A 144,179-nucleotide genomic window follows, 5' to 3' on the forward strand; every position below is an offset into this window, starting at 1 on the left:
CTGACCAAAACAACTGTTGTCTCTACTTTCATGGATCTTGTGATGAAACAGGAGATAGTCGTGAAACACACAATCACACAGACAGATGACCACTGAAGCCGGTGTCCTTGATGCAGTTCCAGGGGTAGGTAAGGAGGTAGACACAACTGAATACCGATATCTAGTCAGAGATACGGTTCAAGAAATAAAACTTACCCTAGGTATTTAGGCAAAAAAAAAAAAAAAAAAAAAAAAAGGTAGATGGAAAATTGTAGGGAGAATTGAAGGAGCAGAAAAAGGGGACCGCCAGTGCAAGTAATCACAGTAAGTTCTAGAACACGTCTGAGTGATTGTTCTCTGGGAATTAGGAAAACTGCTGCTCAGTCCTGCAACTATCCCATCTCAGCTGCTCTTTGCACTCAGGTCTCAGTGAACTTGCTAACTGAAACAGCAGCATAAGCATGGCCTCTGCCTCAGTTTGCCTTTCAAAAAGGTACATCTGATGGTGTTACCTAATTTCCATCTACACCACTAGCAACAGGGGGGTTGGAAATGCCTTTTTAGGCCTGCAGCTTCTTTAATACAGGACAACACCCAGAAGGATGTGAGAACGGATGCTGAGTGCCAATTGACTGTATCCTATACGCTCTTTGGCAACTCAAGGCCTGCAACTTCTACTTTAAAAAAGGGCGGGGGGGGGGAACTTCAATATGCACCTGCCTAATATATATGCACCAGCATTCTTTATACAAATAGAAATATTTGTATTTCTCCCCAAATGTATTTGTCACTGCGGCCATAGCTGGGCTGTCATCATCCGTCAGCTCCAGTCTTAATCCTAACCTGATAGTCTGTAACTGGAGGACCAAATTGCAAGCATCATAGTGTATATAAAATTGTAGAGGGAAAAGAAAGAGGTAAAAAGGAAAGTCAGTACATACATAACAGGGCAAGGAAGAAAAGAGGAAGGATTATGAATTCCTTACTCTGCGACTGGTCACAAGATCACAGATGTTGTTGATGACAGCTTTTATCCTAATCCCATTACCTTTACTTTTGAGTACCTCTCCCAGTACTGAAATTGGTCAGGTGTGTTTGTTTGTTTGGTTGTTTGTTTTGCCAGGTAAGGGAATTGAATCCTCATTCTTGAGTGGTCTTTATTGTTGATGGTTCTGCCTCTACTGGGTTGGTATGGTCTTCCACTTATTTTTATTTATTTTTTCAATATATGAAATTTATTGTCAAATTGGTTTCCATACAACACCCAGTGCTCATCCCAACAGGTGCCCTCCTCAATACCCATCACCCACCCTCCCTCCCTCCCACCCCCCATCAACCGTCAGTTTGTTCTCAGTTTTTAAGGGTCTTTTATGCTTTGGCTCTCTCCCACGCTAACCTCTTTTTTTTTTTTTTCCTTCCCCTCTCCCATGGGTTTCTGTTAAGTTTCTCTTCCATTTAAATTTTGACCAAAAAGGTGATCCTATAGAATTTCCTAGGCTCCAATATACATCTCCTTATCTGTGTAGAAACAACTCTATTTTTCCTTGATAATCAGGATCAGTTGTGCCAGCCAATGCAGTTAACTTCTCCAACTATTGGTTAAGTGGCATGGGAAGACCAAATTATCCAATGTTAATCTTAGAATTCACAGGAATCACTGGTGTGTGTCTTCTTGGAAGAGAAGCAGTCTTCCTTTGAGTGCAAAGATCTTGAAACTATTGCAGCTCAAGGTCATGTGAATAGAAAGGTAAATATTCTGAGTCATCTCTAGATGAAATAGAAATGTCTCCTCTCTCAGTTCCATAGCTTGGTTTCCAGACATATACTTTGCATGATTTATATATGTTCTATTGTTAAAAAGCATTCAATTCTGCTGTCTATTACTGACACACACAAAAAAACTCATAAGATGTGTTATAAAGTTAGTAACCTATGAGCTATGTTAGCCATGTTAAATATCGATAAACAAGTATGTCTTCTGTGTGCTGAACATAGATATAAAGATATGGGAAGACCAAAATCCACCTAATATTCATGATATGCTAAATATACATGAGGTACCTGAGGCACAAAATACTCCTGACACACTAAAAGTACATAAAGCGTATGAGGTACTCAGATTTATGGGGTTGAGGATTAGCCACACATTTGTGAAACTCATCCTGAACCAATGTGTCCTGTCTCTCATAAATGCAAATAAAATACATAGCTGTTAGTGCAACAATTGGCAGTCTACAGCTTTTGCCAGTTAGGCATGGCCCTGTGTTTCTTGGGTAGGGTAAGTTAGCCCCAGAGTACTTCTATCTATTAGAGACCCTTCCTTAGACCTTAAGCTCACTTGCACCTTATTTTAAGAATAGTGTTAACTGACTTCAGCTCTTTCCCCTTACTTTCTGTCATGTTCTTTTTTAAGTTTATTTATTTATTTTTAGAGAGAGTGAGAGAAAGCATGAGTAGCAGATGGGTAGAGAGAGAGAAGAAAGAGAATTCTGAGCAGGCTCCACACTGAGTGTGAAGCCAGATGTGGGGCTTGATCCCACGACGCTGGGAACATGACCTGAGCCAAAATCAAGAGTCAGAGGCTCAACTGACGGAGCCACCCATGCACCCCTGTCATGTGTTTTAAATTGAGTTAGTCGTGTAAGATTTGGGCATCTTAGTTTAGTCTGTGAGCCTCTTTGTATTCAATGACCTCTGGGATAGCTTAAGGTAATTCCCACATGACATTTAACAATAAAAATGTACCATGTATTGGTCACTAATTCAGATCACATTTCTTATTCTGAAACACTGTGCCCTCATCCCCCCATGGTGTCTTCTCCCAAGTGATGCTATAACTGAGTCTTCAATAGTACATTATACTGTTTTAAAAAGCCAGTTGCTTCAGGCAGCTTGTGACATATGATAACACAAGTGAATCCTATTGACTTGAGTCCATTTTTTCAACCTTTGTATCATAAATGAATGCATTTCCCCAAAACAGTATTGTGTGGGTCACTCTGATAATGTCCCATTAAATAAGTCAACAGATACAGAGGCATGGCCACAAAAAAGGCAAATCCATATCCAGAATTGTCTATTCCAATTTGGATAAATGTTTGCCCTTTCCATAATGGAAGGGGTCCAGTGACATTACCTGTCATCCGATAGATTGCTGGTCCCCCTAGTGAATGGTGATGTGTGAGAGTGTCAGCATTTGTCTCTGCGATTGGCAGTTTGGATATTGATACTGATATGGATACTGATATTGAACTGAACCAAATAAGCCATGTTGTTGAATCTATGTTTTAACCTATATTCTTGCTGTTGTTAATTTTTAATTCATGAATCTACTGAGCAAGCGAGGGGAAGTGGCTATTGAAAGTAACTTATTGACATTCTTATAATGAGTCATTGTATTCACACAATTATTGAGAGGTTCTTCAGCTGGGAATGGCTTCAGAAGAGAATTATGGGACGTTAGTATCCACATGGACTCTACCAGTTCTAAAAGTTCCTTCCACATACCTCTTTCCTAGATCTCCTTATTACCAGTCTTCCAAATTGTATTCATATGTCTGGCAACCTTCATTTCCAAGCAGAGTGAACAAGCACATGCACTACTCAGTGATCTGCCCACCTGGAAGATTTGTCATCTCTATAGCTTTTCTGGGGAATAAGCATGGGTTAAAGAAGTGGCAATGCACAAACACATAATCCATTGGTAGGGTAAACAATTGTTCAAACAACAATTTTGAGCACTGAGCCAATCTTATATATACCATTTCTATTTCATGTAGGTTTTTTGTTGCCCAAGCTCAACTTTATGGTGAGTTCATTTTAAGAATGATAGCTATGGTTGCATGGCCACTTGGAGGTCCAATGGTCAAGTGTTTGGCCTCTCTTAGCATCTATTAGCAAAGTAGACTCTTTTTCACAAAAGGATATTAATAATATCAGGAAAAAAAACCTGATTTTGTTTCAATACCCAAAAGGTCTACATTATTCATCTCCTATCAGATTTGCAAGATTTTCCAAACGACAAGGCCATTTGCTTCAACCACTTTAGACACCACTGAATTTGCTGCATCATTATGACCAAGTGGCATAGGGAACAGCTTGCAGTTTAGCCTGGATGAGCTAGAGAGTCTCCTCTTCTTCTGGAACAAACAAAATTCACAGCCTTAGCAATTACTTGGTAAAGATATTGTAATAGCACATCCAAAATTAGTATTTTTTTTGCTTTCAAACATCCAGAAGCCCACCGAGAAGTGGGCCTGTTTCTTTGGAAGGGGTATTCAGACATGTCTCCCTGAATTTTCAGAAATATGAAAAAGATAGTAGATCCTGAATTTTCATGAGGTGTTTTCTCCTACCTTGCAGCATGTATGTAAATTACAAAGTTGGCTAGGATATCATATATTCATAGCTCTCCAATTTCAGTCACTTGATGTCATTAAATGGCAGACCTGTGTGACATCTTCTAGTATGGTGAAACAGTCAAGGCCCCTGGAAGGGATGCATGAGATCACCATGAGAAATGTTACTTAAGGTGAAAGCAAACCAGTTTGGTGTCTTTGCTTATTGAGATAAAACAAAGAGGTATTTTATGACCATTTCTAGGTTAATAGCTGAAATCAAGATGTCACAGCTCAGCTGATTTTTTCCAATAAAGACCGCATTGTCTGCAACCGTGGCGACTGAAGTCACCACTTGATTAAACTTAGATCTGCCATTCTCCAAAATAGAGCCAACCTCTTCTGGGTGAAAGAAGCAAGTGAAATGGGGATAACATAGAAATCACTATCCCTACAACTTGACTCTGGGTAACTCTTGGTACGTGGCTATGACACTCCATTGTCATAATTAAAGCCAGGCTCTCATTTGTCATACCTGGGTCATTTCTTCAGTTGTACAATGTAATATGAGTTAAGTTGGCTGGACATCTATTTTACTCATGAAGTTACAATAAATATCCACTCCTAGAAAATGGGTAAGCCATATTTGTACTCCTTTACTCTTGATGCCTATTATAATCACGTCCACCCTATACCTGGTAATAAGTTCTGTCATGTGACCTCTCTCACTCCAGGATTCCATCATTCCCACTTAAACATAGAACCCATTTCAAGGGCAGTATCATTTCTGTCCAAGATAGGACAGCTTCATCAATGTATTGCTAAATGCCTCACTGAAATAAATACCCTTTGGACTCTCATAGGAGACATAATTAGAAGTAAAGTGAATCAGATGATAAATCACTCCTCTGTTCATATGCCCCCAAGTTGCAGATTTTACCACATACCAAAGATTCCTTGCATCTCACCTTCATTTTGTGTGAGCCATTATTGAGTCCAGGTTTTAGGCAACCAATCCAGTAGACAGTTAGAATCACTCTGAGCTGCTTGGGAAAGCACATTAGATGCAGATTCTAGTGGGTGCACACATATTGGTTAATTTCAACCAATATGTTTATGATCTTTCTCATCTGGTGAAACTTCCTTCAAATCTATTGCCACACATATTCCCCAGGTTTCAACTGATAAAAATTAAAAAAAAAACCAAAACACCACGACATTTTCCCCATGTTTTAGCCTTTTCCTCCTGGTTCACCCTTTGGCCTCTTCTAACACCCTGGGAACTGATTCTAACTCTAGGTCTGAGAGCAGTAAAGTGGCAAGGACAAGCAATGAGGAAAAATGGCATTCCTTATACATGAGTTACCTCAGGCAAGTTGGTTCCCCAAGTCAGGAAAAACTGACCTTTTACAACAGGGATAATGGGCTTCTACTGGCAAGGAGGTTTCATTGGATTTGGACAATCAGTATAGTAACATTAATCTATATCCACCTAATATTTCCATCTGAATTTTCCAGGTTCTCCGTCTTTCCCAATCAATGCCGTAACTTTTACAGAGGAGACCTGGTGAGGCTGTGATTCAGCCCACATTATAATTCAGCAATAAACAAGATCTGACACTGTGCACCTTTTCTTTCTTTTTCTTTTTTTCTTTCTTTCTTTTTTTTCTTTTTTTTTTCTTTTTCTTTTTTTTGCCAACAGCAGCCCTGCAGCTACAAGATACAAAAGACTGTGGGGAGTAGTCATGGATGCTTTCTGGGCCTCTGACTTGCCTTGAGCAAAGTATCTAAAACGCTGAGCTGTTTTCTTTCTCTACACATTTCAGTCCAGTCATAAGGAGCTAGCCTACCCCACAATTATTATATTTATATTCCTATCATAAAATTCTATTGAAGAAATCACATTGCTCACCAAAACTTTGGCTTTAATAGGTATTTCATTCTAAGTGACCTCAGGTAATAATTTCAGTAGCTGATTTTTTTTTCCACTGCAAGCCAAGAATTGCTAATGTTCCATTACACAGTGATAGAATTGTCTCTTCTTTCACAACCAGGTTAGGTAACCAATACCAAATTTATATCTTTGAGTAAATAGAATTGCAACCAGTTTGCGTTCCAAATACTTCATCCAACAAGAATAAAATGCAAGAGATAGAAATGATTCCAGTATTTTAAACAGGAGAGGATTTAATACAAGTATTAGGTGTGCACAATATATTAAATGTGCATAATTTTTGGACAGCTTAACGGTTATTTTCTTTAATATCTTCAGCTCAAGCTTTCATTGTAACAAACCATGATCTACCAACATTCGGAAAAAACACTATTTTTAAACTATTTCCATGTCGCCATGCAAAAATTCTTCCTTCTATTTCCTATTTAAAAGGTGACTTAAAAAAAATCTATTGTTTATAGAGGCTGACACTAGCGCCAGAAGAAGAGCAAGAAATGGCTAAGGGAGGAGAAGTCTGGGGCCACCCCTTAAACTATTGTATGCAATAACATTTTACTGTAGCCTTTATCTAGAAATCAGGGCTCTCTTCCTATTGGCTCTTGACCTCAGGCATTGGGACACTGATTATAGCTACCTTGTGTGACTGCCTCTATACCTAAACCCACATATTAATAGGCAGATAGCCTCCACTCCACGATTATCTTGGAAATTTTGCACGTGTGCATGTAATTTGCAAAGCCCAACTGACATCTAGAACCCTGCATGCAGGGGTGTCCTATACATGTGCTAGATTTCTTCCAGGAAAAAAAAAGTATATAAAAGATATTAGGAATGACAAATACCAATCAGCCATACCTAAGGGCTTTGTCAAAAAGGTTAACTCTTACACCATGCACCTCAGCATTATATACTACATTCCCTGCTTTTTAACTGTGGGGGGTACTATGCTTTGCAAAGCCCTGTCATTAGTTTCACTTTTGCTTTATTTAGTTTGAGCAGAAATGTTTTATTATCAGGATAGCAAGGCACTACAAATAAGTCATAGACCAAGTGTACTACAGGTGGGATTATAATATTGCTACCCACATTATGGAGAACTGGATATAGGATGTGCCTTATATGCATTTAAACTCATTTAGAACTTATACCAAATCTATGGGGAAATGATGGCTACAGTTTAAACAACTTGCCCAAGGTCACGTGGTGAGTAAAAAGCCAGGTCAGGATTTCCACACAGGTGCTCAGCTATGCTATGGAGAACCCTAAGGTAGGATCTATATTTTAGGAATGTCCCCACTAATTCTCTGAAGCCATATGTGGGAGAGAACAGGAGGTGGTTTCTCAAGATATGTTCACCAGGTTCCTTGAGAACTTTGCTGTCTTTTAATCAAGGGGCTTGAAGTTCTTTGCAGAGATGCCAGACTCCAACAGAAAAGACAAAGAGAGATCAGTAAGAATCTAGCACATGTATATAGACTCAGTAATATTCACAAGGCACATTTATTAAAAAGTAGGAAATTTATGGCAGCAAATTGTTGTGTAATGGCAGAGGTTTTAATGAGAGAACTAAGTCTCCTTATTATTATTATTAATGAATTCTGTCTCTTCTAATTTGCTTCTTAAAGAAGGCCCCAATGGCTTTTCCAAAGATTAAAGAAAATACCAAAACAATTCTCAAGATGTCTGATATGTGGTATATATACTTTGGTGACTCAATTTTACTTGCCAAGGAAAGCTGGGTCATGATCTGCATTAAAATCTGTAATTGCATGATTCTAAATGTAGTCAGCAGGATGGTTGGGTCATTAATCCACTGACTACCTTGCTGTTCTGATAAAATATACAGTTTGGGGAATAAAGTGCTCAGACTGGTCATTTCCAGATCTCTTTGGATTAATCTTCAGAATGGCCTACCACAGGTTCATCGCAGCATCAGCACTAGTTAGGTAATTAGGTAATAATAATAACTGCAAGAAAACTCACTAGTAAAGTAGCGAAATGCAGTGAGGGGAAACACCTGATTTGAAATCCTAAGCCCTGTGTTTCAAAGCGTCAGAGCTGACTCCATCACTTACGGATGGAGTAATTCTCTCAGGGGGCTTCAGTTATGGCATCTCTGAAATGGGAGATGCATATAAGGATAGCAAAAAAGTTTCTAAGTATAAATTCTATTAAGCACTCTAATCCTAGCCAAAATCATAAGAGAAAATTCAGCAGCCCTCTGATAGGGTTGAGACAAATCATTCATTGCTACCACTCCTTGGGCATATTAAAAAAGTCAGTAGCAGAAAGTAAAATCAGAAGTCTTAGGATTTCTGCTGGAGTCCCAGAATTCTACTTGCATCTATAGAAAGTAAATTTGGAGCCTAGAATACCTGATAGCCTTTAGTGCTTATCCTCTGCTTGCCCATGTGGGCAACTGCTTTCAAGAAAAGCTGCTCATTCTCAGGGCACCTGGGTGGCTCAGTTGGTTAAACTTCCGACTCTTGAGTTTGGTTCAGATCATAATTTCAAAGTTTGTGGGATCAAGCCCTGCACTGGGCTCTGAGCTGACAGCGTGAAGCCAGCTTGGGATTTCCTCTCTCTACCTCTCAACTTCTCTCTCTTCTCTCAAAACAGATAAACATTAAACAAAAAAACAAAAAACCCTGCTTATTCTAAACCATAAACTACTCCAAAAAGAATTCAACTCTTTTATTCCCATCAAGATTTTGTCCACATAAGGAGAAGATGTGCTCATAAACAACTTGCCATCCAGATAGCTGCATTTGTCAAGTGGCATTATGTCTGAAAGAAGGAAACTGGGCCAAAGTGAGTGAGAGTCACCCATGTTCCCAGCATTCAGCCAATGCCTGAGAAAATTCCTGGGATTTTGCAGGTATGGTTGAAATAATTGGATCATGAGAAAACATTTGTTACAGAGTAGAGACCGCCTGCTCTGGAAATTCTTTTCAGTTTGCTTTAGTTTTTGTCTATCCACAGAAAACACTTGTTCTCATGAAACCAGTAACCAAAGGGTCAATGGGACTGATCTCAGCTGCATACTAATAAATGCAGCTGCAAATTTTTACCCCATCTTTTTCCTTTGCCTTTACATTTCTCTGCCTCTCTTCCTTCTGGGAGGTGGGTTTCAGGCTTGCCCTCCTGTCTCTTTCTCCGGCCGCCTCTCCAATAGACCCTTTCCTGCCATACGTGGGATTTCTCAGTGATTACCTCTGCCGTGCATCAAGCAGACAGAGTTGGATTTAGTTAGACTAACACACCAAGCATTTCGATTGCCTTTTCCATATATCTTTTTCTTTTCATATAGAGTTGATAAACTTTGGTTTCATGTGGCTTCAAGGAATTGAATGTTAACTGTTCTTTTGGGGTTTTTTTGGTACCTTGTGTGTTTTTCTTAAATTTTTATGTTTAAGGTATATTAGAGTTATTTTCTTAGAAATTTGACAATCATCAGAGACGGAGAAAGGTTCAATATTGATTAACTCACTAGGTTTGCCATAAACATGCAATCAAAGTTGGACCTCGTGAGTACACGTTGATGTACGTCATTCAAATTCACAGAACTAAATGGTCAGAGGTTATAACGTGAAGTTAATTTTATTTCACATTGTTCAATAAATAGGGGACACCTTTGGGCTCAGTCATACCCCTTCATGTGATTATAGTCCTACGTCTAGTGACATTTAGCCCTGAGCAGAAGTGTGAAGCAGGCCGTGGTGGGTTGGTTTCTCAGGGAATCAGACTTGCACACAGACTAGAGCACAAGAGGCTTATTAGAGAAGGCTCTTTCAACTGACATGAGTGAAAGGGATGCGTGAGGAGGAAGGACAGCGTAGAGGGAGAGGTGAACTGGTGATGAAATCTCAGGTGAACCTGCAGCCCATTTGTGAACCCAGGTGACTACCAGTCATCAGGGAAGGTTGGCGGCCACGGAAAGAAGGAAGAAGCTCAGCGAATATGCTCTCTTCAGCCTCAAGCTTTCTACTAACAGCAGCAGTGCACTTCATGGAATGCCAAACACACAGGTGACCTTTGCCTTCCTTAATGCTGCCCCCAAATTTGGGATCCCATTCAGGGGCTGTCCATCCTAGTGGCCTGTGCTCCAAACTCTGCCATTTCTCCTTTTTCCAACCATACTCCGTTGTCTTTTGTCCCACCCTCTACTGGTAATTGCTATATTTGGGTAAGACACATATGCCCAGCCCCCATCATAATGGCTAGTATACATTCTACATCTTGAAAACCTAGGTAACCTGTACCCATTTGGCGAGGATGCCTGGAATCAGAGGAATGAAGAAACTGGTAGGAATTCCAAACAAAGTGAAGGATGACAGAGCAAAGAGTAAGAGCCACAGGGAATTTAAGCTTTAAAAAATTTTAATCAAGTTTATTGATTTATTTTGAGAGAGAGAGTATGCACACTTGCACGTGCGTGAGATGGGCAGGGGCAGAGAGAGAGAGGGAGAGAGAGAATCCCAAGCAGGCTCCACGCAGTTGGCACAGAGCCCGACACGGGGGTTGATCCCACAAACCTTGAGGTCATGACCTGAGCCAAAATCAAGAGTCTGACTGAGCCACCCAGGTGCCCCTAAGGTTTTTGTTTGTTTGTTTTGTTTTCCTTTTTGGCACAGTTACATAGGTACGTATGGTTAACTCTGTTGTTGCTAATGTGGGGAGACTACATCATGAAAAATTTGCAAAAGTGCATGCCCATCTGCTCTCCCACAGACACCCACAGAAGCTCAAAAGGCAATGACCACGTTTTAAAACTTAATTTAAATCAAGCAATACATGAGCATGCCTGGTTGAAATGTGGATGGGTGGATCCACACTCAAAGCTATGGCACTCCTGGTCGCATGAGATAGTACCTCTCTCTATCTCAGGATCTCATGAAAGAACAGACCATGGGGTGTCTGTATTCATTACAGGAGCACAAGACAGCATTTTGTTCTATGAGGGGTGATAGAAAAGGAAAGAGACAGGAAATGACAGAAAGAAGTTGGATGGAATTAACATAGCTGAGCGATCACTAGGTACAAGGTACTGTGCTGGTAACTTTAAATGAATTCTCACGCCAACACAATGATAGGGGTTTTTTTTATTATAGCACTTTAGATATAAGATACCAAATATTAAAGTGGTTAATTATTTGGCTAGGGACACAGCTGGTAAGTCAATGAGCCAATATTTGAACTCTAAAACCATTGCAATTTCCACCATCATATATGCTGTGGATTCTCAAATAACTTTTAATAAGAGCAGTTCAAATTTCTAGTACTTGAATGGTTAATATTTTTTCCCCTAAATGTTTATTTATTTTTGAGAGAGAGACAGAGTGCAAGCAGGAGAGGGGCAGACACGCACATACACACACATACACACACACAGAATCTGAAGTAGGCTTCAGGCTCCAAGCCATCAGCACAGAGCCTGATGCGGGGCTCGAACCCACGAACCGCGAGATCATGACCTGAGCCGAAGTTGGACGCTCAACCAACTGAGCCACCCAGGCGCCCCTGGATGGTTAATATTTTAAACTACTTGTTAATTCTTTTGATAACTTCTTGGTGTCGATGTTTCTTTTTTATTACATTTTCTAAACTAAGCCTGATTATCTTGTACCCATGCCACAAATGATTTGTATATGTAAGTGTGCTGATTCATGTACCTACAAAACACATTGTGTGTTTTTCCCTAAAAATGCATTTCACACCCCAATTTATTTGCCCATACTTTAATCACTGCTCTGTAAAACTTTGTGTGTGTGTGTGTGTGTGTGTGTGTGTGTTTCATTTTGTTTTTGATGGGGGCTTTTTGTCCATTAACATGGTAATTTTATGTAAACATTTTCTATCTTTCTTCCCTATGCTGGTTTGTTTGTTGTTTACTTTTCCAGTTGCACTGGCTTGCACTGGCTTTCAGGTTACGCTACAATAGACTCACTTTGTAGTAATTCTTTCATTAACGCAACCTTTGTTAAAATAAATTATTTCAAAAGCATATCTCTGAAGTTTTGAATTTCCTTCACTGTGCAAAATTGATTAACAATTACGTACTTTTCCCTCAGATGACTTCATCTTTGATTTACTTGTAAGTTCTTAAACTGCCAGGCAGAATTTTAATGTTTGGAAAAAAATACTATTAAGTAATTTTGTCATATTTGCTTTGATAAATTCCTTTAAAATGCGGTTTTGGTCCTTTACAGAGGTAGCATAAGGCTTAACTAACTTTCGAAAATAATTATTGTATTAACTTGGTTACATTTTACTAAATTCTTTTCATAGAAGTAACGAACTTTTAAAAATTCCATAACAAGGACATAATGAATAAGTGAGCTTGTAAAAGAAGTGAACAGATAATGATACCTCGATCTGAGTCCCAAGGATCACTTTCTAAGTACATAGCTACAAGCTATTTATTTAAAATATCCATCATTAGATGGTATAAATTATTGGAAAGGCTGCATTATATAAACATCCTTAATAAAGCAATGTTTCATTATTAAATTCAGATGTATGATGTGATCAATTAAAGCTATTGCTTACTGGCTGGGATTCTTAGGCAACCACTTTAAGGTAAATATTTTCAAACTAACATCCTTTGCTATCTGGTAAGCCATGGCTTTATAAATGTATTGAAGGCCCTGGAAAGAAGTATTTTCTAATTGTTCTAAAAACTCTTTCTTTATTTTTAAGACCACAATTGTATATTTTTTCAGGGTTCAAAGATAAGAAGTGGCACAGTCAGTGTTAAAATCTGTTCTATTTCATCAAAAATAAAGTACATTTATCATTCAGCATTTTCCTGGGTATTATCATAATTTCTTTTCTGTTGAATATTTAAAGTTTAATAGCTATTACATAAAAGGCTTACAAAGATAGAAGATGCACTCAGTATTTTAAGAAACAATCTTGTTTTATACAAGTTTTATTGTAGGGAAATCTATCTTTAATAATTTTTTATCGAAATAAAGTATTTTATAAATATGTCTACTTAGTAACATAGTTTGAATTTCTCTCTTTTGAGGGAAAGATAATTGAGTTAATAAGAATGAGCTTTGTTTCCACTTGCTTCTCTTCCTATTCATTTGTCATTTTTCAGCCATGATGAGCTTGAATGAATCTGTTACTGCACCGAACACTTGACATAAATTATCTCATTGACTCTTCACAAGTACTGTTACCCTATTTCACATATGAGGAAAATAAGGTTTAGGAACATTAATAACACACAGGTATCAAGTGGGAGCTCTTTGTGATTCCAAGGCTCTTTTCATACTTGTGCATGATGCTTTCCAAACATATTGAGTTTACTGTTGCTGTAACTAATGGGGGACATGCTAGTCTTTGTAATAAAGTCAATGAAATGGAATTTTTGCATGCTCCCTGTTTTCTCTCCCATACATATCTTCCGGAAACTCATGAAAACACATGGCATAAATCAGCCCAATTCACTATAGCTAAGCTTCATGGAAAATTGACAAGAGTGAAACAGAATTGAGAGTCCAAAAGAACTTAAGGAATCAACCAAAGTCTTATGCTCTCTACTAGAAGAAAGAGGCCAGAGAGATGAATGGTCTGACCCATGATCCAAAGGAGATCCAAGGTGTGTAATCCAACTTTGTGGATATTAATTCCCCATATTTTCAGAAAGCGCCTGACATTGAACACTTTCGTGTGTGCCAGGCACCTTGCTGTATTGTTGCTGCTGAGGTAATTATTGTAATAACCTCAAGGACCAATGAGGAAATAGAAGCATAAATACACTCAAGGCCCATGGAATGGAGCAAGGAAAACTCTGGACAGATTTGAACTCAGAATCAGAGAGGTTCATCATGTTCAGTAAGCCCCATACAATAGGCTGTATAGAAACTGCTGCTTTCTGTCAGAGGTGATTGGCCTCCATTACAAAGCAAATGGTTCCCTCTTATTCAAGATCCACTAGTGGAGCACACTGTATTCCAACTAGTAAGAGTCAATATGTAAAAAGTTAACAACAGAAAAAGCCGGGAGGCAAGCTATCAAAACAGACACCAGCCCAAAGAGAAGAGAAATTGGCTATAGACCAGGGGAATGCCAATATTGACTTCTCCCTGCCGAATAGCTGCCCCGAAACCAATTAAACTCTGCAGCCAAGGACTAGAAGAGAAAGCATTTTTCCCTTAGCATCTGAATGGCTAACCTTCTGCCTTTATTAAACAAGAAAAGGCAGGATAAAAGGAAAATAACGCTAATATAGAGTCCAAATGAGTGACCTGTTTTGAGCCTGTTTTCACTACCATCAATTACCATGCACCCAAGGAAAAAAGAACATGACCTATTCAAAGAGGACATATGCCTCTTAGTTACAACGAGATTACAAAATGAAGAATGGCATTGATTGCAAAAAGTAACTGGGTGACAGATGGTAGACTGTCACATCTACACTGCAGAACCATTAACATGCTCTTCCGTTTGGTTGTTACCAGCCCCGCTATCTGCCAGCCAAGTGCCGGTAGAGATCCTATGGTTGGTTATAGTAAAACGAAATAAAACCATGTCATTTAACATTATAGATTTTTGAGCAGAAAGTTATTATCTTGCTTTTTTTTAGTTTTAATTTCCCAATGTCTTCTGAACACTCATTCTCAGAGCACATTTGATACTTCTGTGCTAATTTTTAGCAATAATCACATGTATGTGTATTCTGAAGATCAGAGAGGAAATATGTTAGCTACACTACAGAGAAGTCTATTCTTTTTCCGTTCAACAGTGATGCTCAATGGTCCCACCCATCATGAGACAGAGGACCTGGTATTGTTCTGTGCTACCTTATGGTGCCTCACTTTCCCTAACTTTTCCAGTAAAAAAAAAAAAAAAAAGTAGAAAAAATGGAAAACTCCCTGTTGGACTGTATTGATAATGGTTGTACACAATTATGTGAAATTTGGGGTGCTAATTACCTTTGAATACATGACTCTTGTATAATGCTGATCTTAATACTCATGAACTTGGGTGTCTTCATATAAAGTGGGCAATGTGCCACTCTGTGCTTGTGAAAGAGGTCTGTCTGAAAATATATCGTGTCCAATGCCATTTATTCAATGCTTGCCGAGTCTGGCAAACTCTTAACTGCTCTACATACCTGCACTTCTGGCAACCCCCATATGTGTTAGACTTCACTGTCTCCATTTCAGGTAAAGGAAACTGATGACCATAAAGTATAAGTTATTAACAAAGCCAATTGGCAGAGACAGGTTTCCAAAATAAGTCAGCCTGTTTCAAGTTTGAGGTTTTAATAACTACCACCTCCACTGCATCCTTCTTTATGGGAATATCATTTCTAGAAGAGAACTATTTATTTGTAGAGCAAATAATCAAGATAATACAATGTGGACCTCTAAATGATACATGCCATATTTTAGGTATAAGATATGACACAGTGAATATCGACTGTCCCTTTTGATATTGTTGATGGAAGCAAAAAACTAATCTACTTTTTTACACGTGACAAGTTCATCATGCCTAGCAAAGTGTCAAAATGTTTTACTTGGACTTTATGTCTATCCATACTTTGTGTACTTCTCATGATGATGACATCTGGTAAGACAATTCTTTAAGATATGTCTTTATATGCCTTTTTGCAAGTTGGCTCAGAGTTTTGGGGTTTTCTGTAAAATATAAAAAGGATGTTCTTCAAATCATTTGAATAGTTCTCTCAGCCTTCCTTGTAGGTATAAACATATCCTGATTTCATAATAAAGTTTTCAAATCAGATAAATGTGTGATCAACAAATAATCACGAAAACAAAATTTCTCTAAAAATAGTCATGGGTAAACAAAAGATTTTTTTAGGAAATGTATGTTTTGTTTCTTGTAAAATTCATATTGTAGCTTCTGAGCAAGTCTAATTCTGCATATCCAGAATTCCACCGATCATTCGGAGGCTTTTAAGAAAGTCATCCAGCCGTAGGAGGTTGACAGGGTAGCTGTTATTTGAGCTGCTGCTGTTTGGGGACACCTGACATCACTTCATTGTCCCATGTGCTCTGTTCACATTTTACCCAAAAGCATGTAGGAGACACCTGCCCAGGGCTGGACACTGTACTTACTCATCACTGGATGAGATACAAAAATTGGCAGAGTCTGTCCGCTGTCTCCGGGGGGTTAAAATATAGGCATGAAACATACCCATGAAAACCCACAAAATATAGATGCCATAAAGAAAAGTATTTTGAAGTTATATTAACTGCACAGAGGAGTCAGAAAGTTGACAGATGTGATTTGAGAAGCTTCCCAAAGGTGGGGGCCACTTGAGTCATATCTTGAAGAAGGAACAGTTCACCAAGCAAAGGAGAAAGTGAATGTCATAGGATAAAAAATGTCGAGCAAAACTACAGCAGTATAGAGGAGTTGACATTTCTTAGAGATAGACTGTTGGTTGATTTCAAGTATCTATCTAGTCCAGAGAACATAATGAATGAGGAGGACATACTAGTAAGGAATGCCAGGGAGTAATGTATATATGACACATTATGTCATACAAAGAGCTTGAATTCTCTCTTAAAATCATGGTAATGCCTTGTCACAATCGGGCATTATTTATAGACTAGTATACCTTGTCCCACGGTGTGTAGGAAAGATGCAGGTGGACTAGAGAATACAGGAAGGGTCTTAACCATGTTAGAGTTAGGAAACGGAGAGGAGAAAAAACATTTGAGAAAGCATGTAAGTGTTGTAAGAACTGCTGTATGATTCCTTAAATGTAAGAGTGCGAGCACTCAAAGGAGGCAAAGAGACAGGAAAAACGTGGCCCATGTGTTGAGCACCATAACTTTCAGGAAAGATTTCTGATGATGCCAAGTTGGCTGTCCCGGAAAGCAATCTTATTCAGCACCAAAACTTACCAGGCTTCATCAAATAGTTGCTAAATGAAAACAAAACTAAACTAACACAGGCCCATCCTACCCAAACCAGGGAGTTTAGCAGAATCTGAACCAGCATAATTTGATATTTGCTTAGGAATAGATTAACCCAATATGGACGTTGATCATGTCACAGAAATGACAAGAATCTCCTTAAGGATGTAATGAATTTTTCATTTAGTTTAGACTTCACACCAAGAAAATGGGCAAACGGGTTCATCAGTTGGTGTGTGTGTGTGTGTGTGTGTGTGCTAAAAAGACCTCTGTTTTTAGAGTGTACCATTACAAATGCTTTATCCTTAACTTTCCATATAACTAATAAAAACAAAGCTCCTACAAAATCCTCTAAAGCGCACATTTTCTATTTGTGCTATGAAAAATAATTGTAAATCCAGGAGCCAGTTTGCTAAGGCCCTAATAGATTCTGACATATGAGCATCTTCAGCAGGATCTAAAAAATACTTCGAGCAACCTCTCAAGTAAGAAACAAACTCATTACTAAAAATAACCTCACTCAAGTCCTTTTAATAGTTTTCAGCTCACCCCGTGGGTGTAGGCATATCTTGATTCCATCTGAAGCTTTCAAGTCAGATAAATGTGCAGCCACCCAATAATAACAAACACAGAATTTCTCTAAAAAAACAGGAATGGGATTTGAAAGACAAATATTTTTAGGTTTTTAGAATGTTTCCTTGATTTGCCACAAACAATAATTAATATATGTGTCCTCAGAGTGACGTTGTGATATCTCGATCATCACAAATTTTAACTGTTGACAAAGAAGTTGTCCTGAAGGCTAGTCCATCTCAAAGCTAGTCAATTTAAGAGGCGAGAAAGTACTTAAGAGTCTAAGAATCACATTTGGGGTTAACGCCCGACTCTGCCATTCACAGGTTTTATGATCAGGGACGAATCGCTATACTTCTTGGGAAGTTTTACATGCTGAAAAGCTAAGATGAAACACCTTACATAGTTGAAGACAAAATGTGACCACATGTATCAAAGCATTCTAAATGTGGCATTACATTGGTGCTCAAGAATTGTCAGGTGCCATTCTTTATTGTTTTAGATTAATTTATATTCTGGTGCCCAGCGGAAATTTAAAGTTGCATGTCTAATTACCAAACACAATTCCTAAATGTTCAATTACTTAGTATATGTTTGAAAATTTGATTCAAATTCAATTCTAATTTCATCAACGCACCATCACTTTGCGTCATCTATTAAACACCAAGATCGTCTAATATATACAACAAATGCATCATCAAATGTATCAAGAAGTACGTCTATTTCCTTCGTCACCTTAGATACTCTGTTGAGGTTGAGAGAATGTAAAATTATTACATGGTCTCTGAGACTCCGGAATGTGTTCGAAAACAAGCTTCTTGCACAATCTGTGAGCTCCTTAGTGGTAGAGTCATATTTTTCTCTGAATCCCCAAAAGAACCTAACATAGAATTCTGTAGAAGGTACATGAAAAATAAATACTTTGGGTGAACAGACAGATTTCTTTAGGAACACAGGGAAGTAGAAGATGTGCTTGACTTGCCTAAGACTGTACTTTATTCTTCTACAAAACTTCTGAAGTCAGCCAAATGCTGACTTGTAATAAACTTTTTTTTTTTTAACGAATTTTATTCCTTGACTAAGGGTCTGGTCTTCACAGAATAAGGTCTGCAATTCTTGGTAAAAGTAACTGAGAGTTGCATGGACATTACTTGGCACAAAATCTCCCAAGTGTAATATAAATCACCAGTGACCACTGTCTTGCATACTTAATTTTCCAACATAGATTCTACAAATAATTAATACTAGTTAACTGAAGTGTCGTGATTTTGTTTCCTGATTTAATCTCTGTCAAATACATTATTAAAGAGTTAGAGGAAAGGGGTCTGGCAAAATCTTGAGAATAATCCGAGTTGAACTGGAGCACGTGAATAGATACATTTTCATGAGTGCTCATTAGAAGTATGGGCGCATGAGCTATAAACAAATCTGAAGTAGAAATGTACCATGGGAATTCTTAAGAAAAATTGACATTTTAAAACCAATGGTGTATGTTATGAAATGGGGGGGGGGGGGCTCTTCTGATTGGATTACTACATTCGTATTTATCTCTATCCTAAGCAATACAGATTTCACAAATACAAAACAATATTCGTGATGTATGGTGTATACTGAAAAGATATGCAGACAAACACACAAGTTAGTCGGGAAGTAGCAAAGAACATGAAGATTTCATATAAACCCCTCACACACACAAAAAAGGTTAAATGGCTTTAAAAACAGAAGTTGTCTTCAAGGTAGGAGAAAAGGAAAAATCCTATCACCTCCTTTATTCCTGCCACCCTCATGCATCATCAGGAAGCCTTCCACATTAACAATTTCTCTTTCACATTAACAATGCAAGTGTTGGCTATAACCCAATGAACTTACTCAGATAAACAAAATGTGGTTTTCTTTTAAAATAAGCCTTTACTGAATATATCAACAAGGTACTGTATAGTGTAGAGTGAAGTTTGTAGTTAACAAGGTGTGCGGCATGGTAGGTCTCAGAGGACGTGCAATGCAGAATCTTCCGGCCCCTTGCAGTCCCTTGTTATGAGAACACACTAAACATAAACCAGAAGGAAATCAACATGTGGTTCAAACAATAACAAACCATTGGGATTAACTTTTGGTGAATATATACTGGTCTTAGAGGGACAGACAGTGGTGACGCCTTCACCTTGCCTCAAAAAGTTATAAATCTTATATCCCATGGACATCTTCATAAATGCCTCAGTGTGCGTGTTTGTGTGTGTGTGTGCACGTACGTGTGTGTTGCATACTAGTTTAAAAATGTCTGTTATGATGGCCTTGCTTTGTGCTCTTCTGGTGGATGATGTGCCTCTAGAAAAAGAAAAATGAAAACTATAGCAAAAGAATCTGATTGGTTTGTTGTAACAACAGTATCATACATGGACAAAACTTTCTCCCCACATTCTGTGACAAGCATCCCCCAGTGGTCAATTGTCTTATGGCCCTGATGTAGAAATCAGAGAAGGGTGTAAGCCATAGCTTTCTTCATTAGTATTTTGACTTTTTAAAAAAGAGCATCAGGTCAGTTTTGACAAGAGTAAGAATTAGGAGAGTTGTTTGTTTTGTATTTGTATTGCCCTTTGCGGCACAAAGAAATTGCTTTGCACTCCCATGAAGCTGGAAAGGTAAATCATGCGCAAAACTGTTCTTGTTCTAACGTAAAACTCAATGTCTCCTTGTTGTAGGGTAGAGAAAAATGCTGTAAACAAAGAAATTGATGAAAACTAACCAGTTCACTGTCAAAAGGTGATCTGCCTCAGCCGTTCCCTGTAACTTTTGCTTGCATTGGGTGTTCTGCTCACCGCATGCAGAGCTGGTTCTCCACGTGGGGAAGTTAAGTTATGATCTTGGGAAGTGACTAAGACCATCATGATCGGCACTGGTAGGAAACGGAGCCTTAAAATTAGCGACTTCATTAATATTTTTTGCCAGACTGGTCACAATACAGCAACACAGTTTGTTTTTTTAAACCTTGGGGAACATATCTTATATATTTCCAACAGACATCCAGGTAATTAGAAATCGCATTATTTCTCAGGGGATAGAATGTTTTCCACTTCTCATACAAGGAAACCGGGCAGGGATACACACTTTTTGTCTCTGCCTGTGGCCATCCGTTGTGATGAACTGCTAATGTATTTGACAGTTTTGAGGGGAGCACAGAGCCTCTCCCTGTTCAAACACATCTCCCCACAACAAGCAGGTATTAATGACAACCCTGGAAATGAATAACGATCAATAACATCTGTGTGATCACGGCTACACCCTTTACTCTTAGAATTTCCTCTGCACAGTGACAGTTGCCTAGCTCTGAAAGTGGCCGTGTGTTATCTGAAATCAGCCTGTTTGGTCAAACAGCATCAAATTCTATAAGCCAGGGTGTATGTCTTGTTGGTTCATGGTCCTGGCCTGCATCTTCAACTGTGACTCTTGGCTAATCTCAAAGTACATAACAATGGCAGCAAGAGAGGCTCCATTAGAGGGTAGATGTTTCAGCAAAACACACTTCCCGCGACTGAAGATGCCAATCAAAGCCTAAGCCAACACTGACGGTTGGTTATTCAGCAGTTTTCCTAAGACACGTAAGACATTACAAATTCCGTGATGGGCTTCCTATCCTGGCGTGAGAGCCCCAGGTATGCTATGACAAACGAGACACTGATCTTATTTTTAGCAGCCTCCGTCATACTGTGCGCAAGATCAAAGCAAAGACTGCAACTAGGTTCTATCTCTTCAGGAACATCTTTTAGCAGAGGCCCCTTCACATGACTAGGACTTCATTGTACCACTCAAGCCCCAAATAATTCTGTGAATCCCACAAGACATCATAGAAACCTTTCCAACATCAGTCTTGGCTCGAAACTAAAATGTTTCAGCAGCCAAATATGATGCTGGGGGTTAAATACACAATATAAATAAATGAGCATGATTATTTTGTGGATAAAAGAGAAAAAAAAAACCCTCAAAAGTCAAAGTACCATAATGTGAACACATAGTTTTATCTACACAGCCAAGGAGAAGACAACAGTGGAAGGGAATTATCCGTTTAAATACACACAACCCCATGTCATTGTCCTGAATAGTAGATGGCTTACTGTTAACACTGATCACCTTCACAGACTGTCTTGTCCCTTTGCTGTGTGGAATTAGCTTTCAACAAGCAACAGCCAGATTTGGCTAGCTAATAAACTCATATGGAAACCTAAGTCACTTTAGAATTAATTCAAATTAATTAACAGCTAATTTCAGTTCAACTGACTGCCGTTTCGAATCTTGCCTCTACAACATTATAACTTCAGTTATATGTTCTGCTTATTCTGACGGACAAGGGAGATTAAAACATATAAGTTGGGGGGTACGTTATTAAAGAAAATAAAGCTCTTACTATAAAGAAAAACTTGCATAGCGTTTTATACCTAAACTCTTACAAAGAAGACACATCACAGTTCTATTTTGTTAAAAGTGAGCGACAGAGAAAGAGCGAGAGAGAAAGCCAAAATGAGTGTGACGTCAATTTCACAGGTCCCTAAAAAATGGCCAGTGGTAAAGGAAATCCACAACACAGGGCAGAATTTGATTTTAAAAGGAATTTTCCAATGGTGTGTTTTTTTAGTTAATGTAGGTGATCGATAGCCCTTCTACATCTACGGGATGAAAAGGAGTGAGTTATACATACTTTGTGAAAATGGGCATTGCTTTGAAAATATCTAGAATTAAGCACAGGCATCCCTCTCTTCTCTATGCCCTCTGCTCTTTGCCCACTCTGCCAAGATTAGGGGAAGGAGCCTGTGCTCTCTGACTTGTTCCATGTGATCCTACTAATGTAAGATAGATCATCCCTCCACAATTCCGAAAGAAGAGGGACATCCAAGACTGAAAGGGAATAAATGAAATTTCAAAAGTGGAATAGGATGAACATCGGTCCAAGGTGGAAACTCAGTATTGCTTTAAAAAAATACATTATTTCAGCCAGCTTTGATATGTCCTTATAGAATTATCAGCAGAGAAAATTAGTATACATTTTAAAGTGTATAAGTATATATGGATATTTTGTGGACCCGAGACTGGGATCTCATTTTCTCTTTCAAAGTTTAAGCAGAGTGGGGGGAAAAATCTAGCATAAACGGCTAGTTACGAAAATATAGGTGAGGTGATTGGAAGACAAATTTGCAAGGGGATAAAGGTATTAATTCAAGCTATTTCAACATGATACTAACAAAGTCGTTTGATGAAGTGTAGCAGAATCACTGATCACTTGCTTTTGTCTAAATGGTACCAATAGTTTTTAAATAACAAGTTTAGTATATTCCAAACACTGATCTCTTGTTGGTCTAAATATCATGTTGACATAGCTGCGGTGAATCTACCCAAATAATTCTCATTATCAAAAATAATTCCATTCAATATAATTCTTCCCGTTATTTTATTAGCCTCTTCTAAAAAAGTATTCTAGAATATATCTCTGTTGAATGTGATTCAACCTGACATATAATTTGAATAGTAACACTTTTAAAGGGAGTTTTCTTGCTGGAACATCCTATCTGTCCCTGAAGATGGCCGGAATCAGACTCAGGTCTCTAACTCTGTTATCACATAGGATCAGGGAGGCGTGAGGGGTGATTTTTAAGCTCCCAGTCAGAAAGCCAACCCCCGGGTTTGAAGTTCTTTTCAAAGCCCACATCATTTTCTGGATTCTGCCGGGTTCGGTTAACTTATCTTACAGGAACGGGCTTCCTCGTGATGCTTTCTAGATTTCCTGCTTTGGGTCAAATCAGGGTAACTACCTCCTTTCTTCTACTTTGAAATTTTTAACTTTCCTTCCACACCAGGAAGTATAGAAATAGCATAAAGATATCTATCTGGGCCATTCCTTGTTTTCCCCATGTTGTGTAGCCTACCCTGATGAGTCCGTTTCCATGTGCCTTTTCATCTGACCACCAACCATAAGAAAGGAATTTATTCTGACAGCTTCAACAGTAAAATGGTGAATGTGCATCATGAGGAAGACTCACTCCTTAGCCTTGGCATTGGGTTCTCATGGTACAACCCTGTACAGTACTTCAGCAACTATTTTTTTTTTAAGATTTAAAAAGCAAAGAGTTACAAAACTGTTTGTCATTAACTTGAAATAGAAAAGATAGCACTTTTTTCTTTAAATCCCATTATATAGTACACCGTATAAATTACAGAGTATGCAAATGCACAAACGCATCTGGGCAACATTTATCAAATGTAATTCGTGTGTCTTTCGGTGCACACACGTGTGTGTGTTCTCCAGAGTCTTACTGTCCGCCTTTATAACGCTGGACCTCTGGCTGTCACGTGTGGCAGTGCTCCAGGTCTGGCACACTGCTGTTACAGTATCGCATGTTGTTGGGGATATGGCAGTCCGTGTAATTAATGCCCCCGTTTGGGGTATAAAGGGGCTGCAGTCTGAAATCTCCTTTAAGGAGCTGATCGTTATTTAAGGAGACGATCTGAAAGCTGGTTTCTGTCATCTCCAGGATGGAATTGTCTTTCTTGGTGCCCGCCTCGCAGTAGTCGTCTTTCCGCCGCCCTCGGTTGTATTTCCACTTCTGGGAGGTGTAGCGCCCCTTTTTGTGCATGTGCCAGCAAAAGACGCTGAGCAAGACCACGAGCACAAATATCACCGCGCCCCCGATCAGGCCCGCCAGCAGAAAAGGGGAGCCCATGCTGCGGGAAGTCGTCTGCTCGTGGCTGGAAGCCGTGTTGCTGCCATTGTTCAAATATGAGGCGTGGGTGGTGGCCTCGGAACAAATGGTATCTTCCACAGCTCGGTAGTTAAAAGCATCCAGTGGCACTAAACAAATCCGATAGGTGGATCTGGGCTCTAAATTAACCAGGCTCAAGTGCTGTTTCTCACCGCTGACTATGCGTTCCTGAACAATGCCCCCTACTAAACTGTGGCCCATTTTCACCCACGTGAGTTTGTATGCCATCACGGTAAAGAGAGAGAGCCAGCTGACTTGGATGGACGTGTCATTCACAAAATGGATAGAGAGTTGGATCCGTTCAGAAATAGGCGGGGTCACTCTTTCTCTGCCATCCCAGTCAGGGATCGTGGGAAGTTTGGCGGTGGTGGGAGTCAGAGGCATGTAGCTTCTGCTAGGGGTTGGGACAGAGAGCGTGGAAGGCTGGGTCGTTGGCGAGGCTGTACTTGGAGCTGGGGTAAAGACGGGCAGCCCAGGGGTCGTGGTGGGGCATGACAAAAGATTCATATTCAGCTCCCTGACAGCCATCCCCCGGACTTGCTCGGGCCCTTGGCACATGAAACCTCGCACGTTGAGAGATGAAGGGATGTATTTGAGCCATTCCGTGACCCACTTAATACTGCAGTCACAAAACCAGGGGTTATTCCGAGCAGTGAGCTGCTTCAGGTTGGAGAGATTATCAAAGACCCCTTGAGTCAACACGCGCAGTTGATTGTTGGATATGTCCAGGCGTTCCAGCTTGCGCAGATTTGAGAAGGCTGTCAAAGGGATGTGGTTGATCTGGTTGTCCTGCAGGTAGAGCCTGATCAGATGTGTACCTGGGAGATCAGGAGGGGGGTGGGAGAGTGAATTCCGAACAATGGAAAATTCCTTGAGCTTGGTGAGATGACTGAAGGTGCCCTCGGCAATGCCCTTGTTAGTCAGGAGGTTCCCATCCACGATCAGACGCTCTAAGCTCGTGAGGTTCTGAAAGGCCATGTCTGATATGACAGCGATACGATTTTCATCCACTCTCAGCTCTTGCAAATCCACAGGAAGCCCAACGGGCACGCTGCTCAGGTGATTCTTGGACAGGAACAACAGTTTGAGGCTCACAGCCTCCCGGAAGGCCCCATCTTCCACCCCCACCGTGGATATCGAGTTGTCATCCAGGTGAAGCTCTTCGAGCTTCAAGAGCTGGGCGAGAGCAGCCCGCGAAATGGTCTGAATGTTGTTTTCCTGCAAATGGAGGACTCTGACGTTCTTGGGAAGGTTCATGGGGAATTCATCCAGTTGGTTGCCATAAAGGTAGACCGTGTGCACCGACCGTACGTTGTGCAGTTCTGCGGGAAATCCAGCATTATTAATTTGGTTGTTGTGGAGGTAGAGTACGGTTACGCCCTCCGGGATCCCAAGAGGCACTGAGGTCAAGCTTCGCTCATTACAGTAGACAAAGTTCCTGTCGCAGCGGCACACGCTAGGGCACGCCAAGGTTTTTGACATTTGTGAGTAGAGCCCCAGGGAAATGAGAAGCCAAGACTTCAGGAAAAAAGCCCCACGGCTGGGCCACTGTGTGGTCTGTAGGCCCATTTCTGAAGTACGGAAACAAAATACAAGGTGGTGGGAAAGTAACAAGAAACAAAACCAAAATGACTGGAAAGGGCTCTGTTAAAGTCCAGAACTCCAACTAGAGGAAAAGTCCCAAGGACCTGTAATAAGAGAATTCTCCTGTGATCTCTGCTCTTATCAGCCTGTGTTGCTGTCTTTGTTACTGTCCTCCATGTGCAAAAACAAAAAAACAAAAAAAACAAAAAAAAAAATCAATAGGGAGAATTTTCCACACAGGCAATGAGTGAAGCCAAGTTATCTGCAGTCAACAGAGGCCCAACTGGGCAGGCAGAACTCCCTTCTGATGTTGTAGATCAGGTCAGTGTTGATCAGACTATGAACTTCTTGGTTAAGCTCAATCTGCACTCTGTTAGAGGAAAGTAGAGAGAAAAAAGTCAGTTTAGGATAGTGATGGATGAAGTTCTGGTTACTAGCTGCCTTTTAAGAACACTATGGCCAGAACCAAATGGCCAGGGCCACAGAGTTGGCGTTAAATGATGTTTTAAGCAGCAATAATTTAGTTGAAAAGGTATTCAACAAAGGAACACGATTCAATTACCTTATCTTCAACAACCCAATCAGTACCGTCTCTTAAATATCTGTTTGAATATCCAAATAGAAAGGGCACAAAAGGCACACTGCTGAATCCACTGAATCAATAATGATGGTTACCTACAAATCCAACTGGTCACATCTTCTTTCAAGATGAAACAAATGACTGAGTACCTAACACCACTTGAGAGAAGAAACGTGAAGCCTTTTCTACATGCAAAATAGGCACGGCTGCGGTCATTTAAAAAAAATGTGTCCTTTTGATCTAATGCCATAAGGAAGAGGAATAAACACAATGCACAGAAGCACGCGTGAAGGCAGAGAGATTTTTTTTTCTTCCCCATTTTTCGTCTCTCCTCACCTTTGTCTTCCATCAAAACAGCTTACCCTCAAGGTACTAAGGAGAAGGACCAAACTCCAGTTCATGATAACATGCGTATTTATTCCCTCTTTCGGGACCTCCAGGTACAGATTTGAGAGTTGCCACACTCATGATTGGGAATAAGGTATTTTTCAACACCACCCCCTTCCTCCCATCTGTGTTTATTTCTACCTTTTTTTTTTTTTTTGTAGGTTCCACGTCCAGAGTGGAGAGCAGTACCGGGCTTGAACTCATGACTCTGGGATTAAGACCTGAGCTGACATCAGGAGTTAGATGCTTAATCAATTTAGCCACCCGGACACCCCTTTTTTCCCGCTTTAAAGAAAGACCTTTAGCACACTTTGAAATGATAGAAGACCCAGTTGGGGAAGTCAAGGCAATACACGGATAGTAATCATGCCTCCCTGCTCTACAATGTGTTCCATCTGTTTTTAGATCAGAGAGGTAAAGCAGATAATTGAAAGGTGCCAGATTTTATTTCCTTACAAAATAAGCCAACATGACAGGACATGGCAAGCTATGAGTTTCTTAATTCTCACCAAAAGACAGAAATTGAAACAACTCATATCTAGAAGCACAGAGGAACTATTTGAAATTGTTCCCTTAGCTATCTTTAGAAACATAATTAAAAAAGAAAAAAAAAAAACACACCGCAAATGCTGTTTAACTGTCAAGGATATTGTAAATTTGTTCTACAACTTAAAAAAAATTGTGAACTACCTAAAAAAATGCCACTGATGACCTGAAACAGTAAAATTCATGTTTTGTTGTTCAAAAACCTTAAAAAGGGAAGGGGAGATATAGGGAGTTTTCTCCACGCCAAAACAGATCGAGATATGATACTTTATTAAAAATCAAACATTATTTACTTTGTTAAAACGTACAAATAAATATATGTTTTGCCACTAGATAGAAGCCATCCCTCCAACCCAGCAAAAATCTCCCTATATACTTAAAGAATAATTTATAATACAGCCAAGGATAGTATAAGGAAAATTAGTTTAATGCCATCAGCCTGACATCATCCTTAAGCTCAGATTTCAAATTTTTAAGCCATCTCAATGCTCCCTAATAGCTAGCTATTCAAGTGTGATCTTGGTCCAGTAGCATGAGCTTGAGCTGGGAAATTGTTTGAAAGGCAGAATCTGCACGTTAGCAAGAACCTGGGTGTGCACGTTAAAATTTGAGAGGCATTGCCCTAAACATAGTAACATTTAACCATTCGAATATTTTAATTTATTAAATATAAAATAAATGGAAGAAGATGCCCAATGACTCTTCAAGAAGAGTGAAAGCATAAGGCATACTCCTCACTTTCGTCCCCCGGAGACAGTCTCAAATGACATCTTATGTATAAATGACATCTTGGAGGTGGAGTAGTGCAATGGTTATACCATATGTGTTACTTGGCCTCAACAGACCCTTGAAAATGTATGTCTGCATGACAGGCACTAATGCCCTGTAGGAGCTTGCAAAGTTACTTGTGATCAGGGGAGCCACTTTTACAAAACATGATTTATTTAAGAATAAATATTTGTGGGGCGCCTGGGTGGCTCAGTTGGTTAAGCAGCCGACTTCAGTCAGGTCATGATCTCGCGGTCCGTGAGTTCGAGCCCCACGTCGGGCTCTGTGCTGACAGCTCAGAGCCTGGAGCCTGTTTCAGATTCTGTGTCTCCCTCTCTCTCTGACCTTCCCCCATTCATGCTCTGTCTCCCTCTGTCTCAAAAATGAATAAACATTAAAAAAAAAAAAAGAATAAATATTTGTTTGGTGTTATTAGCATCTGATCTTCACAGGAGGCAGGAAAGTGAGACCAAAGGATAGAACCTAACACATTTTTTAGCATTCCACAAGTATCTTCAACATGTGATAGTAGCACACAATAATTTCCTAAGATAGAAAACCACCTACCCCAGGGTTCTAAGTTCCTAAATAAAGAGAATAGATGTTTCTTAACTGAGTTTACAGTCTAAGTTTTAAGGCCCTGGAAACAATTAGCCGATATTTGAGGATGGCAGAATTTATTTGGAAAGTTCCTCAGCTAACAGCCTCAAAGTTAATAATCACTGGGAGCTTAGCAAAGTACTCAGTACAGACCGGGACACTATCGTGTTTTCAAATTGTAGATTTTCCACTTGCCTGAACTGTGTCTTCTGTAAGAACAGTAAAAGCCCCATCAGCCAATCCTTTGCCCCAGGCTTTGCTCTCTGGCCTCTGAACTCTCCTTACGAGTGGTTCTTTTATAATTATGCAAGAAGAGGATGTGGTCCCGAAGAAATCTCCTAATAGGATTACATGGGGCAAACTGTCACTGCTTATCCACCTTAAGAGGAGAAAAGTCCCATCGAGATCACCATGTGTTGATCAGCTATGACAAGTTCAATTCTAAATGAAAACAAACTCTCAGGGTTTTCTTTGAGCTTCTTCGGAATCCCACAAACTTACATCAAATAGATTTGTTGTAATCCTTGGATCAACGACAGCCTATATTATGTCAGCCCGTCTACTGTATCTTTGTTCAAATTAGTGCAAGTGTAAAATTACAAACATGTAGGCAATGATGACATTTTTTTTTCATTAAATAGGCTAAAATTTCCTCCATATTTTCAGTGTGAATTCCTACTGAATACTGAGGGCAGAAATCCTTTTAGACCTTAAGCTGGAGACTCCATCCATAGAGAAGGCAGTACAGTATAATGGTCAAGAGCATAGCCCCTGACTTTTCATCCCACCTCTGACACAGAGTAGCTGCAGGATCTTAAACTCTATGCCTTCCTTTCCTCGCCTGAAAAATGACAATAATAATAGTTCTTATCTCATAGTATTCTTGAGAGAATTAAATAAGATAGTATTTGTGAAAAGCTTTTATGTTGCCTGATACCTACAAGAACATAATAAATATAAACTATTATTCTCTGTGTAATTATTAATATTTAGGTTGTCCAAAGAGGTGAACTCCAACGTATAGAGCAAAATAAAATCGCTTTGAACCTTTCAAGTTCTATGCATTTTTGTATACTCCAGGACTTCTCAACCTCAGCACTACTGATATTTTGGGCCAGATGATTCTGTGGTGGAGCTTCCGTGAACATCCAAAAATGTCTCCAGGCCTTGTCAAATATATGTCTCCTGGGGTGACTAAATCACCCCCAATTGAGAATCACTGACCTACACCATCTTACAAGTACCTTAGAAGGTTAGCATTATTATTCTAATTTTATAGAAGAAATCAAACATAGGTTTCTAATAAACAGAACCTAAAAATTCTTCTTGCCATGGACACCAAAAAAAAAAAAAAAAAAAAAAAAAACCATGAAAATGCAGCATGGTTTTCATTCATTTATTCAACCAATATTTATTGGCCTGGGCATTAGAATGAAGATACACTCTTAGGCGGAAGCAATGTAGGTTTTGGCTTCATGAGCTTGATTAAGTCAGGGGAGAGAAATGAATAAGCAGGGGATTACAGTACTGTATAAGGAGTTCTAAACTTAGGGTACTGTGTAAGGAGCTCTCACCTAGTCCTTGGGGAATCAGGAAAAACGTTGCAGGACAAAGACTGTCTATGTAATGATCTGAAGGATAAAAAGGTACAAGAAAGGGAAGAGATTCAAAAAGTTCTGCACAAGGAACCAAGCAGGTTGTAAGGTGGATCAAGAGGTAAAACTCAGCCCAGCTAAGAGAAGGAACAAAACTTGGATGGCATGGCACCTTCCCCAACTCTGCCTACTTCTCCCTGAGATAGTCTAGTTTCCAGAAGGTAAGAAACAAGCCCATGTTTCCAGGTCATTAGCCATTTCCATTTATAAGTCTCTAAATATTAGGAATAAAAGTTTTTGCTTTTACAAGAGGCGTTTCAAATACTAAGGGCAATGTTTCCCCCTTTCCTATTTATTTGAATACCACACTGAGTATGCTTCCTTTCCAGGAAACTAGCGATTATGAAGAACGGTTTAGTGGAAGGTGCTAAGGAAAAAGAAGAATTTTCACTGAAAGTAGCAAACACAGTTTCAAAAGACTGAGTGTAAATCAACAGGCAACAAATGCTCTTTGGAGACATCAGGACCCTGGCCCTGCCAGTCTGGTAAAGCTGACAGTAAGAGCAGCAGTTATTCTAGGCTACTTTACCTTAATTCAACTCTTTTCATAGGAACTGAGACTCAAAGCACATAAATCATGTTAAAGCTTTCAGCAAAGTGTTTCTCTCCCAGTGTTGCCTAGGAAGATTTTTTTTTTAATTAATTCCAGGAGCCTGTATTCCAGGAGCGCTTAATAAACTCAGACTATAAAAATCATAGTACAGAAAATAAGAGTTGTCAATAGGCACTGCCGATTGCATAATATAGTGACACCAGGACAAACCTAATAAAATCTTAATGGTCTTAGCATTGGCTGGATTGTGACAAGACAGTGCAGTAAAGGAACTGGTGTGAATGAGAAAGCTGACGTGAAGAGAGATTCTCTGCAAAATTTCCCGGGGTACCGGGGACTTAGCACTTCTGGAATTAGGCAATTTGTGCTTGAAATCAGACACACAGGTGCAGAATCGATAGGCCTAACTATACTACAAATGTCTCTGTTACAATCTGGAAACACTAAAGCCATTTATAGATCTTGTGCACATTTCCACATTCCTGAAGATAGGTTATAAATACTGCTCTCACAACAGTCAGAATGCTATAGTTAGCTGGGCAAGATGTGGGGATTAGCAGAGGAATGTGGGGAAAAATAAAACAATAGCCACCCCCTAACTTGAAACAATTTTTCCATCTCCTTCACTGATCCTCAACCAAGCTCCTTGAAGTTTCTCAATAGACAAATATTTTTCTTTGCCAAAACAAAGAGAAAGAAAGAAAGGAAGAGGGAGAGACAGAGGAGAAGAGAGAAGGAAGGAAAGAAAGGAAACACTTTAGGTAAACAGTAGACAATTTCCTGGCTCCAGTCAGTCTAGGATTTAAAACATTAAAATTGGAGCCCCCCCGTCCAAAAAAAAAGAGCTATTCTCCCAGCAAGCATAAAATTCTCTAACACATTTGAAGAGTTGTCCCCATGTGGTTTCCAATGCAGTTGGTTCAAATAATAAGTTGAGAACACACAACCAATGTTAAAAACCCAAATACATAAACTTTGAGGGCAAATTCATTACTGCCATTCTCTGTTCCTCATCCACTGGGGAGCTTCCACTGACCATTCCTTGGGTCCATTAAAATCTGCATGTCTGGATGCAAGACTGGCCTCCATGTTTTTTTGTCTGCTTGTTTGTTTGGTTTTTGTTTTAATGTTTATTTTTGAGAGAGAGAGACAGAGACAGAGTGTGAGTGGGGGAGGGGCAGAGAGAGGGAGACACAGAATCCAAAGCAGGCTCCAGGCTCCGAGCTGTCAACACAAAGCCTGACGTGGGTCCGAACTCATGAGCCATGAGATCATGACCTGAGCTGAAGTCAGACGCTCAACTCACTGAGCCACCCAGGTGCCCCTAGCCTTCATGGTTTTTAAACTCAGTGGTGAACAGACACTAATAGAGAAGAATTTTATTGAGACAGTACCAATAAAGATAGAAGTAGGGTCCATAAAGGATGGAGCCCTCTAAAACCCACATCTATATATTTTTCAATCCATTTCCAAAAGAGGTAGTTCATTCATTCATACATCCATTCATTTGGTCAAACAAATATATACTGAGTACCTCATGTTTCAGGCCTAGAAAATAGCTGGTTTCATGTTTTTATCTCTGACATGGATTTTTCCCATCATTTGCTCCAGATTTTCCCATCAAAAACACTATGGGAAGATGATGAAAAAAGAGGGTTTCTCGGTACCACCCTGCAGATGTGGGGTTTAATAGGCCTTCAAAGAAGGATGTTCATTGTCTTTCGTCAATATTCCCCAGGTGGATCTGATGATCATTTACTTTTGAGTTCAACCACCCAGATACCGCTACTGGGAATTGTTTTCAAGGCATGGAGGCAACTGATTTTTCTCTTTTTTGGATCAAATTGGCTTGTAAGAGGTGGAACTGTAGGTGTGGTGGCATGACAAGAACAAAGGGTTTGGGGTAAGTCAGAATTTGGCTTTGACCTCAGCTCAGCCACACTTCAAAAGCATGATGATGGAGACCTGACTTGAACTCTCTCAATCTCACTCTATACATCTCAAGAGAGGATATTAAGCCATGCTCACAATGTTGTCGGGAAGACTAGAGATAATGAATATAAAGCAACTAAGAGTCCCAAGTAGGCACTCAACGAACTGTGTTGGGCTCTGGGGATATGTGACCCGGATAGCTTTCTTCCTTGCCAGCTGTGCTAACTCAGGCACAACATTTCACCTCCCTTGGCCCCAGTTAACTCACTTGTCAAATGGAGAAAATGGCAGTTTTACTCTCTCCTACTTTTTGTAGAGCTGTAAATCATTTCAAGTGTTATCTAATATCTAATATACACACACACTCATTATGCTTTGGCTATTCCCATTTTTAGCTTTAAAAAACAACAATAGGGGTGCCTGGGTGGCTCATTCAGTTAAGTGTCAGACTCTTGGTTTCAGCTTGGGTCATGACCTCACAGTTCATGGGTTTAAGTCCCACGTTGGGCTCCATGCCGATGGTGCAGAACCTGCCTGGGATTCTTTCTCCCCCTACTCTCTGCCCCTCTCCTGCACCCTCTCTCTCAAAAATAAATAAACTTAAGAAAATAAAATAACATGAAAACAGCAACCATAACACACAACCTCCTGAACTGGGAGTTTCTGTCCCTAATTGAGTAAAGAGTTGGTTCTTTGGAATCCATGACATTTCACTTTCCTTTTTCATTCATTGATCATAGTTCTTTCTTTTGGAGATACACACATACATATTCCCATGTATCAACACTGCAAATATGCAGAGACATTTACTGGGTCTCTCAGATCTTTCCTATGTCAATGTTTCATTTCTTTCATTTGCTTCACAATCTTAGCAATGCTGATGCCTCCATTTCTTGGTATGTGCTGCCCATAAAAGAAGACAAGATTCATGTGGTCTGATCAGCACCAAGTACAGCCCAGCAAACACATGGGGAGCACCTCACTCCCTGCCAGGCAGAGAACTAGTTACTAGAAATATATCTATGACAGAGCCCCTGTGTTTGAGTATCAGTTTATGTCAGATCAAGTAACTCTTTGCATGAAGCTCTTTACAATTCCAAAAGCATTTTAATATGTTTTATTTCATGTAATCCCACAACAACCCTTAGGAGATATGTATATGAACCTCAAATGAAGTCTACAGAGATGAAGGCATTTGGTTGAAGCCATATTGATGGTATGAACAGAGGATGGCATTATAAAATTTCCATAAGAAAATACTAGATACTGGTATGATTTGATGACTGGTGTTAGTTACGATGGTATTAAAGCCAACATGAAAAAACTAAAGCCTCTCCCACTGCTTAAAAATACAAAGCTATCAGTAGCCTGGCATCTGAAGTGAGTAAAACCTCTAAGCTGGACTGGTGCATAAATACAGAGTAATTATGCCAGGGAACGCAGTGTCTGTTCTCCCCATATGAGTCCAGGACTCCAGGAGTAGGAAACCAAGCTGCAGCTCAGCTGATGAGCAGTATCGAGGTGCCAAGGACTGGAGGTGTCTAAAGGACTTGATGACTACTGATAGGATGGGAGCAAAACAGACAGCAAAGCTTCCGTGCCTACTTTATCTCAAAGAATCTCAAGTTGGCTGTCACCACATTCTACAGCTTGAGAAGGTCTTCATGTGGGGCCACCGTGGGAAAAGCTGTTGAAGGAATAAAGCTAGTCCCTAACTACCCAACACACGGCCACCTTATGTATACTAATCACTCGGGATGATACGTGTCAAGAATTCCTTCAATTCTAAGGGAAAAAATCTGTAGAAAGTGAGATCAGTAATCTAACATAGAGTAATTTTACGAAAGATCTTGCTAGATCAGCGTTTTTTGTTTTTTGTTTTTCCTGCAAGAGATTGTTCCTAAGCAATCCCATTGGAACACCTGACTCCAGAAATTCTGAAAGTTTTCTGGGGCGCCTGGGTGGCTCAGTTGGTTAAGCATCCAACTTGGGCTCATGAGTTCGAGCCCTGTGTTGGGGTCTGTGCTGACAGCTCAGAGCCTGAAGCCTGTTTCAGATTCCGTCGCTGTCTCTCTCTGCCCCTCCCCTGCTCATGCACTATCTCTCTATTTCTCTCTCTCAGATATAAATAAACACTTAAAATATATTAAAAAATAAAGTTTGAAATATTTCTTGTATCTTCTGCCCTATGATCCAAACATGCAGGGCTCACTCTGAATACTTATGTCCCTTTCCAAGCTGTCTTCCAGCCAGTCATATCCCCAAAGGCACTCTGCCAGCATTCATCTGGAGTGGGGTGAGGGGGAGGAAATGAGAAGTCATCTTCTTTTCTTCCCTCCTCCCCTCACCCCCCTTTTTTTTTGAGAGGCAAGCTATGTTGGGATAGAACAAGAGATTTGAACTTGTTTTTATACAGTCCTTGGTAATTCAACAGAAGAAATAAGCAAATAACTATAATTACTGTATGTACTCTTAGGCTTTGGTACATTTCCAACTTGAGTTTAAATTCAGCTAACTATTCAAATACCCATTGAGTGTTAACCACCGTTAGTAGTGTGAAATACAGAGCGATGAGAAATAAGTCATAATTATCCTGAATTTACAAATGAGGAAACAAGGTTGGAGAAGTCAGTGACTTACTCAAGTTCAAATAGCAGCAAATCCTAGCCATAGAATCCCAGCTCAGTTTTTGTGATAAAAAGAAAGAAAGAAAGAAAGAAAGAAAGAAAGAAAGAAAGAAAGAAAGAAAAGAACAGAAAAAAATTGGTGCTCTTCCCACTATATTCTCCTCCTTATTGGCTTAGGGTGTATAATCTGTCACTTCAAAAATCCTTCTGCCAACACCCAGAGTTCTCTTTCCCTCTGTTCTTTCATTGCACCAATCAAGCAAACAAAGCACCCAATCACAAGCCCAATCTCCCCTGTGCCTGCCCGAGTTTCAGGTTCTCGCCAGAGAAAGTCACCTAATAGCACAGATGAGGTCTACCTTAAACAAGAAATCACCAGCCTACAGTGAGACTGCACCAAATTGAGGAACACTGTTAAACTTCTCTGGAAAACTTGTCTCTCATTCTCCTCAAAGAAGGCTTCAGTCTTCAACTCTCCTTTAGATTCCCTAACTTCTCTCCCTTTCAGTAGACAACCTGACTTTCATCTGAAGATGAGCAGAAGGCATCAGACAGGATCTCCCATGTCTTTCTGTTGCCAAACATCTGAGCTGATCTGTGTCTGCACCCACTTTCTTTTCCTTAGTGGTTGACGACTCTATCTCTCCTGTGGAGTCCTTGCCCTGCAGGCTTCTCTAGAATGTAACTCTATGTGCTCCTTCCCTGTGTATGCAACCTTTCTGTCTCAGACTGGATCTTCTGTCAATCATATTTCTGATATTTTCCACCAAAAACATCTCTTTGACTCCATATCCTCCCTCCAGCTGTTGCCCTATTTCTCTCCTGACTTTGATCCAAACCTCTAGAAAGAATAGTCCATAATTGATATCTCTGTTTTCTCACCTCCCACCCATCTTCACATTCTACACTGTTTCCTGCTCCTGCTTTCACACAAGCGTGTCTCACTGATGTCAACAATCAGCCCTGGGGTTATAAATCGAAAAGACTAGTCTAAAACCTTCTGTCTTCTTAGCTCCTGACCTGTACAAGCAAACACCCACCTGATTTACCTATTAAGTGTTTTAAGAGCATTTCTAACTTAGCATTTGCAATTTCAGACTTTTTAAGAAACTTACATTCACTGACTCATAATAAAGCAATACTTTGGTACTGTTACTACTCCCACAGAGGGAACAGGGCTCCAAGTGATGGACCTTCTCCAAGACCCATCAGCAGATAGAAGACAAGGACAGAGTTTGAACTCAGTCATGAGTTGCAAAGCCTTGCTAGAAGCAACCCATGTTTTGCCTCCCTGTAAGCTTCACACAGGCAGAGTTCAGACACCTTTTGCTTACTCTTGTTTCCCCAAGACCTACAACAGCACATGGCAGACATTCAAGAAGGGTCTATAGAATAAATGATGAATCAAAGAACGACCTTCAGATGATCACTTTGTTTGAAGAGGCAGGCTGTAAAACCTCGTTGACATCTTCAGTCTGAGGTCTCATAAGAAATTGCCAAGATAATATTTCAGAAACGGCTTCAAAGTTTTTAAGTAATACCAACCTACCCAGAGAGATTGAGGGATAGACAGAGAGATGGATGAATAGTCTTCAAATACAAAGAAACTAGAAGACCTTAATAAAAGGCATAAATCATGCAACTAGAAAGTAACTGTAATTATCATAGCACTATACTTGTTTTGTAACACAATATCAAATTCTGTGCTCTTATCAACTGAAATGGGGTCAGTCTGGCCCATTATTACAAACTTGGTTTGATGAAAGGCATGATGATCACCTTAGATACCTAATACTTCAGGTTCTATGATTCTGACCCGAATTCAGGGAAGTCGTTATGGTCTACTGCAAAAAAATAAAATAAAATAAAACAAAAAAAATACATGTTTCTGCTCAAATAATGCCAACTGCTTATATATGTTTACACAAATTTCAGTGCGACAGTTCAACTGTGCTTTAATTGCTTACCCCTTTACCATTCCTCATAGTTACAATCCATACAAAATAGGCCGGGAACTTTGAGAGCTATAAAAAAGCTCATGAAAAAAATAAACTGAATCCAAAAATGTAAACATGACCCATTTTCCCACCGAAATATTGCGCCACATATGTAATATGCATAATGAAAGAGAAAACCTTGTCTCCTTCACAAGGAGAATACAGATTTCCGTCAGTGATATTGATTAGGCACATGAAATGAAATTACATAGTGTGTATTTGCAGGTGAGTTATCTGGTTTTGAGTTTTAAAAAATGAAAAATTCATTGCACAAGCCTATTTCGGTATCAAAGGGATGGCTCTGAATGTAAATGGTGCAAAACTTCCTCACCGAATAAATAGTTTTTACGTTGCACCTTCTCATCTTCAGAACACCTGTCACGCTGAAGTGTCAGGCTATGTTCAGGGGGGTATTTCTGGATTTGAGCGATGAGAGGGGAAAAGAAACAAAAGAAGAATGATTATTTCCTTTCCTTGACCGTCTCCTTTTCTCAAGGGCATCCTCCCCGACCCCTGCAGCATGATCAGATATGGGATAAAATCAAGTGATTTCCAAGACTTAAAATTAAGCCCCAGATGAGAACCATTGGTACTGTGTCCAGTGTAAGTTTCACACTGCAGAAAAGGAATAATTCAAAGGAAAATACTAAAAATGCACAGCAGATTTTAAGTTATCTTTAAAAAATCGACACTGGCAGCTTTTCTCATTTGAATGAATCTTAAGATATGTTTTCCAAACAAAGGGGAATTAAAACATATAAGCAGATCTTTTACAGGTTTATTATACACAGTCAGAGCACTGCTTTCATTTGTGAACACTGCAGACTTCAAACTTTATCCAAAGTGCAGAAAAGTTTGTCTTTTCTTAATCACATGCTGTCAATCATTTTCAATCACTTAATTCTGTTTAAAAACAGTGCCTTCCCCACCGCAAACACACACACACACACACACACACACACACACACACACACACCAGGAGAACATGATGACTTCTTCCTTCCCTTCCCTTCCCTTCCCTTCCCCTTCCCCTTCCCCTTCCCCTTCCTTCCTTCCTTCCTTCATGATGACTTCTTCCTTCCCTTCCCTTCCCTTCCCTTCCCCTTCCTTCCTTCCTTCCTTCCTTCCTTCCTTCAGGAAAAGCAAACTACAGTCTGACCCAGTGCTTGCCCACCAAGCCTATGTACACAAAGCTGCCACCAGAGGGAAGCAACACAGCTAAATGATGGTCCCAGTAACTCTAACCCACACATCACGTGAGAAGACAGTTTGGGCTGTTTTTTCATCTTTGTCTTAGTTACTTGATAGTTGTACAAGATAGAGTTCCAATCTTCACTTCTAAGTAAAATTACAAACTCAAGTATTAGAGAGTAACAGGATGTTTGGGATGATAAAGCAAATTTAAAACATTGAGACTGATGAGTCTCAACACATCATATGTATGGAATTAGATCAGATTACTCATTGCTTCCTTAGTTACACTCTCATACTTGACTAAAATGTGCCAACCCCCCCAGACCCTTGGGAATACCATGATTGTTCTAACGAGGTTTATCTTCTAAAGTATTACATCTTAAATGGCAGGTCTGCTCTCTGAGACAAAACATTCAAGAAATAGGTCAAAGAAAAACACACTTTGAGTGGGCACCCACTTAACGTGATGTGGTTTCCTCAAACACCTTTCCTCACCAGGTCCCTGATGCTTAAAATTTTATAAATATAAACCAATTCCTTTGGATTAGAATGCTACTCTCTCTAGAAATCCAAACATTCTTGGCAAACATTCTAAACCAAGTAAAGGATATCTGACCTTTTCCTAGAGCTAGTGTTTGTCACTCATTCATTCATCAAACGATTGTTGAGCGGTTACTTACTATGTGCCTGGCACATAGTAAGTGTGGGATCTTTGTGATACAAAGATGAAAAATACAGTCAAGAAGAAGAAAAGAAAAAAATACTATAAACATGAGACTAGAAATGCTAAGATAGTGAGCAATGTCATGAAGGAAAGAAAGAAGGGTGACAGAGAATATCACTGTGGGTGATAGGTGTAGGTTTAGATATGGAGGTCATGGATGACATTTTGCAGAATGGGATTCCCAAAGAATGAGGAGTTGTAATGAATGGGGCATCTGGGAAAAGGGAGGACAGCCCATGAGAAGAGAGAGGCTAACAACACTCTGGGCATAGTAAAGGCAGGAGCAAAGATCAATGGAGGAAGAGCCTGACCTCTTCCCAGAACTACAAGACCAATGTGGCTGGCATCTGGTGAGGAGTGGAGTGAACAGAGGGCCACTGATGAGCCTGGTCACAAAAAGTCTCATGGCTTTAGCAAGCCTTTTGGATTTTATTCTCAGGGCAATGGGAAGCCTACAATTAAATAGACTAAAACAGGGAGGGTACAGTGAGAGAAGGTAAGGATCAAAAGAGACAACCTGAATCTCTACAGCAAAAAGCTGAAAGACGTTTGGGGGAAGGGATAAAGTAGAACAGAAAATGCGATGGAGAAGAGGGGCTCAGTGAGGCAAAGTAAGCTCCGTACTTCTTCTGTCAGAATTTTCTCTTTAAATGCCCTGCTTCAGGACAAATCCGCCACCCCCCCTCCACCATTTTTCAGCTGTCTCAAATTCTCTTTGGAAATAGATGAAGTATAAATAATAAATAAATAAAAGAAATACAGCTTTGACTAAACAAGAACTTAAAAGACAAAGTGAGGTACCCATGCTGGGGAAAGACAGCCACATAATTAATTAGAAGGGTCTCTCCCCTTCTATCCTCAGCACTGAAGCCAGCCACCCTGCTTAGCATAATGTCCCCTTCACTGGGAAAGGCACAAACTACCTGCTGTTCCCTAGCAAGTAAATTGGTCCCTACTATAAATTATTCTATGTGGTGAGGAAAAGCACTGGCTTTTTATGTATTTATTTATTTGGTTTTCTGAAGCTAGGAGCACAGCCAGGCAAATAACCCTAGATAATTTGAAAAAGTGGCTTTTAGTGACCCTAGTGACAAAACAGTTGCCAGTGCTGTCCAGGGTGAGGCGGGGCCGCATCATTCCTTGGAGGCTGTTCTGTCTCACCCGAAGAGGGTGCTGGGGTTGCTGCTTTGCTCCCCTCAGGCAAGGGTGGACCCCACTCAGGGTGAGGGTGCAGGAACCCGGGCATTGTCAGCTTCCACTGGAAATCTGCTCACACTTTCTAGACCCAAATCTCTTTACAAAGAATGAGTCCGTCTTTCGTGGGACTTGCGAGGCCAGAAGCTGGAGATTTATGATCAGGACTTAATGGAGGGATTGATTCTCAGGTGCAACAACCCCCCTCCATTAGCCTCCTTTGGATGTGGCTAAGCCCTGACCTTAATGTTTCCTCAGACTGTTTTGTCCCCTCTCTTGCTCCCTCTTCAGGGAAGTCAGAGCATGGGAATAATTTCAAAACCAAGGCGAGCTCCTCAAAGAACTGAGACTGACCACTGACCACAGCATCACCCTCAAGACGTGCACCCTGCACCCTCCCACCAGGGGCACGGTGTGCACAGGGCTACAGGCCATGACCGTCCAGAGCCTATATAGCCCTTTCTAGGCTATGCTCTGAGTACCCAGGTTGCAGAAACCTTCTCCCAGAACCTTGACAGGCTTCTCAGCTGCATCTGTCTTCCCAGCGTTATGGCACCTCCAGGCCGATTTGTCTCGGTGGGGGAAATGCAGAGCTTGTGTGTGTGTGTGTGTGTGTGTGTGCCCAAGGTCCCTTGGGGCTCAGGATACAGCCCCTGAGGGAAGAGAAAAGGGTTGCTACCAGTTTTCTCTGCACTGCCATTTTCCATGCAGAATGTGGTGGAGTGTGAGACTTCTAAAGTCACACCTGGCTGGCCTTCCAGGCCACTCTAAAAGACAGATCAGTCACCTAGAACTGTATACACTTTTTAAACATTTTGTTAGGGGCGCCTGGGTGGCTCAGTCGGTTGAGCGCCGACTTCGGCTCAGGTCACGATCTCACGGTCCGTGAGTTCGAGCCCCGCATCGGGCTCTGTGCTGACAGCTCAGAGCCTAGAGCCTGTTTCAGATTCTGTGTCTCCCTCTCTCTGACCCTCCCCCATTCATGCTCTGTCTCTCTCTGTCTCAAAAATAAATAAACATTAAAAAAAAAACAATTTGTTAATAAGATTTATAACTTTCAAGGGATTAAATCTGAGGTGGGCCTCCCTCTCCAACTCTTGCACAGGGCCCCACAAATGTCTAGGGCAGTGCTGCTGGTGACAGTGGCCCTTCAGGTGATAAGAGGAAGTGTCACCATGGAGAGAGCAACTGTGCACAGCTACTGAAAAAATAGAAACACCGCCGTGGAATTTTATCTCTTTCAGGGTGAAAGAGATAAAACTATAAACATTTTAAGAAACTTACTAATAACTCACAAGAACGAACAGAATTCCTAATTCAAACGTGGCCAAAAATAAAATAAAAATTCATTCATTAACCCATTCATTCATTCATCCATCCGTTCATTCATTAATTCACTGCTGAATGTCCACACACGACAGGTAGTGGATTATCATGAACTCAGTTGTGTCCCACAAAACTCATGTGTTAAAGTCATAGCCCCATGAACCACAGAATGTGACCACCTCTGGAGACAGAGACTCCAAAGATATACCTACGTTAAAATTACGTCATTAGCGTGGCCCTAATCCCTTATGACTGGTGTCCTTATAAGAAGAGGCAATCAGGACACAGAGATACACAGAAGAACCATGTGAGAACACAGAGAGAAAATGACCACCTACAAGCTGAAGAGAGGGGCTTTAGAATCCTGCTGACATCTTGATTTCAGACCTCCAGCCTCCAGGATTGTGAGAAAAGAAATTTCTATGGTTTCAGCCACCCAGTGTGTGCAACTTTGTTATGGCAGCTCCAGTAGACTAACAGAGAGATGCCTTACAACAGTAGTTCACCACATAGCAGAAAAGAAAGATATGCCAGAGTCTATTGTAAACTGAGGTGATTAAGAAACAGCTCGCTAGGGGTACCTGGGTGGCTCAGTCAGTTAAGCGTCCAGCTTCTGCTCAGGTCATGATCTCGCGGTCCGTGAGTTTGAGCCTTGAGTCGGCCTCTGTGCTGAAAGCTTGGAGCCTGGATCCTGCTTTGGATTCTTTGTCTCCCTCTTTGTCTCTCCGCACCCCGCCCCCCACACTCTGTCTCTCTTTGTCTTTCAAAAATAAATAAATGTTTAAAAAAGAAAAGAAAGAAAGAAAGAAAGAAAGAAAGAAAGAAAAAGAAAGAAAGAAAGAAAGAGCTCACTTACGTCTCACTCTCAGAGCAGGACTGCAAAGCGATTTGAGTTTCCGTACCGCTGGAAAGTCTTCCTTCTGGACCTCCACTCTGGACCTCCTTCTGAACCTAATCTCAGCTTCTAGGCCTTAAGCATTTCTCACTCTTGGAGCTGAAAACCTTTTCTCAAGTGCCATGGTCATAGCCCTAGCAGTTTCAAGAATCCACCCACCCCCCCTACTTTTCAGGCAAATGAATAACAACTTCATACCTTCGATAATAATCCATTAATAAAAAAAAATGAAAGCTACTAAGAGGTCATTAAGAAAAGTATGTTGTCTAACTATAATTTCTCTCTCAGACTCTAAAAATCATTGACGTGCTTCAATTCCTTACAGGGTTGTCTGTATCAACAGTTCCCAAATCTAAGTGTCTGTCTCAGGGAGGGGGACATCCAGCGGGGAAGTGAGCATGACTCTCAGGTCAACTTGCTCAGCCATGTCCTGAGCCACGCCCACTCTAACACAGCGCCCCACTGCCTTGGGTAGAGGGGGAGTGCAATCACCTGAAACACAATAGGTCATGCATTCTTGACAAGGGGGACAGTATCCCCAAGGCAGGTACAAACTGGTTCTTGGAAAAAAAGGAGAAGAAATCCTTAGATATTATGATAGTTTATGGACTTTCCAGTGGCCACACTACACAAACAGACATACTGAATGTCTGCAGTATTAAAATGTCAGGAGGGAAGGGGGTCTTTAGGAAAAGAAAAAATCTAGGCAACTTTTCAGGGGAGGGCAATAAAAAAAAAAGTTTGAGAAATACTTCTATAGATTGGAAGTAAGAATACCAAGCATGGAAATAAGAATAATAATAGCTAGCATGTGCTGAGTGCCTTGTAAAACTGTGAAGTGCACACGGTCACAGGCTTGAGATCTGTCAACTCATTTAATTCTCGCGGCAACCCTATGTGATAACTATTATTATTATATTGCCATTCTAACGATGTAGGTATTGAGACGTTAAACGTTTAATTTTCTGAGTGTTACGCATCTTAGATATATAGTAGCTGGGATACGTGTAGCAGAAAGTTCCTTACCAATATTAGATTTTATCAACATACCCGAAGATGATTTGTACCCTCACTGACTGCGACAGTGGCACAGAGGATGTTAGTGGCGGCTCAGTGTTCGTCTAGCATCTATATACACACTCTTGACTTTCGAGCTCTATGCCTACCAAGAATTCCCAACCATATTATGCTAGGGGTGCTTTTGTACTGTAGTTACACGAGAATAAAGATTCTATAAAGCAATAAAACAGAAGTACGAAAAGGGAGTTACTCATATGAAAACATGGTTGAATAGTTTATAAAAACAGGGTTTTTTTTATTCAATATCAAGTCAGTTAAAGTTGCTGGCACATTAGGGAAGACAAATATGGAGAGAGCAGAATCTTAAAACTCTGTGATGATTTTGCACTCAGATTACTCTCCTCGTGCCTAAATGTTTTAAGTGCACTATAAGAAAGCAAACTGGAAATCAGAGTTGATGCATTTGGGGAAGAAAACAGGAATCCAATAAGTTCCATAAGCAGATGGAACCCTGGGCCCTACATGAAAAGACTGGCAAATTATTGTTCATTTAAATGTTTGTGTGTGTGTGTGTCTATAAATTATTATTAAATATTTTAATGCTTTCTTAATTAAACTTAATTAAACTTCCCCTAGTGTACCTGATATAGACAACTTGTATACTATGTCCATTTTCAAATGCGTCTCGCAGTTCTATCGGCCCTAAAACCTGGAAACCCGTAACCTATTTTATTGAGGCAAAAACTTAAGCAAAACTGAGGAGCACCATCCAACGGAGACAGCTACCATTACCAAAAGAAATAATGCTCCTTATTTCCACCTACTGTTGTGAGTTAGCAAAGGCAAAATATAGCTAAGAGAAAACAAACCACTGGGCTCCCTAAATGACATTTCTTGACAAAAAAAGAGAGAGAGAGAGACATATATGGGGGGGGGGAGAGAAAGGAAGGAAGGAAGGAAGGAAGGATGAAAGAAAAGAAGGAAGAAAGGGAAGGAAGGAGGGAGGGAGGGAGGGAGGTGAAAGGAAGAATGAAAGAAAGAAAGAAAGAGAAAAAGAAAGAAGAAAAAGAAAGAAAGAAAGAAAGAAAGAAAGAAAGAAAAAGAAAGAAAGAGGAGGGAGGGAGGAAGGGAGATGAGAGAAAGAGGGAGTGCAAATTTAATCTAATAGATGGAAAGTCTTGGATGTTATTAAAGAAGATGAAAAAGCACACTTAGAGTCTTCCGCACCCAGGCACTTCTGACTCCCTGAATTATTTATCAGGTGCACTGCAGTTAGGCTCCAAAAGGGTTATGAATTCTTAGTGGTGTCTTTGTGACCTGTGATGATTCTGAACCCTCCGTGTCAAAGCGTCCCGTCTTCACTAATGGGCCCTGACAGCCAGATGAGGCTGGGACGGCCACTGTGGTCTTCCCATTTTCTTTCCTAATCCCCGTGGGCCGCCCCTCTGCGCACACAGGCAGCAGGAAAGACTAATTTCTTTCCCATTTTCTAAGCCCTCTTTGAAGGTATTTCTCTAGCAGTGTGCTGAACTGCAGCGGTTTAGAGCGATTTAGTTTATCTGCATCTTTTTATTTCCTCTGCCATTAGTCCACTTTAAAAAAACAATAAGAACAAAAAAGAAATCGTCCTCAGTTTTAAAGACAATCCTTAGGCTTATTTATCTTGCTTCTGATTTTTTTTTTCCTTTGGTGGAGGTTTCCAACTCTCAATTTCTTCATCCACAGCAATTTGTACAAACAAATACTGCCCACAGCCATCATTAATCCTTGAAGTGTGACCTCATGTGCATAATAATGTTCAAAAGTGCAGGCTTGGTTGTGCAAGGTGAAAAGAAGTCAAAGATGCGATCCAAGTCCTTGAAAAGTTTACAATTTAGCTGGGTAAATAACTATGCACATTAGAGAAGATTACCAGGCCACAGAGGAACAGGGTGGAAAACGTGAAATAAAGTATAACTGAAGGAAGACTTGGGTAAGATTTTTGAGATCCTGATTTTACTCCCGAATGTTCTGCTAATACAGGCATGTCAGTTGGGCGCCTAGGTGGCTCCGTCGATTAAGCATCCAACTTAGGCTCAGGTCATGATGTCCCAGTTCATGAGTCCGGGCCCGCGTCAGGCTCTGTGCTGACAGCTCAGAGCCTGGAGCCTACTTCTTTGGAATCTGTGTTTTCCTCTGTCTCTGCCCCTCCCCTGCTCTCTCTCTCTCTCTCTCTCTCTCTCAAATAAATAAACATTAAAAAAAATTACAGGCATGCCAATTAACTTTTCTAGGCCTGGTGTCACACATATCTTTACAGAAGGAGCTGGAATCACTTCTATCAGAATTTCTTCCTTTCCAATGTTAAAATAGGTGACAGTTTTTCATCCCATGTCATCCCCCCAAATTAACAATGATAAAACAAAGACTCCCCATTAATGTTTTTAAAATCCAGTAAAACTGGGTAGTATTAATTTAGGTAAGAGAACTGTTGAAATTCCTGAGTTCACAGAAATAATATTAAAGAAAGCAATGATGTGAGCATGAACAAAAGCAGTATATTTAACACAGCCAACACGTCCCCATCAAAAGCAGTGCAGTCACTTTTTTCGTTACCCAGAAATCTGTACAATGTTCATCTCTGACCTTTTCTCCATTCTTAATCCAGGTCTCAATTACCTGCCAAGATCTGACAAAAAGAAAAGAGAAGAAAAAATAAAGAGAGAACCCCTTCATCTTCTATCAGAAGGTATTTATCTGCCCTTATCTTGTCCTCAAGCAGAAGTCACTCATCAATGAACAATAAGACAGGGTCATTCTTCATATGCTGGTTTTGAGCTTATCAGTTATTCAGTCAATGCGATTATTCTAGAAAGCATTAATGACAGAAGCCTTTTTTTTTTTTTCTGTTAATAATCGATGCCCAGAACCTCAACTTTCGTCTTCCCTACAGACACAAGCAAAGAGGTCTCTATCTCCTGTTCTCTGGGGTTTACCTCATTGGAATAGCTTCAGCAGCTACCAAGTGAGTGAGCTAAGTGAAGAGCTCTGTACTGAGTGCCTTCAGGGAATTCAGAAATAAATCAGTTCAAGTCCTTGCCTGTGCGTTACTTAGGAGAAAAGAAGGCAAAGAAGATGGATAAATGAATAATTGAAGGCAGAAGGTCATAAATGCCATAAATAGAGGTATCAACAAAATTATATCCAGGCTGAAAAGAAAGAGGGGGGATATTTGGGAATATCTGAAGGACTTGGAAGGGAAGTGGCGTTTGAGACTAACTTCATTTCCAACTCCTCATCCAGTAGTAAAGAAGAAAATCACCTCAAGACCCCCCTGCCTGGCTCCCCAAAATAAATCCAAGAAGAGAGATGACCATTCATCTGGGGTTATGGCATATTTTTCTCTACAATATATCTTCCAAATGGTTATTAGTTTCATTTTCAGCAGGAATGAAGGGTCCCCACGCAGAATTCTCACACATCAAAGCATATGCCATCCATTTATGACATTGTAGCAACTCGTTTCCTGATAAATAAGTTGCCAGATCCATTCCCCTACAGGGTGAATGAAGGCATTGATGTTAAGGTAGGGTTCTTAAAGCAAAATTACACTCACTCTTTCCATTTCACTTTTCATAATAACTGGAGCTTTTTTTTTTTTTACGAAATCAGTTTTCTGTACTGAATGTAGAGCCCCCTTAAGCTATGCTCACTTTGAAAACTCTAACTTGGCTTTGAACAGATCCTGATGAAGACAAAGAGAGCACAGAATGTAATCAATCCTGATTTCTCCAATTTGTTCTCTGAGCTACAGGGTGCTTTAATGAAATCGGAAGCGTCACGTTGCCTTCCAGTAGAGGAGCTGGGCCCAGAGAAGAGCCAAGAGCATAGCAGGAATGATTCTGCAGTGGTAACTCTAAATCTGAGCACAGGGACCACTGCAAGGTTGTTACAGCAAGACGGTTACTTTGAGAAACTGGAATAAATGTATCATCATTTCAAAAGACAGCTTTATAGGCTAGAGCAAAGAAAATAAAGTAGCTGTATATGTAATTTTGTGTAAACATGCATGTAAAATTTTACATGCATTTACAGAATATGTGTGTGTGTGTGTGTGTGTGTGTGTGTGTGTGTATATATATATGCAAATATATACCCACAAAATACACTTCTTTACTCTTTACTACGAATACGTATTTAATGGTACATTTTAGATATGGTTAAGAAACTCATGAGTCTATTTTGAAAAGAGCCTTTCCTCCATACAGACCAAGAAGCAGTATTATTTGTCAAAGTCTTCTACTCGACTTCTAGGAGCAACCACCGTACAGGGTATGCAGAACCTTTCATGGTGGACTCATGGACAAGTGCATTTCTGAGTACTGTACTCCAGGTATAGGACTCAGATACAGGGTAATCTTTCTGCTAGTGCTGTTTCTTAGCCATCCACACCTTTGCAGCTTTACCAACAATAATGAAAACCATTAAAGAGATAATATTTGCATAGAATTTGCCATTTACAAAGCACTCTCCCATACATGTCATTTGATCGTCCCACGTCTAATGAGGCAAGTCTTGTCACTGGGCCATTTTACAAATGGCAAAACTGAGGCTCAGGCAGTTCCAGGGATCTGTTCACCCTTATCGAAGTAGTGGGTAGCAGAGCTGGGGGTGAAACCCAAGTGCTCTGATGCTAAAGCTATTCTGTTTCCTTTAGGGTGGAAAGATCTTTAGGGCTTTTCTCCCCAGGCCACCCATCCACTGCAGCTTGCCATTAACCAGCTGCGAGGACAGCCTGCTGTCCTCTATTATCCAGGGGCCTGCAGTCTCTCTGGGGGAATTGGTGATGTTGGGCATAATTTTCGTCTTGGCAGCCTGGCTGTGCTCCAGGACCTCTTTATTAGGATCACGCTGTGTCATTTAAAGTTCAAAGGGGCTTGTAAGCAATGCTGACAAAATGGCTCGACAATGGTCTGTGGGTCCGTGGTGAGTTCAACCTTCCCCTGATGGGTTTGGACTGCCAGTTTACTGCCTGCCTTGGGTACATTCTGCAGGTGGTCTCTTTCACATTTTGCGTCCTTTAAATCTCACCCTATGCTCCCTTCAGCGCACCGGTCTCTGTACCTGCATCTTCACTGCCTTCGGGAGCTGTAGCCCCTGCCCGGCCGTGAGCGAACCTTCTTCTTTCTGAACTTAACCCTGTGCTCTCCATCCAACTTCCTCCGCTCCCTCCTGCCAACTAGAGGTCATGGCTTCCATTTGTTTGTTTGATTTCATCACGCGTTTAATAAATAAAATGAGGGTACTATCCATCTTTCTGGCTTTATAAAAGGCTAAGTGACAATATTCCACAAACATCTACTAAGTACCTGGAGTGGGTGATACTATGCAGCCAGATGTTAAGATGAAGGTTTCCCCTCCAACCAGATCTTCTCTGCTAACAAAGCTGATCAGGTCTTCACTATTCAAAACCTCTTTCCCGATACTCAATCCCAAAGCTCTCGCTTTGCCTTTCTCTTTGCATTTACATACATCATGTCATCTCTATATCCTACCCTCTGGCTCCTTATGATCCAGCTTACATGATTCGAAACTTCTCTCTAAAAAGTCCACACTGGGCAGGGGGGGGGGGGGTGCCTGGGTGGCTCAGTTAGTTAAGCGTTGGACTCTTGGTTTCAGCTCAGGTCACCATCTCCCGGATCATGGGATGGAGCCTGACGTCGGGCTCTGTGCTGACAGCGTGGGGCCTGCTTGGGATTCTGTCACTCTTCTCTCTCTGCTCCTCCCCGGCTCTGTCTCTCTCAAAATAAATACATAAACATTTTTCTTAAAGTCCACAGTACGATTTCCAAATATAAAATCTACTGCTCTCCTTCAGTTGTCCTTTACCTTGACTTCTCCACGAGGCTTGCTACTCCTGATCATGTTTCCTTTCCCTAAACTCTCCATTTCCATCAGTTTCTCTGATATCCTGCTAGTTAGTCTTCCTCTTACTTTTCTGACCACATCCGTTTGACTCCCAGCCTCTAAATGTGGACCATCCTTGGGGCGCCTGGGTGGCTCAGGCCCTCGGTTGAGCCAGGTCTTTGGCTCAGGTCATGATCTCGCGGTTCTTGGGTTCGAGCCCTGCGTCAGGCTCTGTGCTGAAGGCTCGGAGCCTGGATCCTGCTTCAGATTCTGTGTCTCCCTCTCTCTCTGCCCCTCCCCTGCTCATGCTCTGTCTCTCTCTCTGTCAAAAATAAATAAACATTAAAAAAAATTTAAATAGGTGGACCATCCTTATAATTCAATCCTCATGCACCTTCTCTTCAACACACAATTAAGTGCTCCTGCTTTAATAGTATAAAGCTGGATTCCGAATCTTCAACCCAGTTCCAACATTGATCCATCTGATCTGATTTCCAGCCCTATGGACGTTAACAGCCGTACATCCAGCCAGAATTTCAAACCGGTCTCTCAAAGCTCTTCTTCTGACTTCTCCAATTTAACCGGTGACAGTGACATTCCCTCAGTGACTCCACAGTAGTGGCCACCACTCGTCCTCCTTCTTCCAAACTTACCACCCAAATGAGGCACTGGTGAGGCCAGATCTTCCTTTATAAATGCTTCTTCATATGATGGCTGCTTCCCCCATAATGAGCTAAATAAAACTACACTTTGTCCCACATCTCCTTGTCCCCAGCATCTCCTTTCTAGCCGCTCTCAATTACTTACATGAGTTTCCTGGGGGTATCATTGTGTGACGCCACTCAAAAATCTGTATCTACTGCTTGTGAGGATATTGTCACTTAAAAATTTTCATAGCCAGTTACAGCCTATCTTTTTATCTGGGTCTCGAATTGAAATCCCAGATTTGCTACTTTCTGGCTGTGTGACCTTGGGGAAATGACTTAATCTTGCCATGACCTGGTTTCCTCACTTGTAAAATACACAGGCAGGTGTTAACTCGCCGATGAAATAAAGAAAGGATAGATGAATGAATGCGTTAACTGAGTGTCTAAGGCGCAATTTAGGAAGGAGGAATTGATTTTGTTGTGAGTGGCATTGTTAGATGTGCTTGATAATTCTTCAACGTTAATTAGCTTCAATTTTGTTAGGCCAATGTGGTACAGAGGGAAACGTGTAAACTTCATAGCTAGAGAAACCAGTGTTCAAGTTCTGAATATTCTAACGACTAGCTATATGGCATGGGGAAAATCATTTAACTTCAGTGAATCATGGTTTTCTCCCAGTAAACAGGGATAGTGATACCTACCTTACAGAGTTACTTTAAAAATTAGGAATAGCAACGTGTTGTACCAGTGTAGCCAGCAACTTGAGGCTGTTTATTAGTATGATTCTTGAGCATGTTCTAGGGATGAAACAGCCAGAACATAGCCATCTCTGACATTGGAAGATATTTTTAGCTTATTGAGTCAAGAGTGTTTCATGCAGCCAAAATCTGGTTGCATTTGCCATCTGAATTTAAAACAAACAAAAAATCATTTCCCTTCTTTCATCCTAATTCATAGCTGCATAAAATATGTTGTAGATGATTAAATTCGTTACTCGACACTACTCTTTATTTCCATTTTTTTAATGTTTATTTATTTTTGAGAGTGATAGAGACAGAGTGCAAGCTGGGGATGGGCAGAAAGAGAGGAAGACACCGAATCTGAAACAAGCTCCAGGCTGTGAGCTGTCAGCACGGAGCCCCAACACGGGGCTCGAACTCACGAACCACGAGATCATGACCTCTGTTGAGGTCAGACACTTAACCTACTGAGCCATCTAGGCGCCCCTCAACATTAGTTTTCAAGAAAGCCTGTCTGAATAGCAGACAGAGGTATAGCCATGGATTGTAGCGACCTGGCTCTTTGTCTCAGTGTTGTTACTAACTACATATGTGGCCTTGAGCAAAGTTATTTCATTTCTCTTCTTGAGTATTAAAACCATAACAGGAAGAAGGTTTTTACAATGCCTCAGGTCTCTTTCAGCTTGAACATCCCATGAGTCCCAGGGATGGAGTGCCACCTGTTGGGTCCAACTGAAAATTAGCTTTGAGATTTAAAGAATTTATCAGAGCATCTGAATGTTACCATCAGAAGCCGAGCCCTACAATAAATAGAATGAATATAGTGTGATGATGAGAGTCACAGAGAAGACGGGTTCCCGAATCTGCTTCCGGTACCTGGCTTCTGATAAGTATTGTTTATACACTGCCATCTAAACTCACTTGAAAATCTAAGGAAGTTTAGAATTCCAACAGAATGATTTAACTAAATTAGGAAACATGTTTAGTTCAAGGATGAATAAATACAGCCAGACATACTTGTGTGTCCAGACACCTTCTCTGCCATTAATGAGCAGAGCTCAGAGCTGAGAAGCAAACCATTTAACTCCTCTAATCCAAAAATTCCTTACAACGTGGGTGTCAAGATTAAATGAGGGGATCCATGCAAAGTCTTTACCGAGCAAGTGGCCTGAATGGACCAAGGACTCAATAAATGGGAATCATTATTTTCATCGTTGGATATAAATTGTTCTATATGAAGTAACGAGAGTAACAGTTTCAAGTGAAACCACTACAGTGAAATACTAGCAATACAAAGCTACTAATGTGAGTCTAAACCAGAGGAGATCAAAGGGTTATATCCCAACTGCAGAAATTATATTTGTGGCTGTAAATAAGTCACTTCTGTTTGTGTTAAAAAAAAAAAAAAAACACCACCGGAGTATATCATCGCTGAGATCCCGCTCAGCTGTAACATCCTATAGGTATATAATTTTAAGCCACACGTCTGTTGTAGAATTCACCAATATCTTTAGCTTTCTGCAGAAGTAGAAATGCATGAACTGTAGAGAAACATGCTGCCTCTGTGAGCAGACGGGACTTCTCACAAGTTGCTTAAAGCCCCCCCAAAATCTTAAAAACCGACTGCATTTTATTTCCAGTATCAACATAGAGAAGGTTAAGGGGAAAAAAAATAAATAAATAACCTCACAGACTTTTGTTATTTAGCTGGGAATGGCTGGCAGTAAAATCCAGTAGAACAAATAAAGAAAACTAACTTCGTAATGACACTGTGATGTTTTTCCTGACGAAGAAAAAAAAAATATCTCCAAGTGGCTTATCTCATTTACTCACATATTTCTATCAGCTAATAAGAGAATATGTACTGAGCACTTACATATATACAAAAGTAGTTCATGCCTAAATAGCTAATATTTCTCTTCATTTTTCTTTCACACCCTGACACATCTTCTCTCATTTTCCAGCTCCTTGAACTACATTTTTCCTTATTATATTTTAATTGACTCTTCATATTAAATTTTTCTTGAAAGGGTGATTTGAGTTCAAAAGCACCAAAGGAGTCATACCTTTTGAGCAAAGGCTTATGTCACGTTTAATTTGATCTAAACTTCGATAGCAAATTCTGATTTTCCTCTTTATTTTTCATATTAACACAATAAAATACAGGCACGGCTGAAAATAATAGAGAGGGAAGAAATAATTTCTGTCATTCAAACACTCAGATTTCACCTTGACTTTCGCTATCATGAAACTCTATCATTTTTTAAATGTTTGCTTGCTTTCTTAGAATCAAATCGTTAAAGCCATATGCTATCTCCCAGCTCAGCATTCTCATTACCATTTAAAGTGTGCTTAAAATCAATTGAAAGTCAACACATCACATAACCAGCAAGGCACAGTTAGCGTGTTCTGATCTGTGCAGTCGCATGGTAACTGCTGGTCTATGAAACATCCAAATTCTCCCAGGTGCCATAGTGATAGGCAGGAAGAGTTTAAATAGTGAAAATGTTTTTTTAAAAAATGGCTTTCAAAAGATGATGGGTTCAGTTTCTTCAGAAGGTCTAAATCTGTAATTCTGTTATCTAATTTGCACATTGGAAATTTCCAAAAACTAAATTCTCACGTTGAAGTCTTCTTTCCATATTGGAAAAAAAAAAAAAAAAAAAGGAAAAAAAAAAAGAAAAGAAAAGAAAAAGAAAAAAAAAGAAAAAGAAGAAGTTACTTTAAAAAAAATCCTGTCTTGCGTTTGTGTCTAATCTCTTGTTTGGTCCACGATTCTACAAGACATAAGCACAACAAATAGCAAATGTGCTACAGCATCTCAAAAAGAGAAAAAAGAAGAACTACATGAAAAGGGCCTGTCCAACTGTTTTCATGTTTACAGAAATGCTTCATTCATTTTAACTCTCTTGTGAAGATGAGGGGGTGGGGGGTGATTCTTTAATGGATCCCACCTAAATCCGTGAGGCCAGGTTCTGTGTCATTCTCCAGATCTGGAAGAAGAGATAACACATGAAAACAAACAACTGCATGAGTTCAGAGGAGCCTGTTTCCTGGCCCCTGGGTGAGAAGCCATCTCCCTGACCCGTGCAGGGAGAGACAGTTTGTTTGTTGGACACTGGTATTTTAAAAGGTCCTTCCTGAATAGTCAGAAAAATGAACTGTAATTTCCTGAGAGATGCAGCCCTAAAGCCGGTCCAAAGATCAATGAACATGAGCCCAACCCCAAGGGAAGAATTCTCAAAGGCCTCCCAACCCGCCCTTAGGAGATTTGTAGAAGTTGACTCTAAGTGACCCACCAAGTAAGGAACGTGCTCACCTCTTGCCAGTCAACTGAAGCCCTCTAAACCTTCTTCATGGCACCGAGAGAATATATATGTGAAGACAGGAAAATGCAGTGAACCAGAAATGGCCTAGTTTTCCCGCTGGGCCTGTTGCTTGGTATTAAGAAGTTATCCCCCTATAGAAATAGCTATGGGTTTCATTTCCAGGCCCTTCTGTATTAGGACTTCAAAGAAAATTCTGAATATTAATCCTATTGGTGCTCTTTGAACATGGTAGGCACTTATACCTTGGATAAAAGAAGGACATTAATTCCTAAGCTCTTTTCATATAGACTTCAAAGGGTTCTTTCTTCCGTATCTTTGAAATCCATGATTTCACATAGCCACGTGCATATACACAAATATAAAATAAATAAGCATACATACATATATTCAAAATGTGTCCCTACCAACTACTGAGCATGTTCTTAATGCCAAGCACCTTGTCAGGCATCTTTTTCTTACATCTTACCACTAATCCTCACAAATCTCTTGTAGGTCATTACTATTAACCCAATTTTGAGATTAAAAAAAAAAAAGAACAACTAAATTTAAGAAAAATGAAATGATGTGCTCAAATTTGCAGAGATTATAACCATCAACTCTTGAACCTAGGATTATATGAGTTCCAAAACCCAGGGTCATTCTATCACACGCATCTCCTATTAACTTAAGTTAATGTGGGTGTGTGTGGAACTAGTAAGAAAACTTCAGTTCTTTCAGGATTATATGAAATGTAAATAGAAAAAAGACTTACAAGTACCAAAACTTAAAAGCCTCATGTACGTTCCTCAACTGGAAATGACGGGAGATTGGCACAACTCTGGAAGCCAAACTTCTTTCCGTGCTCAGGGAGAACATTCCTGCTTATTGAGCACCTACAGCAGTAAGAGGAGTTTAGGGTGTGTGGCAAAGGGCTGAATGGGTGCATTTTAAACAGGACTTCCTAGCTGAGACCTTCAGGCAGGAGGGAACTGGGCACAAGGATACCAGGGGAAACAGTTCAATGAAGCTCTGCTCAGGCACACATCACCATACTCAAAAGACACACATGTGCATACGTTCCATGCACAAACACAAATGCTCAGACTCCTGCAACTGTAGTAATCATGGCTTACTCCCTTCCCTGAAGCAAACTTCAGATATATGTAGGACCTGAGCAAGACCCTTGCACCCATCAGCAGTCACTCAGTCTTGACCGACATTTCTAATTTCCTCCTAGAGCGTCACTTTCTTTTACAGACTTGTAACTTTCCTTAGGGTCAAGTCTCTGCTTCTTGACATACACGCGGTGTGTCTGTGGAATTTCTATTACTTCTTTCTGTCCCTATGGGTCAGATGTTGTTACAACTGGCCTCTCCTTTCCTGGGTTTACTCTTATTCTAAATTAGAAACCAACTTCATCTCGTTTTAAGGGCTCTAGAGTATTAAGAGACCCTTTCTAATCAAGATAATTGTTTAATGTTTATTTATTTATTTTGAGAGAGAGAGAGAGAGAGAGAGAGAGAGAGAGAAAGAGAGAGAGAGGGCAGAGAGAGGGAGAGAGAGAATCCCAAGCAGGCTCCATGCTAAGTGCACAGCCCGATGTGGGACTTCATCTCATGACAGTGAGATCGTGACCTGAGCCCAAATCAAGAGTTGGCGCCCTTAATTAAGACAAATTTATATTTTAAAGTGTATTCTTATCTTCTGGAAGTTCAGTGGAAGGAAGCCATGCTAGTGGGTATCAGACGGTGGGGCTGATGTTTCAGGGAGGGCTTACAGCTCTGTGTGTCTCTTCCCACCAGTCCGAGCTTCATGTTTTCCGCCATAGGAAGAGGCTCATCTTGGTTATGTCAGGACAGAGTTTAGGCTGTTTCACATGGCTGCTAGATTATCTGGATCTATCAACTGCGATATGAATTTTCTTGACAAAGTAGATTGAGTTGCTTAGGTCTAGAGCCAATTCATTAAAATATTCAGAAGACCACAATTTGAGTGGGCTTAAAACCTCATTACTGTTGAAAATACAAATTTTGGCTAATCGTTTTAGGTAAAGAATAAGTATGGTCAACTACTATCAGTTAAAACTTTAATCACATGTTTGCTTCATATAATGTAAATAATATTTAAATATTATAAGCTTTGTACTAATGAATATTGTTTTTAGATAAATTTGAAACAAATTATTAAGAGATATTTGTGGTCTGAGTATTCTAAATAAGCAGAGAAATGATGGGATCTCAAGGACATAAGATGAATAGAAATTTTTAAAATATAATTTTTAGAAATCAGATACTGAGTACCTGTAATGCTAGAGCCAGGTCTATAATAATCTCAACTCAAGAGGGGGAAAAAAGGTAACCAAGAGACATGTAAATAATGCTAAATAGGGGTGCCCAGGTGGCTCAGTCAATTAAGAGTCTGACTTCAGCTCAGGTCATGATCTTGTGATTCATAAACTCAAGCCCAGCATTGGGCTCAGTGCTGAAGGTGTGGGGCCTGCTTGGGATTCTCTCTCTCCCTCTCTGTCCTCCCTGACTTGTGTGCATGCACATATGCAAGCTCTCTCTCTCTCTCAAAAAAAAAATCATAATGCTAAATGACCAAAAGAAATAAAGTTTGGCAATGGTATAAAGAGTCCAAAATCTATAAAACATTATTAACTGGTTTCCAGATAGACTATAAATATTCAACAATATCCCTTCAATATTTCCAATCTCCAGAAAGTATAGGACATATTTAAAATTCTCCTGGAACCCACTGATTCTGGCTCAACATGTCTCAATCTTATAAAATCAATAGGGTTCCAATTCTATTTTTTAAAAAAATCACATGAAAGATTTGGTAAACCTTATATTAACCTACTCGCCATGCAGCCAGGTGATGAGGTACAGAAACAGAGTCTGAATATCATAAGGAAGAGGCAGCTGTTGGCTTCATGGAATTACAAAAGCAACACAGAGTAGAGCCCACAGGCATCAGAGAAAAACTTAGAAGTTTTAAGAAAAGTCTAAAAAAATCTTTAGTTAACCATTTGAAAGCTATGCCCGAAGAAATGAAAAGTTAATCTTGGTATTTTATGTAGACATCTAATCAAATCATCTTTTTCTCCTTTCTCCAGATGTTAACCTAAATTTCCCTAATGAATTGTAGTGTCACCCAGTGGCGACGATATAGCATACTGGGGAAAAAAATGGTACCCGTATCAGATGTGAATTGAGATGTAGTACATACAGGAGATGAAGATATATTTTGTGTATTTTCTTTCCACTGATTTGAAAATATTATGCAAAATATTAATGTGATTTTAAAATATTATGGATTGACTACAAAGAAAGCCCTGAGCTCATGGAACCGGCAATGCAGAATATTCTCCACGTCTGGATCCCCCACTGCCCTCGGCATGGCATTCTACATGAACAGGTGCAGAAGTCATTGTGGTCAGTTTGTGACTGAGAGTAATGCCAATACTTCTTTGCACTTCTTTGCCCATTTATTCTGAGTTGATACACTTTCATCACCAAAGGAGAAAGTGTGTGTCAGTTTTCTTTCCTGTTAAAGGAGGAAGGGAGGGTGAAGGTCACTATTTGCTGTGTGTCCCACAATTTGTAACCCGACGGCTACCAGAGTGGGAGAAAAGTGGGGATGTGGCCATTGGGATGTAAAAGACAGAACAAAGGAGGAGCTGCCTCCTTCCTTCTCTAGAGTCATTTCCTTTCTTTTCTATTTTCTCTTCCATCATCACAGAATATATTGATTAACATTAAGAAATAAGAAAGCCATCTTTTTCCTATCACGTGTTTTCTTAAAAAAAAATCTCATAAAAGATTATTGTTTTCTTCCTGTTGCATCTATTTTAATGACCCATCTCAGGCAGGGTGAAATCAACTACTTATGTAGACAAATATTTAATTTGACACTTAAAAAAATCAATTTGTAATTTACTTTGTTATTTCAATTTAGTGGAGTGAGTCATTCATTTCTTGACTGCTCTATGTGTTTAAAACAATAAGATGAATGCATATTAAATTTATATAGCATTCTATGTAAGCATAATGCCTCTTTATTCCTCACATCCATAAGAGTCGGGGTTTAGCTCAAGAAATATTTATTAAGCAATAAAACTGCTATATATTTAGGAGACAAAACTGAATCTCATTTATAAGTTAAGCATTCATGTACACCTGTCACTCAGTAAATCAAAAGCAATTAAGAGGAACCATTTAGTTGTCTACTAACCTAGATATATAAAGATTTGTTTAATCCTCAGTTCTTGTCTATGCTAATTGGCAAGAACAATTGGATGGTGATTTTGTAGGCCGAAGGGGATGCAGTTTCTGATCACCTAAGCATTCACCTAAATTACATTTCAAGTGCTGATGGGAACCTGCTCCATAACTTCCCCAAGCAACATACAGGACTGTGGTCCTTCCCCTGCGTGTGCATCTTCAGATTTTCAGAGTTCAAATGCTTCCCACTGCAGACTTTCCACAGAAAATGAATTCCCATAGGACAATGCACTTCAAACACACTTAGACTGGAAGAAGGTCAGATATGTCCTCAGCTTCTGGGAAATGGACAGATGACACCAACATGAAGACCAATGGGTGCTTTCATTCCATTCTCCCAAAATGATATCGGTCTGGGGCACCTGGGTGGCTCAGTTGGTTGAGCATCTGACTTCAGCTCAGGTCGTGATCTGGCGGTTCATGAGTTTGAGCCCCATGTTGAGCTCTGTGTTGACAGCTCAGAGCCTGGAGCCTGATTCTGATTCTGTGTGTGTCTTTCTCTCTGCCCCTCCCCTACTTGTACTCTCTCTCTCTCTCTCTCTCTAAGAGAAATAAACATTAAAAATTTTTAAAAATTCAAAATGATGTTTGTCCAAATCCTCAGTGACTATAAAGTCTGAAAAGGTGACTACTCCTGAGAATACCGAAACCAGCCTGAGGATAGCTTGGGAGAGACTTGTGTTGCTACCTCCTTGCTTTCTTCTACTTTATATAGTGATGACTAAGAAATAGATCATATCATCTTAAAAATCAATCCCCCTGAATAATGACTTACTTTTCAACAAATTGGATGTCTCGGGATTCTTTTCAAAGTGTTCAGCAGTTAACATCACACTGCTCTCTAAAGTCACAGTAAGAGGCACCACGATACAAGGGTGGTTCTCATTTCATCAAAACCACAAAAAATTAAGAAACGCAAAAGGCCACTCAGCTATTCATAGGACACAGTGATTAGAAGTCAACCCCATGAACACAAGACTACTGCATCACCCAAGCACACACTGAGCAAGGCAAGACAGATGAGCAATTAAAAAAAAATGCTTACTGTATGTTTCTTCATGCATGCTGCTTTGTGTGCGCTATTCCTTTCCCAATGTGCAGACATCTACGCCATTTTAACTGACTACACCCACAAAGAGAATAGGAGGGTGTTTATCACTGCACTTTTAGCCCATCATTGAGATGAACGAGCAGACATTATTGACCATTGACTATGGGCTAAAACTCTAAGTTCAGAAAAAAGAAAGGGCAGGGGAGAGAAAGAGGCAAGAAGAACTAAGAGCTGTAGCTATTTGCTATATGGACAGAGAAAAGCAATGCAGTGTGGGATTTTAGAGGAAGGGGATCCCCTAAGACATTCCCAAGCTAGGCCCCATAACCAGTGTTCTCAACAGGGGCCATTTTGCCCCCCTCCCCTGGTGGATATTTGGCAATGTTGTAGACATTTCTTTTTAAGTTTATTTATTAATTTTGGGAGAGAGAAAGAGAGAGAGAGAGACAGAGAGAGAGAGAGAGAGAGAGCACATGACCAGGGGAGGGGCATGAGAGAGGAAAAGAGAGAAAAGCCAAGTAGGCTCCGTACTGTCTGTGTGGAGCCTGATGTGGGGCTTGAACTCACCAACCATGAGACCATGCTGAACTGAGATCAAGAGTCAGATGCTTAACTGACTGAGCCACTCAGGTGCCCCTGAACATTTTTAATAGTCATGACTGGAAGTGCTACTGGCATTCAGTGGGTGGAGTCCATGGATGCCCAACGGACCCCACAACAAAGAGCTATTCAATTCAAACTGTCGATGCACTGCCGTGAAGAAACTCTGAACCAGTGACATGACCCTGAACAAGTTATTGACCTTTTGGAAGTCCAGGTCTCTTTATCTGCATAATGCTGATAATAATACAACAGAACCTTCCTTGAAAGGTGGGTAAGGATATTGTAAGACATAATCCAAGCAAAGCACTTCGTCCAGCTACTGGAATGCTGATTGCCTCATAAGTATTTCTTTAAATAATTTTTATTGGTAATAGTGCCTGTGTTTTTCACTTAACACAAGAAGATGGAAAAGGAAAATATAAGAGGCCACAAGAATAATCGCTCATTTTAAGTTGTAATAGTATAAAAAATAAAATTCGGTACTCACATTGTCAAGTTTGGTTCATTCCAGAATATTTCAATCTAATCGCATCACCAAAAATAAAAAAGGAAGCTCAAATAAAAGCAGCATCCCAGAACACTTCCTCATCATTCACCAAGCAAAGGTTCCAGAACTCTTACTATAAGGCTGTTGAAGACAAGACAGTCTTGTGGGTAGTGTTTAATCAGGGAAATTTTAGACTAAAAGGAGAATATGAAAGCTTGTTATCATTTTAATATCATCTTTGGAATATGAGCTCTCATTCCAAGGATGAGTTTTTATTTCAAGTCTTGAAGCGTTTTAATTTTGTTCTTTCGAACTGTCAAGGGTGACCACATCTGAAGACATAGTTTTCATTTGCCTGTTGAACCTGTGGTAGGGTCTGAGCAACAGCAAACTGTTCACTTAAAAAGGAAAAAAAAATTCCACAGTCAAGTCCTTCCGTTTGTTGAAACAGTTAGAAGTTGAACAGCAAGTTCCAATTACAACAGCCTGAGAATCGAATATGTTTTTCTGCTTTAGATGGTGAAGGGGGCCAGAAACCACAAGATTGCACATCAAATGAGCAAACAAAACAAATCAGGGAAGTCTTGGACAGCAGGAGTAGCTCTTCCACAAGAATTCTTTGGAAATGGTGTCTTTGTCAGTATCAATTAGAGTGACCGAGATGAGCTCTGCTTTTTTTTTTTTCCATTCCTTAGCCATCTACAAACTGGATTACCAAGCAGTTTTTAAAATCTACTTCTGCCCATATTCTGAAATGCTGGAAGAATAGAAATGTTTTTTTTTAATATCATTTTGAAAACTGTAAAAGTGAGTTTCCTCACTTGATGGTAAAACTGGAAATTATAACACCTTACCTAAGACATAACCAAAGGCCAAATATCAAGTCAGATATTAGTAATATAAAATAGTGAGATTCCCTGATAGCTAAACTGGATAATACTGATTTATAAAGGGAAGGCAACTCCAAAAATTACAAAAAAAAAAAAATCTCTACTATTTTTAACATTTACAAGCTATGTGGGAATTACTTTGATTCACCTAAATTCCATGAGAACCAGCTTACCTTCCTGTGTTGACATTTTGGATGTGAGCTTCTTCCTTCTGACTTTGAGAAATATCATGGCCCCATTATACAAATGACAAGATCATTCCTCAATTGATTCCGTGTCTACTAGGCCCAGGAGAATTTGCCTGGCTGGTGTTTTAACTTCAATTGCTTAAAAAAATTTAAACCAGGATCCCTTTTTATATTTCACTTTTTATCTTGAAAAAAAAAATAACAAAACACCATATTTTCAACTCCTAAACTGTGGAAGAATTGACACCTCAGTAGAGGGGGAATTTATCAGGATTATGAAACACCAGTCTGAGGCATTGTTTCTTTTCTTTTCTTTTTTAATTTCATTTTATTGTGGTAAGAACAATGAATGAGATCTACTCTCCTAACAAAATGTTAAGTATACAATACTGTACTATAACTATAGGCACAATGTTATACAGCAGATCTCTAGAACTTATTCACCTTGCAGTAAGGAAACTTTATGCCCATTAAACGAGCATGATTTCTTACACCAGCATTGTCAATGAAGTCAGTGAAGTTGCTAGAAGCTCAAGTCACACAGCCCCCTGTGATTGAAGCCTGGCTCCACTGGCTGTGTGACTTGTGGGCAAGTTACTTAACCTCTCTGTGCCTCATTTACCTCTTCTATAAAAAGAATTACATAAGTCATATATTTTGTATGTTTGTGCATGTATAAGTGTGTATATATGTGTGTATATATGTATTTTATATATGCATGTGTGCTTACATATATATATGGCAAATAGAACCAATGCCAAGGAGATAAATGATATAAAAGTATTTGCTATCATTATTGCTGACTAACAGCAAAGCTGAAGCAAGGGCACTCTTGAAGAACATTAAAAAAGGAAAATGTAGGAGTGCCTGGATGGCTCAGTCGGTTAAGCATCCAACTCTTGATTTCAGTTCTGGTCATGATCTCAAGGTCGTAAGATCGAGCCTCAGGTCCAGCTCCATGGAGCCTGCTTGAATAAAGATACAAGAGAGCTGAAATTCTCACAACTTGAGATTCTCTAACTTTCTCTCTCTCTCTTTCTCTCTCTCTGCCTAAGAGAAATAAAAATAGAAAAAAGAAAGGAAAATGTATATACAATTCTATTTGCCAATTATTCCTCAATAAGCTAGGAGACAAAAAGAAAAGAAAATGCAACACCTCATCTTTGTTTCCCAGCTCTTCACCTAAACCCTGTCACAGAGTCCAAGGCCAGATGGCATTGTCCAATCTCTTATGATTTAGATATATATAATATGAAGAAAATAAAATTAACCCATCCTTAATCTCCACAAACTTTATTCTGCAGAATCTAGAACTCTAAATAACACATTAAGTAAAATAATACCTAATAAAATACCCAACACATATACGTATACTCTCCTGTATAACACACACACACACACATACACACACACACACATGGATTCTTTATACTGAGATTACTATTTTTGGTTACTTTACTCTTTAACTTCAGGTTTATTTATTTGCAAATAAATTCTGCCTTATATTTGTGACCAGAAATAAGTTTTGTGGTTTTCAAAATAAGGATAAGTTTAGTACTTTTCTTATAACTGAACATTACCGAGCCCCCTTTGAGTGGGGAAGGCAGTATTAGCCAACAATGTAAAATACTGTCCAGAAAAATGATAGTCTGGGATGAACCAAATCTGAAAAAGACTAGTTATGGGGAATAAAACATTTGAGCAAGCAATCTTGCTCTTTCAACCCAGAGGGGAGATACTCAACTCAAACCTGCAGAGGGATGGCTTTGAAAGGCTTAGGGACTGGAGACACTTATTGAGTGTTGATGACAGATGACGCCACAAGCATTATATCTCCCTTAATCTCACCTCCACCTTGCAGGTAGCTGCAAGATTAGACCACCATCTTCCAAATAAAGAAACCAGGGTTCAAGGTCACACGGCCAGTCAGCAGCTGTGGTAGAAGGCCAACCACATTTCCTGGTTCTAAGTTAAATATTCTTTCACCATGCCACAGAAGCCCTCCCCTGTCTCTTGCCTTTCCTCAGCCCTCTTGTATTTTTATTCATTGCCTCTCCCAGGCCCCCCCTGCCAGCCCCGCCTTGCATGCTTTTTGGATGATGCCCCATTTGCAATGACAAGTAAGTGGGGGTACAAAAGCCTCATATAGCTCCCACACAGAAGGCCTGACGAAGGTAGGGCCAGCGATGCCCGAACACGCCAGTATTGTCACAGACACGCAGCTGCAGACATGCACACCACCTCTGCAGGGCTCATAAAGCAGCTCTCAGTGCCACTCAGCACCCTGTGTCGGCTGGCACCTGCGGCCAGCCACCGCACAGGAAGTCATTCTCTGCGGAGGCCAGGCAGGCCTGCCATGTGAGCAGAGAAGTGGCCACAGGAGCCCAGAGGAGAACGTCTGTCCTCTGTGGCTCTGGAGGGCATATTGTCATGTCCTGAAAGACAGGAAGGGAAGAAAGAGCCGCAGAAATGGCTAAGGAAGAACCTCCAAGCCTGACTGAGTCCAGTCACCCAACCTAGGCCCTCCGTGTCTACTCCTGCACACGAATACAGAAGGAACGCACGATTCACAAGGCCTTTCGTGGCTTTAATTGGCCTCCACATTTTTCTCTTTAAATGCTTCAGCACTTTCCTTTTTTTTTTTTTTTTTCCCCATGTAACGGCTTCTGCTAACTATTTAAACAAGGATATAAGTGCAGTGCTCCTAGTCAATACTGTACATCCTGGTACGTGCACATCCCATTCATAAAAGACATTTCCTAGTCCTGTGCAAATACTAATCAGCTCTTCCGTTTGGCGAGGCAAGTAGCTACGGAGCCCTAGTTCACTGTTGCTTAAATAGAGATTAAGAGGAGAGCAGCTGAGTTGTGGAGCCTTCCCTAGACTGACAGCTCCCAGGTTCCGGAGAATGGGGGAGCCCATATTCTCTGAGGGATAAATAAATAAATCCCATCACAGGGATAAAGACAGTCCAGTGCATCGCAGGAGCCAATCAATAACAAAACACCTCGGCCAATCACTGCCTATTCTTAAAACATCCTTCTAGACATTGTCAGATTCTGATTAGCTTAAGAAAGGCCCCCTCCTCCTTTTTCCCCTTGATTTTCAGGAGGTTCCTGCATTCACTCGCTCCAGAGCACTGCAATCAGCATGCAGTGCTCCCGCCTGGTAAAGGAAGTTAGATTTTCATCTTTGCACAATGCCTGGAAGCAATACCCTTTAAGTGGACCTGCAGTCTGATCTTGACTTCATCCCGTAGGCGCTCTGGAGTGTGCTCGCAGCTTCTCCCTATGGCATCCACTGCCTTATTCTGGGTATATCTGGAGCTACTCCATTGCAAGTTTTCTGCTCCCAAAATTCATTGCTTTAACCCACATTTGACTTCTGCTCATGGTAAAGAGTGCCCATCAGTCACTCAATGGATTAATTCCTTGAAGCTACTATTTGGGAAATCTGCCCATTCCACTTTAGCCAACAGTGAGATTTTGAATGGGTCAAAAGTGTTTCCTTAATTTCTGATTTAACAAAACGGGTGCACTTTATATATATATATATATATATATATATATATATATTATATATATATTTCTCATTACCTCCACTACTTTAAGCATTATAGCACAGTACAAAAATTGTATAAATTAAAATTAATTTATCTTACAGAAACAAATTTTCCAGAAGTATTTATTTTTGGAAATGTTAGGAGAGGCAATCTCACTGTCAGGATTGGATCCCCCTCCCTCCCTCCCATAATTTTCAGCATCTTAACAGAGATTATTTCTCAATGAGTTTCTGCGTACAAGTCTTAGAGACCTAACCCTTCACAAGGACAATCTCACTCCTCACACAGGAATTTTCTCTAGGTTCTTTCCTCTCAGATGGCTTTCTAATTTTCGATAAGTGCAGGGGGCGGGGGTGGGCAGGAAGCTTAGCTTTCACCCACAACGTGGTTCGGTGAAACAATGAGCAATTTTTATTCTGAAAAAAATTATACAGAATATAGGAATACAGTAGAAATATACAACAAAAATTAACGTACGTCTAACATATACAGAACCCTATGAAATGACGTCCTTTTCCACAGTCACTACTTAACATCTCTCAACATTAGGTGCTTTCATCCTGAGTTGGTAATAAAAACGGCTAGACATACTGAGCACTTTCTTAGAGGACAAATCCGTGCACGAGTATCTCCTGTAATCCACACAACGACGGCATATGATCGAACTATCATCCCCTTTATACACATCATGGTAAGTCGCTATGTTGTATCTATTGGGTGCCTAACTATGTGCCAGACACCTTATTCCAGATGTCTTCATTTAATCCGTACAGTAGCCTTATGAGGTCGGTTCTCTAGTTACTGCGATTATACCAATGAAGAAACTGAGCCCACAGCGGGTAAGCAACTTACCGAAGAGGAACACCAATAAATGTCAGAACTGCGACCCAGACTGGCCTGATTCTACACTTCATAGCCACTTGGCTCTACTGTCTCAAAAAAAAAAAAAAAAAAAAAAAAAAAACCCCTAAGTACAAAGGAAAATCAATGAGTGGGGCTGAAAATGATCTCCCAGAGTAACTGGACAAATCATTTCTACTTCTTTCTTAGTTTCCCCAACTCAAGCTTTCTATCACTTTCATAGAGGCTCCTGAATTCAAACAAACCATGATTACCAACCCGCTCCCCCTCCCTCCACACACACACATCATGTAATTGTAAGAACAGATTACATCAAACTAATGCTCATCTGGCTGCTGAACAGAATCATATCAAAACTCCATTCATTTTGCCTTACCACCAGCCTGCATATATAATAGGACCGGAGCATATCTTGCGCCTGGTATATCATACAGGGTATGGGGTGACAGCTGTTAGTAAGTAAATATCTTCCACTGTTAGAGGTACTGCTCACTATAAATATCCTCTCATTTAAACTTCCTAAGAACGTTCCAGAAAGACTTCTTATGTACAGCTTTTAGAGACATGGAAACAGAGACTCAGAAAAAATTAATAGTCAAGTAAATATTTAAAATTAGCTCTTCCTCTAAAGCCTTTAATTTTTCCACTGACAAACTGCACTGATGATGCTCTCCATTTGCGAACCTCCAACAAAAGAACAGCCAGGGTAAAGTAGGAACACCACAAAAAGAGAACCGTGCCCCTCACTGTAGGGAAACGCATACATTAATGCCAGATCGCATCCACGTTTGCAGGTACAGCTGTCATCCACAGCCCGGGCTTCATCCCTTCAAAGGCTATGACCCAAGCTGAAATGTGATGACAGAATCATTGTTGTCACACGTCCTAATTGTGGATAGAATAATATTCAGAAATAACACTGCAAAATAACCCCAAATATTAGATCTCTTTTTCATTCCGGTGAAATATGGCAAAGCAACTTTGGGCACTATCTTCATAGCCCCGAGAAATACACACACTTTTTTCCTGAATAAAAATAAATAACTTTATTATTAAAATCTATTTCTATAAATTTAAAAATAATAGATACCACATAGCAAACTTTACGGCTATTGCACAGGGAGAATTTAACCTCTTATTCCAGAAGAAAATGGAAATCTTCCAGTGCTAACGTGCTGCACTCATCACTATAGACGTCCATGAGGACTGGGGCTTTGAACCAAAGGAAGGGAACAACCATCAATTTGTTCCGAGAAGTGGAGACGTGGTAGAATTTTCTAAACTGTTTAAATTAGGGCTGAATGGTACAGTCAAACTATTGTTTTCCTTTCTTTGACCACTAAATATAGAGGCCAGTCTTCTCTGGGGTAGGTGGCATCCTGTAATGAGCCACGTGAAGCCTCGGGCTTGTCATTCAGAGCACTGCTTGCTCTGTTCTAGAATCCTGGAATACTCCATGACTGCCACAGCAGCCTCCGGACCGTCTCCAAACAAATGGGAAGCTCATTTGCATAAACCTCATTTCCATTTTATTCATCCTCTGCCCAAATCTAGATCAGGATATTTAATATCATCGCGCCGTGGGAGGTCACAGGAATTTAAAGGGCATCGTGGCCAACGATTAGAAAGCATACGTTCCAGAGTCGAGTGTCTATCTGAAATCAAAGCTGAAACAAGAGAAAGCCTGATGCCAGACACAGAGTAAGAAAAAAGGACCAACTAAAACATCAACAGGGAAGAAACTAGAACCATCTCTGTGTTCTTCTCTCTCTACAGATGAGCTAGAAAGCCACCGCTGAGGAAGTAGCTATGAGGCACACCGACAACTTCCCTTGCATTTCCATATTTAGTCTTTTTCTACTCCCTGATACCTAAGTAAAGACCCAGAGGAAAAGAAAGTGAAAAGGCAGGTGGTATTTTCAATGTTAAACATCCTCTAAACAGCAGAAGTAAGATTGGAACACAGTAGTCCCTGGCTTGTGACTCCATTCCCTTCCCCCAGGGGATCTCCCTTCCGCTGACCTGTTGTTTTCTGACATTGCTCTTCATACAACAGGAATGTGTCCTAGGACGTGTAAACCAAAACCTCAGCGATTTACTCAGCGTTTGCGTGTTTTCTTCTCCTTGACCACTAAAAAGACGGAGACAAACGGTTACCTTCAACTCAACTCTCCTGAGGTTTATGAGCCAGATTTTGAGGTTTGTGTGTCAAGGTTATTTTCCAAGAACAAGTCGGCTCGATGTCACGGTAAACGTATGCGCACACACCACTCGCGCACAAGGGTGCGTACGTGAACCTGAATTTCTTCAGCACGCGTGATCGCATCAGGAGGAGAAAACAAAATGACTTCTGGAAACTCTGCAGAAATCCTGCAACACCAACGGCACCTTCTCTGGCTCATTAATTCTGGCCTAAATTTGCTACTGTCAGGCAAATCAGGCACGCTGACCGGCAGACACCCACCTGCTATTAAGCTGAATGTGCCTGGCATCTTGACATTCTATTGACTCCATTCCAAGGCTTATGTAAAAAAGGCAGCTCAGAGTCCAAAAGGAATTTTAGCCACAAATACTTTGGGAGAAATCCAAACAACTAAAAACAGAAAGAAAGACAAGATGCACATCTGAGTGACACAACTGAGACAACCAAAGCAGTCTATACTGAGTGTTCAAGGACAAATCTACAAATGACCCAAGCACCCCCTTTTGAGAACTACTCATGTAAAGAAATTCCAATAGCCTAGGCATCGAATGACCACTCCCCTCATCTGGATTATTGGCATATATCCTCCCAAGAGTATTCGTTATTATTCCAATGGTGTTGCTTTTAAGGAAGACCCTGTCAGTTCTTGCCCTCTAGATCTCTATACAGATTCAGTAAAAACTCGCTGCACTGTAAACATGGTCCCGATAATGACAAGGGATTCAGGTTCTTGAGTAGTTACGATAAACCAGAAACTATGCAAAGGGCTTTAAAAGACTGTGTCCTTTAATCTTCCAAACAGCCCTATGAGCCAAGAGTTTGATTTCCATTTTACAGATACAGAATACTGAGGTTCTGAGAGGTAAAGCAGTTTTCTCCAGGTAGCTGGAAAATGAGATACTAGGGAAGAGAGAGCATCAGAATGCAGTTATAAATTTCCTGAAACGTCCCAACCCTTAGCCACCCCCTACCCCCAATAATTCAAGCATAAATAAAAGAAGTATACACCCAATTTCCTAATCCTGGCACTGATGGCTTTGGTGGCAGCTGCTTGTCACCATCAGCTATGCATGAACAGGATGGCCCTGGGTGTGTTCTTTAAAACCAGACCAACTCTCTCTTACTTTCATCCAGAGAAGGCAAACATTTCAAAATCAAAATCATATATACATTAAAAAAGAGAGAGGGAAGGAGAAACCTGTAAGCCCACCAGGCAGCATGAATTTCAGCTGGCTCCCACTCCTCCCCTCTGGCTTCTCACTCCCACCAACCACTGCACTTCAAAGAGGGCTCTGAGAGGAAGGGGGGCATGAGACCCATCGGGGCCATCTGGAAGAAGGCTCTTCTGCTAAGGGAGACTAGAATACGAGTGGAGATTCACTGCAGATGCCAGTCAACTCAAATAAAGAATTCAAAATGCTTTCCAAAAGCTGATTCCTATCAGAGCTTCTGGGAGGACCAGAAGATGGAAGGTTTTTCTACCGGAAGTGATGTGTTTCTGCTGCACAGATATTTCCCAGGTTTATAAGATGGTTCCAGGTTTTGAAGTGCCCGTGTGGGTTGAAGGAGCATAGACAGCCATCTAGATTTCAGTTAGACTCAGCTTACCCCTTTTACCACCTGACAGGGGTGTTTCACCCTCCAACAGAGCTATCTGTGACTTTGTATGAGTCTACAATTGGAAGGAATACTCTTCTTATAAAAGTGCTCCTACATTGAGCTACATAAAGCCAATACATGAAATAACCAAAAACCAAGGTTTGTTAGCATTCCCCAACCCTCAGCTTCCCTACTCTGCTATGGCCTCTATTTTCTTGGGCAGCGTCAGCCCTAGGTAGGAGGCCAATGCATCCTTCCCACCACTTGGCCTCTGATTTGCAAGGTGACTTCTTAGAGACAGCCACTTGGCTATGGATTCTTGGTTTATCATCCATCAGTTAGCATTGCTACTGCTGCCATTATTATTCAAAATGGTTATATAAAGATGTTCTCATCTGATAATGATCTTTGCAATATGTTTTTATGCCACCTAGTCAACAAAGTGCCCCTGTGATTTTTGTGTTGGCACGAGTCAGCAAAAGTGCCACTCTGGAATGTTTAGCGGCTTTCTGAATGGTTATACGTAGAAATAGAGAAAAAAAAAAAGGGAGGGGGGTCTATGTATTAAAAACAACAACAGACTGGATGTCCTTTTGTGCATGGTTGACAATAAAAAGAGCAGCACCCCAGGCAATATTAAAAATATCTGGCTCTTTCCTCCTCAACTCAGAGCTTGACAAACTCTGTAAAGGCAGTGATTGTTGTTTGCTGAATAAAGGCCCAAGTCTGTCCTTGACCTTCTGGCTCAAGTCCTATCCACAGTAGAGGAAGCAGAACACACATATCGAAGGTAGGGCATGGTCCTCGGAGGCTAAGAAGATGACCAACAACGAGCATAGTGCCTAGAAAGCAGAATATCCAAGGGGGTCACGGATGCAGGGAATTAATAAAAATCCATGCACCTCCTTTTAATGATAGCAGCACTAGGCTAGTAACTAGAATTCTCCTCCTCATGATGCACTCACCTCTCCTTAATGTCAACAGGAGTTCTGTAACAGCACTGCAGGAGAAAATGGATTCATACGTCATTTAAAATGAATCATTTCCCTTCCTATCCTCCATTTTTATACATACTGACAAAATACAAAAATAAATTTTAAAAAATTGATTCAGCTTTGTAGTTTTCTACTCCAACAGCAAATGCAAGCATCAGAATGATACGATTTGAAAGCCTTTGAATAATTATTTAAATGGGGTCACCCACAATGGAATCCCACGAGTCTCAGATTTGCCAACCCAAAATGAAAAATACAAGTGGCAATCCATTACAAGGTGAGTCAATTTGGAGGCACCCATCTTCTCTTCCTTGTTTATTGTGAGATTTGAAATTCCATTTTGTTTTTAACAAGGGTGGCAGAGTTCGCTGACCAATGGCCGGAGTTACACTTAGAGGAGTAATAATATTTAAGATCATGGGCAGAACTGGCTTTTCACTTTTTCTAAACAGAAATACAAACCATGTGCTCATCATGACTTTCATGTCAAGGACTTGGGCTGGCCATCAGAATGTTTGCTCCCTTCTTAGCACAGTAGATGAATGCTCTTGGGGATCTGGAATGCCTCCAAGGTGTATCTATAATGCCCTTTCTCCAATGTAATGGAATATATCTACCATCAAGCAAGTAATTGGTTTTAATATGAAGAGCTCTAAATCTGAATGAGTTTGTTAACAAAAAAAGACAATGTATTGTTAAGTTACCCCCAAAAGGTACAAGCAGTTTGTACTGCCATTGCTATAAAAATTATATGCTCAGAAATCAGAAAACACAATTTTTGGCTTTCCTCGAAAGAATGCTAGAGGCAATATGTTGATTATTTTCCAAAGGAGGGAAAGAAGGTGTTGAAAGCTCTTCCCAACATGTAAAGTTCTGAGTTTGCAAGCACCAAACACAAAATAATGATAATGTTTTAGCACTTTATAAATTTAAGTTACTCTGTCTACCCTTTGGAGACAGTAAATACTTTTAGACAAAGTACAACGTCCCTGCCTCTATGCCCAAATAGAGGAAAACAGGCAAATACTTTAAAGCATCAGAAGATAACCATGGTGATGAAAATACGTAGCTCTTGTCCTGAAAGGAAAATAGGAAAACACATGTAATTAAAAAAAAAAATAGCAGTGAATCTGAAGGAAACCCAAATAACTGCGGGTTTGGTCATGAGTTTCTGAGACTGCTTCTGATGACCTGAATTTCAAATACGACACAAATTGTGAGGAGAGAAAGATCATTTTATCTCCGTTGGTCACTGGTGAACTCAATAGTAGGTTATTAATCAGAGAGAGTGCAGACAATAAATAAGCAAGGTTGTGAATAATCTCTTAAAGAGTTAACGCAATAAGTATCCTAGAATATACCCTCCCAAATGGAGTTTTACAGGCAGGAGGGAATTAAGGTTTACTGAACTCCTTAAAAGCCATGTCTCTCCCAGACATTGTGCTAAGCACTTAACATATATTACTTGCTTTAATCTTCTGGATAGCCCAGCCAAGAAGGTAGTATTATCACTTCTTTACAGATCAACAATTTGACACTCGGAAGCCAAGGCACTGAATGGGGGAACTACGACTGGAAGGGGGCTGAGGTAGAACAAAGGCAGGCCCCCATTCTGTCTCCTCTCGTGCACACGCTCACTGTCTGCACCTCCCAGAGGGGCTGGACATTGCTGCCTCTGGCCTCTTCATTAATGCTTTGCCCCACAGGGAGAAGGACAGTCCGAGGCATGGTTTTCAACACTTGCTGTAAGCAATGTTGGTTGGGGGACTTGGGAATCCAAACTGCTCCTCTCTCATTACTACCGTTAGCTGCCCTTTGCATGGGAGTGCCACTGGGGAGGCCGATGTGCCTGTCCCAAAGCAGAGAACTATCTCATTTCTCTAGTTCCAACCTAACTTAAAAAAAAAAAAAAAAAGTGAGTCAATTTGGAGGCATTCATCTTTTCTTCCTTGAACTGCAGGACCCCTTAATCCATTCTAAAACAATGTTTTGAGGGGGAGACAGGGGTACTGATAGGTATTTTTTGAGTTTGAAGATCTAATCAAATTATCAACAGCCCCAGAAAATGAGAAATAGGGTTGCAGGTCACAAAGTCCCTTGTCCCACCCACCTGCACTCCATTCAAAGGCATCTGGAAGTATCAGATATACACATTCAATATTTACCTGCAATATAACATCGGGCCCTTTTCACACACAAGGACTTGGGGGGGGGGGAAGATTTGGGTTCAGGTTTCGAGATCTCGGTGACATGGGAAAAGCTCAGGAGCAACGCTTGGGAATAACTTTCAGGGTGATAATCAGGTTGGGTCTGAGCAGCTGAACTATTTCCTTGGTAATCACAACCACCTAGTACAGACTCTGTGCGAGTCTCTGTCATCTTCAGAAGACAAGTGGGTCCATTAAGTGCATGGAAAACCACACCCGATAATTTATTAAATAAAAACCAAAATGAAAATATTTGCTTACCCAATGACTACAGGCCTTTCCTGCTGAGTCAGTCTATAATAAGGGTGGGCGGTACCCAGAGATCAATTTCAACCTAAATGAATCCTAGTGGTGTTGGCAATGACCCGGTCTCCTCTCGAATGATGGCCGATGCCTTTGTTGCCTATCGTAAACAGCATGTCCTGGGTAAAATTTTTTTCCAAAAGAGACTAAAGAGATGCAACTCAATGACAGAGGAAAATATTCCATTTGGAAGAATAACTATTTGGGAAGACAACAAATTAGTCAACAGGGAACTCTTAGGTTCCTCATAAGCCTCACATCAAAATAGAGCTCCGTGATTTAGGGAGAAGGTGGTTGGTACCCACATGAGAAGCACTGGAACAAATTTCCACATGAAGTGATGGCTTAATAGGAGCCATGTGGCTAAATTCCCCTGCACTCTAAAAAAAAAAAAAACCCTCCAATTTATTTAAGAAATAAAAGTGAATTCAACAATGGCAAAATGCAGCATAAAGGCAAAGAAAGATTCGAATAAAAGATAAAAAAGGCATCTTCAAATTTCTTTCTAATATAATGCTCTCAAAAGGATCAAGATACAAGTTAACAGACAGTACCAAAGTCTCCACATAGCCTTTTTGTGTCAGGATCCTTTCTGACTTCCTAGTATTAACACTTGTGAAACACCCAAGTGTTAGGTTTCTGTCACATGAAAGGCTGCCAGGTAAAATAAAATAAGATACAAACAGAGCATAGGACACGTGTATGCAATTATATATATGCATATATTTATACATATACATTCACTGTTTATCAAAACTTTGAATTTTATTGGGCAGGCTGTATTTTTATGTATCGAATCTATTAGGCTTATGATCAGTCATGAGCTAATTTTGAATGAACTATTTTTGAACCGGTGAATGGTGCAAATCATTACCATGCTTTGTGATTTCCTAAGAAGGCCTTCGAAAATGCTGACTCCTGAGACTCCCTTACAGATTATTTCCCCTATGGGACAAACAGCACTGTGTTTACCTGCTTGTGGGAGAGTCTGGATACACACATATTTGAGAAAGACTTGTTTTAACCCAGACTAATAAAAGGAAATGAGGAAGACACAGTAGGTTTGATTTCTCTGATGGCTCAAATCACTCCATTAAGCCTTTAGGGGGGGGTCAGATGTCTGAAATCTTAAGTGTTAATGTGAGAAAGTCCAAAGGAGATCATGTATACCCAAATACTGGTTAATGAAATATTATCATGGACCACTTCTTCACTACTCAGAGGAAGATGCTGAGGGAAAAATCACTCACTCAAAATTCGCAATCCAGAATCACAACCGAGAATAGCATCTCTGACACCTAATGCCAGAACTCACCCCATGCTGTCATTTCTAAACAATTCTTCCTTACATCCTGGCTTGAACAGCTGAAAGAGTTGGCACACCCAACAGAAGGAGCTGAGACATTTTTCTATCCTTAGCTAATGTGTAAACTCCTTAGCTACAAAGTAAGTGTCCAATCACAATATAGCATAAAGAAATCCACATTTGAATCAGGAATTATCTCAACAGATGTAAGCTGTCTCTTCATTGTATCGGTAAATGTTAACATAGCATTAAAAGTGAGTAAAGAAAAATCTAATTGCACTTTACTGAATATAAAACTCAATTACTTTTTGCTTCCAAGGATATGGGGTGTGTGTGTGTGCGTGATGCATGCGTGCATGCATGTATATTGCATCTGTGGTAAAAATGAGGGAGGAGAAAGTGTTTCCTTCTCTTGCTGTCAGCAAACTTTCTTCTCTGTGATATTCTAACCATTTAATGTAACTCCTCCATTTACAATTTAGCCCTCCATTTAAAATCGATGAGAATTTGCCTTCCATGGACTATATCTGACAATTCTAGGTTGCTAACTCTGAACTTCAAATGTCCAAAGGCATGGATCAGCCATGAAAAGATTTTAACATAGAAAGTATGTCTAATCAGTTGTAAGAGTGGCCAGGAACTGGAGAGTTAAAACTGAAGCATGGTCTATAGTTAATAGAACTTCAGTAGAGTGGAAAGTAGTGATAAAGACTCTCTTGAGAGTTGCTCAGACCTCTGTTTAAATCCAAGTTCTACCTTGACTGCCCATGAGATCTGGGGCAGGTTATTCAAACCCTCTGAGCCCCTTAGTCATTGGCAAAATGTAAATATCAGCATGTAATTACAAAAACTACCATGAGGATGAAATAAATCAGTATGTGTGAAGTACCTACCACATGGAAGGCCACACGGCTCACTAAATGGTAAGAATGAGAAGCAAGAGCGTGTGTTCCTCTGGGCCCATTGGGTCGCCATGTATTTGCTAGTGCAGTAAAAGCTTTGCGAGCATAATTCATTCTGGAAACACGCTTGTAATCCAAAGCACTTGTATATCAAAGCGAATTTCCCCAAAAGAAATAATGGAAACTCAGATGATTCGTTCCGCAACCCAAAAATATTCATATAAAAATAATTACAATACTGCAGTATAGTACAAAATAATAAAGAAAATGCAAAATATAAAGAAAAATAAACAAATTAATCTGCATTTATCTTTGAAAGCCTTCATGGGTGGTGTGAGGGTGACGAGAGAGCAGTGTTATTGTGTAGGACGACTTTCACTATCACTAGTAGAATCATTGTTATCTATTGGCTCAATGGAATCTTTTTCCGCATGGGGGTCACTTTATACACTGGCATGGATGTTGACTACAGTACAGTATTAATAAACTTGCCAAGTACTGTATTTAATGTAATTGGCAATAAAGCAGCAGAGGAGAGGGTCTATATCTGCAGGCAGCCTGACCTAGAATGAAGCTAAGCATTCCTAAGCTTACTCTTGAATGGAAAAGCAAAGGACTGTCCATAGGTACTTTGAAGTGACATAAAATACACTAGTGCCAGTTGGGGGCACCTTCCCACGTTCTGAAAAGTCACTGGTTTCTGCCAAACACTGTGGCCTAGACCGAGCATCCAAGTATGGGAGACAATCAACCACAATCCCGCAGTGAGAGAGAGAGAAAAAACATTGGCTCAGTTGTGACCATGTGATGTTCGGCATCATGTACTACTCATATTGCAAGACATTGCTCATTTATCAAGCTAAATTTTATTAGAAATGTTTGCTCGTCTTGCGGAATATTCCCGGAACAAGTTACTCACAATCCAAGGTTTTACTGTTCTTAGTTTTGAACTAACTCTGTACCTAGCTAAGTGGAGGACAAATGAGCAGGAAAAGAATATCAAGGCCTACTTACTGTCTGCATATAATTGTCTTATAATCAATTAGCCAATACATGCTTGATAACCCCTGCCATGAATATTGGACCTGATTAATTAATGATGATAATACAAAAAATTCTAAGACATATTGCCCTGCTCTCAATGTCTTGGTTAAGGAGACAACTGTACCTGCTTGAGAAGTTAATGAAAATAACAGCAAAATAACTACAACAAAAGGACAACATAAAAGTAAAAATGTTAGTTGATGGATAGCTGATGAATTATGAGAGAAGTTGTATAACTGATAACACCTATGAGCTCCAAGGAAAAGGGAACCACCATGAGTTGAAGAAACCCCAGGAGTTCATCATGAAGATAAGCCACTTGAGATTCACTCTGAAGCGACGTGGGACTTAGATAAGCAGAGAAGAGAAAATCCTAGGTTTCTGATACAAGTAAAGCTGCAAAAAAGAGAAAACACAGGGCCCAGTGATGACTTCTAGAAAGATAGTACATTACCCATGTCATTATAGCACTGAATGCTTGGCACAAAAGACGAACCATTGCTATTGCTATTTATTTTTGAAAGAGACACAGTGCAAGCAGGGGAGGGGCAGGGAGAGGGAGAGAGAGAATCCCAAGCAGACCCCACACTGTCAGTGCAAAGCTCCATGCTGGGCTCGAATTCAAGAACCATTAGATCATGACCTGAGCCAAAACCAAGGTCAGACGCTTAATCGACTGAGCCACCCAGGCACCCTATGACCATGGCTATTTAGGCCCATGGTTCTCAAGATTTTATTGTTTGGCTCACTACCATACCACCGTCAGATAATAACAGAGATCATTTTCAAGATGCCACCCAAAAATGTCTGGGGTTGCTTAGACAAGATTGATTGTAAAGTATATATAATCTTAGTAAGTTGGCATTAATGCCTCCCTCCCCAACACACACACACACACACACACACACACACACACATTGCCGTTTCACTGACTATAAAACAATGGTGTCTCTTGACAAATGGTTTATACCATGGGAAACAGGGGCCATTAACAGCTTTGGCAAGCCCAATCAAGACACATTTGATAAAGAAAGAAGGTGCTAACTGTATTCTTCAGACGTGAAATGCAGAGTCAGAGAAGGAGAGTCCCACTATAGTTCTGTCTCAGTGGACTTGCCTCAGCCCACCTTGCTACTCTGCTATCTTATTACTCACGTCCCATTCCACCATGGTAAGAAACTTACTGAAGTACCAGACAAATAATGGTTATCTTTGATTCCCTTCTTTGGCATCAATCTTTAGACAGGATTTGGACATGTCAGTGAAAGGGAAGACCTCAGAGTCTAGACAAACTATTTTCCTTTGTTATACCCACATTAACCAGCCCACCCATTGGATTATACTCTTAAACTGCCAGTTAGGCACCATTAAATGAAAATGTCACAATATGCACTCTCTGCTCACCTAATAATGTAATATTCTCCCTATCCCATAACATTCTTTATGTTTCTAGTTTGCTAACATTTCTGAAACTAATACACAAGAGTGTGATGATTTCCATTTAAAGAGATTTTAGAATATTAAAAAATATTACAGCAGATCCAAATATAAAAACGTTATGGCCAACCCTAAGCCAACACTATGGTAGACTCTTAAAATGATGTACTCTTTTGGAGAAAAAAACATTAGCAGATAGCGTCCCATACTGAAATAAAGTATATCCTTTTAAACCACTCAAGCTTGAGCAAAACAGATGAAGAAAATCTCTGGGTTCCAAATCCTTATGAATGTCACCAGGCCCCATTACTGCCTCACAACCACACAAAGACAATACCACCGAGAAACCTAAACGGACACTTTCTCTAGAGACAGGTCTTACACACTTGAGGAAACAATGCTTTAAAACCTAAACTCTTAATTCAGTATAGAGTGTACTGAAGAAAAAAAAAAGTAAAACGGGATATATTAAGTTACCAGAGTTGTTCTCAAAGAAATAATGAGAATTTAAGGGAAAACAAACAGAAAGAATTCATTAAAACCATACACTCCACTCTTTGGTCCTTCATTAAGTGTACAAGTTAAAGCCCATCTATGCAGTGTTTTAAAAAATAATTGACCTCTAAATGTGAATTCATTTAGCTGCTTCCAATACTGTGGTCAGGTTGAGGTAAGAAAGTACAACTATGAATCCTAATGCCTAAAACAAAAAAAAAAAAAGGAGTTGAATCATTGTATGTTCAATTTTCATATCTACTGAGTTATTTAGAACATCCTCACATAGATTCTAATCTAGAGTTGAAACTTGAAACCCATGAAAACCAAGGGCTTTCACCTTTAATGGTCAATGCAAACTTGGCAAAAGAACAAGAGAACATCTTTAAAGGAGCCAAGGTCTAATTTACGTGTCCAAGTGGCAACTTCCCCCTCTTGGGTGATGGCTGTCAATACCAGAAGCCAGAGAAGGGGGATGGTAGAGACAAAGAGTGCTATTTTGTGTAAAGGCAGCTTGTCAGTTTCTGTTCTTGGATGTTTTTCTTACGTTGAAATATGATAAGCCCATTCGGAGAAAGCCTGTTTAGAGAATACTGTGGCAGATGAAATGGACATACCAACATCTTATAAAAGCCGCTAAGATTCACTGTCACATTTAATGAGCATGATCCCAAAATTGAACCGACCAAAACTTTTAGGAGAAAACATCTTGGTAATGGCAGCATTTGTGATCATTTTTATTGCTAATGTAAAATCCCTCCAAAAGCACCGAAAGAGAATGTTTTAATACCATTACTTCAGGATTGGTATTCTGCCATTGGCTCATCAGTGTTTAGCAAGATAAATGTATTTTTCGGTAGCTCTGATAAAAAAACAAAACAAGCCATGGTAACCAGAGGGCTTGGGGACAAAATAAGCTTCGTCTGAAATTCTTAAAATACATTTCTTACTGTGAGTGTCTGCAGACTTTTATTAGAACTCTAAAGGACTCACAGGGTCCTGGCTCCTAATGTTTCCTTGTCTCTAATGTTCATCCCTACGGGCCAAGTTGAATGCATCCCAGTGTGGTATTTGGTGCAGGAAATGATCTCTTGCCCAAACCGTCCTTGCCCTGCCCTGGTTCCATGGTCCCAGCCCAGAGAACTCCACACTGGGTTCCACACTCCCACTTGGAGAAAGTATCCTGCTACCATGTTCTGGTCAGCCCAGGGAACCAGAGGAGCTCAAATTTCCCCTTTACTCCATCCCAGACTGGAAGAAGGAAACCTGTATCGACACTGGTAGCCTTAACAATACATGGCCAGCTGCCAAGAATCTGTGGCAATGACAGAGCTGCTTTGAGCAGACAGGGTTCTTTTCTTTCTAGAAATCCTAAAGAAGTGCTCAAAAGCAAAATGGTAATCACCAGTAGAGGCTAAAGTGCCCTCTTTTTGCCCCAAAGAGTCTTCGCTACTTTGCTACAGTGCCCCAAAAGTCCATCATCATGCAGTCCTTCTTTTTCAGGGAAGGAGTGTAGTTGCCAGGAAATTACTGTTAAAATGTTAACTATTGGGGCGCCTGGGTGGCTCAGTCAATTAAGTGTCCGACTTCAGCTCGGGTCATGATCTCTCGCTTTCCATGTGTTCAAGCCCCGCATCAGGCTCTGTGCTGACAGCTCGGAGCCTGGAACCTGCTTCAGATTCTGTGTCTCCCTCTCTCTCTGGCCCTCCCTTTCTCACACTCTGTCTCTCTCTCTCTCTCAAAAATGAATAAATGCTAAAAAATATTTAAATGCTAACTATTTATCATGAAAGGGTTAACTGATCAGTTAGTATGATAGTTGGAATTTCTGAGATAAAAGAGAGACTGACCTACAAATCTTTAAGAGAATGAGAGGCAGAGAGAAGTGGCTACTATATGCCAGGGATATACATACCATGTCCATTAATCTCCGAAGTCAGTAAAGCCTGCACCATTTTACAGATCAGGAAACTGAGTTTCAAAAGATTACGTAACTGACAAGAGAAAGGTAAGGATCCCAAGAATAGGAGGAGAGAGTAGGCAAGGTGGGGTTCCACAGTGAGGTGTCCTCATTATGGCGAGGTGCGGGAGGCAGGATTGGGACACCTGGTTCCCAGATGAGGTTCATGGAAATAAAGAAAAGACAAAAACCAAACCCAAACAAAAAAACCCAAAAAACAAACAGCAACAAAACAAAACAAAACAAAACAAAACAAAACAAAACAAAACAAAACCAACAGCTGGTTAACCGACTGTGATGCTCAACCACCATTTTTGTACCCCTCTGGTCCAGACATGCTCCAAGCTTCCCGAATATGAGCACATTTCTTAAGGAAAATGCCCCTTTACATTATATAACACAAAGAAAGTTAAATTCGTTTGGAGATATACCTAGCAATGACCATTATCTTGGTGTATTAGTGCCTCACACATGGTCATTAAGGTTCTCCAATCATCTTTTAATTTCAGTGAACACTGAAGAACACTGTAAGAATTATTCTTACAATAATTCTTTTGATTGCCCAAGCAGGGCAGAGACATTCCTACTGAGTGAGAAACTGAGTGACTAGCCTACGACAGAACTAGAACAAAGCCACGTGTCTTACCTCAAAGGCCCATGTTCTTACCCTGGCACTTCCTTCCCCCAACTCAACATGCTTCTGCTTTTACTATCTCCTCTTCATTTATCCCATTATGAAACAAGAAAGAGGCCAAATTCTCAAGAGATCAACCACAAGGAGAACAGGGGTAATTTCGAAATAAGTTGTCAGACTCCTCACTTAGTGGCTCTGTACAAGCCTTCTGTGACTCACCTGCTGGGAGAAGGGTAACCCATGCTGTTCATAGAAGTTAAGCAAGATAAACATTCCTCTGATCTCTACAGGAAAGTAAAATTCACTTATCAAGTTACTTACTCTGTTCTAGGCTCCATTCTAGGCCCTGTGCAGATATTAACTCATTCAGTCCTTACAACCTCACAACAGGAGTACATATGTAATTATGTGCGTTGTACCCAAGAGACTGAGGCAGAGTGGTAAAGGAACTTGTCCAGTCTCCTACATAAGAAAATGGCAGAGTTGAGGTCTGAGTCCAGACTATCTGGCTCCAGAATTCATGCTCTTAATCCATACAATATAGCAATAGGGCAAAAACACACAATGTATAAAGACAGTCCCCGTTTTCCTAGAAAGCGCCATTTTGGACTAATGGGAAAAGTCTGGAAGGAAGCTTAGAGGTTCTAAATACTTTTGGAGTTTCTATTATATGCAGGCACCAAGCTAGTGATGGGAATACTGTGTTCACAACAGTGCCCGGGTGCCTACAGTGTTCTGCGTGGACATGTCGATGTAGCAGCTGAACCGGATGGTTCTAACCACTTCTGTAAAGCTCGAATCCACAGTCCTGCTCCCAATTTAGGGCTGTGTTAGCGCACACATCTTTCCTGGCCCAGCTGCCTTGGGGAAGAAAGAAAAAAGACTCCTGAGCACAGGTCTCATCACATTTTTCATTTAAATATGTTCCAATCGATGTGTCCTTCCTCCAACTCTCAATGACACTGGTTGAATCACAAGAAATTCTGTGTAACCGGTGGAAACTATTTTCATTACTTTTTAGTCACAACACAAATATTATACTGTTTGAAAGTTTTCCACTGTATTACCCTTCATTTGGCAGAAACAGACTGTTTTCTTCATCATGACTAATTCACAAATGACCAAACTGAAAAGTAGTTATGCTTGCTTCACTCCTTAGAAGCTGATACAGGGGAGGGATATGTTTCTTTTTATTCATGCCAAATATTTGATAGGACCCAACACTGAGATTATTTTTCAGCCACCAGATGACATTTTCTTTCCCTTCAACTAGGCCAGAAATATAAATCCTGTGTATTCTACCAAAAGTATTTGGATCAACTACTGAGTAATACCAAACACTGCATTTTCCAAAATGCTGTCACCTAAATAGAAGCCGAGATTCCTATCCTTCTTAAGCACGTGCACACACGCGCACGGGCGCGTGCACACACACACACACACACACACACTCTTTGAGTGGTAAGAATGGCTCCTTTAGGATTAGCCTTGAAAATTTACCAAGTGTTATCTTACAGGTTGAAAAAATCAAGATGATCCCCTGGATTCCTTGACAAAGCCATTTTATTCTTAGAGGGCAAAGTCTGATTCCAGTCTTGAATGCAATAATAATCTGTTACTTTGATCTCTCAATGAAAGTTTCCCTTGTGAATTTCTACAATTAGACCCAGCCATCATCCAGTGAATACCATCTGCCCTGACCCATGAACGCGTGGCTCACCATGGTACTTCAGTCCACAACACTGACCTTTCCCCCACGTTAACACATCTAGAAACTATTGCTGGCTCATGTGCTCTCTTTAAGGCCTTCAACCAGAGAGAATTAGGCAAGTGCCAATATGAAAGAGAATCTCTATCCAGTTAGACCGTACCTTGTCCTCCAGTCCCCACTGTATGAATAATCGGGATAATTCATCAGAAAACTACTGGCATAGTAGCATTTGTAAATGTCTCTCCTTTTGTGGTTTTCCTACACTAGGTCACCTGTCAGCGTGGCCTAGATTTGCCAGAGGGCCAAGACCCATTTTTCTTATTCTAATGGTTGGAGGTTAGGGACAATCTTATAAAAATTTCAAAATTGCATTTTGCTTATTCTCATCCTCTATTAAAAGCACTCCACAAGCAGTGACTTTTTTCCCCCTAAGATCTGGCCTGTTGGTTGGCATTTTGTAATAAATTCCATTACAAGTTCTAAACCTTCCCAAGGACCCATGAATTCAATAGGTACGCATACATCAGTGTGATGTCAAGCACATTTTCCCTCATGACTTGCAACAGTTCTTTCAATGTAGGAGTCTTTTTTATGCCATTTCCAAGTGTCTTTTAAGCATGACAACCTAAAATAGCAACTCTTTTTAAAAGCTAACAACCTGTATTTTGAAACCAATAACCTGACCACAGGAACTCTCAAGCATATACCTCTTAATAAATCCCCATGGATTTGGTTCCTCAAATATTTGAACATTTAGAAAAATAAATAAACTTGGTCATTAGTCATGCAGGTACTGGAGAGCTGGTAATATTCCTACTAATATGATTAAGAAACTAGTGGGGTTCCAGATGCTACAAAATACTCTGGATAGCTCCATAAACGTCATCATTTTTACACCCAGTCCATTAAAACAACTACTGTATCTAGTTGTCTCATATCCACATCGTAACTTAAAATGAATGTGACAGATTTCTTATGAGAAAAGTAACAGCACACAAGAGATATCATGACAAAAGCTATTTTTATGACTCCATACATACCGAAGATATTAATATCACTCTTCCTATGCAAAAACAATATATGACACCCCAGACTGCATGTCATTTGGACCAGGAAGATTGTCATTATCCTTATCCTGCCTAACCCCCCAAAAAATAAAACCCAGAAACAAACCAAAAAGGAAATTCTTAATGAAAGATATTTCATTCACATTTTCCTAAGATCCTTTAAAGGAATAGAAATGACAGACACGTAAGACTCATTTAAAATAAAACTCTAGGGGCGCCTGGGTGGCTCAGTCGGTTAAGCATCCGACTTCAGCTCAGGTCACGATCTCACGGTCCGTGAGTTCGAACCCCGCGTCAGGCTCTGGGCTGATGGCTCGGAGACTGGAGCCTGCTTCCGATTCTGTGTCTCCCTCTCTCTCTGCCCCTCCCCCATTCATGCTCTGTCTCTCTCTGTCCCAAAAATAAATAAACATTAAAAAAAAATAAAAAATAAATAAATAAATAAAATAAAACTCTAAGCCTGCTTTGGATTCTGTGTCTCCCTCTCTCTCTTTGCCCCTCCCCCAGGCACATTCTGTCTCTCTCTCTCTCTCAAAAATAAATAAACATAAACAAATTAAAAAAAAAACAATAAAACTCTAGAGTGACACCTGTCTGGCTCAGTCAGTAGATCGTGCAATTTTTTATTGGGATAGTGAGTTTGAGCCTCATGTTGGGGGTAGAGTTTTTAAAAACAAACAAACAAACAAACAAACAAACAAAAAACTTTAGGATTTCTATGGCTTTGTACCTTGACTTTTGTATATAGTACCCTATCAATTCTGTTTCTACAATCGGTATAGTTCGTAACTCTACTACTCTTTTCTTGCTGTCATAGAAACAGGAGGGCAGACATAAGATAAAACCAGTGATCGCATGATGAATTTCCTATCTTTTTCTTACTATGAAATGACCAGTACAGATTCAACAGCTTTCCTTTTAATATTATATAAATTAGGTGGAACTCCATCAATTCAGGAGTTTGAAAATTCTCCTTAATATTGAGGAAGCAATACTTGAAAATCTTCAAGGCTTGATTGAATTATAAAATTAATTGTTTGCTTTTTGGCAAGGCCAGGATTACATATGCGAAATAACTCACAGTTATACAGGAAATATGAGACAGTAAATTAGTGAACCAAAGGAAATAGGTTTAAATTGGGTATTACTATACAAACCTCTTATGACAAGACAGGCCACATGAAACATGGCTTAATGCATGAACTATCCAGTAGAATCAGAATAATAATCACCACTAGGACTCGCACATGAACAGTACTCTTCTACTTACAAATCACTTTTAGATACAGTCTTACATCTGATCACTACAAAAAAACAAGTCCTTTGAAATCAGCACTATTATAATCCTCACCATACAGATGAAGAAGCGGGTCTGCAGGACGATGCAGAGCTGAAGGGTTTAAGAGCCATTATATTAAATTACATATCCTTTGTTTCAATCATGATAGGTAGAGTCATATTTTTCTGTAATAATGTTACCTATGTCTACAAAAGACATAGAAAATGGTTTTCTACCGTCTACAAAATACATACAAAAGTGACAGAACCTTACTTCCAAATACTTTATTTCTGTATTATCTGTGAGTCCAATGGCAGACTCAGAAAATCAGCTCTTTTTGCCAAAGACAAAATATCTTCACATAGATCCTCCATAAATGCATTTGGAGTGGTCTTGGTTGACCCAGTGGAGATGTGACGATTTAGGCTTTTCATTACCTAAATATGTTTCCAGTTCAGGTTGTTAGTGATGGATATTGTTGGTTCCATTTTTGATTATCTTCTATCTTTCTAAGGTAACCCATTTGTATTAAATGAGGGAAACCAGTGTTACTTTTAACATTTACAAATTGCTACTCACCGTAAGAGTTTAAAAACTTCAATGAAGTTTCTAAACCTATCCATCCAACTCAAGTTATGCATAGTCATTGGCCAAATCTATTCAGTGAGCGAGACATGGCGGAAAAAAAATGCCAGTTGGCTACAATATTCTCCACGTATGGGCAGAGAAGAGTAGGTGTAGCCATGTGTCACTTTGGTTTTCTGCCATGTAAATATTGAAAACAGATCCACTGAACAGCAGACCCTCCCGCCTATCCTTTACTTGCTTTGATAAAGATCCTCTTCTGGAAGAAGCCCTGACTTCTGGATGTCTATTCAAGTGCCACGTGTTGCACTACTTTGTTTTGAGGGCTGTTTTATGCTAAGATTCTTACATGTGTCAACCCATCTCCTTTTCAACTCCAGTATCTTCGCTGAGATTTAGAGTCAAGAGTCATCTAGTAAGTTACTTACAAATACCAGACACATCCATACTCTGAATTCACCTAGGATGTTTGGCATTTCACGTTGCTTTGCGAGAGAAGTCCTCTCTGTTTTTGTGTTTCTTTTCTAAAGTCATGTTAAGTACTGAGGTCTGGATATTACAGAAGATCTGAACCAAGTCAGTCACAAAAGGCGGGAGCTGGGGGGGTGGGGGTCATTCAGTGTATTTGTTTAAATAGCATACACTTTGGAGTCAGATGAAACTGGAGCCATCCCAGTGTCATCACTTCCTGGTTGGGTGGCCCTGGTGACAGAAGTAACTGCTGGGATGTTATTTGGGCATAACCATGACAATTCATCTTTATCAGACTTCTGTAATGGTTGAATTCCGTAGGGCAGCACAGAGTCTACAAAACTGTAATTCTCAAAAAATGACGTGTCTCTTTCCTTTTAAGGAGTGCATGTGCTTTAGATGCTTCTGCGCGTCTGGTTTTATGTAAGAAAATATAGATTAAAGCATACTGATTTATGATGTATCTTTATATTGAACAGTGTTATAACAGTCTTGGAAAAGTAAAACAAGAGCCCCAGGCTCTAGGCTTTTCAATTGCCTCTAGGTCTCTGGGATTCAAGAGCTTTGTCTCCTCACTCAGGGTTCTGTTACAACCCATTGATTTTTCCTCACAGTATAAAATTTCCTTTGTTTAATTTCATTGGGTTGTTTCCCCTGGGTCATTCTGACCAATTATGTTCCTTGTTGTTTATACCGTTCAACCATCAAGAGACTTCATTTTGAAGAATATGATGCAATCATGTGATGGCATTTTCTCCTGTTAGTGAAGTGCTGTTGCCTGAAGAATGTTCTAAAGAACAGGAAAATAACTGATGCCCATTGAGCATCATCGTCTTCATGACATGAAACAAATTAGAGATCATGTATCTAGATTAAAAAAGAAAAGACTAGAGCAGTGGGTCAAGCTGGAACCAGCTATAGGCACCTGTGTTTCACGCCTATCTACTCTCCCCCTCTCTCTGCGATATTATACCATCTCACGTGATCTTCAGAACAAGTCTATGAGTGGCTGTTATGAACCTCAGTTAACAGAGCTGGGGACTGCACTTCTAGAAAATCAAACAACCTGCGTTAGGTCCTCAAACCCAAGGGGTGATAGAGACTGCACTCAAACTTGGTCTTCTCAGTATACGCTGCCAGACATCCTCCCTGTCAAATACAGGAATCATGAAAAAACTTAACTTTGTTTTATATAACATTCCAATTACTTTGGGTTTGAATTTGAGAAGTGTCTAAGTCTATGTGACACAAAATATTCTTTTGAAAACCTGAGTGAGTCAGATGGGTTATTCAGAAGCCAACCAAGTGTATAGTGAACTTCCAGAAGAAAATGGCATCCTCATGAACACTCTTCCCCATTAGTTGTTCCAGGGCTGCCAAACATTCCATTTCAGAAACTGCTTGCATTTAGCCCAAGGCTTTACTCACAGTTTGAAAAGGCAGCAACTTCTTACTAGACATGTCTCCGGAGGCAAGGGAAACAAAAGCAAAAATGTAAATACTTTCAAAAAAGTAACCTTTAGTACTGATGGCAGTTATATTCACTGTGGTCAGAATGAGTTTCCAGCTCATCTTGAGACTAGTTTTATCGGTAGGAGCTTGAGGACAGAAAAAAAAAAAAATACGGTGAGTAAAATGTCCCATAGAAGTCAGGATGGGGAGCTCTGGAAGTTTCGGGGCACTAAAGGAAGACAACAAGAAAATGCAAAGGCAATCATAATAATGACCAAACCGATTTCTTAATTTTACCAAAGGCCCGGGCTGTCTAAAGAACTAATGATTCTCAGGGCTACATTATCACACATCTTAATATAAGGGAGATTTACCGTTCCACTCTTCTGGTATGATTCTATTTTGTCTCACCCTTACATTTTCATTATAAACCAAACAGTCATTCTGCGACTTGATCGGACGTCAGCAATATCATCTGCTGTAATAATGGAGGGAGGATTTGCACGGGGGCAAGACTCATGCATTAGGATGCCTTGATGTCTACCTGCCAGGGTTCTGGGAGCGTTCTAGTAGAATCCCAGCCCTCACGCTGCACTGTTCACAATCTAACAGATGGCACCATCAAGCAAGTGTCCCTGGTTGTCAGTGTCTTTGAAAATGAGGGCAAAGAAATGCAGACTATTTTAAGTTGGCTGGAAGAATGCATGTCCTTATTCCTTACTGTATGTTGACGATGGCTGACAAATTTCTAGCAGATATAATCTCACAGAACATTCAGGGTAGCATTTTACAACAACATAAACTGAGACTGTAAGATACCTTGATAAATAGCTCCTTTCCCGCCCCCCCACCCCCACCCCAGGCTGGGATCTCCCCTCTCCAGATATGTGCCCAGCTCTCTGTCACCATCAAGCAGCCAGGGGAGAATGACAGACTGCTCGGCAGATAGTTTTGGAAGCTGCGAGGAGGAGTTTAAAAGCTGTGTTCGTATCATGGGGTGGCGGAACACAAACATGTTCTATAGCATGCAACGTCATTTTCAGAGGCAAAAAAGAGAGACAGAGAGAGAAAGAGAGCGAGAAGAAAATAGACACCCTGCTGCTGAAAGGCAATGGGAACATTTTTAGTGCTCCACGCACTGACAGTGAGCCGTTAACAAGGTAAAATTAACAAATATTGGTGCAATTTGGAGCCTGCATTTTCTGTTTGGGGAATTATGATAATGTGACAAGGTTATCGTTATAATTAGGAGAGTAATTAAAGTAACGGAGTAATTGCTCTTCTGCATTTTTTTCTTAGTCAAAAAGATCTTAATTGTAGGGAAAAAAGAAAAGAATACTCTTCATTTTTTTTTTTTTTTAAGAAAGGCAGACTGCCATATGCAGCGCCTCATTTGGATGTGTCTGGAGTCTTGGAAGCTTGACTACCCTACGTTCTCCTACAAATGGACCTTGAGAGCTTGTTTGGAGGTTCTAGCAGGGGAGCGCAGCTACTCGTATACCCTTGACCGAAGAATGGTCCTCCTCTATCGGGGAAGGTCGTCCTCTTCGACTGAGCGTGCAGCTTCGGGAGGGACGCACATGGAGCGGTGAGGGAGGAAGGGGACACCCGCCTAGCCAGCCAGATCAGCCTAATCAACCCTGGCGATCAATGGGTGACAGATGTCGCAGCCAGATCGCCCTCACATCCTCTGCATTTTTTTTTATTTCTCACAAGCATCGCAGAATCCAAAATCAAGCAGCCTAGTCACATTGGCACATATAGCATCTTTCAACTTTCTGCTTACGAGCAACATTTTCTTTTTTAGCCGTTACAAATTCCTTGTCGCATAGAATGGATGCTACATGGGAAGACTGTCTTTAGGAGGAGGCGGTCCTTTGCTGTATGACATCACTTCTAATTTTTATAGGTTAAGGGATTTTTCTGCTCATTACTTCCTGATTCTGGACCAGTTTCCGTTAGTTATATGGTCACACTGTCACCCCTGTACAAATGAGGAAAATCAAAACTGCTCCTCCCAGGTGGATATACGCCTCCCAGGTAGTAAATAAGTAATAATTTATAAACAAACAAACAAGCCAACAAACAAACGAACCTACCCATCCCTGGAGAGTCAGAGGTAGAACAGGCAAGGTCTGTCTGGCAGAAATACTTTGAAGTACGGAAATAAGCCTACAGCAGTAAGAGGTTTGTTTGAGTTCCTGGCAGGAGAAGGGAAGCCGACCTGGCAGAACTGTGAGAAAGTCAACATTTTTGCTCAAATCCTATGGGCTTCCTGAAACAGATAAAAAGTCTTGCCAATTTCACATGAAGTCATAGTGACCAAGCAGGTGCACTGACTACCGCTAACTACTTGTGCATCATTAGTGACCAATGATTATGGAAAGCCACCGACTAAATGCTGTTGACGTGGGGGATCCTGGGTACTGGAACCCTGGAATCTAACCCACCATCCACCCTCAGGATGGGAAGGGCAGTGCCGACTCGGTTCCAGGGGTGAGTCCAGGAACGTCGCCGGAGGGAAACTGAACCATGTGACCTTTTGCAAGGGACACCATTTCTGGAAAGCCTCCCTTTCCTTACCTGAAAAAATAATGATCCTACTCATCTATCTTGTTGAACTGCTACGAGGTAAAAATGAAATAAAATGTAAACAAGCTTTATAAAGGGCCTTATGTATCCCATATACATGTATATATACACATATCGCCTATCACATACAGTCCTTACTACAAGCAACTGTGGTTTGGCTCCGTGACTCCCTTCCCTCTGGACAGTGAGAACAGTGCATTCAGAGAACATCTAAACTATTTGGTAACAAAAGAATTCACACTCATTTTGATGTCCATTTAGCCCCAAATTGATCACCTGCTGCTCCTGATAGAACTTTCACTGCTTATCTGCTTAGCTAATTCCTTCCTCAAAGACCAGCGCAAAGGTCACTTCCTTCTGGAGCCTTCTCAGCATCCCACAGGGGAAATGAGGCTCATTTTTACTTGGCTGTCAAGCCGCTGCATACACCCTGCTAACCACCACAATGATATTTCCTCACGTATCTTTCCACCCCCAGGCCACGAGTAATTTGAGAGACAGAGGCTCAGTCTTCTGCCCCTCGGCACCCCTAAGCTGAGCATGTGTTCAAAGAATATGTATCGACTAGGCTGAGTAACAAATTCTTCAGCATGAGTAACGATGACAGTTATAAGAGTATGTATATACGCATGCATACATGTGTAGAGATATAGATCTATACGTATGTATATGCTTATATGTTCCATATCTAGATCTAGGACTATATTTTAAATACAGGTTTCTTTGATTAGGACACTAAACTCTTCGGAAGCCACTAGCCACCCACACTGCCAAACCTGGAGAAGACCATGGAGCTAGCCAGCTCCTTTATTTTGGGAAACGTTATTTCCTGGAAGTTATTACCTGCTCTGGCAATAGCAATATCATAGCAATTACTCTAAAGACACATTGTGTCCTACACGCATGATACAAAAGCATTCCCAAAACGAAATGTTGATCTCTGAAGGAATCACATAGGGGGAAGACCCCGGTGAATAAACATCTCGATGCTGATGTTACGGCTGCTGTTCGTCTGAGCAACCGTGTCTTCCCCTCTCCTCTGCGATGTGATTTTAAACTGAAAGCATTAGGTAGCGAGAAGCACTGTAATTAAAGCTTCAAACAGAAAATGATTGAAGAAACACTGAAAGAGACGTCTCCTTTGAAAGTGCATTTCAATTCTCCCCATGTCTCCAGAAGAAAAATGCTTCTGACAGTCTATATTTTACCACTGTTTCACTTAATAATGCATATCAACATTTATCCAGGAACATTGGCCATTGCTTTGCTTCTCATTAAAATCAGCTAAGCACCTCCCTGTGACTCTGATTCTCCCCCCACAACCTATCCACTTTGTTTTCTCGGTTTGTTTTCATTTACTTGTTTTTTTTTTTTAAATTAATTTTGAAGCAAGGATAAATGTTGCAGGGTGGAAACGCAAATCCCCTGGTAAAGCAGACTATAACTCTGGGGGCAAATGAGAGCCCTCTGCCTCTGGTTTTGTTTACCAAATGACAATTTCATAACCCAGATGAAAACACATACGTGTGCAGGACATAAGTATTCCAAGAGCAAACAGACCACACAGAGGGTTCCTTATTCTTATGACCTATGCTTAGAACATCATAAGAAACACTTTTTAGAGATGCCCATTACCTGCTTTACATCCTAAAAAGGGTCCCAGATTAACTATCGGTGCAATCACCATTTTCTTTCTAATATGACATGATCCTTTACAAAAAGCAGTTGTGAGAAGTGTCTTTTTTTGTTTGCTTTTGTTTTTATAATCTCTGGGCCTGTGTAGGTACCTCACGTGGTCTGTCTCCTTTCGAAAAATCTGGGTATTCCATTCACAAACTTTAATATTCACACTATAAATGTAGGGAAAAAGCAGTTCAAGCAGATTTGTTCATCACTTCATTCAACACTTGGTTAGGAGCCGTGGAGGTTTTACAAAACGAATATGATATGCACTCTGGTCTCAAGGTATCTGCAAACTAATAATGTAGCTATCTAATTAAAAAAAAAGCTTTAAAAGAGAACACTATAAATTAGTCATGACTTTAGCTTCCAGTTGAGTAACGGGGCCTATGTTTTTTTTAGGTTTATCACTCAGAAAGCAAGGAACGTTCACAAAGTCCTTTACTAGTTGATGACAAACGGGACAGAAATTGTGCTAGAAAAGCACTCTTTATAGTTAATAGAAATAGCTAATACATGACGTGCACAGACTACCTGCCACGCTGGTTCTGAGCACACTACACCATCAACTCATTAAATCTTCTCAACAACTTTATAAGGTAGATAATATCTCTGTGCTGTAGATAAGAAAACTCAGGTGCAGAGACACGATAACTTGTCTAGAGCAACTGAGCACCAAGGAAGAGATGGGATCTGAACCCGAGGAGTCTGGCTCTAGGACCAGCTTACCCATTTTCTACAACTCTTTCCAGGTACAGTTGTACCCCTGCAGGGAAAAGCGTGTGCAGAATCACTGGGTTGAAACTAGGTTCCTTCCAAGGAATGTGTGGTTCTCAGGCCAAGCTCAGGCTACAATTCCATTTTCCAAGTTAAAACGTTTTCCCAAATGAATGTTATCACCTGTTTTTGTTGTTGTTGTTTTGTTTTGTTTTGTTTTGTTTTGTTTTGTGTTTTATGAATAAAGTCCCACTGGGTGTTGGGATGCAGGATAGAACTTGTCAAAAGGTAAGGTGAATATCTCAAATAAAGCTCCTACCAATGAGATGACGGTGCCCTGCACATACTCCCATGTGCTTAATTTTCAACAGCCCAGTGGGCATTCTCTCAAACTGGTAAATATTGCAGATAAAATTTATACAATTATCTCTAGAATACCAAACTTTCAAGACATTTTAAATGTCCAGACTGCACAGCCTGGTACTCATGCTTTGATTTAATTTTAAGAGAATCATCTGGATATTCCAGTTAAAACCATCTTAAGATCTTAAAAGTATAAAATATCTACATTCATAAGACTGAATGTATCAACTTCACAGCAAATTTCTTACTTACATCCCTTCTACCCATACTGTATTACCATCTCACTGCTAGAAAATAGAAACATGTATACATTTGAATGCTCATTTTCTTCCTCTAATCATTAAAAGTTATAACAGTTATTTGTTTTCTAGTTTTCACTATTTGGTTTTCTTCCCATTTTCTTTTCTCATTGCCAGATTCATTTTAAGATTTTTACATAGAGGAGAAATACTTCCATGGCCGATCTGTGCATAATCTTACAGGAATCTGGGCATATTCTGACACAGTGACTACTGCCTCTCTGAAGGCCCAGCAAGATTATGAGGGCTTCCAGCCTCCTTCAGCCCCTTGTATCAGGATCTGAATCGACTGTAAAATTTGATGTGAAAAGCCTTCAGTACCTTGCCACCTGTAAATTTCCTAATTCTACCTTTCAATAAAGACAGCTTTTGCATGAAGAATGATATCAAATTTCTAACTTGCAAGTGTCTAAGGACCAAAATTACATTACCAGAATGATACCTCTCTCCATTAGGCAGGCATTATTAGATGATGTCATAGGTCTTTAATTCATATCAGTGCCTTCTGCGGGGTGTGATGTATACCCAGGGGGTGAGGGCGTGTGAGGCTGGCTCATGACAGAGTGCCATCTCAGACTCTCATTCAGCAAGCCGCCTTTAGGGGAAAAGAACCTTAGGATCACCTTACCAGCATCCTGTCATGATACCGTTCTGTTCTAACCAGGCCAAATTTATTGAAATTCACAGCAGCAGCTCTCTGTTTTTACATTCAGAAAGAAATGGCTACAAAAACATAACCCCAACACTCCGTAACATTACACTCCTACTGACAACGCTAACTACTTTGGTCAAAGTCAATGAATTAAATTTTACAAACAATGGATCAAGAAGAAATATCCCAATATGAAGAGGGAGGGATTCTCAGCTCTATTAAGTGAGTTGAAGTCATTGTCAGCTTTAATTGGAATGTCAGCTTTCAGTTAAGGGGGGGGGGGTGGACCATTCAAAATAAGCATTCAAGCGGCAAAGATGTGGTCTGATAGGACCTAGAGTTATATGTACCTAGAGTTATATGTATGCCACTGGCCAGCTTCGAAAAAAAAAAAAATGAACATGTTGTACATCCTGGACCGTATTTCTTTTTTTTCTAATTGTGAAGTTTCTTTATTTTGAGAGAGAGAGAGAGAGAACACACGGGCAGGGGAGGGGCAGAGAGAGAGAGAGAGAGAGAGAGAGAATCCCAAGCGGCTGCATACTCACGACATGGGGCTTGAACCCACAAACCATGAGATCATGGCCTGAGCCTAAACCAAGAGTCGGACCTTCAACCAACTGAGCCACTCAGGTGCCTCCTGGACTGTATTTCTTTTCTTTTTTATACTTTTTTTTTAATGTTTATTTATTTTTGACAGAGAGAGAGAGAGAGACAGAGCATGAGCGGGGGAGGGGCAGAGAGAGAGAGGGAGACACAGAAACTGAAGCAGGCTCCAGGCTCTGAGCTGTCAGCACAGAACCTGACGCGGGGCTCGAACTCACAAGCTGCGAGATCATGACCTGAGCCGAAGTCAGACGCTCAACCAACTGAGCCACCCAGGCGCCCCACCTGGACTGTGTTTCTTAGCTCGACTAATATTTCAGGGAATGAAGCACATAATACTTCCATTCTGTAGAAAGAGTATTTGCAGCCTGTGACCACTCACTGACAAATGCTTGTCTTCTGCAGTAATTTTTTAAAAATTTTTTTGTAAGATGACCGTTTACTAAATCCCTCAAGACCACTAAACTGGTACTTGGAACTTTCTGGTATTTGGGACTTTTATAAATAGCTGCTGATTGCTGGCCCAGTCATGCATCCTTTTTAAACTTACATATACGTAGTGTCTTGCAGAGCATAATGAAGTCATTTAATAAATAAGTTAAGTGCTTTGAAAAATAAAATAAAATGTGTTCCCCTTTCTTCTACCTGAGAATGGAAAGAGAAGTGAAGCTTGACTTTCTGCCCTAGATGAGATTTTCTTTCCAATTTAAACTTCAAACTCATGTTAAAAAGTATATGCCTTATCTTACAAGCTAATGAACATAAAGCTGAATCTATTCTGTTTGTACAGTGATTTGGATAACGGTGTCAAGCACACAGAGCTGAGTTTCACTGTACTCCAAAAGTCATCTGTTACTCTATTTCCTCAATAACACAAAAAGGCTCTGTCATTTTCCAAAATCACAGTGCAGAAACACCACCACCAACAAAATTATTTATGATCGCCTATTGGAGGGAACTTGAAATCTTCCCCTTTTTCCCCCCTCTTTATCTTTCCTTCTCTCCTCCTCTGATTCCTTCTTTTCTTTCCACAAATATGTGTTGAATCGCTAACTTTTTTACCTGATCAGTATGGAACTGGGGATAAAATATGACATAGACAGCTGTTGTTCCAAGGAGTTCAACAAGGAAAAAGAACCCATACATGATCCCAGTAGTATCACCGAGAGAAGGAGAAAGAAAAAGAGACGGGGGGGCATGTGGAATATTGGGGGCAAGTATTTAAAAGTTGGCCACTACTAAATACTCTGTTTGCATTCTAAGGAAATTTGATCATCACATTCTGTCCTGATCGCATTTTTCTTGGCCAATAAACTTTTATACCGCATTATCCATTGCATCCTTTTCCTCTGTCTGAAGGCTGCGAAGGAGAGCGGGTGTGCATTTCATAACAATGACTAAGGCAGACACTCGTACGACCTTACTTGAAGCAAAAGAAAAGAGCCAACAGGTGGAAGGTGGCTGCTCTCTAAGTATTCTCAGCCTTATTTGCGGTGTGTGTTGAGCCTGAAAGTCTTTAATTTGCAAAACTCCCATAGTTAAAAATAAACGTGAGAGTCACATCTTGAACCTGGCATCAAAAAATGCCATTACCTCTGCAGTCTTCTGAAACTAGATCTGGGAGGTGAGGCTGGTAAATTTCCAGCAACTTAATGCATGGCAGAAATGTCAGATACAAGAGAGACCTGACTTGTTAGTTACAGCAGTTTAGGCCTCTTTCTGGAAGGATTACTGGAATAGCTCCCTCACACCAAAGGTTCCATAATCAGCCTTCCAAATCCTGCCTTAAGCCAAAAGGTCCCCGTGTCTTACCTGTCTGCACCAGGAAACTCCATGCTCTGACAAATCATCAGCATTAGCATTGTCAAACATTTACTGAGCTCCTAGAGGGAGCTAGAGGGACTCTATCTCTCTTTGAAGAAGCCTGTGAGATGTTCTTCTGTGATCATCTGCCCTTGGTAGCTTTGAAGGGCATGACCTAAGCTGCTGGGTGCGTAATGAGGGGACACATTAATGTCTGCTGCTCTTTCAAAACATCAGAGAAACTTACCGTATCATTTTTTTTTAATAAGCCATGCTGGAAAACTTGTTAATATTTATAGAGCACATAACTGCACCAGGTACTATGCTAAACACTCTCCACGTATGACCTCGTTTCATCCTAAGGCAACTCTTTAAGGAGGTTTTGATTTAAAGGCTCTTGCCACTGCACTGATGAGAAAAGTGAGGCTTATTTGGATTACATACCTTGCCAAGGTGCCAAAGCTGTGAAGCAGGGAAAGCAGCTACAAGCCCAAGCAGACAAAATTCAGAGCCAAGCTCCGAATCTCTAATGCTAGCTCCCCAGATTCTGATAATTACACAATTACTGGAACTTGCCAGTGGAGAACAGATGAAGAAACTGAGGTCCAAGAAGGTTGAGCAATCTGACAGACATCAAAGATTTTTTTAGGGCAGAACTAAAACTCAGACCTTCTGCCCACCAACTGAACGATTTTCTGGGTATCTCACACTGCCCATCCAATTCAATCCACGGCATCAACTGTTGATAGGATGACCATAGGTACACAAAACACAGGGACATGCCCTTCAGCATTTCATTTTTCTCTCCGGGATTCTCTGAGAAAGGGATAATTACATACGCCCTACCTACTGCAGGAGACCAGAAAGCAAAACCAAAACGAAAGCTTTAAGGAATAAAAGAAACTTGAGTTACAAAAATGAAAAGGATTATGAAGAATGAGTCCCATATTCAAGTTTCTCACTTCATACCATAATTTCCCTCCAGCAACAATTAAATTAAATCTTCAGGTATACCAGTAAGGCCCACTGCGATCTTAACTAAAATGAATCTTTTAGACATTTCAGGGCAGAACCTCTTTACATATTCATTCATCCCATGCATCTATCCATCCATCTTAGGATACAGTGGTGATTAGCCCAACACATAAAACTAACAGCAATATACTAAGATCCCATTATGTATGATACTTTTCATCTCTTACATCATTTAATAATAACTCTAAAAAATATTAATGTGTGCAGTTTACAGAAGAGATTTGGATAAAATGTATACTTTGCCCCAAAGGTCACAGTTAGTTAATAGTAGAGCTGGGATTCAAACTCAGGCCCACCTAATTCCAACAATGAATGACCACACTGTACCTGAGGTTCCCTCTGTGTGGGGTCATTCTTGGATATGCCCGTGACCACAGGGAACTGCCCTTCCCATCCATTCCCATTAAACAAGACCAGTGGAGGTGACACCGGAACCACTGCTGCTGTCACTTGGGCTCTACAGAGTTAAATGATGGAACAACATGAAAAAAAACAAACATTTCACATTTTTATCCATTCCCAATAACCATCCCTTGGGGAAGGGTAAGAGCTACTGCACACAGAAAAAGAAATTCTTGGAGGTTATCCCTACCAGTGACTTGCTGGGGTGTTTCTTAAGCTTCTGTCTCTCTGACCCCATTTCCTAACTTTTCCAAATAATCCTATTCTTTTTTTTTAATTTTCTGTTAGTTTTTTTAATGTTTGTTGATTGATTGATTGATTTAGAGTGCAGCTGTGCATGTGAGTGGGGAGGGGCAGAAAAAGGGAGAGAGAGAGAGAGAGAGAGAGAGAATCCCAAGCAAGCTCCATACGGTCAGTGCAGAGCCCCACGGGGGGCTAGATCCCCCCACCATGAGATCATGACCTGAGCTGAAATCAAGAGCCGGACGTTTAACAGACTGAGCTGCCCAGGCGCCCCACCCCATCCTATTCTTTATATCACTTCAACTGCGGTCTGAGGGTCATATTCACACATTTCACAGATACCAACTCCCACTTCTCCATCTGCAACGTGCTCTTAATTTTTATTTTCATTTTAAAGTTGTACTTAAATTTTAGCGAGTTAACCTACAGGTCAATATGAGTTTCAGGAGTAGAATTCAGTGATTCAGCACCCAGTGCTCATCACAACAAGTACCCTCCTTCGTACCGGCACCCATCCAGCCCATCCCCCACTCCCCCTCATTCCGTCAACCCTGTTTGTTCTCTATCATTAACAGTTTCTTATGGTTTGCGTCCATCTCTTCTGTTCCCTCCCTGCCCCCTCCCCCTATGTTCATCTGTTTTGTTCTTAAATTCTACATATGAGTGAAATCATATGGTATTTCTTTCTCTTGTTGACTTATTTCACTTAGCGCAATACGTTCTAGCCCCATCCATGTCATTGCAAATGGCAAGGTTTCATTCTTCTTGAATGCTGAGTAACATGCTCTTAATTTTGAAGAGAGAAGTTCTGGGAAAAGGGTGGAGTCAGATTCAAACTCAAACTACCAGTTAAATGAAATTAGAGATTTCCTCTGGATCTCATTATTTACTAATCTCTCCACCACTTAAAGACAAAGAATTATCTGAATACTTGTTGTTGTTTTTTTTTTCAGGAATATATTTGCTATCCATTTTCATAGAAATTATGCGAATGACTGAGAAATACAGAAACATGGAACAGGAGGGGCAATGGCAATTCAGCTTCTTTCCATGCTTATCATGAAAAGACCAAACTTAAGCTAAAACCATCAAGATAATTATTCTTGTTATTTTCATCACTAACAAAGGGAATGCTATCGATAGTTTTCCCATAAACCCCTTCCAGATTTACAGAATATTTTACATAAGGAGATCAATATCTCCATACAAAGAAAAGCATAATCAAGGGTAAGTTCCAGTATCTGTTTGTTAAAAGTAAAAACAAACAAACAAACAAAAAACCAAAAACCAAAACCAAAACATTCATGTTGTATAGTGTAGATCTTTCTTTATCTTCTAACACTGTGTTTCCAGACTATGGATAAGCCTTTAAACTGAAATCTAAGTAAAGGCTAACATGACCCTGATTTTTCCCCAAAAAGGAGTCAATAAATATAATTTTGCATAGCTGTGATGTGTTCATATGAAAAACACCTTCATAATGGTAGTGTGACACTAATATTATGCAGAGAAAGAAAAAAAATATTCATTATTCAGTTATAATTACATTGGTCATTCAGGCTAAATGAACTGTGTCTCTATCACATCGTATTTTCCACAGTGTGGTCTGCAATGAAATTATTTACTTAATTTGCCTTGTTTGCTTCTCTCTTTGTCATGGCTTCCATTTTGTTGTTTACCTGTTTCCTAATAGCCATTCCCTAGGGTTCTCGAACGGTTCATGTTCATTCTTAAAAGCTCTTACTTGAGAATTTCACCTAGTGGTGAACATTCACAGCACTGTCCCCAAAGAATATATTATGACTGTTGCTATTTTCATGTTTGTAATGACAAGCTGAAATTTAATAGAAAAATTCCTTTTTTGCCTGTTGATAAGCCAGACTCCTCTGCAGGCAGTTGTTTTTAAGAGCACTTTCTTTGGATAATTCCTTTCTAATAATCCAGGATACCCACTGCTTTTGAGGCTATGAGACTGCTGGAAAGATTTTTTCCCATAAAAATAAGTGATTTTAAGAGTTTTTCAGCAGTGAGTATCCTAACTGAGACAGAGTAATGGCTATTTCTGGGGTATTGTATCCTCTTCTGGACCCTAGAAATAAATAGTGATATGGAGAAACTGAGTAGGAGGAACTGTGTCCCTACAGAGATCCTTTGGGGAAAAGTGACACAGGATTGAAGAATTGTCTTGTCCATGTATGAAAAAAATTGCCACTTATAAGCCACAGAATTCATATTATTTCAAGTCAGAGGGCAAAGGGGAAGAGCGCTAATGCTGACTAGTACTTGATATGTATCAAGCATCACGAATCGATTTGCCATGGTGATCCTATGAGATGCATGCATATTATTTTTCCTCTATTTAAACACTGAGAAAGTAGACCCAAAAGATGAAAGAAAGAAAGAAAGAAAGAAAGAAAGAAAGAAAGAAAGAAGAAAGGAAGGAAGAAAGGAAGGAAGAACGGAAGGAAGGAAGGAAGGAAGGAAGGAAGAACGGAAGGAAGGAAGGAAGAAAGGAAGGAAGGAAGGAAGGAAGGAAGGAAGGAAGGAAGGAAAAGAAAGAACGAACAAGCTCTAGTTACCCTAGTTGGCTGAGGCAGGACCAGGATTCAAATCTGAATCCAAACGTCATGGCCTTGCATTACCCCCAACCCTATGTCTTTATGCAGCTCCCTTGTAAAAAGAACACAATTATAGAGATAATAAAAAGCATGTGATTGCTGTATTTTTTCAAAACATCCAGATGCCGTCAAAGATTCCAGCAAGCTGAAGTCTATGGTTTTGCAGTAACGCAAACATCTCTTTCAGTATAAACTACCACACCACTAATTTTGGCTATCAAGCCTCAGTTATAAGAATCCAATTCAACATAATCAAGTTCTAATGCCTCTGATTATGTCTATTTGCTCTTGCCTCAAGGCCTGGAAAGACTACAGGTTTCGCAAATATAAACAGAGGGTTCATGATGTTGTTGGAATGTTCTACCTTCCTGTTTTCAAAGCAAGAGTACACTGCTTTGACAAAAAATTCCACTAAGGGAACAAAGGGAGCTTATTCCATTATATAACTTTAAAACTCAAAAATGTAAGAGTTATCTGTGCAAACTTTGTCACTATTAATTTTTTCCATATTTAAAATCTGATGGGAAGCAGTATAGAGGGAGACACGGACTTGTGCCGTGTGCAAATTTCACAGCGGTGGTTGGGGTCAGTTACCTGAGTTCAGTTTAGCTCCTCAAACATTTATTGGGCATGATCTTTGCGCTAGATGAGCTCACAGATAGTGGAGACAAAGCACTTGGTAAAAATGTACACCACAGTAAGACTACCATAAAGATAAAAGTAAGGCCATACTCTAAATTTAGTTCAGAAGAGAAGATAAACTTTCCTTGGGAAGATTAGGGAGAGCTACAGAAGGAACAGCCTTGAGTATCAAGCTAAGAAGTTTAGGCTTGACCTTGTAAATAATGAAAAGTAATGTCGTCAGCCCTGGAATGAGGAAGACTAAGGTAACTAGGGTGGGAAGGTCAGGGTAGGAAAGACATACGGGGGCCACAAGGGAACCAAAGTGAAAGGGGAAGATGGACAGCATTTTTAAAAGATGCATAAAACTAGAGATAGAACAGTTGAAAATGAAATAAAAGGAGTAATCAAATATGGCTCAAAATCGTGGCTCTAGACAGCATAACTTGCTTAACAAAGAAATATGAATTAAGTTCTCTGTTGGGACTCAGTTGCGAACAACGAGCTCATGCTGACACATACCCACCCTGAAGTCCAGGAGAAAACCAATCGGGTCAGCACTCAGAGTGGAGAGGGAAGAGTGACACGGGGTCACAGGCTGATCTGTTCCAGAAGCATATGGTCCAGACAAACCAGGCAGTCACTACTGGCAGGGGCGACGCTAGTATGTTTAGGTTTCTTTCACGTGGCCTGATCATCTCTCGGTTGCAAACTGTAGATAGCAAATATTTTGGCTCTGCCCAATTCAGCCAAATTCAGACTGCTGCAGAAAGAAACACCACAGAATTCCCCGAAGGGCCAAACAGAACTGGTGTTTTCATGTGGTATGGAGCTTGGCTGGCCATGGGGCCATTCACTAAACTGCTCCCGTGCCTGGGCAGATCCTGCTTTCATAACTCCATCAATGAGCTCATCTAGATTAACTCAGGTCACTGACAACACGGCCTTGCTAATACTCAGTGTGATTCAAGAATACTGACTCAAGTATGCCACTCATCCAGAGCTGCCTCATGACAGATAGTAGGCATACGGTGACAGAAGAACCCAGAAACACCAGGAGACAGCTAGACCCTGTCTAAAGGGGAACGAAGGAATTAAGGAGTGGAAATTAAAGAATTAAGGCAGCATGGATAATATTTACATGGACCTGGGAAGGACAGTTATTTGGAAGGTCTTCACTACGATCCCTGAATTCAGAAAACACAATTTTGCTATAGGCAGAGATAAGTGCATCGGTACAAAATGCACAAAGGGAGAGATGGCCAAATGTCATTCAACAGGGTGAAGACTTTCAAGCGCTTATTTTCAAATCATCGGTGTAGAGCAGCCCTTTCCAGCCCATCTCTGTCTCGTTTTTTCACCCAATATAGTCTACCGGCTGAGCAATTACATAGATCTAGAAAAGGAGAGAATCTGACCTATTTATAACACAGTCAATTCTCCACTATTTCCAGGCTCTCTCAGGGGCCACTGGCTTTACGCTATTATCTGCCCTCTGGTCATTCTATTGTCCATTATCACCTCCACAGGGAAAAGGAGGTGACTCACAAATCAATTCATTTAACTATTTATTATTAGTGCTGGTAAAGAAAAGAATGGAAAGTGTTCTCTGTAAAACATGTACCCCACAATCAAGCATTTATCTATAGACTTTCATTAATACAGAAAATGGGATGAGAGTTGCCATACTTTATTTTCAAACTAGCGAGTCTTCTCTCTTCCCATTTTACAGAAATACCTTGAGAAACCCAACAACCATTTTCACTCAAAAAACAGGCAAAGAGCAAAGAATGATTTCTTAAATAGTTACCCATTAAAAAAAATCATATACAGAAAGTTACATCACAGATTCCCTACTGGACAATGAGTCATCACCTCTGAATTTGATTTTTAAGGCATGGAAAAAAACAAATTTAATGTTGATTTTGGAAATTACCCAGTGCTCACCTATCCTATAAAGATAATAGCTAGGAAATAAGTTAAACAACCTAAGGCAATTTTCTCTACTCTAGTTTCTTGTGGTGTCAAATTGGGTTATTAGCAGTATTACTCAACAGAACGTATTCATAGGGTTTCATGAAGATTTCAGTGTGATAATATACATGAACTTCATAAGCATACTCTAAATAAACCTCGTCTATGATCCATACTTTTATATATTGCTGTTGTTTATTATTATTATTATGGTGATACCTAATCCCCTGATGACAATATGGCCTTGCTAATACTAAGTGTGATTCAAGAATGAGAAGAGCATATTGTTTCTAAACAGTCCCATAAGTTAACATTATAAGCTCTTCTAGGATGATGTTCGAAGCCTCTAGTATTAAAGCATAGTGGCTTATCAAAAATCAACTCAGGTGTCATTCTGTGTATTTCCTATTGGCACTGAAAGCACTGCCAGCATACAGACAGCCCCGAGGGAATCAAGGGTCAAGTTAAGGTGGGAGCATATCAAACTACGCTCCACCATCTTCCACCTACTTAGGCATCAGAAATGTTGCTGAAACTTTGCACTCACCAAGCCCACATGCATGAGAGTCACCTCTGCCCATCAGTTGATAATTCACCTTGAAAAGTAGCAAGGTATTGTTTGAATTATCTTTTGCCTAAGCAGAAGGACTGAGAGTCCAACGTCTGTCACCATCATGACCACATTAAACCTGGAAAGTTTAGAATTTATTGTAACCTTCAAATGTTCTTCATGTGCACGTCATGAACACTAAGGTGGATCCTGCTTTGTGGAGACAGAGTGATTAAGGAGTTATGATTTCAGGTCTTCTTTTCTCCTCTCTGGAGAGCCCTGGCTCCTCAGATATCTCCATCAGGAAATCATGTGCCTGAGATAAAATCAACAAAATAAAAGCAAAGGGCAAAAAAATGAGAGTACAAATGCACAAAATTTTCACAAGTTCTTTGCTTCGCTCTCTTTAATTAAGCCAAGAAAGATACACAAAGTTAATGGTATGAGTTAAGTTCTCATTCTATGGTTAACCACATCTGCGTGCACATCTACTTAACTGATGGTTTTACTCAGTGCCAAGAAAGATAGATCATCAAGTGGAATTATTTCTTCTTTAAACAGATCTTCCAGTGTGGCATCTGAATTGCCTCACGTGTGGTCTGGAGTGCTTCATGCTGATCAGGGTTGGGTTAACCAGCAGGCATTTGCCTGACAAACCTGCTTAGAGTGAGGTAGAAAGGTGGGCATTGTATTTTGTCCCCATTGGGCAACCAGTCTATGGGAATGAAAATGCACTTCTGAGGAAGCCATTCCTATCATTGGATTATGAATCTTCTTGTCTTCCAGGATTGGCCAGCACAATCATGCATTTATTCATTCAATTACATTTCTGCAGAACCAGGTGCTTTGGGCATGATTGTTAGCACTAGGGAGACGGAATGAATGAGCCAAGGTTCTTGGAATCTAATGGGAAAGACTGACATTAGAACAGACACACTACAACACAACATGAACAGGGAAATAATAAAGGTACAAACAAAATGTTGTAGTAGCTCAGAGGAAGGAGTGAGTAATTTTGACTGGGAGGGAAGGTGACATTTGTGTGGGTCTTAAAGGAAATGAGTTTGCCAAATGGAGAGCGAGGAGGTAATATTCCACATAAAGGATAAACAGTACGGGAAAGGCTCAAGAGGCCATTCCTTATCATAAAGGTGGGTGCAAGAGATGGGCGCTTGAGAATGAGGCCTGAATGATGGTTTGAGATGCAGATTTCATGGATCTCACATGTCATGACAACAAGCTTAGATGGGCTTTATCCAGACGGACAGGGAATCCAAGTGGTAGATGATCGAAGTAATGTCATTTGGTTTTTAGGAGGGTAATTGCAGGGATACCAAAAACAGTACAGTGTAATAGTTGAGGCAACATGGATGGAAGCTGGAGGCATCATACGGAGCCTGTGGCCACCAAGAGAGAAGCCAGCCCGGGCGTCTGGCCCTCTGAAGGTTCTTTCCTAGAATAGTTGGGTTAAATCAAGCAGTATTTTCTTTGTGACAAAATACACAGAAAAATTACTGATGGAAATTCACACATGACTATAAACCAGATGATTCTAAAACTACTGGATCTTGGGTCAGAAAAAAAAAATCCTAAAAAAATTATGTAGGTCAGTAAATTCCAATTCCATGAGTCTTTGGGCATCCATATCCCCAGGCTTCTCACAGGCTTAACAAATCGGAATCTCCAGGCCTAAGGCCCGGGAACCTGGATTTTTAACCAACTTCTCCAGTTAATTAAGACGGATGAGTCAAGTTTGGCAAAGGGCATCTCTAGGCCAACCCATCATATTTCTTGATGAGCAAGGATGAAGTCTTCTTTGAAAGAATATCCCAAATGCCAAAACAGCATGGTGTTTGGCACACGGTAAGGATTCAACCTTTGTCAAATCCCCAGTTACAAGCCCGTGACTAGAACGGATGTCTGCCTTGCATTCCTTCGGGACTCAGAGATTATTAGACTTGAGTTTTAAATTCCACTGCTGTCAGCACTATTGGACTTGTTCCTTACCTATTTGAGTCAAAGAAAAATTTTAAACTACTTTCCAAAGAATGTTAATCTCTCTTACATGTTCTAAAGTAGCAAAACAAGGTCTTATTGTTTTACGCCGGGTAGAACGTTTGGTTCAGAAGCTACTTACCAAGATGTGGACACCTTATGCTCTAGTGCCTGCTTCTCTCTTCTCCAATTTGATTAATTATATGTATATATACCACATTATATATTATGTGATCTTCCCAGGAAAAGCTTCTGCACTTCAGGACTTGGAGGTCTGGGACATGCTTAACATCTTGTTAACTATAATTTCCTACAGCAATAAACTTATAGATTTATACTGGGGGGAAACACCTAAATTTTAATGGTTGAGTAGAAAGCCAAACTTATACTATACATACATTCAATTACGGTGATAAATGAAAAATAACCCCAGCATTGTGTATTTTGACCAGTGACCTTGAGCACTATATTTGTTCAGAATATCTCCCATGGAAGCAGTTAGAAGCCCCTTTGCTTAATTTCACTGGAAATTACTTTCTGGAAGCAATAGTTCCACATTAAACTGATAATCCACTAGCATCATTCTGATTCATGCATCTGTCATTATACCAGCAAGGTACAATCATTCTATAAGTACAAACTAAGCATCATATAAACCTAACAATAATTTGCGTGTTAATCTTCTACGATAAAATACTCTCAGGACTCTGCCAAGAGTCATGTGTGAGATGAATTGTGTGAAGCAAGTGTTTAAAATTCATCCGGATAAAAATCTCTGTATATTGGCAAAGACCTACTAACCGTAGCTCACTAAGCCCAGTGTCACAGTCTGGACGCAGGACTTTGTTGCAAGCTGCAGGCATTGGCCACCCCGGAAGGGTGCATGGAGGTGAAGGGGGCTGCGTGGAGAAGCACTCTTCGAGTGCCAAAGCCTGTGCTTTCAATGAACAACGATAACAACAACAACATCCACAACCATAACAGCAAAACCACAAGTTCGACAAGCCCCGGTTGACACCACTTTCTGATTCCCCAGAACTCAGACGAAAGTGTCCTCGTTTCTGTTCCCCTCCCTTCTCCGACCCCTATGACACCAGCCGACTGTGAGATACACCACTAGCTATGAGCTCATTCTGCCACCGTGTGAAGTGCTTATTTCCTTTGCTGTCCTTTTCATGCTCTGTTACACGCATACTACTGAGATTTTATTTTGCAGAAGAAGCTGTATCTTGTTGGTGAATCGGCTCAAGGGGTCAAACGCCTTTTTTTGGGATTCCAGAGAAATGGCAAAGATATTTGTAGAAGGGGAAAAGTAACATAGTGGAATAATCATCATTTTGGAGAGAGAAGGATCTGCAGTCAGCATCTATTAAGCCTCTACTGTGTGCCACACAGGGGGACATTTTATATAATTATCTCAACCCTCTCAGAAGAACAGCTCGGTGAGTAGAAAATGTTTTCTCCCATTTTATACTAGACATAAAGATTAAAAGACATTGAAGGGGCTCCTGGGTGGCTCAGTCGGTTAAGCATCCGACTTCAGCTCAGGTCATGATCTTGCGGCTCAAGAGTTCAAGCCCCACGTTGGGGTCTGTGCTGACAGCCCAGAGCCTGGAGCCTGCTTCGGATTCTGTGTCTCCCTCTGTCTCTGCCGCTCTCCTGCTCACACTTTGTCTCTCTCTCTCTCTCTCAAAAACAAATAAACATTAAAAAAAATTAAAGATGTTGAAAAATCTGTCCATGGTTTTCATTAATACTGTGTATTCCTGGCACATTTCTTAGGGTTGACTAATCTTCGGTCATGTAGAAGTATAATGCAATTAGGTTTTGTGTCTCCCTCTCCCCTCCCCAGCTTAGGCAACCTCAAGGACAGGGATCCTCCTGCATCATTGCTTGCCTCTCCAGTCCTACTCTATGGCCGGCATACAGTAAATGCTAAAAGTCACCTCCTGGATGAATGGAAAAGCTTTATCATCTGGTGCATACCTTCTGTCTCTAAAAGAATCATATCTCCTTCATGAGTACCAAGCCATTCACACAAAAATATGTCCCCTCATTGCATTTTGTGCTTCTCTTTATTTAGAGTTTCCTTAGGACCCATTTGGAAAAGAAAATGTCCAATTAAAAATAACTTGGGCTATCTCATTATTCCATTCTGTTGGGGACATATGGGCTAGATTAGCACCACCAAGCTTAAGAATGTAATAGTACACCCTCCCCATGGTATCTAAGACTTAGATTTGTTTGTGCATTTCTAACTTCCCACACATATACCTCCAGATTCTTCTTGTTTTATTAGCAGAACTCTTCAGAGTAGTTGCAAACATTTTCCTTCTTCAAATGTTATTATTGTGTCACTCAGCACTGCCAGAACAGAAAGCACTCAGATTAATTTTGCCAAACTACAAAGGTAATTTGTCATGTAAAAATATAGTTATATGGCCAGGTACTTTACAACGTACTGCTAAAATACTCATCAGTTAAAAAAAAAGAAAGAAAGAAAGAAAAAGAAAAAGGAAGGCAGTGTCAGAACTTTGGCAAACTGTAAGTCAGAAACTGAAAAGAACATTATTAAATACAGATTGTCATAAGTCCAAATGACTGATAAAAACATTCTTCTGATCAAGAATCACAACCTAACCATACATTTTATAAATACACTTCCCATATGCATGTGTTTTCTGCAAGCTTCAATTAAGCAACCATAAAATGATTACAAATTCACCTTTACAAGGTCCTACATGTATACAAATCAGGAAAGTAAAATAAACACGCTAACTCTTGAAACATTTAAAATTAAAATGTCTCAGATGTGACAGTTATAAAAACACAACTGAAAAACACTATGGAAAAATAAGTTGCAAAAAACTGTCCCACAAGGGTTTTGTGATACTAACAATGTCAAAATAAGGCCAACCTTTGGAGAGTAATTTGGTATCTTAATAAATCAAGTCTTTCCACTCATTGGTAATGAGCTCACTAGGTTTGCTCTACCAAAAAGGCAGGCTTTTCACCAGCCTGCCTCATGTTGCAAAACCAAAGTTTTAAACACCATCATACACACACACACACACACACACACACACACATATATATATACACACACACACACACACACACACACACACACATATATATATAAATTTTTAAATGTTTACTCATTTTTGAGAGACAGAGAAACACAGAGCGTGAGCAGGGGAGGGGCAGAGAGAGAGAGACAGACAGACAGAATCTGAAGCAAGCTCCAGGCTCTGAGCTGTCAGCACAGAGCCTGACACGGGGCTCGAACTCAAGAACCACAAGACCATGACCTGAGCCCAAAGTCAGGTGCTTAACCAACTAAGCCGCCCAGGTGCCCCAACACCATCATATATTCTACTAATGACTTGTGTTTTGCAAAAGGTAACTTGGATGACTGAAGTATAAATGCACCCAAGAAGAGAAACAGCCTTACTGCGGGGAATGTTAATGGTTTCTTCCCAAAAGATCCTCAGTGGAATCCATTTGTGATAAATTTAGTTTCTAACATTAAGCCAACCTCAAGGATGGGAAGCTTGGCCCTTACACAGATCTCACCATAATTACCCTTGATTCGTGAAAAGAATACTTGCATCAAAACAGAGAAAACTCACAAAAGAAGAAAATGCACCATTAAATGAAAGGAAAAAATGATGTGGACACTTTACTGACACTTTACTGCTTGGGTGATAGATATCTCATGGCATTCGCAGAAACCAAAGCTCCTGGAAGGCAGGACACTGTCTTAATATAAGACCTAGAACTATCCTGGCATATGACAGTCTTGCATAGGTAAATGTTATCAATTTGAATAATGCGCCTTTATGGAACTATAACACTGTATGATTATCATGGTATTTTCCCACACATTAATCTCATCTGACCCTGCACCAACCCTGTGGAACTCTGCAGAAAGGAAATTAAGTCTCCAGCAGATTAAGTAATTTGTCCAAAGTCATAATGTAGAAAGGAGTGTGCTGACATGAGAATACAGGTTTTCTTTATATAGACATATATTTTCTTTCCTCCACAACAATCTCCCTACCGCTCACTCCCCACCACAGTTAAGGTCCCAAATCACAAGGCCTACATCATAAAATTAAAGCCATCCATAACAGGAAAACTTGTATTTAATATAATGGTGGGGAGACAAGAAATGCTATTTTTTTACATCTAAATATTTATGTGATTGAAATAATTGTTACTATTTTTATAAAAAAATCCAACTCTAATCTTTTCGGTTAGGTTGGTAAAGGAAGAAACTTATAAACTGTATCTGGAGAATTCAACATCTATGGGATAAAATGTAACGTTCATCATTTTGTGCAAAGCCAAAGGATCTCAAGGGGAACTCTATGCAGACTTATGTAGCCTTCTACTTGTTTCTGGTTCCCATCATCCAGTGAGACAATTGACTAATAGGGCTTTCTCAGACCAACTCACAGAGGCAGTTGTGAGCAATAAAATCCCGCATGTGATAATTGGAAAAGGTACAACAAGAGGGGGAAAGGCTAGGTATGAATCAATTTCATCCCTTGGAGCCTAGACAGAATTTTCTGGAACCTCTATGTCAAACGCTTCTCCAACCTACTTCCGTAACGTTCACCTCCCTCTATCTATGAGGAGTATTAGAATTCCCTGCATTATTTCCTTCTTCAAAATACTTGAGTCCAAGTTCTGGAGCAAAGTGGGAAAGGAAACTATCACAGAGGCTATTTTGACACTGGATTTTCATGAAAGTGACGCCCCTAGGCAGCTGGGGATAAGAGTGACACCAGCACATGGACCTATTTCGGGACTGATATGAGTCTAATGTTTTCCATTCAGCTCATGACCTCTGTTGACTTCAGTGGGCACTATATTTGTGAACAGACTTTAGGAGCCACTGTTCTTGTACTCTTTGTTGAAGGGGGTTTCGATATTCCAAGGACCTAATAGGTTCTATGAACTTTGAGACCTGATATTTTTTGGTGGGTTTAAATCCAAAAGCCCTCAGGTTCTTAAAAGGTTCAGATAGAAGATTCTTTTATCTGTGTCTTGAAAGCTCTAATAAAGAGAACTGAAATATAACACATGACCTGTGAACTGAAGGGGACAGAGGAACTTTTGCCAAGTTTCCTGCACATTCCCTTAAAAGCAACCAGGGAAGAAAGTGAGAAAAACTGCTCAGCTCTAATGAGCACCTAACGGGTAGGAGGACCAGAGATTTACTTTGTGAATGCTTAAAAAAAAAATGACTGAGGTCTTTAACCACTAAACTGCCGGAAAACGTGTGGCCTTATTAAGCATCAGCAGAATAACTGACCAGTGTTTGAGAATCGTGAATGTGGCCTTTTGACTTCCCAAAGTATACAAGGATATTTTCTTTGACTTTCCCTTATTACAGATCCATAAAAACGACACTGCTTTGTTCAGGAGACTCGAGACACATGGTGCTGCATGCTTCTGCAGAAACACATCCCACATTAAATTAAGTTAGAGGTGGTATTTGAAAAATAAATAAATAACGGAGTTCCAATTCACTGCAAATGGTACAGGAGGCCAGTAAGTGGGAAGCCCACAAGAGAAGGACTTCTTTTAGAAAGATGTTTTACAGGACTTTTTCTGCATCATTAACTCTTCTGGAATCCTGAATATACCATGATGAATTTCCCTAAAAAAAAGTAGCTACTGTTTAATTTTGAATCACTTCAAAGAGCCTCAGTAGAAGGAATCAAAGAAAACCAAAAAAGACCAGTAGATGTGAAATTCGCCAAGAAAGAAAGAAAAAAAAAAAAACCATGAAGGTTCTAACAGATTTTGACCATGTACTGAAAATACCACTGATTATTTTGCTAATACAGTGTTTTACTGTTCCATGCTACTGAAATAAGTCTCTGTATTCATCGGAACACAGGATATTTTTATTACAATATTTGTGTCATAGCTCTTTAAAAAGAACCATATTTAAAACCTTGAAAAGAATCTCTGTCTTAAAAGGGTTCTTGATGTGTAGGTGAGTGTGTGTATGTGTTTTAGTATAAACAGATACTTAATTGGAGTTCACGTTGCTGAAAAGAGTAAAAAGATACTGGAGTCATATTCCTATCCCCAACATGTAGTTCTAGAAAAAAAAATACGTAACTTTTAAAAAGCAAAGCATTTGGAAGGCGGGGAAAAGAAAGAAAGTTGGCTAGGGTATTATAATGGTTGTATAATAATAATAATAATGTCTTTAAAAATGTCTTTTGCGTAAAACCTGCCCAAGGGAAAAGAAAGAAAACCTCCTAAAAATTCCATATCCCTGAATACCACTCCATCAAAAACCATCTGGAAAATGTCAGATAATGGTATCCACCCACCTAAGAAATTCAGTAAACTTTGTCTTCAATTACCATTTAGAATAATCAACTTAAATTGAAATTTCAATTTCAAAACCCTCAGAAGACAAAGCTGGGATTAGGAATCAGATTTTAAAAGTCTCCTTAAAAGACCATCTGTTTATAGACACCCTTCTCACATCCCACCTCGCCTGTCCTTGATCTGTCCCATAAGTTCACAGCAGAAGCACAGCTGAATTTAAAGACATACACACACTGCTACCACAAAGTCTAGTTATCACATATATGTTCTGAGCCTGTCTCAAGCTTCCCTTATTATGTAAGCACTTAGGGGCAATAAAATTTCAATTACATCCAGCAGCATTGTGAGTCTCAAAACATTAGTCTACCTGACTGTACAATCTTTTTACTGGCAGTGGATAGCACTGGTATTTTATTTATATTGATCAGACTGTCGATGCTATATGGAATAACCATTTAGTAGCCTATTAGCCTGTAACATTTTATTACTGTTGTTAAATATCATTACCCATACTGAACTCCGTATTAGAAAAATCAGGCTCGGAAATCTAAATATTCCGAAAGAACTACAGAGCCTTTGGGTTTTTTCCCCCTACATAATCTGCAGACTGATGAGAAGAAAGAAAAACAATGAGTATTCACTTCTCACAGATAGAGGTCACTAATGGACTGAATTTGAATCACCATGGCAGAAACCACAAAGTTATTAAAGTAATCTAGTGAAAAATGAACTTGAATTGAAATTAAAGTAAAAATACCAAAAGATGATTATCCAGAAAGGTCTGACCTGAATAGAAATAAAACTGCATCACCTTGACCTTTTTTGAATCTTCTAAATAGTGAGCAAAACCGAGACCCCTCCCCCCACACACACACCCTTTGCTATTTTTTAACTTCAGACACTGCTCATTGCAGAAGCGGGAATTCTTCCTTGTAGGCTACAAGACCAAAGAGTCAAACTGGATCAGATGTTCACACTGAGTCTCTACAGAATAAAGCTTCTGGACGTACATACTTGAGCCTTTCTTGAAACCACAGCTTCAAACTGGGAAGATATAAGGTTGCTTCAGGGAGATATGTCTAAATCCTAAATCAAACTCTCCAGCAGGCCAGAATATAAATGTAACAGGCATCAGAGGAGGTTCAAATTAGATCCAGCCGGTCAAAGTCAAACTCGGATAAGATCACATCATCTGAAACCTAGCATAGGGGGGAGAAAAACCATGACTGCCTAGGGAACCTCAAGGCAGCCCAGCATGGTGTCATTTGGGAATCTACTTTCTTCTGTTAAAGAAGAAATTCCCCCCGGGAATTTCTAAAACTGCAATGAAACTACTGAAGTGTTCAGACATGGGCATTAAGACAAACAAACAAACAAACAAACAAACAAAACCCAGCATTCTTTCCATGCTAGGTTTGTATTTGTAATAGGTTCTGCTACACAGCTAGCTCAATTCTTTTTACGATTTCTTGTACCTACTGGCAGAGATATTGAATAATGCTTGAAATTTCGTCTTCCAACCTCCTCCACTCACATACTGGCAATTCAACATGACAGTATGGTGTTGCACTGCCATAGATGATCATTAAAAATTCTTAAATGGTTTAACCCTATCCTGTTTGGGGCTTTTGAGGAGGAGAGGAAGAAAAGTTATATTTGGAAGAACAATAGCATCATGGGGAACGGGCAACTTTTCATGGCATGTGTATTCCCCAAAGATTTATTCTCTTCTAATATGGTGGCCTGTCGATCTTATGAATCTGCTGCATATTGCTTAGTGATAAAAAAGAAAAAAAGTCCAGTTCTCACCCTTTAAATACTGACCTAAAATTTTACGTTCATACTGCAACAACTAAATACATCCCCGGACAAACGCCAACCTGCATTCTATTACCTCAAAATGGTTGGGGGATCCTTTCACTGGAGACTTAAGAAGGTCATATCACTTAAGTCCACAGGCAATATGGGTTCCTATATGGAAGCTAGCCTACATATTAGCTTTTGGCTAGGAGAAGTTAGACATAATACATTTAGCAATCAGCCTGTGAGCAAGGGGACATGCCCCAAAGCTCCCTGAGATGCTGTGTGATTTAAGATCCTCCCAGCTGAGTGGGAAGCAATAGCTCCCATTTAGATGGGGCTTTGCATAGCAAATGCAGCATGTGAAGAAACCTAATCAGCACCTTGCACTCCCGCGTGAGCATTTACACGGATTTGCGCCTTGCACTTGATTAGCTTACTGTAAGCTTTACAAGAGATTCCTTCCACTAAAATTAATCAAAAGGTCTTGGAGACTGATTTCCATTTACAAGAGGAGTCAAGATGAGCTTCCAGGTGAATAAATAATGATCCCAATAGTGATGGTGGCAGCATGAAAGGAGGAGCTGCTTTGAAACTCAAAACTCAACAGGGGGGAAAGGGGAGGTTAGAGAGTTGGGGCTGGAATCTTTCTGTAGCTCTCTGAGGGAAAAGCAGGAGCTCTTTTCTTAGTTAGCTTAAGTAAGGCTGATGTTCTGGGAAACGTGACCATATTCTCTCCACTGCACACCCCCCCCCCCCGCCCCAAGTGCACACACTCTAACACTCACCCCCCACACACACCATGGCGCATCAGGCCACCACGGAAAAACCGGCCTCTCCGCAACACCACTACCCCCCCCACACACACACACACTACAAACACTGCAAACTCACGTCGTCAATGGTTAATGCTTTTCTTATCAGCCTGCAATAAAAATGTGACTTCTAAAGTTTTTATTTTATGACGCCAGAAGGTGAATGGAAGGAGGGAGGAAGGGAAAGATCCGAGGATGTCAAAGGGGGGAAAGGTAGAATTTTTCCCTTTCCTTGAATATCTCTCCTCCTCCCTCCCGCGCTCTCTCTCTCTCTTTCCCTCTCTCTCTCTCTCTCTCTCTGTCTCTCTCTCTCTCTCTCTCTCACACACACACACACACACGCCCAGATTTGCTTTCCTGCACCAGCTAAACGGAGTGGGCGAATGGGAGTGGGCTCCTATCATGTTTAAAAGACGCTAAATAAGGCTGAGAGAGCGAGAGGGTGAAGGTGAGGGTGGGAATTAGCAATCCATGCATCATTCCCCCGGATTGAAGAATACTAAAAGCCCCCCAATCCACATTCTCAATTTCCAACGAGCTACGAAAAGAGGCCCCAGCTGGGGCCGAGGGTTCTCCTCCATCCCCAGGGGGAGCTTCGCCTCCCCGCACAGCTGCCCACCGGGGGCAGAGAAGCGCCGCGGGTCCCTCTAACCTGACTGTAGATCTCGCCGCGCTTCGTGCCCATCCCCGGGATCTCCAACTTCGCTTCCCTCTTACTTTCAGTCAGATCTGTCTGGCCAGCGTCAGCAAAGGCGCAGAAGCCCAGCGGCCGGGCACGGAAGCAGAGGGTTGGGGGTGCGCATTACCTGCGAAGGTTCTCGAGGTCTCCTTCCAGCCCCGGTGGTAATCTCGCTCAGCGCCGCGTCCTCCCCCAGATCCAAACTTTTGCTCGGTCCTCCGGGTGGCGGAGGCGGCGACGGTGGCGGCTGCCGAAGCCCAGCCCTGTCGCCCGCAGCGTCGGGGCTCGGGGGTGCGGAGGCCGGAGCCTCAGAGCGGCGCGCGCCTCCCCGCAGCCGGCCGGAGCCCGGGCGCCCCGCTCGCCTCGCTCGCCTCGCTCGCTCTCGCCTTTCTCCCCTACGGAGCCGCGGCATCGTCTTCCCCCTTCCTCCGCCACCTCCGCCTCCAGGGTTCGGGCATGCCACTTTCTCTCGGCTCCCGCCGCCGCCGCGGCCCCCGCCTCCGGTCCTCCTCCGCCTCCCCCTCTCCGCCTCGACCGCGCCACGAGTCCCGAAAGAAGAGGGCGAGCGGGGAAGGGAGCGGAAAGAGGCCCCGCAGCGCCGGAGCTCCGCGGAAGCGGAGGACCTCGGGGGGCGGCCCGAGAGGCGGGCGTGCGCGCCCCGGACGCCCCGGAGCTGACCGCTCAGAGCCCCGGACCCGGGCGCAGCGCGGGGCTGCGCGGGGGCGGGCGCGGGGCTCGCTCCAAGTGCGGCGCCGGCCCCGGTGTGGGTCCCGAGGCTGCTCCGACCTCACTGCTGCCACGCTCGGACGCGGCCGGGCTAATGTAGACGCCGCGGCCCCCACCCCCACCCCTCCTGACACCCCCGGGAGATGTTTACAGTAATGAATTCGCGGGATCGCCTCCGCCGCTCCCGCGCTCCTCCTCTCCCTCCGTCCCCCGCGCTCTGGCGCGCTCCCCTCCTCGAGTCCTCTTTCTCTGCCCCCCTCCTTTACTCCCTCCCTTTCGGAGTCCCTCCCACATTTCTGGTTTAAAGAATGCTTGGGAGGCGCGGCTGCAACCCTAAGCTTTCCAAGAGGCAAAGTCGCACTCGGCTTTTAACCCTCTCCTCCCTGAAGAGAGTTGCAGGGCGTCTGGGCCAACACCATGGATGCCACCCGGACCGAGCACGCCTTCTCCTCTCTCCCTAGCCTGCACCCCCTCCCACCCCCCAACTCTCAGGGATAATGCCACCGTCTGAGCGCTGAAAGTCGATTCCCCCCCCCACCCCCACCCCGCCCGCCTGCGATGTACTTGCAAGGCAGAGGATCTATTACTTAGACTCGGAGAAATGATCGAAACGTGAGATTAGAGGGTAAAAATATAACAAGTCTCACAACCAAGATGGCGTTATTTCAAATGAAGGCAACCCTGGTGATTTGCGCCCCCACCCCCATCCCATCCCCCGTTAATTCCCAGATCCCGGACCTTATCAAATAACTTTAATTGGAAAAATAATCCGAAGTTTAACATGATTATTTTGAACACCTATTTTCTCCCTTCACTCTGGCTGCTGGGAAAAAGGGGTGTTCACTTTCCCCGTAGATTACCACGGACAACTGAATTCAGCCTCAAAGGTTCAGAAAAAAGACTTGACAGCAAAAAGAGCCTGATTTGTATACAGGCGACGTTTCCACTTAGCAATCTCTCTGCAAAGGTTAAAGAGTAATGTAAGAAAACCAGGTGCACGTCTCTTTCTTGGAAAACATATTTTAAAAGGTTCTGGTTTTCTGCTCTCGTTTCATCGTCGCTCCTCCTGGCTCCAGTAAGTTGCTGTCATGTTTTAACAAGTCTGTAGAGAGGCTGAATGCGAACAGAAGAGGGAGAGCGAGCTCGCGCCAAGCTTGGGGTTGCGCGGAGAGGCGCCGTCGGTGGGGCCACGCGAGAAGCAAACAGCAAGCTTGAAACTAGCGCAGGACCAACTCCCTGGGGATCCACGGGCTGTCGCGGACCGAGAGTGGGGCAGGGGCGGTGGCCGCGACGGGCTCGGGAGGATTTCCCCGTCCTCAGTTCAAAGCCTGAGTCACTTGGCACCACTTTCCCAATTGTTTCCATTTCCTTCTCATCCCTGTTGTGTCTACCGCCTTCACTTATCTGAGTGCCTTAGCCGTGTTAAGACGACTTAGAGAAACGCCCCATTTGCCTCCTAAGCACAAGCCACGCACGGATCCACCCAGACGCACGCCCGAGACGCACGCTGGCACACGCGCTCACACGCGCGCACACACACACGCACACACGACCTGGGTTTGTGCCCGCGGGTCTCTGCTCCTGTTGCGTTATGCAAAGTGGTCAGGAAAATACTTTGATTCACATCTACATAACCGCTCCTCTCCCCAGACTCAGTGTGTGACTAACAAATATCCACGGGAGGAGGGGGCACGGCTGGGGGAGTTAACTGGACTAGGACAGACAGAATGCCATCTTGCTGGGAGGTTCCAGGACCAAGGCGCCAGCGAGGACAGCCGTGGTGGCCTCCACCTCCACCAGCAGCTACCGCTGGCTGGAGCCCCATTCGATCCAGGAGTTTCCCGGGCATCTAGTAAGAGTCCAGTCAGCCCCAATCACCCTGCTCCCCGATTCTTAATGTCCCCGGTTAATGCCCCGACCTCAACTGGCAACCTTGATCTTGGGCCTGATTAGAAATGAGAAGTGACCGCGCCGGCGCTGAAGGCACGGAGCCGAGCTCGACACTGGTCAGCGCGGCGGAGGGATCTTCCCAGGCTGCGCAGGACCCGCGCGGGGACACGGTGGCAGCTGGCGAGGCTCTGCTCCCGCCCTCCTCGCCGCCGCCTGGCCCCCGCACTTAGCGCCAGGGGGTGCGGGGTGGCGTGTTCCGCCGGCTCTCCGCGTCCCACGCTCGCGGCTCAGAGAACGCAACCCGGGTTCAGCCTGGTGTGCTCCCTGAGCCTTCACCGCCCCCACTGGCGCGCCAGGAAGACGCGCTGGCCGAGCTCAGAGCTTGGCCACCGAAGAGCAGCAGAGCTGGAGAAAGACTTGGTTTTGGAAGAAAGTAACCTTCTCCCCAAGTCGAAGGGAAATGCACCTCGAAGGGAAAGGCACCTCCTCCGCGTCCGTTTAGCCAGGAATCAGTCCCGGGTTTCGGGCAGGAGGCGGGCTACCGGCTTTGGATGCAGCCGCTCGATAACAGCGGTGACATTATCAGCAGATGGAGCGGGCGCGGGGGTGGCGGAGTAGGGGGTGTTACTCCTAGAAGTTAGCGTATTCATTCGGGGGAAGTGAGAAGCTGGATTCCAGCAAGCTTAATGGCTGGAGAACCCCCAATTGGGGATGGATCCTCCTAGCAAACTAGCAAATTTGCGTTTGACCCAGAGCTCAGTTACAAAACTCTTTAAAGGAGGTGAATTCTACCTGCAAATAGACCTCCCTAAAGTCGGGGGGAGAGTTAAGCAGCCTGTGCTCTCTCTGGAGGAAAAACAAAACAAAAAAAAAACCCAAAAAACCCAAGACATCCCATCCCGATGACCACCCCTGCGCTGGTTCAAAAAATACACGTATCCCCCCCCCCCCCCCCCCCCCCCCGCGCAGCCGCTTAGCAGCAGCCCTGGAAGTTGCTGGAAACTCCACCTGGCACCTCTGTCTCTTTACCTGGCCGCCGTGTCTCCTCGCAGAGGGCTCATCCGAATCCGACAGGGTCGGGGAGGTGGAAAGGGAAGAAGCTGGCGCGGCAGCAGCGGGGCTCCCGGGGCATGGTATTGTTTTAGGGGTCACCGCCAAGGTCCCTCCTGCCCATCGTTGAGAACGGCCAACCTGATCCCTGCTCGGGGTGGACACCGCGGCGGGCGCGGTGCGGCCGCCTCGCAGCTGCTTCGCACCCGGAACCGAGGGCTCCAGACGCACCCCGGGCGGAAGCAGCGCAGCGCCTTGGCGCGGGGATTGCGGCCGCCGCCGATACCTCCAGGCGCTGGTTCTTCTGCGGCGACAATGGAAGATGCCCAACTCACAAGTGACAGCGACAGGTTTCGTCCGTACAACTAACTACAAGGTACCCGGCCTGAGACCGGAGGCTGCGTCCCTCCTCCCCCTCCTCTCCCTCCTACTGGGGAGGGAACTAATTTAACCCTGTGTGCGCCCTGCACTCCCTGGAGAAGCTGGAATCGACTCGGAAACCGCAGGCGGCGGCTCGCGGGGCCAGAGCTTTGTTCACGTGCGTTTCCAGCGGGCACTCGCGTGGCAAGACGCCAGTGGCAGGCTTCCAGCGCCCGGCCCCGGCATGGGAAGGAGCCCTAGCGTTTCATCCGGACCAGACCCAGCCCTTGGAATCTATTTTTTGCCTCCAGTTACCAGATGTATTGAAGTTGCCAGCAAAGTTGGGTTTTATTCCTCTGTTTCTTCCTCCCTCCCTCCCGCGCCCCCGCCCCCCGCCGCATTATTTCCTTTCCTAGCGGCGCTTTGAAGATGTGGAACTCGCCGCTCATTCTAATTCTAGCTTATAACTGTTCTTGCGTGTGCGAGACGAATGGTGGAGGGTCCCCACCCACCCACGCGAAATCCAAATGAAAACTCAGGGAGAGCTGTCTCCCACCCACTCACCCAGTGTCAGCCACAGCAGACGACCACATATTCAAATAAGACCAAGACACGGGAGGATGGGGTAGGGGGCGAGTTTGAGGGCGTTTAAGATGTGAATGGGCTGATGGAAGGGAGAGAGCGCGCCTTAGGACGGAATAAACAAGGGAAACACAGACAAGAAAGATGATGCAGAAAATATATCTGCGTACCAACATTGAAAACAGTAGGTCAGCTTTAAGTGCCTAGATTTGGATTGACAATATTTCCCGGGCTCCTGTGGAAGCAGAATGAATGAATGAATGAATGAATGAATTCTTAAAAAATAAGGGAGGGAGGGAGGGAGAGAGAGAGAGAGAGAGAGAGAGAGAATACAGGAGGCTCAGCCTTGGCCACCCAGATGCTTTGCGTTTTGTAAGCATCTTTGTCTAAGTGTTCCGGACTCCCAAGAAGTTAACTGGAGTTGGAAGTAAGTCATCTCCTGGAGGGGGAATGGAAGTCTAGACAAGAGAAACTGACAGCCAGCCGCCTCCGCTGTCACCGTCACACCCAAATGAGCCAGAACGTCACCCACGGCGCAAACTCAGACAATTTTCAACAGATTCCCTTTTTCTGCATCTCCATTCTGGACGAAAGAAAGAAAGAAAGAAAGAAAGAAAGAAAGAAAGAAAAAAGAAAAAGTTCTTTAAAAATCACTTAGAGGGTAACACGTGGTTCTTGCGAAAACGGAGTTATTTTTAAAAGAAAAAAAAAGTGTCTCTCCACAGAATGGATGTTCTAAGTTTTCTCTGCACCCTCCCCAAACCAATGGGAATCTGTAATAGCCATTCCAAACGCCTCCGGAGAGAGGCCGACCCAGGGAGGAAATGGGAACAGTTTCCAGCCGGCTTGGTGCAGAATTTCGCTGTAAATCCTTTCAGTTTGCCAAGGGGGCAGCAAAGCCTAGGGAGAGCTTGTCAAGCGGCAGAATCCATAGGGAAGACCACATTTTAGCACAAATAACTCATCTACCTGCTTTCAAATACTCATCTTGGTGTGCATAAGTGTATAGGAGTATCCACATAAGCTTCTGTCTCTGAAACCTTAACCTGACCTAACAGTATAATTATTTCATCTTTAAGAATACATTTTGGTTTAAAAGAAGAGGGAACTCTGCACAGGTTTTACCTTGTCATTTGTGCTGCCAGAAAATGAGGAAGACTGAAAATGTGAGACAAGGTAGCTGCAGGTGTACAGAATTTGTATTATAGATTATCGCAGTTTATAAGTTATAAGGAAATAGGGATGCCTGGGTGGTTCAGTCAGTTAAGCCCCCACTCAAGGGTTTGAGAGGTCGAGACCTGCACCCAGCTCTGTGCTGACAGCTGGGAGCCTGTAGCCTCTTTAGGATTCTGTGTCCCCCCCTCTCTCTGCCCCTCACCCACTAGCAGTGTCCCTCTCTCTCTCTCATAAATAAACCCTAAAAAATAAAAACTAAATAAATGGTAAGGAAACAATATCCTCTGGATGTGCTCCTTACTAAAGACTATTGATGTGACGATTGCAATGGGGGTGAGGAAAATTAAGTACAAAAAAAATATCACATCCAATGTATGAACAGAATAAGTGCAACGAGTTTCTTAACCACGTGACCCCTACATCAGCTTTAGAAATATGTGCTGCTGGAGCCAGAGGAAGGAAAAAAGTAGTCAAAGTGGTCCGGGGGCTCCAGAGTGTAATAAGTTAGCAGCCTCACAAAACCGGGATTTTGAGGTCACTTTATTTTTATTAAGAAACTATCACTAATATAAAAGGGTACAAGAGTAGAGAAAGAAAAAGCACATCTGTGAAAGTCAAAAAAAAAAAAATCAGCTCATTCCTTTTTGTTTGGACTTTGATCCTCAGTGGGGTTTTTACCTCTATTGAAATTTGACTGCCATTTCAAATCTTTTAGGTCGCCCTCCATTTATTTGTACGCACCCCCATCTACACATGCACATGTACTTTGGCCTGTGTTTCTAATACTTTGAGGAAGTAAAGCTAACACAGGATTTGGGTTTATAAGATCATGGTTTAAGCCCAAGGCACTGAAAATTTTGATACCGGGTAAGCTCGGCTCTGAGCCACTGTTTACTCGTTAATAAAATGGCCATAAAAATACCTGTTCTACCAGACTCTCTGTATGGTCACAGTATGAGTCGGTGCATGTGGAAATGCTTTAGAAAGTTCAGCTGTTATTCAGTGTTGCCAACAATATTATCATTACATCACGCAGTCCCAGCCTTCAAAACATTGGAAAGTTACATCAACCTGAACAGTTTCCTCTAATGTTATCATCTTACATTACCCTGGAACGTTTGTCAAAACACAGGAGGTAACAGATCCCATCTAGGATACCACATAGCCTTAGTCATCGTATCTCCTGTTCTGTGTGACAATTCCTCCATTTTTCCTTGTTTTTGATGACCCTGGGAGTTTTGAAGAATAATGGCAGGGTATTTTGTCTCTCAGTTCAGGTTTGTCTGATTTAACTCTAGTTCTGGGTTCAGGGAAAGAAAAATGCCAGGGAGGTGGACTATTGTTCTCATCTCATCGTAGCAGGTGGTGCATGATATCAGCATGACGTCACTCACGATAACATCATCACTCTCTAACGTATCGTGTGCAAGGTTTCTCCACTATACAAACTATTTGTCCTTTTCCATACTCTGTGCTTTGGAAGTGAGTCACAAGTCCTGCTGACCTTCATGAATTTAGAATTTTTAAAAGCACAAAATAAGCATTTAGTGCAATTCATAAACACCCCAGATATTGAGTTCACCCAGGAATATAATCTCTCAGGAAATTCCTCCTGTATTATCTACATCCTCAGGAAAGTGTTCAACTATCTCTTCTTGGCTATGTATTTTAAACCCATCTTCAACTATTCCAGGGTTTATAGTCCCCAAACCAGTCCCCAAACCCCGTTCTTTTCTTAAATGTCTCCTACCTTCTTGCTTCTCATTGCCACAACTGGTTGGTGAATTCCAACTTTCCTACAAAATGATGGCATCCGTGACCTCTTATCCCTCCTTTCCATTCCTGGTTTTCTGACAGTATGATGTTCATTTCATTGTCCCTCCAAGGGACAATAGCAAACAACAAGTTTGTCTATACATTAGTCTAAATGTCTAGTTTAATTAGTCTAATTACTCAAAGAATTTAGTTGCTGTTACATTTCTATTATTCTGGTAAACACTTGAAACATGCTTGCTGACATCATGGATAAGCTTCTGTAGCAGGTAGAGCAAAAGCCGATCTTTTTTTCTAAGATGAGAGCCACTGTAAAGAAATCCATGGTTAACACACTGTGGGTAGGTAACTTTTCATTTCTCTCACAGGAATAAAACACACGGAAGCATTTTTTGTGGGTTTGGCTTGATTCATGTGAATCTGTGACACTAAAATGCATACTCTTCTGGTTATGAAGCAGCACAATACAGTTCATGGTTCACCCATTTATCCAACAAACATTTGTAGAAAACACAAAACATGTAGCAAAACTTTGATGAATAGATTTAGTCTCTATTCTGTCAAAACTTCAGTGCATTGGAGATACACCGACAAATAATTACACACTCATTAGGTAAATAAAACAACTCAGGTATATGCAAAGTACTTTAGTGCACTGAAACAGTCTCTGTAGAGGGAAGGCCTTTTGCTAATGTACTGATTTTATATGAACTTTGCATCATTATTTTCACTTCCAGCCTTCTGCATACCGCAACCCCAGGTACCAGCTGGAGTCTCCTGTCTCCTGGACATCCCTTTGGGCCAAGAACTAAAAAATCAGTGTAGAAGTAATTGCTTGAATATCCATTTCCCCTAAGCCTTGGTTTCTTTGCCTCTCCATGGAGGTTACAAGACGATTATGCGTGAACACAAACAGAAGGTACATACTGACAGGAAACAAAAGCACGTTAAACCATGGAGATTTCCTTGTACATAAACCTGCCATTTGTTAAGTGGTTGCTCCTCGAATCCGAAGGGAAGCTGGCAAAAACTCGAAGCAAACCTTCTCCAACAGCACTGGGGAAGAATAAGTGAGGGAAATGCCTTTTTAAAAAGGGTATACAGTTGGTATAAAGATGTAAGCCATTTCAAGAAGGGATGGAAAATCTACCCAGAGATTTATTCAAACCTGGACACTACAACTGTAGACAATGTTACCGAGCCTTCTGTATCTGATTACAGTTCTGATGAAGAAGAAAACACCGTTTTATTTTTTTTTAATTTTTTAACGTTTATTTATTATTGACAGACAGAGAGAGACAGAACATGAGCAAGGAAGGGGCAGAGAGAGAGGGAGACACAGAATCCGAAGCAGGCTCCAGGCTCCAAGCTGTCAGCACAGAGCCCAACACGGGGCTTGAATTCACAAACCTCGAGATCATGACCTGAGATGAAGTCGGACGCTTCACCGATTGAGCCGCCCAGGCACCCCAGAAAGCGCCATTTTAATCTGAGAAAACATACTTAAATCAATGAGTATAAAATATTCTGAATTAGAATATATATAATATATATAATAAATATATATAACTTCCCACTGTGTGCACAAGTATTCACACACACACACACACACACACACACACACACACACTTCCCACCGTCTACTGATATATTAGAAAACTAAAATTACATTCTTTAGAAGGTTTAGAAGGTCAGAGATAGTTTTGAAGCCTGACTCTTATTATTATAAGAACAAACACTACATCAGTTAAGCTATGTGTAGTGGCGGGAGGTCTGAACTTGGACTTGGATGATGGTACTTCAAGTATCTACTGCTGTATCAGGGAAACCACTTAACTGCCCAAAGCCTCAGTTTCTCTTTTCTCCAATAAGGAAAAGCAAAACTATCTTCTAGGGTCAATTAATAAACAGTAAGTGAAGTGGGTTATCTAGAAGCTCAAAATAAACTGTTATTGGGGCACCTGGGTGGATCAGTCGGCTAAGCATGCAACTCTTGGTTCGGCTCAGGTCACGATCGCATGGTTTGTGACTTGGAGCCCCATGCTGTGGATGCTGCTTGGGATTCTCTCTCGCTCTCTCTTCCCCTACCCCACTCATGCTGGCTCGAGCTCTCTCTCTCTCAAAATAAACTTAAAGAAATAAGCTATTATAATATGTGTAATTACTGTGTTTTACATAACATAATTTAATGGGACAACTATTTTACTTTGTATAATCTTAAGATACGGGTTTTACTTGTATTGCCATTTCTGGCTTTTCTGGTAAGCTGTTTTACCCAAACTTTCAGAGCTTCAAAGATACAGAGTTGCTTGATCCCTGTAAAGTTGCTCCAAACAATACTTTCAGGTACCAGTCCTTCAACCAACTTTTGAATGACCTAAACAATAAAGTCCCACAACATAGGGAATTCTTAGTTGTCTTCTCACTGTATCATTGAAAATTCCACAAAAATTGCTGTTGGCCAATTTCCTTTCGTGCTTCTCCCACTTAGCTGATAGAAATAACTACAGTTTTCCAAGTGATTCTTTAATGTTTTATTTTATTTTATTGTTACGTTATTTTCATGCTTGATTTGGTCATCTCATTTGCTTCCTTAGTTGGCATAATTTGGATTTCACATTTCCCCTTGAAACATTTTTGAAAAATTAACTTCTTACTAAAACTTGATAATAAAAATATTAAAGAGGAAGTTGCTCACAGAGAGTGTCTCTTTCTCTGTCACTCTGCCTCGCCTTTGAAAGTTTCCATTTGTACCATATTTTGTTGACACAACTGAAAGTCATATACTATGAATATGAACTTATTAGCATTTGAATTTTACTCTTTCATCAAGGGCAGGAATTAAATTCTTCTTCCTAAACACTGAGGGGCCATTGTGGATCAAAGTCTGGATTATAGGTTGGTAAAGGCCATGATGTTCTTTTCCCTGAAGAAGGCATTAAAAACTTGATTTTGAAAGGCTTTCCCATTTTCCTTGGTGTTCTGAAGAGATATCTAAGGAGTTTCAAACATAATATGAAACTGTGGAAATATCTGAATCATTCTGTTCTTGGATTCTGTGTTTATTTTTATTTCTAGGAATTCTGCTGCATTTCCACATTTATATAGTATAGTTTCCTGTTTTTTTCACTTCAGTGCTTTGTAAATGGAATCGTGTTTGATTATTAAGTGCAGCAGATACAAGAATACGGGTTACAGATCAAAGTTAGTAGAGAAACAAGATGAACTTTATTTATCATTATTGTTTATTTTATTTTTATTTTATTTTATTTATTTTATTTTATTTTAGACACAGAGGGAGAGAGAGAGAGAGAATGCACAGGTGGGGAGAGGGGCAGAGGGAGAGAGAGAGAAAGAGAGAATCTCAAGCAAGTTCCATGCGGGGCTCCATCCCACAACCCTGGGATCATGACCCGAGCCAAAATCAAGAGTCTGATGCTCAACCAACTAAGCCACCCAGGTGACCCAAGAAGGCATCCTTTAAAATACCTCCATTTGTAGAGCCTTTATCCCTTACAGCCTCCTCAAATGGATGACTGTGTCTGATATCTCCCTGCCCTCCACCCACATGTCAGAGGTCACAGAAGGAGTAAAAGCAACTGGTAGTAGACAATAGATCTCCAGAAACCTGTCCATAGTGTAGCTACGTGTGCTGTACATTTAATTCTCTCATCAGCAGGCAATATTTTTTTTTTATCATTTTGGATAAAACCAATGGTATTTAAATTTATTTCTAAACGTCTGTAAATTAAAAGACAGTTTGCTTAAAAGACGCTGTGTATTTCTCCCATGTCTGTCCTAAGCAGGCAGACTTAAAAATTATAGAAGCAAGGCTGTGAAAGCTAAGGAAGACTCAACATCATTAGGGAAACGAAATCACAGTGAGATATCATTTAACTCCTAGTAGAATGGCTATACTAGAAAAAAAAAAAAACAGAAAATACCCAGTGTTGGTAAGAAAGTAGAGAAATTGGAGTCCACATGCATTAATGATGAAATTATAAAATAGTACAGCCAGTTTGGTGTGAATGCTTCTTAAAAAGTTAAACATCAACTTATCACATAACCCAGAAATTCTATTCTTAGGTATATCTACCCAAGAAAATGAAAACATACATCCACACAAACACTTCTATATGAATGCTCTTAGCAGCATTATTCATCATAGCCCCGAACTGGAAACAATCTAAATGTCTACCAGCTGGTGAATGTATAGCTAAAATGTGGTATATCCATGCAATGGACTGCTATTTGAACAAAGCAGGGGTACATGCTAAAGCATGGATGAACCTCAAAATAATTTTGATCTATAAAAGAAGCTATGCTCAAGAGACTACATATTGTGTGACTTAATTTATTGAAATTATAGAAGTAGCAAAGTTTTTGAAGATTGCAAATTAGTAACTGCCAGGGGAAGAGGGAACAGAGATTTACAGTAAATGTGCATAAAAGCTCATAATGCAGTGATTAAAATGTTTTAAAATTGATTCATGGTGATGTATGCATAGCTTGGTAAATTTACTAAAAGTAAGAATTGAATTGTACACTCTAAAGGAGTGAATTATATGATATGCAAAACGTCTAAATAAAATTATTTTTTAAAAGCTACAAGGATTGATGTCAACATCTATGAATATTTCATCTTGGTAATATTCTTCCTAGATCCCCTTACATCACCAATAAAAATGACTTGAAGTATCTTAGGAGTAATGAATAAGGAATATGCCCAGTAGCAGAAATAATAAACTAATATGTGAGTCTAAACATTCTTCTTATTACCTACTTTTTCAAAAAAACAGGTCACTTGCAGTCTGATTAAATCCACTCATGAGATCCGTAAAATTTAGAAACAAAATAAACAAAATACAGATTGACATAGCATTTCCACTCCATTCTTCGGAGGAAATAAGTAACATTTAAAAAATGTCTATGAATCAATAAGGGAAAACAAATTCTTTGCTTTTGTATTAAGTTCTCTGCTCACCAGACTCCTCTGCCAAATGATTCTTCTATTTTTATAACACATAGTACATTTGTTTACTATGACTCAAGGAAGCATAATGTTTTATTAATAAAAATCTATTTTTGATAATAGAATTATCAATAATTTTAACATAGCCTTTGAACAGCTTAGTTCTTTAGATATTCATCAATCAGGAATCTTTTTTCTTTATGTCCAGTTAGGGCAATATAAATATCATTTTGTGAGGATGTCACATTTTTCTTTCTTTCTGGCTAAATAAGAAAGCATAAGACAGATGGGTGAAGAAGAAAGTCAGACACAGTATCAGTTACCAGAGGGAAAAAAAAATAATAATAAAGGCAACATCTTGTCCATCAAGGAGCTCAGATCAAGAGTCTTTTTTTTTTTTTTTTCTCAAATGATGACAGCCCGAGAGCTATGGGCAACCAGAAAATAAATAAAGCAAAACCACCAAAGGTGTTTCTCCATGGTTTCTACCACCATGCCTGGAGTGGATAAACATGTCATTTTACTAGGAGGATTACTTGGAAAAAAAAATTAGCTCAAGCAGACAAGAAAAAGGAAGAAAATAGAATAAGGGCATGTCATGTCTATTTACCATGGGATGAACGGCATCATGCTTCTCTGGGTACTGCTGATGAAAATGTCTATGGAGAATAATCTACATCTGCCTTCAACAGTATCAAAGGATTCAGGCTACAGATTTATAATCCTCACATGAGGAGCCTCAGGACAAGTCACATAGTTGTGCTCAGTGGAAAGTCGGCCCTGGTTGGTATTCGGCACTCATTTTTTCTCGAACAGGAGTTTGCCCACTAGATGTGTGGTGAAATCGAGTTTATGCGCTCTTTAATAACCTTTCTACAGTCAGGAAGACCTTGTTTTTAAGGCCTCCGGAAATTGTTGCTAGAAGAAAGGAGGTCGGAAGCGGGGCTCTATCTACTGTGAGCCGTCCATCACTCATTCCCAGCGGTGTCCCAGATGGAAGAGGGATGAGCGTGAGAACCTTTAATGAGGTGTGAACTCCAAATGGACAGGAAAACAAAATTTGGAAAGTGTTGAGATCAACGTCTTGAGCTGACACAATGAAAAATCTTGGATCATAGAGGGAAAATCACATTTTTTTTTTTTTTTTGCATTTTTAACATGACTCTCAGGCTTTAGGGAAAAAGTAGAGACCAGGTTTGAAGATATTAAGAAAAATTGCTAATTAGCCAGGTTCCTTGCCAATTCCTTATAGGGTGTGTTTAAGTATAAGAGCATGTTGCTGTCTATTTGGAATAAAAGCAGGCCTAGTTGAAGATGTAGGGAAGCCACTCAATTTTCTTAGGCCCCAGATGTCTCATCTCAGAGGTGATAATAATTTCTGGCAAACTTGCTTTACATCTTTTTGTAAGCATAGGATAAAATGGTTAATGTAGAAATATCTAGGAGAAAAGCATTTCCCTAAGCAAAAGTGCCATTCTTATTAAAAAATGTGAATGTCTCCTATATTTAACCCCTTAGCTTACTTGAGGATGAAAACCAGGGTAACTCCTCTCGGAAATGATCGGGTTCTGTTTTACATTTCTTCTGTTATGAGGGTGATAAAGGGCTGATCTTCAGATATGACAAGTACAAAGTCCCGTGCTTGGGCGGGAGTTCGGAGAACCTCATTAATCACGTTCCATTGTGTTAGAGGTTCTGTAAACATTGCAAAAGCATAAAGTGCAGCCTTTCTATGAGTGACATCTTTCCAGCCTAACTCCAGGACGCCTTTGAGATTTTCTTAACTGACTGGATTTCATTTCAGTCATTAGTTAACCCTGCTTAGTGGGTGACTCTGGATCCCACCAGGCAGGAGTAAGGGGATATGTATTCAAAAGGTACAAACATGGCTTGTCCCAGTCACATAACCATTAAGAACAGTAGGGGGGATTTCCTTTCTCAGGATAAGTCAAATCATTTATGTGAATCCCATAATATTCCACTTTTTTTTTTTTTTTTTTTTTTTTTTGCCTTTGGAAACTAATGCCATAAAGTTGTAGTTAGAAAAAGATTGTTGACAATCCTTCCTATGGATACTTTGGGTGAGATGAAAAGGCAAGTGTTATTGCTTACAGATTTATATGTCCCATTGGCAAAGTCTTTTTTATGTATGAATGGGCCACTCGAGACAGCTAAGAAGCCAGGCCACCTTTGGGATATGGATCAGAGTACATTTGGTATTCACTAGAACTTTTGATATTTTGGTAACACGTCACTTCCAAAGTCTGTAAAACCCTCTCATTTGTAAATATTTTATTATTTATTTGTTAATATTTCATTAATGCTTTCTTTCATGGAAATGTTTTAAAGCATATCTATCAGTTGGAATGTAGTTCTTTTTAGCAACAATAGCACAGATCCCAGCAGAATTAATGCAAACATGACCATTTAAATAGCTGTAGGGTGAAATTTGCACAGAAACATATAGATGTATATTTTAATATTATTAATGTTACAATTTAGTTGAAGGAGGTAATTTTAATTCCCAGTTTCAAAGGTTTTTTTTTGGGGGGGGCAGTTCTAGACATAGTAAATTGAGTAAAAACATTAATTTCTTGTCTGCTTTTTCCTTGCCTTTGCCCCCCTCCATTCATTTACACCTTAGGGAAAGCCATGACTCTGATGGCTAGACATTGGTCTAATAAAGGCAAATGTTGGCGTTTACATAAAAGCAAGCTATCTTCCTTCTGTATAGATAGAATGGAAAACTTTATGAGTCTCATAGCAGGATGACATTTATACACAGAGGAAGAGAATATGGATGGGTCAGAGATAATCCAAAACCGCCTGTATATAAACAACCCAAGCTATTGAACATACTTATGATGGATCATAATTAATATAATGTTTATGGATAATAAAGCATTTCTTATACCTATAACCGTAATTTTCCTCAGATTCGTCATTGACCCTACTGTCTCTCCTTTTATCTTCTTAAGGTTTTCTCCCCTCACACTAATATTTTCCATGTATTTCAAACTAGTAAGATTCAAACTAAGCAATTACCAAGAATAATAATAATCAAAATGCATATCTAAATAATTGCAGAGGGTGGGACGCCTGGGTGGCTCAGTCGGTTGAGCGTCCGACTTCAGCTCAGGTGACGATCTTGCGGTCCGTGAGTTCGAGCCCCGCGTCAGGCTCTGGGCTGATGGCCCAGAGCCTGGAGCCTGCTTCCGATTCTGTGTCTCCCTCTCTCTCTGCCCCTCCCCCGTTCATGCTCTGTCTCTCTCTGTCTCAAAAATAAATAAATGTTAAAAAAAAAAAATTAAAAATAAATAAATAACTAATTGCAGAGGGTAAGTTCGAATCATTAATGACACGATAATATGGATACGATGATGATGTCAACATATTTATAATAATGGACAAAGCAGTGGAAATGTTTCCTGGTCCCAGCATATCGTAGTCTAGTAAATATGTGTGGTTATTGCATCATGCTTTCTCATAGCTATACCATATAACCTTCTCAAATTTAGCTAATTTCCCAACAAATCCATATTCTTTCTACCACTTTGGGGTCTTGTCTACCTCTGTATAAATTTGGTTGTTCTCTTTGTACTTTTACAAATTACACTTAGTACTTTTTTTCCCCTCAGTATACAAATGGCATCTATGTTTTATTGTTTACATAATTAACTATTTATGAAACTCTATGATATATTACATATGTCAGACATTGTAATTGATGCTAGTAAATGTGTCAGCAAGAAGTAGATTATTGTAGAGGATTCAGCCAAGTGAGTGAAACTACAGTGTGATTGTAGCAAGTGCTAGGTTAGGAGACACAGAAAATTGTATTAAGAAGCATAGAAGAGGCCGTTAACTTTTGGAATCAAAAGTCCTTTCTGGTAGGGTACAGAATATTATAGAAACCTTTAAAGATGTCCGCCTTGCCTGGGATATCTATTGTCGAGGAGGGGGGAAAGAGAAGGGACATAGGCAGTAATAGGGCTTGAAAGTTGTGGTTAGGAAGTTGAGCTTTATATGGAAAGAAAGGAGTCTTTGAAGGTTTTTTAAATGGGGCATGCTTAACATCTAATTTGTGCTTTCGCTACTTTACTCTGCCATAGACAATACGTAAACCCGTGAGTGTGGGTGTGTTCCAATAAAACTCTACTGAGAAAACAAGGCAACTGTCAGGAATTGACCCCCAGGCCACAGTTTTCAAAACTATAAAGTTGCTGATGAGGTAAAATTGCAAAGGTTTAGTCACTGCCTAGAAGGAAGGGAGAGGGAAGTTTCTGGCTCAATCAATGTGAGAGCGATAACTACAGTGGATGACCCTAAGCCTGGTTAAAGGTGTACGTATTTATGTATCATGCAGAACATTGTAGAAGAAGGCAATGACGCAGTAAGAGGAGAGATTATAACCTGGAGGATATCTTTAAATGGCCGTACAAACGCAAGTTAGATTAAGCAGCGTAGAATCAAGGCGAGCTAGTCGTTCTATCTTTATTACAAATTATGACACAGCTTTATACCTGTAAAATGAATGATCACTTTTTAAAACATAGTAATCAGGAAGACAGCATTTGTTTGAACACTGCAGAGTTCTAAGAATAAAAGGTGCTAGATACAGGCAATGTATTACGATGCAGTAACGTGTAATATTTTGAAATGCTTAACAAAGAGTCACACGTAAGCTGCCGAGAGAGAGGGTAAATATGGAAGCATTTAAAGAAAGGATGTGACTCACAGGAAGAGAGCCAATCTGAACATTCAGAGAAACATAGGGAGGAGACCAAGGAGAAATCCAGAGTGAAATGAAATAACTGTTTGGGGAGCAGATGGTGAAATATCTCATTCTTAAGAGATAAGACGAGTGAAGAATCTGCCTTTTCTCCTCGACAAGTTACATTCGTTATATTTTGTATCCCACTTCTTTCCTTGTGGGAGTGGTTTCATCCATAATTTATCTTCATTCAAGATGGGAATTTTACCAATTTCCCATATAATGTCACTTCTGTTATCTTCAAGATCTAAGGCTCTCATGCCTTTTTTTCTTACTGTCTCCAACTCCATCTTTGCTCCCATCCTTCATATTCTGCAGATGAACACGAAGTCAGGGAAGTTTCACCACGATGTGATGTGAAAATATTTTGGCAACTCCTAATTATTGGTTTCTGCAAGACATTTGGGAGATATTATATGCTATGAGTAAAGGAAATCCCTCCACCCCTCCTTTTTGGCATGCTTCTCTTGGGCTATCACAGTGAGACCCTCGATGGGAGAAGATGTAACTTTTAAATTCTTGGCAAATACAGCTTGGAACTTCAACCTTTCATTGGTTTTAGCATCTAAAATCCAGATATCCTGCCCATGCCCCTCCCTCATGCCACTTCACCAACCCCCATTCTCGGAAAACATGGTGTCAGTGTCTTCAGCGTCTGGAAACTTTTGGCATGGAAACCACCGTAACACAATGAAACATTTCCTTTTCATGTACATTGAGTCACGTCAACGTGCTTTAGATCTCGAGAACCCCTCCCCGAACTGTCTAAACGCCCCATTTTAAAAGAGGGCATTGATACAAATGTCAAAAACCAATGACAGCAAGGTTGATGCCATCCCAAGTTCTTAATCCCAACATGACAAGCCCTGAGTACGTCCAGATGTATGTGGATAAGGTTTTGTTTAACTTGCTTAGAAAAAGAACTTGGGAGAGTACAATTGCAAGCTGTTTATTTAGAATATATATATACATATATATAGTATATATGTATCTATATATGTATATATATATATAATATTTAGTGTTTTACATTTCCAGAGGAAATAAAATCCATTGTGCAGAAAGTAAAGTAAAATGCATGGATTTTTTATGTTCCAAAAAGCAGATCCTAAGGCTTACTATTTTTAAAACTTTCATCAACTTCAAAAGATCCCCCTGGTTATACTGTCACATGGAAATAAGTACACAGATCTAACAACAAATCCTTCAACTTTTCTCTTTAAATATATGGTTTATTTTAATGAAAGAGGGCCTAGGTTAAAAATAAAAATGAAAGAAAAGGTGCCAGCTTTCTACCAAGCATATTGTTAGCCTGAGGCAAAGTCTATCCAGAGTACCCCTCTAAGTGCCCCTGAAGGTGGTTCACCGTTGTCAAAGTGTAAGGAAAATTTCCATTCTATCACATGTAGAATATAGCTAAAAAAGAATCTCATATATGTTTTTTTGAAAGTTTCAGAAGATTCATATATAACAATGTTTTATTGTCTTAAGTTATATTAATATATCCATTACTCTGACTAAGTAATGAGGGTTAATATGGCTTAATCCTAATTTAATTTTCTCACCGCTAAGTGCCTACAGAGAGCAGGCAAATTACCATATCTCTTTATTAGGTTCATTAAAACCACTGAAAGGTGATATTTACAATTAGTTGTAAAAACTTATTACTTTGGCTGAAACAAATCCAGAGTAGGTGAGCAAGACTGTAACTCGTCAACATTTCATAGCCATAGTGCCCGAAATACATTTTAGATAGTTCAAAACACAAAGCTCAAAAAAATATAACACGTCAAAGTCCTATGTCAGGAAGTATCTGCCCAAGTCACTGGGGCATTTTCGGAGATTCACTGCTTAAGGTATGCTTATTAATATGTTTCTAACCTATACATTGGGATTTCTAATGTAGCCCAATGACCCTACCCATGTCAACTTTGCTACGTGTACCAGTGTACTGAGGGAAACACATTCCTAGCAGCTGGTGGCCCCATTGCTGAGAAAAGTGGCGGAAAGCATAGTTTGCATGTGCCCCAGACTTTGCATCTAGTTGAACATACATCTTATGCCCCCCAGAGATATTTACAAGGCCTCCAAAAAGAAGACTGAAGTTTTTCAGCCTCTTTTTGTTCAAGTCTCTCACAAGTCACATGCCTGTTGCCATTGCACATAATCTAGATACTCAGAGAGCTGTGCCTTTCGCTAGGCAAATAACTGGGAACTTCGTACGCATGTATCACACATCCACGTGAGGTTCTGGGGATGCAAAGCTGAATAGGAAGCTCTCCTAGCTGTGATCCTTCAGAGTTTATTTGACAGAAACTGGAAGAGAGAGAACACTAAGTTGCTTTAGTTGTCAAGAATGGTATGTATGTGTCAGATAAAACCCATCAATTAATGTCCAACTACAGAGTATTGATTTGCTTTTGTTCTAGATCTAATATTTTTTAAAGAGGTATCTGGTAATTTCATTGGCTATCTGAAGCTTGTCAAAGTGACAAATTATTCTTGCAGTACTCCTCTGTTGATTCCAAGACAAAATATCATTTTAAAATATGTTCCCTTGCTCTGCACTTTGCTGCGAGTTTACAGGACAAAACCATTAAGTTAACAACTGGAGCTGCAAAGAAATCATTCCCCAGTAATTAAATAAATCTCAAAACCTCTAAGGTTCAGCAAGGGTAATTGCCAGGGAGAGGAGTTTGCAGATTCTGCCTGTCACAGAGACATCTTTCTCTTAGGTTTTCTCCACTTTCCACTACCGCTGCCAGTGAACTCCCCAACAGCCATTGGTTCCCTCAGCTGTAAACTCTAACTTCTTCCCCTAACGTTTAGGTGTGAACTGAAAAGCCCTCCATTTGATTTACCAGTTTAGTGGTAAAACTGAATTAAGGTGGAAGTTCTCAAATTGTTTCCAGAATATGAATAAAGAACAAAATAGGAACTAAATTAGAAAATAAAATAAAACACGGGTCCCTGCACGGCTCAGTCAGTTGAGGGTCCGACTCTTGGTTTCCGCTCAAGTCATGATCCCAGGGTCCTGAGATCGAGTCCCATGTCTGGCTCCACAAGAGCATGGAACCTGCTTGGGATTCTCTCTCTCTCACTCTCTCCCCTGCTCGTTCTCTCTCTCTCAAATAAAAATAAATAAATAAATAAGAATCAAAAAGAAAACGAGAAGTATTTTCCCTCAGAAGGTAGAAGTGTTTTACTGAAGATAGCCTCCCTTAGCATCTGTGACCTTATCTATTCAACCGGTTAATTAGCTCTAGAAGCTATCACGGTTAGTTATGTCACTGGGGAGGGAGACCCAGAGGGAGAATAGTGGAGTTGCTATACCTTACTTAGACAGTGTTGTTTTTATCTGTTCTGTTTATTTACGTTTTAGAAGAGGTTCCCTTTGAAGAACATTGCATGAACTAAGAATATTTAAAGCCATCACATAAACCATGTTGAACTAGTTGCTTTCGGGTGCATGTGTGACAAACATATGACATGAGTACTGCTTATCTTCCTTGCTTCCGTGGAAGGCATCACTATACTCTTGCAATCCCTCACTGATTCCCGATGGAGCCTCAGAATCCTTCTCAACCCAGCAGTTCAGAAAGCGACAATGACTGGTCAGGAATTGGCACACTAGTTTAATCCAATGCACCATCATCTCTTTTTTAGCCCTTTCTTGGAATGTCTTCCTTCCAGCTCCAGGTCTATCATGATCTGTGTGCAAGAATGGGCTCTTCCCTAACAGTCTTCCTTAGGGTATCACTCTCTGCCCAATGTGTTAAACTGAAAGTCGAAAGTCATTTTCACTATCTCAATAGTTCTTATATTAACCCACTCTCACTAAATTTGTTTCTGAATATTACCTTACATTTCTTATCAAGTGTTCTTTGGAACACGATTCCTATTGTATATGCCATGAAAAATATTCCTGAGGCAAATATACTTGGAAAATGCTATCTACTATAGCCAACTTGTGAAGAGTTACAATGTATAACAGCTAAGGAAAGAATCCAAGAAGTGCTGTATTAAACGGTCTGATTTCGTTTAACCAAGAATTTCCCAAACGAATTTGACCACAGAAAACTTTTATTTAATGACACTGTTTACCAAGTCCAGGAACACATTTTGGGAAATGCTGTCATAACTTGACCAATTTCTTTATTCAAATTTCTTCTCCCTTCAACCCATCTTATCCTACCACCAGACTTATCTTTCTGTAATTATATGGGTGATCACATCATCCCCCCAAATTCTTAATGACTTCACATTAGTTATAGAATAAGCCCAAACTTTGACTATCATACTGACAACTCAAGGTGTCTTCTGCAATTCATCTTCATCAGCTGTAAGGCAAGGTAGGCAACCATTCTTTGCACATCATAGGTGCTTTGTGCATGAATCTGCCTCTCCTCAGCCCCAGGTCTTCCTGATTGCCATTCAACATGCCCACTCATTTTTACGTCTTTCTGCTTTGGATCAGCCTGGAATGTCCATTTTCTTTACCTCCACCAACCAAAATTCTTCAATGTGCAGCTTCAGGAACACTCTAAGTGTGAAGTATCTCCTTTGCTTTCTCCAGATCCCTAAAGAAACTAATCACAACCTTAGATATGTTCTCACTACACTCCGAATACCTTTATCCACCTGTTGCACTCCCTGGACATAGATGGAAACACCTGCAAAGGACTGGTCCAGGGCTTCTCGGTCTTCTCACTTTTGGCACGTTGCACTGGATGACTCTTTGTTGTGTAGACATGTTCTGAGAATTGTGGTATATGTAGCGCCATCCATGGCCTCTACCCACCAGATGCTAGTACCATCCCTCTCCCTAGATGTTGCCAAGTGCCTCTGGTGAGGGCAGGGGGAGGAGGGTGCAAAATTGCTACCATCAAGAACCGCTGTCTTAGACCAAACTTTCGCATCTCCCTAGCCTTGGTCCTGTGCCCACCGAGCAGCCACTGAATTCAACATAATTGAATGTTCCTATTTGCCCCTTGAGGGTTTAATTGCAGTTGATGAGGAGAAAAGAGAAAAAAAAAAGAGACAAGGAAAGAAGATATTCCCCAAATGCTCTCATTTGGGAATCTTGTGAGCATCGTTATTTTCTCATTTTGAATTTCTCAAAAATCAAAGCTGAGAGGTTGCAAGACCCATTCTCCCCATTCAAAGAATACCTAGACTTTCGAAGTCTGCTCCTCATTTCTAGGATTATGCTATTCCCAATTCGTCTTTTGTTTCATGCTCTCTCCAGTTTTCAGTTTGGGCGAAGTGAATACACAATCGAGCCATTAGGACTCGTTAACTGGATTGCTTTGTCTTTCTCTTTCTGTGTCTCTTTCATTAATGATACATAGCGATTTGTCTCCAGAGACTTTTTTTATCCTTTAGGAAAAACTCTCATATTTTATTTCTCACAAAGAGTTGTCTTGTGGCATGCAGCCTCATCAAAGTCATAATTACGTTTCATTTGTCGGCATTGAACTGTCTGTCATCTGTAAGCATTTGAGCCTGGCACACATCTTTCTGCATTTGTACCACATTTTTCCGAGTTACTTACCAAGCTGAGATGATTTGTTGGTGAGTATAAGATACTTTTGGCACTCTCTGCCTTTAATTTTTCCTGGCTACATAACAAGGTTGTTTATCATCTTCTAGCTGTCCCCAGGCCAAAATAATAATGATGTTATTTGTAATTTTATTTACAAAAATTGCTAAAAGATATTGTTTGTCATTAACCTTGATGGGTGTCTGCATACTCCATCTGTAGCAGCGATTTTTATGGTTTTTTCACAAATACCCAACTCCCACTTTAGGTGGAAAGGATGAATTTAAAAAGCTCAAATCCACCCATATGTTAGGATCTTTATCTGAACCTTATCTGAACGATCTGAGCTTTCTGAAACCCTCAAATTCTGAGCTGGAAATTAGAGAGTAACCTCTCTCACTAGGCTTCCTACATTCAAAAAACTGGCAAATTCAGAGGGAATTGGTACACGCACAGAACTTCTGTATATCAGCCCTGGTATTTGATTAAAATTGCAATAGACACTCTATCACTTGGCTTTGTTCAGCATGACATATCATTTTGGACCCAGAAAGAATCTTAATTGAGGATCCATTTGAGAGTCGGCAATCTGCAAATGAGGAAACCCTGGTCAGGAGTCATTAAATAGTTTGCGCTTTTAAAAGAAAGATAAAATCCAAGTTAAAAAGAAGAAAAAAAAAGGTGCAAAAATATTTTCTACCCTTCTAACTCAACTCTTCACTTTCAGGGTGAAATTTGACAATCCACGGCAGACACTATTCATTTTATCTGATTTTGCCTCAGCAGATGTACAGATGTAATTTTAACCTAAACACAAAACAATGGCAAAAGAACGGGCCAAGAGTCAGTTTCTGCCCTCCCCTGTCTTGTTTCTGCTTTTAACTCAATTTTATACTGTCCATTAATTCCATTTATAAAGATGATTAAATATATTTTCATAAGTCTCCTCAGTCCTCTTGGCTCTTACACTCACCGGAAGAAGAAAGCATGGCTTGTAATCACTGTGTGGTTGTCACTGTGTATTTTTCTCTTAGAATTAAAATGTAATACTTGCCTCAAGATTTCCATTGGCTTTTTCTAGTCTAATTGCATTTCTTCCAAGAACACTAAATTTTTTAAAAAAATGTTCACCTTTCTAGATCAGTGTTTCTTGAAGGATGGCTGGGTAGACCATCTGTGCCAGAATCATTTAACATGCGTGACAAAAATGTAAAAATCTGAGAAGGCTCATCCCAAGTGTGATGAGTGAAAATCTCTGAACATAGATATCAGGTCTCTGCATTTTAACCGAGTTCCTTGAGGGAGTGCCCTGTAAAAGTCTGAGGTGACTGCCTCAGAAAGGGACCTCTAGATACCAACTGTTGGACTAGATGGCTTGTGTGCGCTATTCTCACCCAAATGCACCACCATTTACTATTCTGGACATCTTACTTATTTTTGTTGTTGTTGTCCCTCCCCCAACTGTAATGCATAACGGCTAGACATTTTTTTTAACTGATTTTGTTCAATGCTATAGTACAGACCCTAGAACAGTAGACACAGACTCAATAAATATTTATTGAATGAAATGCAGAAACCATCTCAACTTAACAACACTGGGGGTGCCTGGGTGGCTCGGTCGGTTAAGCGTACAACCTGGTTTCGGCTGAGGTCATGATCTCACGGTTTTACGAGTCTGAGCCCCACATCCAGCTCTGTGCTGACAGTGCAGAGCCTGCTTGGGATTCTCTCACTTCTACCTTTCTCTCTGCCCCTCCCCTACTCGTGCTGTTTCTGTGTCTCTCTAAATGAATAGACAAACTTAAAAAAAAAAAAAACATTAAACAACAACAACAAAAAAACAACTCTGTAAAGCAGGTGCTATTACTGTTGCTGACAGACAAGAACAAGGAGGCTTATAAAAGAGAAATAAATGACTCACCCAAAGTCATGCAGCCTGTGCATAGCTGGGCAGAACGTTACGCCAAAGCTTCCATTCTTTCCATGAATTCTCAAAGTTTCTCAAGGATCCTCTTGTTCAATTTCTTTGTTCTTCAAATAAAAGAGTGCTTTCAGCCCAAATATTACATTTTCAGAATGAAGGAGAGAACCAGACAGCACATGGTTCCAATGTGTAGGATAGACAAAGTGTTTCCCTGCTCTCTGCTCCCTTCTTATGTTCCTTATTGTGTGAATCCAGGCAAATCTAGCTGGATCTAAAGCGTATTTTGTCTTATTTTATTTTATTTTATTCTAATTATTTTATTTTATTTTTTGGCTCTTGTTTTTCAGGGCCTGAAATTAGAGTTAATTATACTTATCCATTTGTACCAAATTATCATCATGAATTCAAGCAAAATATCTGTCTTGCTTCACTCATCTTTAATTTTCCCCTTTTCATCTGTGACCTCTGCCCCCATTCCTTTCACCCTGTGGACATTTACCATAGTGTTTGATATATGTCTTTAAATACATACCTATCCTTGTAAGAAAAATGAATATGATGCTGTTGTTGTTGTTCATATGCTAAATTTTGTTGTTCATATGTTAAATTTACACAAAATGTATTATGCTATAAATAGCATTCCTCATATTTTTACTAAGTTTTATGTTTTTGAGATCTATCTTTGTATTGTTTCTAATAGATAGTATCTCATGCATCCTTGACATTTTGTCATCCATTTTCCCAGTTCTTTCTCTCAATGCCATGAAGAATATTTATATATCTGAACCCTTACCCACCTCTAGGAACAAGGTGCCTGCAGATCATAGGGTATGTGCTCAATTTATTTCACTAAGTATTAACAGACTGCTTTCCATATGGACTGTTCTGGTTTACCCACTCACCAGTGTATCTCTAAACATCCTCCTCCATACTTACTAAGTTTTGTGATTTAAATGAATATAAAATAGCATCATTAAAGTATGAATGTGTCTGATTACTTACAAATGATCTGAAACTCCTCTTCATAGAATTAGTGCTTGAACTTTCTCTTTTGCAAATTGCCTGTTTTAATATTTCTGACCACTTAAAATTTTGTATTTATGTCTTTTTTTAAAATGTGAAATTCTTTGTGTATAACAGATAGTCATACTGTATTTATCTCAGATATTTCAAATATCTTTCTTCAGTCTCCGATCTGTTAACTTCGTTTATATTGTACTTCATTAGACTGAAATTCTTCTTAAGTTTTTCTTATCTTTGCTAAATAGAGAGATATTTACAAAGATATTATTCAGCATTTTATTTTGTTAGCTTAGTGGCATTGCTTCAATCAGTTTTTAAATATTTACGGGGTATGCTTTTGCATTTGTGTAAGGTAGAGAACTGGTCTAATTATTCTCTGTAGAACGAGCCTGTTTTCCCAACACCATATATTGAGCAATCCACCTTATCCTTTTTGTTTTGATGCATCATTTTTATCCCACATTTTTTTTTTGAGTAACATCAGTTTCTTTGTATACATAGGTCTGTTTACAAACTATATATTCTGTTTCATTAACATTTTTGTTCCTGCACATGTGCTATACTGCTTGTCTTATTAAAGAATATATTTTAATATGTGATGAAGTAATTCCACCTAAGCCAACCTCGGTTCTTTCATTGCAAAACTGAAAAAAAAAATATTTGCGGACTTTTATTATTCTGTATCAATTAGAGAAGGAGTTTTATCAATTTTCTATAAACATCTGCTGAGTTTTTTTATTGTGATTGTTCTCAACTTGCAGGACAATTTGGGAAGAATTGACATAATCATGCTATGTCGCCTTATCCGTATAAATGGTTTACCATTGTTCACTCAAAATTTCTCCTATGATTTTGTAAATGCCTTCTTCTCTGTCTAGTTAGTAGCTAAAAGTTTCGGTGTCATTAAGAGAGCGTTTATCTTCCAGTTGGTTACTACTAGGAATACCTTGTTCTTGCAGGTTGAGCAGGACTTGGAATGGTAGAGATACGCGAAAAGCATTCCCGTCAGAGGGCAGGCTTTAGTGAAAGCCACAGCCTGCAAAGATGAGAATACATATGAGAAATGGAAAAGAATTGTTTGTCTGGAGCCACAAATATCTGGAGAGAGCTTTTGAAGAATAAGAATAAAGTAAGTGGTCGAAGGATATAAATGGCGCGATAGGATTTAGGTTTCAAAGGGAGTATAGCATGGTGGCTGAAAGCACGGATTCTGGAGTCCTACTGCCAGTACTCTGGCTCTGTCACTGATTCACTGGGTGACCTTGGGTGTCTCTGTGCTTTAGTTTCCTCATTAGTAAATGAGCATTAATGATAGTGCCGACCTCATTAGGACATAGCAAAGATTAAGACTTGTAGTACCTGGCATGGAATAAGTTGAACTGTTTACATTTTGTTGTTATTGCTATTATTGCTATAAAGTGGAAAACTATTAAAATTGCTTATGTGATTAGCCTGAGGTTAGAAAACAGGTGGGAGTGGTATAGCTGAGGGTAGAGGCTTCGGTCTCCGGATTTGAGACAAGGGGCACCTGGGTGGCTCAGTCAGTGAAGCGTCCTACTCTTAATCTCACGGTTGGTGAGATCAAACCCCACATCAGGCTCCACGCTGACAGTGTGGAACCTGCTTGGGATTCTTTTTCTCCTTTTCACTCTACCCCTCTGCCACTTGCTCTCTCTCTCAAAATAAACAAATAAACACTTTTGAAAAATCCTTTAAAATCTGCGACAAGTTAAAACCAGAAATGAGACTGCTTTTAAAGTTTGTGGAAACAATTAACTATTTACATTTTTTTAAATGGCTGTTTTGTGCAATATTTTAAAAAGCCCACTAATATCAAAAGCATGAACACTGTAGTGCTCTCTATGAATGAGCTGGCATAGTATACCCAACACTGTTTACATACATTTTAAAACAGAAACGATGTTTATATACTCAAGAACTGATTTACATAAAACCCCATAAAAATAATTCAGAACTTCCTTGTTCTGACAAGTAAACATGATGCAGATACACTTTTAAAAATCTATTCAAATATGCCACTGTGTATTGTATTTGGAAGAAAAAAAAATCTTGATCAAATATTTACTTTAAACTTTAGTAAAGATTTCAGTGTCATCTTTCGGAGCTGATGGCCTCTTGGAAACTGAGAAAACAGCGATAAAGAAGGATACAACATGAGGTTAATTCACGCTCAGCAGAATGACCATATCACTGAAATAAACTCAAATTAGAGACCTTTGTAGAAGGTGATGTATCAAGAAAACCCAGCTCACACTGGCTAGCTGTGGAACAGATTTTAGTTTCTTTTGCAAATGTAAAAAAATATATAAATTATTTTAGCTTTTCTAATGA

At 40.6% G+C, this 144,179-nt stretch overlaps 1 protein-coding gene across 2 annotated transcripts; it reads right to left on the reverse strand.

The window, feature by feature from the left end:
• Positions 1–19,074: 19,074 nt before the first annotated feature.
• On the reverse strand, positions 19,075–120,165 carry FLRT2 (fibronectin leucine rich transmembrane protein 2). 2 transcript variants are annotated; one of them, XM_049612386.1, is made up of 2 exons: positions 119,681–120,165; positions 19,075–26,444 (listed from the first exon to the last, which is right to left on the reverse strand). In XM_049612386.1, exon 2 carries the CDS (start codon positions 26,057–26,059, stop codon positions 24,077–24,079), a length of 1,983 nt encoding a protein of 660 aa, XP_049468343.1. In that variant the 5' UTR covers positions 26,060–26,444; positions 119,681–120,165; the 3' UTR covers positions 19,075–24,076. The 2 variants fall into 2 exon arrangements, with proteins under 2 accessions (XP_049468343.1, XP_049468342.1); XM_049612385.1 differs by lacking the exon at positions 119,681–120,165 and adding an exon at positions 116,163–116,246.
• Positions 120,166–144,179: the final 24,014 nt, after the last annotated feature.

Source organism: Panthera uncia, assembly GCF_023721935.1.
Source record: "Panthera uncia isolate 11264 chromosome B3 unlocalized genomic scaffold, Puncia_PCG_1.0 HiC_scaffold_1, whole genome shotgun sequence".
Taxonomy (NCBI): domain Eukaryota; kingdom Metazoa; phylum Chordata; class Mammalia; order Carnivora; family Felidae; genus Panthera; species Panthera uncia.

Coding starts and splice junctions, on each gene's coding strand:
- FLRT2 (XM_049612386.1), bottom strand. CDS start 26,059: ATGGGCCTACAGACCACACAGTGGCCCAGCCGTGGGGCTTTTTTCCTG.